Below are 134,152 nucleotides of genomic sequence, written 5' to 3'. Positions count from 1 at the left end.
AGCACAAATAATCCTAAAGAAAACCTAGCTAAAATTGCTAGGAACACCCGGCTTCCACGCCCACAGGCGCTGACGGGTGGGGCCCGTTGGCCAGCGGCCCACCCAGCCGGGTCAAGGCAGGGCACGCGCCCTGACCGCGGCGTGGGCGCGGCCACGGCGTCGCGGGCGACGCGCGGTGCGCGCGCACGCGTCGCGCGCAGCGACGGCGAGCGGCGGCGGCGCGAGGCGGCGCGGCGAAGTGGAGCCGAAGCGAGGCAGGGGAGGCGCGCACGAGGTGGACGGGATGGCGGCGAGCCTCACCGGTGGGGATGCGGGCGAGGAGCGGCAACGGGTGGGCGGCGCGGCGGCGTTGGGCGGCGGCGGACCAAGGCGAGCGGCGGCGGCCCGATGCGGCGAGGGAGGAGGTCCGGTTGGGGGCGGAATCGGTCGAAGATGGGGCGGAGTAGGTGGCGCGCGCGCTAGATCGGGGAGGATCTCACCGACGGCGACGAATCGCGGCGGCGGCGAAGCTCGGGGCGGCGGCCATGGGGGGGCGGGGGCTAGGGTTTGCGGCGGGTAATGAGGCCGGGGCTCGACGCGGATAAGGAGAGGGGCGAGGGAGGAGCGAAGGGGCGTCACGGCTTGCGAGGTTGGCCGGCACGTGGCACGGACGTCGGGGTTGACCGGCGGCGACGCGGGCGCGCGGCGCGTCGCGAGCAGAACAGAGGAGAGGGAGAGGCTGACAGGTGGGGCCCGCGCGGGATTTTTATTTTCTTTTTCTCTTTTTTTTTCAGGGCTGTGACAATCTCCCCCCCTTAAGAAAATCTCATCCCGAGATTTAAATGGATAGGATGGAAGGGACAAAACTCCAGGTCGACTAAGGCCATATTCACCTAGACAAGATAAACATCTAAAAGATGATGCACAAAGGCAAGGATGATGTGGTGTGAGACATTCCTAAGGTTTTCTTGAGGGTGACTGTGTACACATTTAACAGTATCTAGGAAACTGAACTTCATCAAGAAAGTGGAGTGAGGTAGGGAGAAAACTTACTCATCGGAAAAGAAATCCGGGTATTCTTGACGTAACCGATCCTCACGCTCCCAAGTGGCTTCATCTTCGGTATGATTGCTCCATTGAACCTTCACAAATTTCACCATGTTACGCTTCACCTTTCTTTCATCTCGATCAAGAATGGCAATTGGGTGTTCTTCATAGGTAAGGCCCGGTTGAAGATCAAGTGACTCAAGGTCGACGGCGTTAGCTGGAACACGATGGCATTTCTTCAACTGAGAGACATGAAAAACATTGTGTACTGCGGAGAGTGATTGAGGAAGTTCCAATTGATAAGCCACTACTCCAACTTTCTTGATAATTCGAAAAGGTCCGACATAGCGTGGCGCTAACTTTCCTCTGACTTGAAAACGGCGAGTGCCCTTAAATGGAGAAATCTTGAGATAGACATAATCACCAATCTTGAGATGGAGTTCTCGGCGACGACGATCAGCATAAGTCTTCTGACGAGATTGAGCAATGCGAAAATTCTCACGAATAATCCTGACTTGATCCTTGGCATCTTTCACCAAATCTGGACCATAGAAAGGCCTTTCTCCCGATTCGGACCAGTTGATCGGAGTTCTGCACCGTCTTCCATAGAGAGCTTCAAACGGTGACATTTTGATACTTGCTTGATAACTATTGTTGTAAGAGAATTCCGCGAATGGCAAGCATGTAACCCATTTCTTCTCATAGATTAGAGCACAGGCTCGAAGCATGTCTTCTAAGACTTGATTGACTCTCTCGGCTTGACCGTCGGTTTGAGGATGATAAGCAGTACTGTAGGTGAGGTCAGTTCCCATGGCTTCATGAAGACTTCTCCAAAAGTGAGCAACAAACTGAGGACCACGATCAGAGACAATTTTCTTGGGAACACCATGAAGACAAACGATGCGGGTAAGGTACAACTCCGCATATTGCTTGACGAGATAAGTAGTCTTTACTGGAAGAAAATGAGCTGACTTCGTCAATCGATCCACGATTACCCATATAGAATCATACCCTTGAGAAGACTTGGGTAATCCAGTGATGAAATCCATTCCAATTTCTTCCCACTTCCATGATGGAATAGGTAAAGGCTGAAGGGTACCGGCAGGTTTGAGATGTTCAGCTTTAACTCTTTGGCAAACATCGCACTCGGCGACATATCGAGCAATCTCTCGCTTCATGCGAGTCCACCAAAATCTTTGCTTGAGATCTTGATACATTTTGGTACTGCCCGGATGAATGGAGAATTGGGAACTATGGGCTTCATCAAGGATAATTCGCCTGAGGTTATGATCCTTAGGCACCACAATTCGCTTCCCAAAGAATAAAACCCCTTGATCATCCGTAGAGAAACATCGAGCTTTGCCCTGATTCATTAACTCCCGAAGTCGAGCCATACCCTTATTCTTCTTTTGGACTTCCCTAATTTGATCATAAAGATCAGATCTGACTGTAAGAGTAACAAGATAGCCTTCTTTGACCATAGAAATTCCAAGTTTCCGAAGATCATCACAGAGAGTATGCACAGGAGGAGCTATGGTCAAGCAGTTGCATTGAGCCTTTCGGCTTAGTGCATCGGCGACGACATTCGCCTTACCGGGATGATAGTGCACCTCAATGTCATAATCCTTGATCAGTTCAAGCCATCGACGTTGCCTCATGTTTAGATCAGATTGAGTGAAAATGTACTTGAGACTTTTGTGATCAGTATAGATGTTGCAGTGATTACCAAGCAGATAATGACGCCATATCTTTAGAGCATGGACAACAGCCGCAAGCTCTAAATCATGGGTAGGATAATTTTCTTCATGTCGCTTGAGTTGACGAGAAGCATAGGCCACCACTCGGCCTTCTTGCATAAGAACACAGCCAAGACCAATGCGAGAAGCATCGCAATAGACATCAAAGCTCTTGGAAATATCCGGCTGAGCAAGAACTGGAGCAGTAGTGAGACGATCCTTAAAGGTTTGAAAGGCTTCTTCACAGGCTGGGGACCACTCAAACTTGACCCCATTTTTCAATAACTCGGTCATAGGCTTCGCAATTTTAGAGAAGTTCTCTATGAACCGGCGGTAATATCCCGCAAGTCCCAGAAAACTCCGAACCTCATGGACATTCTGAGGTTGCTTCCAATCAAGAACATCTTGCACCTTACTAGGATCCACAGCAATACCATCCTTGGAGAGGACATGACCAAGAAAAGATACTTCTTCAAGCCAAAACTCACATTTGCTAAACTTGGCATAAAGATGATGCTCTCTAAGCTTTTGGAGAACGATATGAATATGACGAGCATGATCTTCTTTGGTCTTGGAATAAATGAGAATATCATCAATAAAGATGATCACAAAGACATCAAGTTCCTCCATGAAGATGCTATTCATCAGATACATGAAATAAGCCGGTGCATTGGTGAGGCCGAAAGACATGACAGTGAACTCATAAAGACCATATCTAGTAGAGAAGGCTGTTTTTGGAATATCTTCAATTCGAATCTTGATTTGATGATAACCCAACCTTAAATCAATCTTAGAAAAATAACGAGCTCCAAAGAGTTGATCAAACAAGATATCAATTCGTGGAAGAGGATATTTGTTCTTGACAGTAACTTCGTTTAACGGACGATAATCAACACACAACCGTAAACTATCATCTTTCTTCTTCACAAAAAGAGCCGGGCATCCCCAAGGAGAGGAGCTCGGACGAATGAAACCCTTGTCCAATAAAGTCTTGAGTTGTTTCTTCAATTCTTTCAACTCATTGGGAGGCATTCGGTAAGGTTGTCTAGAGATAGGAGCAGTTCCGGGCTTGAGCTCTATGACGAACTCCACCTCACGATCAGGAGGCATACCCGGTAATTCTTCTGGAAAGACATCCGGATACTCACAAACCACGGGAATATTTTCCAACGCCGTGGCTCTCGCCAAGGCATATAAACAAGATTCCATCTTGGCAAGAGAGAGTAGAACTCTACTCTCAGAAGGGTGCAAAAGATCAATGGTGCGGGGCCCACATTTGATAACTCCGTCATGCTTACCCAACCAATTCATCCCAAGAATCACATCTAAACCCATCTGATCTAGGACAAGAAGATTAGCTTGGAAAATAGCTCCCTCGATGAGAATTGGAACCCTATCCACAAAGTTTCTAGAAATGATCTCTCCACCCGGTGATTCTATCTGGTATGGCACTGGTAGATTTTGCATTTCAAGCTTACTATGCAGCACAAATTTCTTGCTGATGAAAGAAAAAGTTGCTCCAGAATCAAAAAGAACCATAGCAGGGTGAGATTTGATTAGGAGCGTACCCATAAGAACTTCGGCATTTTCCGGAATTTCTTCAGCGGTGGTGTAGTTGAGACGGCCACGCTTAGGAGCTTGTTGTGGCTTGGCTTCTTGGCGTTGTGCTTGAGGTAAAGGAATATTGGGCCTAGGTGCATTGAAGGCACCACCACGCCTCGGAGAGGGGCAATCCCTAGAGATGTGGCCTAAGCCACCACAATTGAAGCACGGACCCTTTGCGGTCACACCTGGGTTGTTCCAATAAGCACTGACCGGCCTAGGAGCTTGTCCTTGAGGAGGTTGAGGGTGACGCACAATCCACATAGGACGTGGAGCTTGAGCACCCGGCGCCCGAGGTGGAAAAGGAGAAGGTCCCAGACGTGGACGTGAGGAGCTACCGCCTGCTGAGGTAGGAGCGGGGCGCTTGTTCTTTGCCTCAAGATTCTTCATCTTGTGCTCAGCTCTGATGGCGATATTCACCAAGTCATTGAAGTCTTCAAACTTGGTAGTAGAGAGCTTGTCTTGCAACTCTGCAGAGAGCCCATCGTACAAGCGTTCTTGCTTCTTGGCATCGGTGGCCACTTCTTCAGGTGCATATTGGGAGAGAGTGTTGAAGGCATTGACATAGGCCATCACATCACGACTTCCTTGAGTGAGATTCAGAAACTCCTTCTTCTTGATGTCCATGATACCCTTGGGAATATGGAAGGAGCGAAAAGCTGTGCGGAACTCCTCCCATGTGAAGCGGTAGTTGGCAGGGTGAGATGCCTTGAAGTTCCGCCACCAAACCCCAGGGGCATCATGCAGTTGATGAGCAGCAAAGAGTACCTTCTCATGTGGCTCACATTCAATAAGACCAAGCTTCTCTTCAATGACATTGAGCCAGAAATCCGCATCCAGAGGATCCTTGGAGCCACGGAAGATAGGCGGGTTGGTGCGGAAGAAATCTCCGAACCTGTTCACTTGAGGCTCAGCTCTTGGACCATTATTGCCGGCATTGCCCAACTGATTGACTAGGTGTGCCATGAGTTCAGTTTGTCGGGCCAGGACGTCCGCGAGATTTGGGTGAACTGGAGGATTAGGAAGGGGATCCTCGTTGTTGCGATTGTTATTGCCACCCGAACCACTGGCACCATCCCTTTCATTTCCCGAACGCAACACCATCCTGCTAATAAACAAAACGGTTAGCGGTCAGGAATGAAAGATAGAGGATGATACACAAAGGCAGGGTGGAAAGACAATGTGTAGATAAAAATCTAACACATGATCAACACCGGAATAGCAACTCTAAGAGATAGAGCAGATTTGGTCCACTAAGATTAGCAAGAACGAGTTCAACGAAAACTAGACCACGACACACTAGATTAGTTAGATGCAGGTTTGAAAACCACAAGAAAATATGCATGCATGCGAGGTATGAATGCAACATGACGTCTCCTCACAGCGTGAGCACGCCTTAACGTTCTATCACTCACTTTCGGCCCAACACAACCGCATTGTCCAGCAGTGCTACAACCCTCCTAATAGCACTTAGGAGAATGGGTGATTCTAACTTTCTCAACCCCGATAAAAGGCTTAAAAGGTTTCCAGAGGGTGAAAGGGTTTTCCTACGCTACCGCTACTCATGCAGACAAGAGAGGTTAAGCACATCTTAATTAAACGAGTGAAGCAGTAAAGGAGAATTAGCTCTAAGACGAAGGAAGAAGGATAGCATTTCACCTTAAGTTCAAATTTTTAATGAAAGTAAATCTTAGTGCAAGTGATCAAATTTTATTTGACTCTCAACCCACTAAGCCAATTTTAGGTTCACTTCATGGAAACTCAGCTCTGATACCCGTTGTGAGAACCGCCCAATTTGATACTATTTTAAACGAACCGCCGGTCATTATCACCCAGATGAGAGTTAACACGTGCTTGCCGTAGAGCGAGCCACGTGTTATCCCACATATAGAGACACGAATAACCGACACGTCATTCATTCAAAATAATACCAAATCCGGTAGTCCCGGTATGTGCTCCAACACACGCCCAGGATCAGCATATGCACATACCGTATACAATCGAATACATAGCCAACAATCCACAAAGAGCAGTTATATAAAACCAGAGTTCGAGACTTAATATTACAAGTTCAATATAGGTGGGTTTCAAGCTTCACTTTACAAGCCTTGGGCTCACGCGAGTCATATTAAACAGAGATTTAGAGCTTATTGAAAATACATGCTCTCCCGAAGCTCAGCTACGATAGAACTTACTTAAGATGATGATGCCTTGCTCAAGGACATCACCACAGCAGCAACAGCCTACTCTTCCCCCGCATTAGGATCAGCGGGGTAGAAATGGCCGAACACCACTTCCGGCTCACCTGCAACTAGGTTTAGAAAGCACCCTGAGTACAAAAGGTACTCCGCAAGACTTACGCGATTAAATAAACAAGGATCATGCAAGGCTCAAGTAAAAGCTTTAAGGTTAAGTAATTATTGCATAAGCATTAGCTCTCTACACTATCACCTAGCAGAATTAATTAATCTTGCCCAAACCCAAACAATTTTAATTGATTAAGAGAGTAATACAACTATAACTGTTCATAGCTGTAACACGAACCATTCTCAGCATAAACGATAATCTATGAGGAGTTCATGGGTTAAAGAGCTTGCTCATAACCGAGAGCGCGGCAATTCGAATTGGTTATAACCTTGCAAGGGTGTACTACTTTACCCACACGACGCAAGGACCATGCGACTCACCCAACCCGCTAAAGTTGGATAAGAGGGTACTCGCGTCAACCGTTCCCAACATGGCTCGACCGTTGAGGGTACGCCCAGCTTGCGCGTGGAGACTTAGTTCCACCGAGGACATCTCTAAATTTTCCTACACATAGTTCCACTCGGGGACCTGCTAAGCCTCCCTGCATAGCCCGTTGGCCACGCATCTGGGACCGGGCCCCAAAGACCAAGTCAAAGAAGGTATTTGGCTTATCCGTTCCATTATATTGGATATGTGGTAGCACGGAAAGGTGCTCAAAACCGACGTCGTCCACTCGGTCCTTAATCGATCCAAGCGGACTATGCCCATGTGACTTCATTCTCTAGGCCCTAACATTCCGCTCGAATCTCGATACTACCAACTTATACTAGCCCCGGCTCAAGTGCAATCAAGGATAAACAGGTAAGTGTGATACTCCAATCCATTCCTTTCTAGCAAGCACGATAAGTATTCTAAGCAGGACTAAGCATCTAATCAAATTAAGTAGTTCATTGACTAACAAGTGACAACGGTATGGATAACAATTCAAGGAATGGTAATGCAGGAAATCAGGTACAAGAATGCAATACAGTTATAACATATCACCCAACATTACCCGGTGAGATAGCTAAACTAAATCAGATTAAATAGGTGCAAGGAATATGCTTAGCTGCTTGCCTGGGTTAACTTCCGACTCGACCACGAACGGGACTCCGGGTTCGGGCTCGACGGGCTCGGCGGGTTCCACGGGTTCGTTCTCCGACGGCTTGGTCACTAAATTGCATGAATGCGATGCAAGAATTAAGAAATGATCTTAACAACATGCATAAATCATGGAAATAAATGAGTATGCAGAAGACAATGCAAAGAACTCATGAAAATTGGTTTTGCAGGAAAAGCATTTTCCTATAAATAACCATAAATAAAACAGTTTTCAGCCACTTTAAACAAAGTAAACCAGAAAAGGAATGCAAACTCAACTACACAAATCCAAGAAAATTATCTTTGAAACTAGGCAGCAATACAAGGCTAACAAAACTGGTTTTGCCATTTTATCACTTTCCTGCACAACGTTCTAGAAATAACCATTTTCAGACAAAGTATAGGAAAACAAACTAAACTTTGATACACAGCAATGAACCAAGTAAACAAGGTACACCACTGAAAACTACACCTCACAAGGAGTCTAACAAAATTTGGTTTGACATTTTTCAAGCAGTACACAAATAACTAAGTAATAAACTCACTTTTGCAAGATAAAACTATAGATCAATATACAGCAAAGTAACATGCAAAACAATATTTTTCCTAAGTAGATCTCAGCTAGAGGAATCCAACAAAACAAGTTTCATAATTTTTGGAGCTATACATGAATTTCTAGAGATTTTGCAAGATTGCAGCACAAATAATCCTAAAGAAAACCTAGCTAAAATTGCTAGGAACACCCGGCTTCCACGCCCACAGGCGCTGACGGGTGGGGCCCGTTGGCCAGCGGCCCACCCAGCCGGGTCAAGGCAGGGCACGCGCCCTGACCGCGGCGTGGGCGCGGCCACAGCGTCGCGGGCGACGCGCGGTGCGCGCGCACGCGTCGCGCGCAGCGACGGCGAGCGGCGGCGGCGCGAGGCGGCGCGGCGAAGTGGAGCCGAAGCGAGGCAGGGGAGGCGCGCACGAGGTGGACGGGATGGCGGCGAGCCTCACCGGTGGGGATGCGGGCGAGGAGCGGCAACGGGTGGGCGGCGCGGCGGCGTTGGGCGGCGGCGGACCAAGGCGAGCGGCGGCGGCCCGATGCGGCGAGGCAGGAGGTCCGGTTGGGGGCGGAATCGGTCGAAGATGGGGCGGAGTAGGTGGCGCGCGCGCTAGATCGGGGAGGATCTCACCGACGGCGACGAATCGCGGCGGCGGCGAAGCTCGGGGCGGCGGCCATGGGGGGGGCGGGGGCTAGGGTTTGCGGTGGGTAATGAGGCCGGGGCTCGACGCGGATAAGGAGAGGGGCGAGGGAGGAGCGAAGGGGCGTCACGGCTTGCGAGGTTGGCCGGCACGTGGCACGGACGTCGGGGTTGACCGGCGGCGACGCGGGCGCGCGGCGCGTCGCGAGCAGAACAGAGGAGAGGGAGAGGCTGACAGGTGGGGCCCGCGCGGGATTTTTATTTTCTTTTTCTCTTTTTTTTTCAGGGCTGTGACAGCGAGGAGGCTCATCTGCGGCGGCTCACAGGAGCGGCGGGGTCCTGCGGGCTGCGGCCGCAGCGGACGGTGCACGGGCGGCGGGAGCAGCGCGGCGGCTTCGACGGCTGGCGAGCAGTAGCTACGCACGGCCGACGGGCGCATGCTACTGCGGCGCGCGCGACGCACAGCCTCGGGGAGCAGCGGCGCAGCCCAGACACGGACGGGAAGCAGGCGGTGGGGCAGCTGCAGGAGAAGCTAAAAAGGCGATTCACAAAAATTGCTCAAGCAGAAAAATCAATTCAACCCGTTAATGGAACAATTCTGCACCTATACTCTGCCTCCTAATATCACTTCTCTCCAGTTACTTTCCTGTAATTTGGATTTTCGTGTAGCTCACTAGCTGCTCTTTTCATGATTCAATTACTGAAGAAAAGACACTAGTTCTGTAGATTTTTTTTTTTGTTTTGGGGATCAATTACTGAGCTCTCAATCTCATGGATCTCGATAGTCCAATAAATTGTATTGTGTTGTGCAATAGTGGTAGTTCATTCTAGTAGCTCGGTAGTCTAGCTATTCAATTACTGAAAAATGTATTCGCTGGTTATTGGCAAATTACGGAAAATACATTTGTTCAGTAGTTTTTGTAGTTCAGTATTTTTTTAGTTAATGGGTGCTCTTAACATATTGTTGTTCAGTATTCCAGTATTTGATTTCAATTAATAAATTTGGGGTAATGGAAGTAATTTTTTTATACGTGGATGAACAGCTACTTAACTTCAAGTTAATAAATTTGGGGAGATCGAGTGTAATTCAAGTGAGAAGGTAATCATCCTCAACCCATCGGCTATTGTGATTTGTGAGGGGATTAGAGTGGTTCTTCACATTCATATATGGCTCGTGGTAATTATTCAAGGAGTCGAGCGAGCCAGTGGTATTGATCCTCCTTACTAGATTACTAAATTGTTGTGTGTGTGGTGTTTTTTTTGTGGAGTTATTATGAAAGGATTCATCATATATATATTTGGCAAGGCAAGGCAAGGCAAGGGTTCTATCTAATCTCTACCTACCATTCACGGCCAATTCCAAGGCCAGGGAAGTAGGCCACGTCGCCAGCTTTTCCTGGCCGTCGGATCGGCCGGACGAACGGCCTGGATCTTGCGTTTTCTAGTCATTTTGCACAAAAGTCCTCGAACTTCCTCGAAATACAACCCACCGTCCGCTCTCCTCTCTCAGAATTTTTCCCAATAAACCCCTAAAGTTTTCTGAAATCAACCCGCAGTCCAAGCGACCAACGACCGACGGTTGGGCGAGCCCCTCCTCCCGCGCCGGCCGCCGCCGGCCCACGCGCCGGCTGGCCTCCGCGCGCCGCGAGGCCCGGTCCTCACGCTGGAGTCTCGCCGCCGCCACTTGCAGCTCGCCGCCGGCCTCGCGCGCCGCCGACTATCCTCGACTCCGCCGCCAGGAGAGCGCAGGGGAATGGGGAGCGCCCCCACGAGCCGGCCGCCTGCTCCCGGCTTGCTGCCGCCGGATCCGAGGCAGGAGAGAGAGAGAGGGGGGGAGGGATAGAGCGAGGGAAGAGGCGCAGGGCAGCACGGCGCCGCGCGCAGCCTTCACCCCCATTGCAGGCGAGGCAGGTGCATCCAGACAAGAATCCCAACGACCCGCAGGCGGCCGAGAAGTTACAGGTCCTCACAGCAGCTTGATTCAGTCCATGTTCTTGCTGGACATGACTTGATTTAGCGGAGTGAATGTGTGGTGTGCTGACAAGCTGAGTTTTTTTCCCCTCTCGAAGTCTCGATGATGGTTCCCAGGCTCTTGGAGAGGCCTACCAGGTTCTAAGTGACCCTCTGCAGAAGTAGGCCTATGACGGCTACGACAAGAATAACGTATTCAGGTAGGTTCTAGGTACCAACTTGACATTTGATATTTTCCAAAAAGAAAAATGAAAATGACAGGATGGTATAACGCAGCAGCAATTGGAACTTCAGAACTCCGAGAGTCGAGTAAATTGAGCTGATATCTCCAGAATGGTCCTATATAATGGATCAATCTCGGTTGTCAAATATTTCAGCGACAACATACTGGATGGCACTGTTGTTTTCACCCTCCTTTTCAGGAGCGAGCTGTTCGAGGACTACATTGGTCATCTTGCAATGGCAACAATGGCCTCCACTGAGATGACAAGCAACAATGACAACCCCGAAAAGCTTCAGGACAGGCTCAAGGTTAGAATTGACCGAGGAGGCAAGCTATTTCTGTTGAATTGTAAAGCCCATGGGCCTAGAGCCCATTGCATATGTCCATGTTATGTATATGTACTATGGAAGGGAAAACAAAAACAGAGAGGATTCTGGATATTCCCAAACCACATGGTATTAGGGCTGGTTTGCCCAATGTCAGTGGCGACCATGGCGGCGACGCCGTGGTGAGGGCAGAGAAGCCGAAGAGGTGAGCGGGGAGCTAGAGAAGCTCGATCCCTGCAGGAGGTGAGTGGGCGCTGTGGTATTTGAAGCAGTGTGGAGGCCGGTGTTGCTATAGAGCTGCGCGTGGAGCGGCCTTGTGCGCGCGCGCGGAAGGAAGGGCGCGGCTGCAGGTGCGTACGACGGCTCCGACCTTGTGTCCTCGTCATTAGCAGTGAGGCAAGCTCGCAAGCCAAGCGGTGGTGGTTCTTGAGCGTGGATTTTGTACTGACGGACGCTGCATATAAGATTGAGCCTGGAGGGTGTTCAGGTGGAGCTTTGTCACTTGGTGTGGTGAAGGAGCAGAGATTAGGAGAGATAAAGGTCTGGAGAATTTGATTAGTGCAGGCTGGCTGCTAATTGGCGTGAATTTGAAGCAAATTGACGTGCGCTCTATCCTGGGGCAAATATTTGGGGCGTTCTGCTACAATGCATTGGACAAAACAAGTTCTGAAGGAACAGCAAGGTTGGAGGCCTAATTTACTTCGGTGGCAGAGGTAAGAGGAGTTGTTCTGCTCTGCACGGGGAGGTACAGTAAAGCACAATTCAGAGTTTGTGTAAAAGGAAATTAGCTGCTATATTATTGCTTCAAGAAAGGAAAAGAGGAGGTGTGGTGTGCAGATAGGGCTCAAGTGAAATACTTGTGGCTAAAGGATGGAGGTAAATAGAGTGAACCAACAAATTCTTGAGAAATTGATTGAATTGGAGAAGTTGATCAGATCAATTGGTGTCAAGAAGAGGTAGAGCAGAAGGTGGAGCCAATTTTAAAAGGCATTGAACTAGAAGATATGCATGCTAAAGCCCTTTCATGTAGAAGGACGCTTTACCCGGAATGGATATTAGATTCTGGAGCTTCTAGACATGTCACTGGTGCCCAAAGTGAGTTTTTGACATATAAATCATATCCATCCACACATAAGGAGACCATCCAAACTGCCGATGGGATATGCCAACCCATCAAAGGCATTGGTACTGTCAATTGCACACCATCAATTAATTTGACATCAGTGCTACATGTTCCATCATTTCCTGTAAATTTGTTATCTTTGAGTGCTCTAGTTGATCAAATAGATTGTCGAGTTTCTTTTGATCGAGAGCATTGCATTATTCAAGAAAGAAGGTATGGAAAGGAAATTGGAATTGGTGTTAGGCATGTCGGACTGTGGTACCTTGATCGAAAGGAAGATGGTAAGATCTTGGATGCTGCTTTGGTAGCTGGTATGAATGAAGATGAAGCTAGAGTGATGCTTCAACATTGTCGACTAGGCCACTTATCATTTGACACCATGGCCAAAGTTTTCCCAGAAATGATGAGAAAGATAGACAAGAGAAAACTTGTATGTGATGCATGTGAGTATGGGAAGCATACAAGAGCGACATATATAAGCAGGGGACTTAGGAGCATATCCCCTTTTATGCTTATTCACTCTGATGTGTGGATGTGCCCATTTACCTCTGTTAGTGGAATGAAGTACTTTGTTACTTTTATCGATTGTTATTCACGAGTGACATGGATATATCTCATGAAACATAAGAGTGAGGTTTTGCAGTGCTTTCAAGATTTTTACTCACTAGTGGGGAATCAATATGATGCTTGCGTGAAGGTATTGAGGACGGACAATGGAGCTGAGTATGTGAATAATGAGTTTGGAAATTTTCTATCTTCTCATGGGATATTGCATCAAACCACATGTCCAGATACACCTCCACAAAATGGAGTGGCTGAGAGAAAGAATCGTCACATCTTGGAGGTAGCTCGTTCACTTATGTATACTATGAATGTGCCAAAATTCTTATGGACTGAGGCAGTAATGACCGCAGTGTATCTGATTAATCGTACTCCCTCAAGATTGCTTGGATGGAAAACTCCTTATGAGATGTTGCGAGGAGTGAATGAGTTTATAGTTCCACCTAAAGTATTTGGGTGTACTTGTTTTGTTAGGGATCACCGGCCTTCTGTGGGTAAGTTGGATCCCCGAGCCGTCAAATGTATATTTGTTGGTTATTCTGTGGGTAAGTTGGATATAAATGTTGGTGCCCTACTGAGCGTCGTCTCTTTGTGAGTATGGATGTAACGTTCCGAGAATCTGAACCCTACTATGGGGAGAAAACTGATTTAAGCTCCCTATTTGATCTCGAAGGTGACTCAAGCTTAAGCGAAAATGATATAAATATATTACAAGAGAAGGAAGAAAACCAATCAAGGAGAATGGAAATCATCACAGGTTCGATACCATATCCTATGAGTGATTCCCTTGCGGATGACACGCAAAAGAATAAGGACATTGGAAACATACAAGCAAGGCAAGAACAAGGCACACTACGGGTTTATACTAGAAGGAGAATGTCAACCGAAGTGCAGCCATTGGAGCGACAAGCTGAGCAGCACGTTTTGGAGATACAGGAAGAAGAGCAACCGCAACTAGTGGACCAGCAACATAGTTCAACCACTAGCATTGATATTTCCGATGATGGGGGGAATGAGTCTATCGAGACAGGGGGAGAAGAGATTGATCCTTCCATTGATTTGCCCATCGCTCTAAGAAAGGAAGCACGGAGTACGGCTGGGAAACCTCCAACAAGGTATGGCATTGACCATGATATAAGTAATTATGTTTCATATGAATCACTGTCTCCTGCATATAGAGCGTTCATTGCATCATTACAAGCTGTAGAGATTCCAAGAGATTGGAAAGAAGCCAAGCTGGATCCTAAGTGGTGAGAAGCTATGTTAGAGGAGTTGAGAACTCTTGAAAAGAATAAGACTTGGGATCTTGTAAAGCTACCCGTGGGAAAGAAAGCTGTCAATTGCAAGTGGGTCTTCACTGTTAAGCAAAACCCTGAAGGCAAAGTGGAAAGGTACAAAGCTAGACTTGTGGCAAGGGGATATAGTCAAACGTATGGCATTGACTATGATGAGACATTTGCACCAGTTGCGAAGATGAGTACAGTGAGAATTTTAATCTCTTGTGCGGCAAATTTTGGTTGGCCATTGCATCAATTGGATGTTAAGAACACTTTCTTGCACGGTGACCTCCAAGAGGAGGTGTACATGGAGCTTCCCCCTGGTTTCTCTAAACCAAAGATAAATGGTAAGGTGTGCAGGCTAAAGAAGTCTTTATATGGCCTCAAGCAGTCTCCTCGGGCATGGTTTGATAGATTTCGTCGTGCACTATGTGGTATGGGGTATAAACAGTGCAATGGGGACCATACTGTATTCTGTCGACATTCTGGACGCCGAATTGCACTCTTAGCTGTATATGTAGATGATATCATTATCACAGGTGATGATGAATTGGAGATTAAACGTATGAAGGAGAATTTAAGTAAAGAATTTGAGGTCAAGGATCTTGGTCAGCTCAAGTACTTCCTTGGTATTGAGGTTGCTCGATCTCCTAAAGGGATTGTTCTCTCTCAAAGGAAATATGTCCTAGACTTGCTCAATGAGACTGGCATGCTTGGATGCCGGCCTGCGTCAACACCTATGGATCCAAACCACAAGCTATGTGCTGAATCAGGTCACTCAATAAATAAAGAAAAGTACCAAAGACTTGTGGGGAGGCTTATCTATCTATGTCATACAAGACCTGATATTTCTTATGCAGTAAGTGTTGTGAGCAGGTACATGCATGATCCTAGAAGTAAACATTTAGATGCAGTTTATCGGATCTTGCGATATCTAAAGAGTAATCCGGGAAAGGGGCTTATGTTCAAAAGCAATGGCCATTTGAATGTGGAAAGTTATTGTGATGCTGATTGGGCTAGCTGCCTTGATGATAGGAGATCTACTTCGGGCTATTGTGTGTTCGTTGGAGGAAATTTGGTGTCATGGTGGAGTAAGAAGCAATCAGTTGTATCCCATTCAACTGCCGAAGCAGAGTACAGAGCTATGTCTCTAGTGGTGAGTGAGGTGTTATGGGTAAGAAATCTCCTGACAGAGTTAAATGTCTTGCGGAATGTTCCCATGAGAGTTTGGTGTGATAACAAGTCAGCGATCAACATTGCTTACAACCCAGTTCAGCATGACAGAACGAAACATGTTGAAATAGATCGTTTCTTTATTAAAGAGAAGTTAGATAGCGGTATAATAGAGTTGAGTCATGTTAACTCCGGTGGTCAAGTAGCAGATTGTTTAACTAAGAGCTTAGGAGTAAAATAATGTAATGTCGCATGTAACAAGATGGGAATGATAGATATCTATCATCCATCTTGAGGGGGAGTGTTGAATTGTAAAGCCCATGGGCCTAGAGCCCATTGCATATATCCATGTTATGTATATGTACTATGGAAGGGAAAACAAAAACAGAGAGGATTCTGGATATTCCCAAACCACAATTTCCGTACTAATGATATTTAGGCAGTCCACATTTAGATATAATGATGTTGGTCTCATTCTATTTTTATTGTGTTCAAGAATGTACAAAGGGAAAGAGAGGAAAAGCTAGCTAGATTCCTCAAGGAATTCCTCTCCCAATATGTTCGTGGTGACAAAGAAGGATTCGCTAATCGTGCGGAAGCTGAGGCGAAGAGGCTCTCCAGCACTTGTCAATCTTCTGATCCTATTAAACCATTTGTACTTTTATGTTCTCTATCATTCAACTCATTGTGAAAAATGTCCATTTGCAGCATCTGGACTGGATATGTGTGACGGAACCGCCAAATTAAAACTCTAATTAAGCGTAATGGCCGTCATTTGAACACATCGGGCGCATTAGCTTAACGGCTTAATTTGGCGATCCTTTCTCAACCCACGGCCCGATCGAAACAACACCGGTAGTCCCACACGAAGGCGGGCGCAGATGGTACAAGCACGACACATTACTTAAAAATACAATAGCGATCATGACACGTAACATCTAGTTTACAAGCTGAGTTCAAATACATAAATAATTTACAAAACTTTACAATAGATGTGATTGAAGTTCGAATATAAAAGATCCTACAACTACTTTAGCTTCCATCAGTTCTGCTCTTTCAAGACCGATCAGACCGGTTCTACCAACCGGTCGGACCGGTTGGCACTACCTGCCGACTCCACCGGTCAGACCGGTCCCACGGACCGGTCAGATCGGTCTGCGCAAAACAGAAGGCTGCACACTCAGCCCTCAAGTGTACAACTCTACAACGCCCTAACCTGAAGGGTCTCTCTCCACCACTTCCCACCCCTCTGCATCTCTGCGGATGAATTTAACGCAGCAGGGACAGAAATCAACGTCCGGGTGTCCTGAAATAATAATTGTGGTAACAAACCCTGAGTATACTAATACTCAGCAAGGCTTACCCGACCAGTGGGTATAACTTAGCCCACATACCTAGACATGCACGGCATTTGGCTGGTGGTTATTTTTGCAGAAAGAGCGACTAAAGTAGTTTCCTTACTTTCATTATTTTAGCTTCAGGTTCTATATAAATGAACTCTCATCTAATATTTGCATAGACCCACTATAGCAATCACGGTGGTGCAAGCAAAAATAATTCAATGTGCTCAATATTTTATATAAATATACATAACTCACATTCTAACATTTTGTTATGATGCAGCAAAGAGATCAAGACCCTCATAACCGCGAGACACGGCGAATCGATCCGATTTAACTTTGCAAGGTGGACCTAACCAACACGGCACGCATTTGCCCCGTCGGACTATACATGCCAACCATTCCCCTCCCTGCCTCGAACTACAGAACCGTCCCACCTGCATATAGTCAGCCGAGCCCTACGAGAGACCACCAAAAGTAAACATATGCATCCCGATTCTCCGCGGCTGCTCGACTCGCCCTAAGGGGTGGGTAGAAGTTCTGTACTTTCGAAACAAAGCAGTACTCGGCTTACCGGTTTCGACTACCTCCTACTCTCGGCATGCGGTTAGTACAATTCAATCCCCGATCAGCACTGCCGACAATGACCGGTCCTTAATCGACTCAGACGGGGCTAAGGCACCCAGGAACCTGTCCTGCGGCCATACCTATACATCATCCCCGCCCGGTCTCACATCTCCATATCCATTTCAATACTCAAGTACTATAATATAAGTAGACATAACCTATGTCTCGCGGGTAACTGGAAATTACTCGACTTCTATATCCTATATCTCGCGAGTGACAAGAAGTGACTCGACTTCTACCGAGAACTCTTAAGCATAGCATTACTATCGTCCTATCATACTAGTATAAACTCAAGGAAACCTAGAGATCATGCAACTAGGGTTTCAACCAATTTGTATACGTAATGCACAAGTAATAGATATATATTGTCATAATTTAAATTAATAGGTTGTGCTCCGGGGCTTGCCTTGCATCTGCTGCTCAACACTGGGGTGAGTTGGGCCTTGGGCCGACTCCCCGCGAACCTCCTGCTGCGGGGCTTGCCCTTGGGGCTCCTGTGGCTCCGCAACCACCTCATACACGACCTCCTCTGCCGCGGCTGCTAAACGTATGTATATGCATATGACATGAGAATGCGTGCATGACTTATAAAAATTACTAGCAACTAATAGCCAAAATAATTTCTAACCGATTGTACCCACTACCCCGACTTTACACCCACTCAGCCAACCCCCACCGGTCAGACCGGTCCATCCGACCGGCCAGTCCGGTCACACTAACCCAGCCGCATCACCAGTCAGACCGGTCCCAACCAGAACAGAAGCTAGAATCCATGACGCGGCGAAAATCGTCCACCAATTCTAAAACTCTTCTAGGATCTAGTTCAGGGATACACTAGGACGTATTTGACCGAAGGGAATCGATTACAACCATTTAGAACGAGAGATCGAGCCAAACCCTTGTTTACCTTGAGGTGAGCTCTCCCTTACACCAAGAACTTGAATCCAAGCGACTCAAGGAAGGAACACATGGAGTTGATGATCCTCCACGCCGATTGAAGCTTCCTTCAACCTTGGATCAAGTGGGAAGGGAGGGATTCGGATTCTAGGGTTTGGGGGAGGAATGAGAGGGGGAGAGCCTGAGCTCGGGCTGAGCACGGGGAGGGTGAGGGAGATGGTGGGGAGAAGAGAGAGAGAGTGATTTAAATGCTGTGGGGTCCAAACCCGCCAACTCGGGTTCGACCGGTCAGACCGGTCGCCTATACCGGTCAGACCGGTCCGGGCTGAACTGGCCCAGACTTGTTAAAAAGTTTCCCTCCAGTGGGTTGTGGCGCTAACGGCCGTAATTAGCTTTAATGATATGTAATTAACACCTGAGGTGTTACAATATGTGTATTCTCGACATGCAGCAAAGGAGCTTGGCAAGAAGGCCATGTACCTAGGAGTGCCATTCGTGACTGAGTGGGTCAGGAATAGGGATGGCAACGGGTAAAAACCCGTCGGGTAGTTCTATTCCATACCTGTACCTGCGAAAATTATTTGTACCCGCGAAAATACCCATACCCGCTCACGGGTATGAAATTCTACCCATACCCGTACCCGTGCGGGTAAAAAAAAACCATCAGGTAACCCGCACCCGATATAACACTCTCTTTAAAGCACTAATTATTGAGTATATGACATAATAAAAACCACAAATTACCTCAAATATAATTAAGTAAAAGAAAGACAATAAAAATAATATACTAACAACAAATCTTCGTATTATTTCGTGTATATATATATTTATATAGGTTTAATTGAATATGACCTAGTATAGATAATGCGGGTGCGATGCGGGTAAAAATTACCCACGGGTCTATGGGTATACCCGTACTCGTACCCGTCTACCCGTCGGGTATAAAATTTTACCCATTAACGTACCCATGGGTAGAGAAATCATCCCATACCCGCGATTGTATCGGGTAAAACCCATCGGGTACTCGAGTATCGGGTACCCATTGCCATCTCTAGTCAGGAACAAGGGCCACCTATGGAAGTCACGGATCACAGCAGCAAAAGGTGAGCAATTTTTCCCCCGTAGTGGATTGTGCTCTGCTGATTAAAATTGCTAACTGATGAGAGCAAAAGGAGAAATGCAGGAGCCCTGCAACTGTTGCAGTTGCAAGAGGATGCCTGCCGGTAGAGTAACAAGGATGGCAATGCCACGGAGCAGGATGTTGACTTTCAGATGAGGATGAACAAGGATCTAATGATGAGCTCACTGTGGAAGCTGAATGTTGTGGACATTGAAATGACTCTCCTGCATGTTTGTGAAATGGTATGTATATTGAGGTATCTGATTACATACAGTATGATAAGTACTAAGTAGTGCCTACAACTGTCTGGACTATGAGTACTTTTCTATTCCAGATTCATCTGTTGAAACTGTCTGCACACCAAGCTTATTTTATTTGATGGGGTTTTTATTTAGGTGCTTTACGAAAACAATGTCAAGAAAGAGGATCTGAAGGCCCGAGCAACGGCCTTGAAAATTCTCGGGAAAATATTTCAGGTAAACTAATTTATATCGCGATGTGCTCCACTGCTGCATCTAGAGTTTAACCAGTGAAACTGACATTTACAAAATTCAATGTTTGATCAAATGGAGCATGAATACAGGGACAAGGAGGCATTACCTGGGCCAGGCCAGGGCCATCAAAACGAACAGTTCTTGATGATGACAGCAGTTTAGATGACAGTTTAGATGATGACATAGCTCGGACGGTGCCATATCGAACTCCTACATTTACTCTGTGGAGAACCAAAGTTGTCCTCGCATGCTCTTAGAATTTGCCAATCCGCTTTGTAAGGATATGTACATTACACAGTAACTATTTAATAGTTGATACCAATGGTAAGCAGAGCTTATCCCATCGTCTTACCAAATCTAAAATATATTTACTTTCCTTGCACATGCACCACATTCAATTTATTTTCAACTTGGGAACCAAATCAACAAAATGAAAAATGATGTAGTTCGTCAGGTGGGTTCTTAGAAGTTTCTAATTTCAGACTCACTTTGATATCCAAACAGGGAAGGTACTACTTAGAAGTTGTTGGAGCATTTGCGTCAAATCTTCTGAGTTAGCATATTACAATGGGCAATCTCAAAGGGCTGTCTAATGTACATGAATTTGATACAAGTAGTAGTCGGTCAATCATCATAACTGTGGAGATATGAATGCAGCTAGCCACACAAACTTGCAAGCTGTTTAGGTACAATGTACAAATTCTTTTAGTTATTATATCAACCTAATTACATTCTTCTTCCATGTATCAAATAAAGTTTCAAATAATACAAATAAATGGTACAAACCAGGTCTCGCATTGCTGCGCGGCGTTTCTAGTAACAAACTGTAGTAAGTAAGCCTCTGTTAAATAAACTGTAAAGCGGTCTCGCTCTTGGCCAGTTGATGCTCCACCGTGTCTCGCTGTTCTTGGCTCGCAGACGAACACACACACCTACGGCGGACGCACGTCTGCTTGTTAAGCATAACTGTCATGTTAAGCAAGCAAGATGCGATGTGCTGTTATCTTTTGGGGTTCTGCTTGTCCTCTTGTCCCTGAACTGCGAGTCCATCAGTATTCAGTCATTCATTGACAGCTCAGCCTTTTAGGATCTGGAACTCTTTGGCAGGGATATTCTCCCGGCCGAGACCAAACAAAAACGTTGGACGGAGTCCATTTTCCATGCCACATTTCGATCGCATTTTTTGCCCCCTTCTTACAAGATCCTCCTTTGTCTGAATCCCGTGAATTCCAAGTCCAAAGAAGAGAGCTATACTGTTTGTGGGTTTAAAGTGTTTTTTCTGAATTCTGAACCCCTAGAGGTTAATTCTCTGCAAGTTCGGCCATCACGATTCATGAGCCTTATAAACTAGGGAGGAAAATTCGAGTGAATTTTTAAAAAAGAAGTTTGAGATGCGCGTTGCTCGATCGCACTCTACTGCACCTAATATTCAAAAACAGGATCGAAATCGAGGAGGATCCTAGCATGTGCCAGCAGATGTGTTCTCGCGCGTGGACCTATGACCATGGGACTCACCAGTGTGCAGCACATGGAAAATACCTAGACGAGTCATTCTTTTTTAGCAGGTGTGCTTGGTCACTGCTTGGCATCTTGCTTTAAGTTTCATCTGAGGAGCATCTTTCCTCAATGTTCAAAGAAAATGGATTGGAATATATCCTTTTTGCCTACTTTGGTCAAGTAAAATGACCACTTTTTCGCTTGGGCTTGGCCTAGCACGATTAGAGCCCAACAGTCTTACTTAAATTCGAAATTCGGAAAGGGGGTGGCACATGGTACCTACTAACCCATGAGCTTCACACTGTGCTAAACCACACATATGGTGCCTAACCCATGAGCTTCACACTGTGCTAGCTCCAGTAATTGACCGCATCAGAAAGTTGATCATTTGAGATTTTGGACTGCATCTTCTCATATTACTGCTTCCGATCCTTTTTTCTCTGGCAAGAGCTTACTATGTATCTACATATTATTAGTCGTTTTAACTTTTTTTAGATTCATAGCTTTTGCTATGTATCTACATATATACTATATCTAGGTGTATAGTATGGTCTATGAATCTATAAAAGCTAAAATAACCAATATTTGGGAAGGAGGGAGTATTTGGCAACTTCAAGCTCAAAAAGAAAAGATACGGCCATTGAAGGTCGAATATTAAGGATCTCATTTACAGCGACGCCACAGTACTAATTTTGACCATATCATACATTTACACGTTCCAACAAACTTCCTTTTTTTCGTAGGGGATACATTCTATCTCCTAAATATTTTGAAAACAAATTATCTTTTTTTTTTTGCATCGAAAGAGGGCCCTCAACACGTCCCGTATTAGAACCAAATTGCACCAAGAGTAACTGAAAAAGATGCTGCAAAGATGTAATCTTTATCAAACGAGAAAGTAGAAAACCATGAAACGGGAAGCACATGAAAGCACCCGTCAATTTCAGGTCAGTTCCTTTGGCAGCAGCAACAGGCACAGTCAGCCCTACTTCACGCTGCAGCACTAGTCTGTAGCCCTTGCTGTTCAGGTCGCCCATAGCAGCAATCGGCAAACGACCAGACCATCGCTCCTACTCCTACAGCCAACACGACTCGGAGGAGACCTCCCCTCCCGGCTCCCCCTCGCTCCTCTAGTCAAATCCCCACCCCCCGCGCGAATCTTTTTTCCTCCTGACCGCTCCTAAATCCGCGCCAAATCGTCAAACCAATCAGGCCGCTCCCGCCCCTCGCCAGTCCTCGCTCGCACCGCAGGCCGAGCTCCGGATCCCCCTCGCCGCGGCAATGGCAGACGCCGCCTGCGATGACGCCGTGGAGCAGCTCGCGGCCCTCCTGGACCAAGGTGAGAGTCTCGGGCTGGATCGCCGGTAAAGTTTGAATCTTTTTGTGATTTGGAAGGGGCAGACCTGCTCGGATTTGTGGTTTAGCTTTGGAACTGTTGGTGGTGGGTTTTGTGTGGGTTCGTCCGGTTCTAATGTGCTTTCTTTGGAATGGATTATTGCAGTGGAGGCGCCGCTGAAGAAGACATTTGAGGTATGGATCTATGCGCGTGCTTGTTTTTTTTTAAAAAAAAATCTCGATCTTGGTTCTTCTTGGTATCTGAAATCTCGCTTCTTCTGTCAAGCTTGGGCATTTGTTCTATTTTAGTTTCTGCATTTGGACAGAACCTTTGCTTAGTCAGTTGTCTAGCAGTTTGAAGAATCAATCTGATTTAGGTGAGCCAGCTGATATTTGACATTTCCTGGATTGTTGGGTACTAGACTATTACTTATTTTGGATCAGAGCGTTGCTGATCATTTCTCAGCTTTTCTCTGTTGCAGTTAGTTAATATAGTTGAACTAGTATGAACATGGATCTAAGGATAAATTGACAGTGGTGAAAGTTGACGGATTGTTGATTGGATGCAACAAATAATAATAGTTTTGTTCTATGATCTAAGCCACACATATGAGATCCCTGGGGTAATTTTGAGTAGTTTGACGATGGGGAGTGAGAGGTGGAAAGGATGCTTTCCACAATGGATGTGTCGAGGAATATTCTGATCTGAGGTCCACTATGTCAACTAGTGGACGGTGAGATATTTGATCCCCTCGAGCCTCCTGATATGTTGGTACTAATGTATTCCTTAGTGGTTTTCCTCATGTTTGGTTGTTTGTCAATGGAATTGTCTTTTGGTTGTTGCGAATTATTGTAGAATGATTTCACCTTTTCCTCTTTATTTTGTTAATACAATGGCACTTGACACTTGTGATCCCAGTGTGCAGACACGTCCTGGTACTACCGTTTTACCAGTTAATTTTAATTTGCTGGAGAATATTTTCGTCAATGAAATGCTCTCTAAAGGTTAGGCTTTAAGCATGCATTGTGTGCTGATAGGAGATGCCAAGTAATTCCCAGCAGAATGGCTTTGCTGGTGGAGTGAGAATCAAAATGAAAGTGCCACTTGCAACAGAATTGTTGCTTCAATACCATGTAGCAAGGAAAGTATAAGTGCAAAGATTATTTCCTTAAAAAATGGAATGGTAGATAAGGTTTCAGTAGGATGCTTGGTTTGTGGGACTCATCATCCTAGGGTGGACTGTGCTTATTAGAGATGAGGTGGTGATAGACCAATTCATCCCAACTGTTGAACCAAAAATGATAGTTAGGATCGAACAGTTTATTTTGTTGAGGTGCATTGCATTCACTGGCCAGTTGACACTCCATCATACTTATTGTTCCACGCTTAAAATGTTTGTGAATTGCTTCTCTTATGATTTTGAACACTTAGAGTATTTCTAGGTTCTACAGGTACTTACACACTATGTGCAGTATACTTTTGCATGCCTACTGTGAGAAAAGAATACTGATTCCTCTTTAATAATAAAAGTGAACTTTTAAGGGAGGAGATTCTACGATGGAGAATATGAGGAAGTGGAACAGATGATAAACTTATGCCTTACACCTTAGCACTTAAGTCAGCTATATTTGAAAAACTTCATGTAAGGTTGTACTAGTATCTGATTCTTCATGTCTACCCGCATGGCCTTACTTGTGAACTGCTTCTATTATGCTTGCGATAATGCTATGCCAGCATCCTGGTGGTGAGGATCTTTGCAAATGAAAACCTTCCTGCCCACCTGGTTTATGCCAATTCGGGGGGAAAACGCCAAGGAATTCTTGCACTACATATCATTAAACCTCAGTGGTGCCGTTTGGAAAAGAACCATGAGTTCCTACTTGGTTCATATGCAGTTGTTTCAAATTTTGAAGTACAAGTTTTTTTCTTAGATGATGTAAAAAAAATAGCTTCCTTGTTATCCTAAGGAGTTTGTTTTTGAGCTCTCCTGTTTATTTATTTCTCAGAATATGCACCAGGGCTACCCAACAGAGACACTAGTGCGCTTCCTTAAAGCTAGAGAATGGCATGTGAATAAGGCTCAAAAGATGGTAATTCTTAGTGCTGCAATTTTCCTTTTCAATTTTCATATCAATTAATCATAAGTAAATGTTTCTTTACCTGAGGAAAAATTACTTTGCTAGCTTGTAGATTCTTTGAATTGGAGGATACAAAATGAAATTGATACTGTACTGGAGGTAAATAGTTTCCTCGACCAAGCTTGTATATTGAACTTATTTGCACTTTCTTTTCATCTGCTTGTACTTGATTATTGCAGAAACCTATTATCCCAGTAGATTTGTATAGATCAATACGTGATACACAGCTTGTTGGATTATCAGGATACTCCAAAGAGGTACATCTGTCTTGAACATGTTATATTAATTTGCCTTGCATGCTCGCTGTTTGCACTTTATTTACTATTGGCTTGTGGCACCACAATATGCTTGAAGTACATATTCATCGACACATTCTTCTGACATATAATATGATGTACACTGAAGGGAAAGTGACTCTTAAATTCATTTTCAGAAGAAAAGATTGTACGGAAATGTAAGACAATTCTCCACTCACTCAAAGATGAACTCAGTAATTTTGCGGTGCGAGTGCTTGCAGCGTTTTCTGAGTTCTGACTCTGGTTTTAATAATTAAGTTACACACAAAGATCGGTCTTAACAGCCGGAGGACATGGCCCTAGTGGCCCTGAACTTCAGGCACACCCCTGTGACTCTATTTGCCTAACTGAAGTACTGAACTGTCTAACCACCTAAGGACTCCGGCTAAGCAAACATCCAACCTGCTAAAGACCAGGCCCACATTGGCCAGACACTCCAAACACTGCTGGTGACAGACTAGGATTACACCAACACAATGCAGTAGTTTTATTTATTACTAGTGTGCACAAATGTGGTCCTTGTCTGTACACCTCTGATGTGTTCTGTTCTTGTTAACTAGTAGGTTAGATACAGAGCAAGTTCGTGAAATTTGCACTTTCATCTTTTGCGCTTAACCAATGAATTCTAGGGTATCTATGCCATATCCAGTCTAGTTATTATATAAAAATAAGCAACATTATTTAATTATCCTCTTTCCTTCTCCTATTCCAGGGCATTCCTGTATTTGCAGTTGGTGTTGGACTGAGCACATATGATAAAGCTTCGGTGATTGTCTCTGATTCTTCCTAATAGTTTTAGTAGCTTTTGTCAGGATGCATCCATGTTAATCAACTTAAGCAAATACTCTTGCACTACTAACTTGCAATATAAATTGAGTTACTTATGAATTTAAGAGCTTTTGTTCCTTTTGTCAGATTGCATCCATATGTATTTGAGATCAAGTAATACTCATCCAGTCCATGAATTTGTCACGAATGAGAGAGAGAAGGAGAACTGAACTCTGTATGTATGTATTGATAGAGGCCCTTTGGGCTATATATACAATACAAGAGGATACCCCCAAACCCTAGACTAGGTGCTATGACTATAATACCCTTAACACCCCCTCTCAAATGCAACGTGAATGCAATGACGTTGCATTTGGAGAGTTGACACTAAGCACTAGACTCAACAAAAGGAAAAAGATACATCCAAGTCTAAAATCTTGATATCGTCGAAGCGTGCAACTCTTGAACATGTCATGTAGATGAGCTCCTCCACAAGAGGGTATTGCCTTCACAAACCAGTACTTGAGCAAATACCTCGAGTCTTCACAAACCAGTACGTCGACTCCTCAAACACGAACCTTGCTTTGGAGAATTGAACAGGACAAAGTAGTGGGATGTGTCAAACCAGCCAAAGGTAGAAAGCACCACTGCAAGACGGCAAGTGGCGAGATAGGAAGGTGATGACGACAAATAGACGGCCATTGATCATGACGTGGAGCAAAACGGCTCTGAAAGAGACCAAGAGGGCATTATCGCACCACAATGATGATGTGATTAGCTAAATCGACAGGATTCAGCTAACCATAAAACAAAACAAAGAAATTGGCTGATCTGACAATGAATTTTGTGGACACGCACGGCATTGACGAACTGAAGGTTTGCAATTGGACTTGGATTGATAATGACTTAGATGAACACAGAAGAACATGACACTGACTAATATGCTAGCACAATGGAGATGATAAACAGTGGAAATATATGTCAATATACTATGGATAGGCAGCAGCAAGCAACAAAAGATGGCAATGGACTGATGCAGATAGGCAGTAGATACTAGCACAAGGATGCAAATGCAATGCTGGCATGCTGCAAGCAAGACATGGATACATGAACAGAGCAGCAGCAAAACAGCGAGCAGTAGTGCAGCACTAAAATTGGGCAACCTCCTCAACCGGGCCTCCAGCAGGCAACAGCCCAAAATGAGGCCCAACATGACAACAGCACGAGCAAAAGCTTGCCCTCGCAAGCAGGCAGCCAGGAAGGAGGGTGGGGCGGCGGTACTGATGACTACTGACGAGCGGCGGTCGATGAAGACGAGGCGACGAGTGGCCGCGCGACAGGATGGGGTGACGGGCCGCTGCGACGACGGACGGAAGGACGGCGATGAATCGACGGCGGCAGCAACGGGCCGCGACGTCTAGAGTTGAGCGGCCTCCTCTTCCCCAGCTTCCCCACCCCTGCTCCATAGACGGCGCGGCGGCGGGCGAGGGAGGTGGCCGCGACGGCGGCCGGTTTGATGGAGGCTTGCGGACGGCACGGACGGTGGCCACGCGTCGGGCGCGGCGGACGGGCTCCGCGCGACAGACGCGCGGGCGGCCGCGGATGGACGCATGCGGGCGGAGCGGACGGCGGCCGCGCGACGAGCGCGGAGGACGAGCTGGCGGGGACGGGCGGTGAAGAGGACGGGCCGGTGGCGACAGGTGCGGACGGGCGGTGGCGTGCCGCTCCCGCCGCAGATCTGGTGCGGACGAGGATGAGGACGGCCGCGATGGGCGGCGGGGCGGCCGGATCCGCGACGGGCGGACGCGACGGCAGGCAGAGGAGAGCCGCGACGGCTGCCAGACAGGCGGCGGCGCGCGACAGTGCGCGACGACAGCGGATCCATGACGGGCAGGGCTGCTGCTCCCTTCCCGCGAGCGGATCGACGACGAGCTGAGCCGCGACGGCGGCGGATGGAAGCGACGGATCCCGATAGGGAAAAAAATGGGTACGTCTACTGCTGCTGCTGCGACTCAATCTACGAAAACAAATGGATTTGGGTTTGGGGTTGAGGGTTGCCGCCCCCGGGAGGGAAGAATCGATCCTCCCGGGGACAGCGCAGCGGGACGACGAGGGTGGCGGACCGGATCGAGGAACCTACAGCTGTGATACCATGTCACGAATGAGAGAGAGAAGGAGAACTGAACTCTGTATGTATGTATGTATGTATTGATAGAGGCCCTTTGGGCTATATATACAATACAAGAGGATACCCCCAAACCCTAGACTAGGTGCTATGACTATAATACCCTTAACAGAATTTACGCCTTACTTTATGGCTTTATGCACAATAAGTCATAAATATTGCACTTTCAGGTTAACTACTATGTGCAATCTCATATTCAGATCAATGAGTACCGTGATCGTTATATTTTGGTGAGTGTCCAAATAATACTCCACGTACAATTAGATCATCTTTACGAGCTTTCTTAACACATGTATGTGCTCACTTTTGTTTCATCTAGCCTACGGTGACGAAGAAGTATGGGAGGCCTATCACCACCTGTATAAAAGTTCTTGATATGACTGGTCTGAAATTGTCAGCACTAAACCAAATGAAGGTACAGCCTACCTGCAATGGCATTGTATTGTATCCTCCTCTGAACTATAATTGTGGAAATTGTTTTTCATAACGTCCAGAGGTTGACAGGTGATGGCTATATGCCTATTTTAGTAATTCAATATACTGTATAAATAAGCTTGCATGCAATTGTTTGAGGACAGGGATAACACCCTATTTAAACAAGTCAATGTTTTGTATCAAACTTCACAAGGCAAATGCTGAACATTTTGTTACTATACTGCTGTCTAATTTTTTATGTATTACAGATTTTGACTGCAATATCTACCGTTGATGATTTGAATTATCCTGAAAAGACTGACACCTATTATATAGTAAATGCTCCATATATATTTTCTGCGTGTTGGAAGGTACGAAGTTTGAGATTTCATTACTCTTCTACTTTTGTTGTAAAGACACTGACATGTCATTTGATTTTAGGTTGTGAAGCCTCTTTTGCAAGAGAGAACAAGAAAGAAGGTTCATGTTTTGCGTGGTTGTGGGAAAGACGAGCTTCTAAAGGTAAGTTCGCCTATTAGTACCATTTTCTTTCCAAATAGTTTCCCAACAAATTAAACAAAAGAATCAGAACATTGAAGATGGAACTTGAATAGAGTACTGTTGAGCATTTTCAGCATTGCCATCACAATACCATTAGCACCTTTGATTCCGGAACAATGCAGATCATGGACTACTCTTCCCTTCCCCATTTCTGTCGACGGGAGGGATCAGGTGCATCCAAACATTCATCAAACGACCCCGATGACTGCTTCTCTCTTGACCACCCCTTCCACAAAGAGCTCTACAACTTCATCCAGGAGCAAGCACTGAACCTGGAGGTCAACAAGCAAGGCTCCTTGCACGTGAAAATCCCCGAGCAGGATCCTGAGGATGCTAAGATAGTGGAGGTCATTGAGGCTGAGTTCCACAAGCTTGGTGTGGAGAACGAGTCTGCCAATGGCGTTGACAAAGACTAGAACTCGCCTAATAATACAACCTGATTCCCCTAGACATCACTGGCTGTTTCTGATCCAACTGATCCTATTTTTGCTTGACCACCCCCATTGGCCATTGCTGTTTCCTGGGGGTGAATATAGGTGATATATAGCAAAATATTTTGCTGTTCCATCCATGATGCAGGACTGAGGCAACAGGACTAATATTGTATGGCACTACTAGATACACATAATCACCTGTCACCTGTTGTAAACCTGCAATTGTGTTCTCACATGTACGCTGAACTTCCAAGATGATATCAATAAGCCATTCTAGTACCTGCACTTTGAGATCAGCTTCAGAAATAATTACCTCCTTAAATATATGACACTCTAGCTCGTACTAAACGATGCCATATATCTACAAAAGATGCAGTGTTTAGTCAGAAAGAATGATGCGTTTCGCCATTGCCATCTGCTGAGAGCCTGAAAGTTCAGTTCTTGTTCTGATTCAGTCTAGCCCTCTGCCTGAAACCTCTGATACTTGCATTACAGAAGTTACGGCTCACATGGGGGAACAATTTGTACAGTTACATATCGGTAAGTAGCATTCGAGTTCTCTTACATTACATCCAAACGCTTCCAAAAAGAAAAGAAAAACTCAAAAAAAAATTTGACATGAATTTAATCCTCAATTGGCCGTTGATGGCTGGCACTTGGCGAGCTACCAAAATATAACCATGTTAGTAAGCTAGTGCGAGAGGAGGGCCTTGTGGCACTGGCAGCTGCGGCAGTGCTTCTCCGGCGCGTTCTTGCCGTCGCCGCTCTTGGCGTCGAAGTACCATCCGGCGAGCGTGTCAAAGAGGACCCCGGCGCCGACGCCGACGGCCAGGTCGATGGTGTAGTGCCCCCTGCACGCGAGCAGCCTGACCACCTGGAGCAGGTTGAGCGCGTCGTAGAGCCGCGCCAGCGCGAGCCGGCCCTCGCGGCGCATGTCGGCGGCCGCGATGACGGCGCCGGCGACGTGGCCCGAGAAGAAGAGGAAGAAGGAGACGTTGCCCACGGGGAAGTCCATCCCGGACCCCAGGAACTCCTCCGGCAGCGGGAGCTGCGTGGCGCAGCCGAGCACGCCCCGGCAGGTGAACATCATGAGCGCCGCGACGGCGGCGCGCGGCCGCTGCTCGGCGAGGATGGCCCACAGGATGTACCCCGCCTGCATCGCGACGAACACCTGCAGCGCACGCAAGCGGGTGTGAGCGGTGGCTCTGTCAGTGTCCGAGCCGAGCTGGTCTCACGTCGCGCTCGGCTCGGATTCCCGCGCGGAGATCTACCGCCGGGGACCATGGAGGGAGCTGGCGCCTGGCGGGCGGCGAGATGCAGAATCCTATCAGGAAATCGGTGCATGAACGCGCGACGCCACGACTAAATCGCGGTTCTTATCAGGAAAAAAAGGTGACATTTTGGCTCGATTAGTTGGTGGTGTGGATGAAGCAGAGCCACCAGCGGCATTGCCGGTGCATTGACAGCGCCAAGCTTTGCTTCCTTCGCCATCCAAAGGTTCACAAGAACTAAGCTGAATTGCTACACTAAAAATAATTCAGGTGGTCCATTTGTCTACATGCTGATTGCTACATTGGAATAACAGCACAAGAAGGTGTAAAAACCGGACCAACTCATACTAACGTAACAGTACCAGAGGTGTAATTGTGAGAACAATGTGCCTGTAATACGTATCCTAATGGTAGTTTTGGAGAACACATACGTAAGGTTCCAACAAATGCAAGCGTTTCGCTTAGAATCTACGTTTGCATTTGCAATTAAGCAATAGAATCGCACCATTGCAATTAAGCAAGGAAAAGGTTCCGGTAGGAGCGATTGCGAGTCAAAAAGGGCAGCGGAAATGTACTAGAAAAATTAAGAGGAGGGGATCGAAGGCGCTCCGGACAGGGACGCAGCGGAGGTGCATTGAACGGAGTAGTTCGGGCCGGCGAGGCGGCGGCGGAGAACAAAAAATCAGACGGTTAGGCAGGGGAGGGCGCTGACCGTGTTGAGCGCGGCGAGGAGCGAGTTGAGCCAGGGCCGCGCGGCGACGGCGTCGTGCATGCCCTGCGTGGCGGCGAAGCCCAGGTCGAGCGGCGGCGCGGCCGGGCTGACCATGGGGATGGTGTACTCGACGGCCATGAAGAGCAGGAGGCCGGACGCGAAGAGCGCCGGGAGCGGGTGCCGCCGCAGGACCCCCGCCGCGCCCGCCGCCGAGCACCACTCGGGCCGCCTCCACGCGCCCGCGCCCGCGGTAGCGCCCATCGCCCCCTTCTCGCCGGGCGCCGGGTGGACCTTGGCCGCGGCGTGCTCCTCCTTGCTGCTGCGGCGGCGCGCGGCGGCGGCGGCCGGGTCGCGCGGCGCGGCGAGGCTGGGCGGCGGCATGAACGCGCGGGGTGGCGCGTCGGTTGTGGGGGGAACGTGGGCGGTCGGCAAAGCTGGCGTGTCGGCGGGTCGACGCGCGTGCGCGGGCCGTGCGGGGTGCCGAGGATTTCGACGGTTTTTAGGAGGATTTTTTTAGAGTTTTATAGGAGTTTTGGGACGGTGGCGGCGGCGGGGGATTAATGCCGTGAGGATTAGCGGCAAGGGTTTTTATTAGCTGACCGGACACAGCTGCCGTCAATGCAGTGCGGCGGCGTCTCGGCCTGAAAATGCAGGTGTGGTGAGACTTTGCCAATCATCTGCGTAGGCCAGCCTGGTGCACGGTTTTAGTTCAATTTCAGTGGAGTTTCGTGAGAGTTTTATGGACATTTAATTTTACTGATGTGGCAGGATATTTATAAAGAGAGAAGTATGTAAGAGTTTTATAAGATGTGATGTGAGGAGAGTTTCATCCTCATGAAACTTATCCAGCTCGGTTATCTAGTTTTTGCTCTAGATAATTACTTTGTGATGAAATTAGACTGATCTTATTAAACTATTACTCGGGTGTTTGGTTTTCTTTTGGTTCTTTTATTTTAAGACCCGTCACGTAAGATAGATCTTTGTTGGTGGGCGGACCAGACGTTTGTTGCTAAAGTTGGTGCCGTGCGCGCGGGGACCGTGGACGGAGTACCCGTAGTACAACGGGCCCGCGAAGAAAACGTGACCGAGATTCGGTTGAGGCGACTGCTTTTCGGATACGGAGCGAAGGCGCCGGCCGCATGGCAGGGCAGCAAGCCAAGAACCGTACGTAGTCTCTCCTCTCCTGCCGTCTTGGCCGGAGCCGGCCGGCCTGATCGGATTACACCTTGATGTCAAGGTGGATCCGGCGGTGGGTCTTGGGGCTATCCTACTGACACTTAGATTCACGAAGCCTCTCCTAAACTCCCCTATAAATTTTTAACATGAATGCACTACGAAAAAAGTTAAAATTGTTTAGAAATAAAAAAGAATTTTTTCTAATAATTATTCTGGATCCGCCGCCACACCCTCACATATCCGGGCCAAATGGACAGCAGCATCCCACCGCGTGAGGGGCGATGACGCTGACGCGAGCTCATAAAGTAGTACGGCGGTGGTCAGCTCGTAAATGGCCACGAGGATAGAAGGCCTGCCAGCTGCACGAGGATAGAAGGCCTGCCAGCTGGCAGCTGTCCCAGTGCTTACGTGTCTCTCGGCTTGGTCGTATTCATTCCCAGCATCTCTTGGAAGCAGCAGCGTTCGTGCCGACCAGCCACCACGAGCCCGTGACTTTTTTATAAAAAAAAAAGAAACCGACCACGGCGTGAATGGCGTAGTATGACAGTAGGCTAAGTCTTATGAGGAGTGTTATCGATATAGTTATCAAGATAAAAAATTTTGATAACACTCTATTTTCTCTCTCTTCATAAAAACTTTGCCACATCAGCAAAATTAATGCTTATGGCCCTGTTCACTATGCTGGTACTGGAGGCTACTGCTGGAGTGGTGTGAGAGGAAAATACTGTTGACTAGCTAGTGCTGGAGACTACTACTGGAGTAATATAAAAAAAAACACTGCTGACTAGCTGGAGGCTGCTGAAGCTGAACAGGATCTATGATACTGCCATGACACCTGAAACTGGCCTTACACACATCTCCGTCCATCTTTTTACCCCCTCCACGATTAAGGATGGCAACGGGTCGGGTTTGGATCGGGTGGAGTCTCCGTGCACCCAAAACCGAAACCCGAAATCGAAACCCGAACCCGAACCCGAAACCGATTCGGGTGGAAATCCATCACCAAAACCAAACCCGCGGATACCCGAAACCCGAATGGATACCCGAAACCCGAATGGATACCCGAAACCCGCAGATAAATATACACATATTCACATGAATAAACAAGATGCAACAAATAATAAATATTTTCATGACTCAACTTTCAATAAATTTAATAGTCTAAGTAAACAAATTATCATTAACATATTATAAAACATGAGTTTTAATTCCAAATAATTTATTTCGGATATCCATTGGATATCCACGGGTGGAAACCAAAACCCGAAACCGAACCCGAAACCGAACCCGAACCCGAACCTGAAAACCATGGACGAAAAACCAACACCAAACCCGAAACCCGAAAACCCGAAACCCGCGGATACCCGCACCGAACCCGATCCGCTGCCATCTCTATCCACGATCTTGTGGAGGGTGAATACTGAATAGTAGGCGACCGCCGTTGACCGCCATGGCGTGGCATGACAAATTGGCAAGCGTGCACCACCCAGCGATGGCCCATGGCACACCTCCGACCAGCAAGCAATGCAAGCGCGGGGAATTCTCGTCTCGCCGCCGCTACTTTTCTTCGACGGCGACGGAACGCGGCGAACCAGAAGACTTCTCGGTTCTCGCACCTTTCACCGGCCGCCGGGCTCGTCACGCGCGGGACCAGCGAATCCCGGCCCGGCGCAGCCCATCAGCAGTCGTGAGCAGCCCATGAGCCCAAGCCCCGAGCACCCTTGGGCCAGTAGGCCTGTGGGCCGCCCTTTGTGGTCTAAAACCATTGCCCGCCTACCGCCATGCCATCGGCCCATGAACTGGGTGAAATCATATGGGCCTAAAGTTAGAACAAAAGCGGAGTACATGACTCTTGGCGTTTTTTTCATTTTTATATTTTAAAAAAACAAATTTTCAAAAATATATGCCGAATATGGAAATTTTCAAAAATGGGTGCCTGTCGCCCCCCTAATGGGCGATAGGGTGCCTGTCGCCTATCCAGTTGGTGACAGGATCTAAATGTAAAAAAAATTACATTTAGGTCCTGGCGCTCAGGGCGCATTAAACAGTAAACTTGTAAAATCGATATAAAATTATATAAAAATAATAAAAATACAAACTTAACTGTTCTAGATTCAATGAAAGAAGATCTACAACTTTTGTTACATAAAGTTTTTCATTTGATCAATGTATCTTGCTCTATTTTAAATACCAGTTTAATGCACTTTTATTTAAATCTCATGATCCATCCTTTGGATGCATGTCATCTTTGGCCAGAGTGTTGCATATTGTGATCATAGGCTTGTACAAAATTGGTAGACCCAGAAAACATTTCTAGAAGAAGTTTTTAAATTAGATCTTGCAATATGTCTAGTTTAAATGGGTTATTTATCCATGCTGCTATACTGAGTATTAGAAGCCATAACTTTTATAGTACCATTATTTTATTTCCTAATAGCTATAAAAAAGTTTGGTAAATTTTAGATAAGCACAACTAGACCAAATGAATTATTTCAGATTTTTCTAGGTACAAGAACTATTTTTCTTGATTTAGATACATTGATTAAATGAAAAACTTTATGTAACAAAAGTTATATATCTTATTTCATAGAATCCAGAACAGTTGAGTTTGTATTTTTCTGATTTTTCTACGATTTTATATCGATTTTACAAGTTCGCTGCTTAATGCGCTCTAGGCGCCAGGACCTAAATGTAAAATTTTGGTACAGTTAGGTCCTGTCGCCAACTGGATGGGCGACAGGCACCCATTTTTAAAAATTTCCATATTCGGCTATATTTTTGAAATTTTATTTTTTAATATAAAAATGAAAAAAAGGCTGACTCTTGCATGCCATACAATCGACCCATGGACTCGGTGAAAACATATGGGCCTAAGGGCAGTCCCAACCCAGATTCTACCATGGAGTCTAAGCCTCCTATTTATTGTGTTTTGCTGACGTGATAGTATATTTATAGAAGAGAGAGGGAGAGAAATTAAGACTCCAAGTCTTATTTAGACTCTAAATCTTCACGCAAATCAAAAATAAATGTGTGAGAGACAAGTGGGCCATATAAACTAAAGTAACACACTTTGCATTGGGAAATATAGTTTCTTGTGATGGAGTCTTTGAGGTTTAGACTTTATGAGTGGAGTCTGCATTGGGACTGACCTAAAGTTAGATCAGCAGCAATACAGAACTTACTCAAAAAAAAAACTTACTCAACAGTTTCACCTGGCTCTACGAGTCGTCGTGTAATACAAATATTTTTGTGCTACTTCCCACATCAGTAGTTTCAAACCTTTCGTGATAATTTTCAGCGATTGCCGTAGTTTAGTACATCGGCCCTAATAAGCAAAAAAAAAAAAAGAGAGGACGTGTCATCTGTCATGGGCACGGATGAAGAAGACACTTCTTCCTGTGGACCACAGATTCCAACAAGGACGGTGCCACGCCAGTGGCCAGGCACTTAATTAATATTAATTAATTGGCCGGCCACAGCTGCTAGTTTATTCAAGACCAAATACCGATGGTACTTGGGGATCCCTTGCCGACATCTTTGCACCCTCACACCCTCTTTTTTCCCCCTCTTTTATTCTTCTGAGCTTCTAAAATATCCTTGTGGCACCGAACCAGACTTTTCTGGCGACTCATCAACATAGCCTCTGATGATGGCCAGTACAAACTGACAAGACAATCCCTAGGTACACATCACATGTCAATGCAGTGGCATCCAAAGCTCAGTTGCTCACTAATTGAGCAGGTACCGTACCACAGTACTTAAGGAGCAAGAGAGATCATCAAAGATTCCACGGAAGAAAAAATAATCAGTCTCAAGGAGGGCCTAAAAAGATAGGATATGCCAAAAGTTTCCCTTTACTTTTTTTATCTTGATATATATTCTTCTTTATGCAAAGATCAAAAGAGGAATGCGAAAAGGACACTGGGGGAAATGAAAGGAGTGACCACTACAGCACTAGACCTTGTTAAAAAAAACCCAGGTTGATGGGCATATTTCTAAGATATGATTGCTTCATCCTTCAGCAGTAACTGATGCTCACCTGGTGGATCTACAATGACAGGGAATGATTCAGTAAGACAATGACCATATATACTTGTTCTGCACCAACTCCTTTCTTTACAAAGATGGCAACGCAAAGTAATACATGATTATTAGCAAGGATATGTATCACTCTGTAAAGCCTCCATCAGTGGATGGGTCCACTCATCAAAGCTTAGCAAATAGGCTAGAGCTTCAGTCAATGGATGGAGCCACTCAGCAAAGCTTAACAAGAGGCAACAACATTACATATCATATCCTTCGACCGTCTGATATCCACATATATAATCTGTGAGGTTCTGCAACTACTGGTTCTCAAGACTTTCTTTGAACAAATCACAGGATAGGTGCACGTGCAATCCTTCATCATTCCCACAAGAAAGAATGCTGATCTTTCGGTCAGCATGTGCTTTGAGTGTCTAATGGTAACTGATATGTCAAGATACAATGCTTACAGGGGAAGAAAGAACAATGATTTGTTAATCTTGTCAGGCTGGGCTGCTTGATGCACATCCCACATATAAATAAAATCACCTAAAGGTATCCAAGCTCAAGCAATAACCTGATTGCTAAAAATGGAGAGAGAAAACCCTAGGAGGCTAGAAGTTGGTGTGATAGAGAATTATATTTCACAGGGTTATCAGTTTCAAAAGGCATTTCAATTGCTAAAATAAAACATGTGCAGTGAAACTATGGAGCGAGGATTCCAATGTATGAATTCTTTTTTAGATAAACTGAGTATGTTTTTTCATCAAAAAGCAGATAAGCATGAGGATAATAGTTATTGCAAGAATAAGAACTCATGTGCATGGTACTATTATTTGAATTTTCATTGTGAACTTCCCATTCCCAACATTCTAACTTGCTCAGTTGTACCTTTACTACAGATTTGCTATGCCTTCCTCAAGTCACTATGGCCAAAAAATGAAAATATATAAAAGAACTGTAGCCAAATAGTGTAAAATCCAACCCCCAGCTCGAATTTTCTGCAAATAGAAATAACAAGCTCAAATCAGGTTACCTTTCAGTATGCTGCGGTATCAGAAATCAAAATGCAGGCATGATAAGTACAGCACTAGAATTCAGGAAGCAAACTGATTACACAAATTAGGAAAATATACATACATGAGTTTGGACAGTACATTATTGAAAAACAATGCGGTATGCGCCAAACAAAGTACGATTTAAATGAAGAGCATTATTTGATACATCATGACACAGTGGATGAGATATAAATGAGTGCAAAACACCTATAGTTCTTTGTACCAAGTTTCATTCACAGTGTCTTCAGTTCTTCACACGCAAAGTGGTTTGCTTTGCTGGAATAGACTAGGGACTTGAGAATATGAAATGAGGGGATAACCTCTAACAATTTTCCATTGCTTAGTGATAAGTAAAAATGTACCTAGAAAAAGCAGCAAAAGGTCCTTTGTAGTTTTTGCTATTGATTTGTTAAAGGACAATTAATGGGCCCAGGCTAACTGGACAGATGAGGTTTCAGAAAGTAAAGAAAATTGTTTGCTTTCAAATAGGAAAAGAGTTAGCCAAGATAACTTTGACTATTACATGCTTTATTTAGGACCAGTGTTTTTCAACTTTTTTTTTTCAAACAACGGAAATGAGGGTGGGTACATTCGAATTATACAAGGACTGACAATTTCAGGAACCACACAAATGTTCGAACATGGATATCAGTTAAACTCCATGGCCATCATCTCGACTAAAATATTCTCTCTTATACAAATTTCTAATATTCTAATAACAAACATATTTGCTGACAACATGAAACCAAACTTATGGGCTAAAACCAAGCACAGGATGTCCTCAACATTACATTTTCAACATAACGGACTCAGCATCTAGCGTGTGCAGAAAAGTGTTGCTTCCAAAGTTGCAAATTGCAATAATACCAAAAATACCACAAACTGTATGTTGTTCATTACCTAGCATCTTACAAGTTATAATCTACAATTGAAATATCGATTCGGTGGACTCATCCACACTTCAATCCAAGTCAACAATCATCTAATGAGAACTAATAATAGATATCGGGACTTCATGTTAGAATCAGCAGAGTAATCTAAAAGGGCAAGAAGCAATTGGTTACCTTCATGGACAGCATGGATGAGGATGCCGATGAAGGCAGTAAACCCGAGATGCCAATGTCATATGAAATCCTTCCATCTGGAAGGAACAGTCCATAGTGCCTCTCGGAGCCAGGTCCAAACTTCTGATTCTCATTAAACAAAGCAAATATATAAGCTTTCACTGGTCTTTTTGGTTTCAGAGGAGTTCCCTTCCTAAGGAAAAGCCTTTTACGGAGATTGAAATTATATGTCCTTGCATTCTCAGATGAAGCTCCTGCTTCATTTTGATCTCCACTAGATGCCCAGCCAGTCTCGGCCACCCGAACCTCCATGTCATCATAGCCTGCGGCATGTAGAGCAGCATAAGCTGCATCTATCTGAGCATCAAACATGTTGTCATAGTGCAGGCTGGTATTCGGATCAACAATTCCATTATTGGGTTTAAAGAGAGCATAATTGATATCAATATGTTCTGGATCACTTATGTAAGCCAAAAAGGGGTAAGCGTTGACATAGAAAGGCGAGTGAATCATTGCAAAGAAGTCCAGGAGAGGTTTCATGTATGGCATGAGTTCTTCCTTGAAGACACATGCAGAGGGTGGATAAGTAGTAGCAAAAACAGCTTCTGAGTGAGGTGTGAAAAGCTCAATTTCTTTCTCCAAGTGGAGCTTCTTAAGTCCATTATACACATTCTTCAAAGCATCAACAAGCGGCTGGTACAAGCTCTGATCTTGGCCTCCCAGAACCTCGTTTCCCACAGTGATCCCAACAATGCGCGTCTGAGGGAGATAAGGCTTCACATTCTGATTCAGCCAGTCCATCGACCTGCTCTCATTTGCAGCCATATCCTTAACGAGCTCATTGGGGATTGCAATGACCAGGTTGAGCCCGGACCCTTTGAAAGCATCGAGAACGCTGTGATCCGAGTCATATATCTTGACATTCCTTATCTTTGACTTCCTCAGGAGCTCCACCACTTTATCCGGGGAAGGGATGTTGTTTGCTATTCTCCCGTAGTTTATCCCGTAACCACCGACAAAAGCTTCAACCGCTAGCAGACCTAGACATGACAAACAACACCAATCAAAATTCAGTTCTTTCCCGCAAAATCGCCTCTTTTGTCGCATAGTAACATCTAATACAATTGAATGCATATGTAGCGCAGCTCGTTAATTGATCACGATAACGGTAAACAACTAAATCGAATACATAGCATAAAAGAAAATGCCAGTACCAGGTGACGGGAACGCCAGGAGGAAGAAGCAGAGAAGCAGCAACATCCGCGGCACCATCATTGCAGTCCCACAATCCCTCAGCGAGGAGCGAGGAGCAAGAACCAAGCAGCAGACTGCCACAGCAGGATCCAGTAGCGTCAGAGGTGCAGTCAAGCAGCGCCTTGCTGCACACTTCGGTTCCGGGCCGGGGTGTGGCGCCAGGGCAGGCCCCTCCAAGGCCGGGCACCGGCGGCTGCTCTCCCCCGCCGCCACCTCCGCTTCAGCTGTTGCACGGGAAAGAGAATCGCAAAGAACGGGAAAGAATCTCGGATCCCTCACTTCCCGCAAACCGAGCCTCCACTGCCGCCGCAATTACCAACCGCCGCCGCCGCCACTACCAACGAGGGCGGGCAAAGAAGGAATCTTGACTCCTGCTGAACGGGTAGCAGCGCAGGAGTAACAAGCAGCAAAGCGAAGTGGCGGAAGGATGCCTGGACGAAAAGCGGGGAGCTTTCTCCCGGCGCCGGGCGGGGGGGTTAAGTAGAGGGTTTGCTTAGCGAGAAAGGAGATTGATCGGGGGGCAAAAGGGTGGGAGGGCGAAGTGGATTGGCGACCTGACAAAGGGGGGCCGCCGGTTGGGGGTGAACGGGGCCGGAGCAGAGGAGCTTGCCGTCGGCCCGTACCTTCCGCTCCGGACACACCGGCGGCGGCGGGCGGCGAGAGCGACGGAGAGGGAAACCGCAACCGCTGCTCAGGCCATCCTCTCTCTCTCTCTCTCTCTCCGATGGAGGATGGGGGTTTCGCCGTTTCAGTTTGATTTTTGAAAACGCCGAGGGGAGGAAGCGGCCGGGGTGGGCACCGGAGGCAGCAGTTGTACAGGGGCAGGAGGCGGCGTGGCGCTGGTGTGGTGCTCTGTGCGTGCGTGTCGTGGACCGGCCTTGGTGGGGACGAGGAGGGTGGCTTTCGTGTGGCCGTTTTGCGGATTGCCCCTCAAAAGTCCAAAAGGCTCTCGCGTTGCCATCCCTAGATTTTTTTGTGCTATCGTATTTGCTGATGAAACCACAGCTCTGGTAGTTTCTTATTCTACTTTTGCGGTTGGCTTTTGTTCCATAATTGATGGGCGTTATTTTTTCTATTTTCCAAACAGGAGATGTATGGTCTACTGCTCTAGCCGTGTGGCGTGTTAATAGTATGATGAACACCAATCAAATTAGAAATGTCGTAAGACTTAAGGAGCAACGTGCAAAGTAGTTGGTACGAAAAGTGTGTCGGTTATGCACATGATTTCTAAGTTGAACCTTTTAGTTAGAGTCGTGTTCATACCATATGTGAAATGAGTAACGACTTATTATTGATGTATAGCGGTGTGAATTTATTTTATTCATGATGTATAAGATTATTTGGTACTAATAGGTTAAGAGTTCATATTGTCTAACTTTCGATGTGTGATTAAGCATTTTCTTATCGTAAGGATTTCTGAAAAAGTAAGATTGCCTATAAGTGGATAGGTAACATTGTTAAGGTATCGGGACATGATAATTCACGGTTAAAGGAAGATATGAAAGGAGAACACGGCTGATTTCATCAACTTTGGCCTTATTAGAACCTCATAAATGAGCGGGAAAAGGAAGGATACTACTTTGTAGGAGTACTTCATATGGAGATCACGTTGGATACTAGTAGATCCTACTTGGCATAGCCCAATGGTGGAGAAAGATTTGCTTTTCTTCAGTGGCTTTCCATTCCACCCAGCGGCGGATGCACAGGGGGGCTGGGGGGCTCCAGCCCCCCTAAGAGCAGTTAATTACACTGAAATTACTGTAGCAAGAGCCTCAAATCACCATTAAATCTTCACACAAATCAACATCTCCATTGTTTCAGCCCCCCTTGTCTCCCATCGTGCATCCGCCACTGATTCCACCCATTCAGAAGCGTCTTGTATTGTGTTCTGTTCCTATTTCTAAGTCCATGTTAGACGGGATATGAATGTAGGAGTATAGAACTCTTTCATGTTTTCAAGTAGAGCTGCTGGTTTTAAATGTTTATTTACAAGAAAAACTTTCCACATATAAAATGCTTGAATTGAACACGAGGATTGTGAAATTAAGAGATACTAAGCTTAACTAGAGTTATTATAGAATGAAAATTGTTAGTCTGTTAAACAAATGGTAAGGAATCATTAGACATGCTCACCTTAAATCAAAGCAAATTAGACAATTTGGACCTACGGTCATGACTTTCCACGCTAGTCGGTCGTGTACTGAACGAAAGTATTATTATTATTGCACGGCACTTCTTTTCCTTCAACTTCTCTTCTCCTTCGCGAATCAGTATAGCCGCACAACGGCTTTGACCACTCGTGCCAAGCCCTCATATAAAACCCGAGAGAGAGAGAGAGAGAGAGAGAGAGAGAGAGAGAGAGAGAGAGAGAGAGAGAGAGAGAGAGAGAGAGATATTTGCAACGCAGCAAGCAAATTCCGGGTTGGTATCCACGGCCAGCACCGGTGGTTTGCAGGTGGAGCGAAAGGCGACTGACTGATGGCGTCAGAGAACTCGTCCCGACACACGCGTCTGGCCTTTTTCCTGCGTGAACCTGATATGCTCCGTCCGTACCGTGTTCAGTGGCACCAGAAAGCCAATTTCTGTTGTGCCTAAGCCTCATCGCCCTTTTTCTAAAACGTTTTTTTTTTCTTAGTGCTCTCACTCAGTGCAATGCTTACTGGGTCTGGGTACCAAAAGCTCGCCGCGCCACGGTGATGCGGTGCTTTTGGGAGTCGACGTCACCCGGGCACTCACTACCACCGCCACAAAGCTCTTTTCCGAGAGATGGGGTGTTCGGCTGATCTGAAAGTCAGCTGATTTCGGCTGATTTAATAGTATTCTGTGAGAGAAAACAAGCCGAAACAAGCCGAATCAAACCGGGACAAAACAAGCGAACAGGGCCGCTGCTGCTCCTTTGCTACCCGCGTCCGAAGACCTCGCCATTGACTCGAGATGAGGATCGATCGACCGGAGGAGTTTTTTTTGCAAAGAAGCCCCGGAAAGATGTTGTTTGGAATGAGGGGAAAAATAAAGGGTTGCTTTTGTTGAAACGTAGTAGGGTGATAATAAAAGGTGCAAGCCTGGAAGGGAAAAGATTTGGTAAGCCGTCAAAGCGTCCTCGTCCTCGTCGACGTCCCGGACAGGAGAGGGGGTGGTCGGCCAGCAGCTGCGGAGCGGAACCCTAATTGGCCGCGGTCGCGCGCGACGGCGACCCGTGCTTCTCCGGCGGAGGGCCCGGCTGCGACGGCGACGGGATGCAGGAACCGGGGTTGGCCCGATCTGCGGCATGGCCGCATGGGTCGCTGATCGGGGGGGGCGCCGGAGAAAGCGACGCTGGATCGATCCCCCCTGTGGACTGTGTGGTTACGAGAAAGATGCAGGAATCATCACACAATTATACGGATGCATGGTAACAACGTGTCATGTCAGTCGGCGAGGACATGTTCGTCCTTCCTCCTACTGGAATGCGATAGCCAAGCTACGCTCGAGTGAGTACTGTAGCTTGAGGCCAAATCGTGGCCGTTGATTGGTTGGTCGGTGGGACTTCTTGATCGGGCGATTTGACGCCTCCCTCCGACAACCATACCTGCAGTTCCTGCCGTGCAGGGACAGAAATAATGCACGGACGAGATTCTTCCCTGTTCTTCAGGTCTCCAACGCAACCGACGCGTCGGGCTGCTGTTCCTTCGTATACCACCTACTACTTTCGTGTTTCGTGGTCGCTAGGATATTCATATAAATTAGTATTTAAAAAAGGCAATTCTTCACCAAACATTTGTCTAATAATTATAAAATATTTGGGAGACGGAAAATTAGAGAGCCAGGCCAAAATAACGGTCGACGCGTGGGGCCCTGTTCGCGTCACGATTCACACGGCGTAGCACCTGGTTACGTGTATGGCACCATTCCTGGGGTTGGGCTGCGTTCCGCCACGCCTTTGGTGGTTTAGTGGCGCCATCAGTCCAGGCGACTCCAGCCTGTGGCCTGGCCCAACGACGACGCAATCAGGCAGCTACTTCAGCATCAACCGGCCGCTCTCAGCCTCCCATGAGGCCATGAGTCATGACTCGGACTCGACTCCAGAGTCCAGACAGGATCAGACGTGCGTCAAAATCCTCCGTGTTCCCCTTTGGCCATCGAAAGTCGGCTGGTGCAGGCGTGCGTCAAAATGCGCAGGATCAGACGCGGCTTCACCGGAGAAAGCACCGTCTTTTCGACAGATTGTCGCCTTGTTCGGCTGACTGGCTGGATGATTTGGCATGAGATGAAAACACTGCTGGTTGGCTGGCTGGCTGATTTAGCGTGAGAGGAAGATACTATTGTGACTGGCTGAATCTCCCAGCCGAACAAAGACGTGTATCAGTAGCGACACTTGGTAAAAACAAAAGGGCCAAAAAGAATGATCAGGCTTTGCGGACTCCCGTTCACATTCAGATAGGAAAGCAGTTGGATCATAGACCTGATCGACTGATGCACGATGATGACACGGGCACTAGTGCTGAAACATCCTGCCAGCCACCATGGATATTATGAAAAAAAAAATTTGAATGTCCCGGTCGAGCTATTGTCCCTATGCATACCTCGACGGTAGTGCGTTCCAACTTGTCTTTGATCAGAACACCAAAAAAAGTTTGATGACGCGACGATGATGATGGCGTCTACCAAAACTCAAAAACAAACCGCATCTTTGCCAGCTATGTCGAAACACAGCTCTCGCTTTTTATCGGACCCCAATTTTAAGGTTGGGACTGATCCATCTGCACCAAGAGAGGCGCTTGTGGAGCCGAAGGAGAAAACAAGCTTGTTTGTCGTACTGGATGAGCCGAAGCTGAACTTGGGAATATCTTCAGTAGTTACTGGCAGGGTCCTCGGTGGCGAAGCCAGGGTTGGTGTAGGTGGTGGCTCGAAGAGAGAACTTGGGGCTTTAGGAACAGGGAATGCGAAGGTGAAACCTTTGGTAGTACTTTTATCCGAGCCCTCAGCAGTTGAGGTGGATGTCAAGTCCGATACCAAAGGTTGCTGAGAAGTGCGTGCTTCACGAACCTCAAAGTTAGCGCCAATGCTCTGAATTTTTTGACTTGACTCTTCCACACTGGGGCTGCTTGGAGGTACCTGAACATACACAAGGTAAAACATAACTGCTTAGAGTATCTTTAATATGACGCTACCAGAAATCTGCTTTAACAAATCCAATCCGAAGTGAATAACTGATTATGACAGTGGCAGAGAACAAACTTGGACATTGATCAGGACAAAATGAAAAAAAAATCTTTGTTTTGCATTGCACTGCCACAATTAAAATTGATTTAGTATAATATTCCATAGAACACTTATTCAGTGATTCAGAAGTGTATACATCCAATTGACTTTGTTTAAATAAGATTCAGAGTAGATATTGGCCATAAATAGCTAAAAATCTTTCATTACACTAAAAATGTACATTTAGTAAAACAGTAGATTATGCTAAAATAGCAAACAGGACATACCTTCTTTGCATCTGCAGTCTCCAAATTACCACTCTCGTTAATGACACTCGGTCTACCATTACCAATACTGAAATCAGGACCTTTAATCTGTCTATTGGTGGCAACAGAAGAAGCATTTCTCTTTGCTAAAGTCTGTCTTAGCTCTAATGGCTTTAATGTAGGGGAAGGAATAGTTCTGTCAAGATGCTGAAGTATTTTGAAAGCTGTTTCGCTTGACTTTGGATGAACAGATACCGAAGCATCTCTGGAGATGTTATCTACAGCCAATGCACGCCGAGAAGCTGCTCTGCTTTCTATGGTGCCTTTGCCATCAGGCTCTTGCAGGTTGAATGCAATATTCTTTTTAGCAGCAGAACCTTCTCTTGGAAAGAAGGAAGTAGTAGACCCGAAAACATCAATCTGTCCTCTGGGTGATTGCACCATACTGCCACTTGTTGATGCCAGTTTATCCTCTAGTATTGTCTACAAATTAAATAAGAATATTAGAACAAAAGGCACGAATGGGCATACATCATCTTTACAGTGGAAAAGTTCTCATGTGACAGCACATTAAGCTCTATACATACATAGCACACAATGTTATAACTCAATTTCAGATGTGGGTCACTGTTCAAAGTTTTGTAGAGCAAGGATTACAGGAATTATTTATATTGAATGTACTCTCTTTTTTTATGAATGCACTCACGCTCGACAAACTTTCAAACATAGAACGATATCACCCCATACAAGGATGAAATAATTAGTAATTGCAAACTTGCACAAATAGTTCCAACATATAATAAAGCTATGTGGGCTTTGATCTGCCCAAGGTTTCTTGTTTTCATGAAGCAAAAGAGACAAGGATGTATCATGGTAACAGTAGATACACAAAAAAATTATTATTCATACCTTACTTCCAACAGAAAAAGGAGTTGAAAGTTGTGACTGTCCAGAAGAGTTATTGTAGGTGTCACCATGCCTACTGTTCTGTAATTACAAAACAAATAAGCATTAATGTTATAGTTCCCAAAGGTGACATTTGAATGCTCCAATTTAGTGATAGACGCAGCTAATGACAAAAAGATGCATGACGGAGTTTGGTATAGAAATCAATTGCAATCTAAGAAGATCAATCTGCAACCTTAATAGATCTCTGAAATACAGAGCCACTATAAGGCGTGTGAGAGAGAGGCTGAGGCAGAGTCCTTCCTTTATTGCTTTGCGGTGTAAGATAATTGGGATAATCACGGACAACTGAACCAGGCCAGCGTACTGAAGAATCAGTAGCTACTTTAGGGAAAAGTTTTGATGTGGAATTTTCAGTCTCAACTCCATGACTCAAAGCTCTGAATTTCCGCTTCTGAGACTCATGTACAGAGGCTGAGGTCTGTGCTTCCATATAGGCTTTTGCAATTTCAATTGGTGAACAACCAACAGTAAGCACCTAGAATGCCAATAAAAACATAAGATCAGATAATACAAAAAATCAAACAGAAATGAAGAATCAACATAGTATTGCTTAAGCACTGTGCATAAATTATGGTCATGCACACTCTCGCAATCTGTTAATACGCAAAAGAAGAGATTAAAGATGTTTGAATCACAATGTATTTTGAAAATTGTAGCATAATTCAGAAAACTATTACTCAGCTACAAACATAATTGAACTTCAAAAGCATATAGGCAGAATTCACATTCCATAGAAATTACAAAGGCAACAAGACAACAGGTGCATACTGTAGAGATAATCACGAGGCTATTGCGCAGTTGTGACACACTTACATTTGATGATGGAAGGACATCAGTACCCCAAGATGACTGAGGATCAATCAATTTTGCGGGTGTTGAAAATGGAGTGGTTTCAAAACCCTTTGCTGTAGATCCTGGAGCTCTCTGCTCTTCGAAACTAAGATCAGGGGTCCTTGACCGCATGATCTCTATTAGATGCTCTGTCTCATCTCTGTAACACCAAAGAGGATAGTAGGCATCAGAAATCCCTAACTTAAATAAACAACAGACTCAAGTCAAAAACCAGACAACCACCAACTATAGTCTGTTGGGCAGACCAAGTGCCAGGCAGCTCCCACTTGAGTGGGGTTCTGGGGAAGGAGTAACAGAAGCCAGCCTTACCCCCGCAAGGAGATAAATATTTCTCCATATGATGTGTGATCACTACAGTAGTCTAGTTATGCAGATCAATGGAAAGAAGAAAAGATAAATGGAAATGATACGACATTCACAAGTAACACAAAATACTTTGTTGTAATCCTTTGCCAACACTAATTGCGCCAAGTAAGTTTATAAGAAAAAAATCTGTGCCAAATATTTGTTGGTAATAGCCCAACTCAGATCCCCACTCAACCACTGCGGCCTCCTTTTTCCTTTAAGGGTTTTCCTTTTTTTCAAAAAAAAAGTTAATCCTTGTGATTTCTATGGAAGTATATTATTTCAATAAGCCTACTAAAACAGAGGGAGTATTACATAACGGTCAAAGCTCAGAAGGTGCAGAAAAACCTGCCTAGTAAAATGTCTCTGGTTGATTATATTTTCAATGTCAGCAAGAGCATTGCCATGACTTGGATTTCTGTCACCTTCCAGAAGTAGATTGGATTTATTGCTCATATGCATCGCTGGCCCAACAACTGCAGCATTGGTGTTTGGTTCTGTGGATTGTCTCTGCAGTTTACTTTTACACAGTAAGAAACCAAAAGATACCATTCACTAACAGGTAAAGCTTGATTGAAATGAAATGGAGAATGCATAGGGCATGGGCAAACAAGGTAGATAGCTGACAACTGATATTGCAGTTCACAAGTAATGCACAAAATGCAAAAGTGAACAGAGTCATCAATCATAATCCTTCTAGCTCCAAAAGTATATGAACTTGGAAAGAATAAAGTATTTAATAAGTTATGAAATCAAAAGTACAGCATGTGGAGTAGGAAACCTAGGTATCATTGTAATAGCAGCTAAGTGTGCCTTTTACACAATGAGCCAACATCCATCAGCAATATGATCTAGTTTTTTCAACATCTAACGGTCTAAGCTAGAGAAGGGAGCTTAATTGGGTATCTTCTTGTACCAACTATTTTCAAGTACCAAGTGCATAATAATTAACCATGAACTGCATGAACAGAAGTTATCTAGCATGGTTACATCTGACTGCAGTGTTTTAAAGGCCGTAAGGCGAGGCGATCTGGATACGCCTAGGCGACAAGGCGGCACTGTAACCCAAGGCGAGCTGGGTCCGCCTGGACGCCTAGGTGTCGCCTAGGTGTCGCCTAGGCGACGCCTTTAAAACACTGTCTGACTGTGACAACTGCAGTATTTTATTAGAGGTAATGTAGTAACAATTTGTTCTAAAGGGTAGACTCCATAGATTGAAAACCATACTTTTACAAATCAGGAGAAACAAATTATCATTCTCAAGAGAAGAAACTCTTCTTACTTCACGAATTGCATCCAGTGATTCACGATGAACCTCTTGATTATTGTCTGCAAACATTTGAAACACCAGTAAGAGATCCGCATGAAACATTGAGATGCAGGCTAAATGGAACCCTTTTTGCAATAACTCAAATGATCGTAACTTCATAGCTACATCAAAAATTATAACAGGGATACAAATGTGAGAACTACTGAGAAGACTAAATCACCTACAGGCTACAGCAAAGAACAAAAGTAAGGACAAGTTCATCTATAAATTCAATAAAATATTATAATATGTGATCATTTAAACTACTTTGTGATAGGAGGGTAAGCTTCTGGCGTTCTTTGTGACGGGAGGGTGCCACAAAAGCTAAAAAGCAAGTTCTGTAGGACAGCAATTCGCCTGGCGATGTTATATGGTGCTGAATGTTGGCCTACTGTAGGAAAGGTAGGATGCGTATAATGTGGTCGATGTATTGCATTGAGCCCCTTGGGCGGTATATATAGGAGTACAAGGCTTGGAGTGCAAGGCACCTCCCCTAGAGATAAGGCAGGCTATCACGGGATTACATCAATCTTAAACTACCATATCTGAAGTTGCCTAATATACTCTAACATCCCCCCGCAGTCGTAGCGGTAGCAACACGAACGGTCAGACTGGAGAACAATAGAGACGTATCCCCTCCTGCAGTCGGAACGCCGGTGCGAAAGCTTTGACTGGAGACTCATACAGATGATAGCCCTTTAGTGCCGTAGTAGCCGAAGTCGAGGTGGACGTGGTCGAAGCCGTGGAGGGGGCGCGGGTCGAAGTGTCGTCGAGGTGCTCGAGTACGCAAACTCAGAAGCTTCTTGCCGAAGACAGCAGCAGGACGGTGCGGCGGATGACGAAGGTAGACAGCGCGGTTTGCGACTTAGGTCACGCTCAGGACAGGGGTGGCGACGGCGCAGGTTGCAGCAAGTGTCGCGCTCAGATCAGGGGTGGCAACGTCTTCCTTCAGGAACATCGGCGGCGATGTCTGTGCGAGAACGGCTGGAGGTGCGGAGGCGGATCGAGTGCCTGCTTGACGAAGACCGGCGGCGAGTGGCGCCACCGCCTGAAAAGGCGACGACACCGGTAGGGTGGCTTGATCACGAACGTCGTCGCTGCAGCCTGGAGGGCGCAGCAACAACCTCGTCCTTCGGGAGGGTCGACGATGGATCGAAGACGAACGGCGGGGCGACGCAAACCCGATAACGAATCGGGAAAAACCTAAGAAAAACACACAGCAGCAGCAGGGTGACCTCCGGGTACAATCTCGGGCGCCGTAGCGAATTCCTCTCTCCTCCTTGTCTCTTCCCCGCGTGGTCAACACGGGACAGAGAAAACAAAGGAGATTGGAAAACCCGAGCGGCTCTCCTCCGATCATCAGGCCAAGATCCGCCCCCGCAGCCGTGTCTTCTCGAGAAGCAGAGGCGGCGCTGGGGGAGGAAGGGCGGCGGCCGATGGCGCAGGGGAGGTAGCCGGCGAGGGAAGGGCGGTGGGGCGGAGCCCACGACGCGGCGGCCTGACAGCGACGTTGACCGACGATGCTGCGGCCCGTCCGCCCGACAGCGCGGTCTTGGCTCGTCCCCTCCAGCTGCGCACGCGCGCGGTACGCAGGCCATGCGGCGGCACTGGGAGGGGCTCCTCCCCCTCGGCAGCCGCGCACGCGCGCTGTCGTGCGGCGGCGGCGGCGCTGGGAGGGGGGCTGGCCTGAGGCGCGGAAGGGGCGGGGAAGCCGTGAGCGGGGCCGGGGACGACGACCCAGAGGCGGCGGCGGCCCATGGCGATGCCGACTAGCGACGCGGCCACAGCGACGATAGAGGTCAGCCCTCCTGCTGTGGACGACGGCGGCGGCACGGATTAGAGGGATCCGCGGCGCATCCTAGGAGGGCGCTGCCCCCGGCGGAGATCAATCTCGATCTCCCCGGGGGCGCGCGGGTGCAGCGGAAGCGGCGGCGCTGCTAGGGTTAGGATCTCGTAACCTAGGCGTCTGATGCCATGTAGAAAAGGTAGGATGTGTATAATGTGATCGATGTATTGCATTGAGCCCCTTGGGCGGTATATATAGGAGTACAAGGCTTGGAGGGTAAGACACCTCCCCTAGAGATAAGACAGGCTATCACGGGATTACATCAATCATAAACTATCATATCTAGAGTTTCCTAATATACTCTAACACCTACAAAAAGGCGACATGTCCAGCAACTGAGCATAGCAGAGATGCGAATGTTGAGGTGGTTTTGCGCACACATAAGGATGAATAGAGTCTGGTACGAAGCTATTCGGAATAGGGTCGGGGTGGTACCAATTGAGGAGAAACTTACCCAACATCGGTTGAGATGGTTTGGACATGTCCAACGGAGGCCTCCTGAGGCGCCGGTGCGTAGTGGGGTTCTAGAGCGGGTCGACAATGTAAAGATGGGTAGAACAGTGTTTTAAAGGCAGTAAGGCGAGGCGAGCTGAGTACGCCTAGACGCCTAGGCGGTGCCTAGACGACAAGGCGCCACTAACCAAAGGCGAGCTGGGTGCGCCTGGACGCCTAGGCGACGCCTTCAAAACATTGGGATAGAGGTATAACTAAACTGACTTGGGATGAATCAGTTAAGAGAAACCTTAAGGATTGGAATATCTCTAAAAAGATAAAGATAGCTTTGGATAGGAGCGCTTGAAAACTAGCTATCAGTGTGCCTGAACCGTGACCTTTCTTTCTTTTGGGTTTCATCTCTAGCCTACCCCAACTTGCTCGGGGAAAAAAGCTATGTTGTTGTTGTTGTTGATCATTTAAACTACTCTTGTTACTCCAATGACCCTACAATGGGTTTGGTCATCAGTATGGCCACACACCAAGGACAACGTTTGGGAACCCCAAGTTGCCTAGATACAAACTATTATGCCGTTCCAAAAGAGTAAAACTAATAGGCTATACAATCACAGCCACCTTGAGCAAACCAAAACCGAAACCGAAAATAAGTAGTAATAATCAGCCTACATAGCAAAAACAGGACCTCAATTAAGTCGCGTCAGTTGATAGACCTTTGTCACACTTGATACCCAGTAGCAGATTCAGCAGGGCAGGCATTAGATAACCCTTCGGTACAAGCCCACCGTATCGAACCCTAGGTTCGAGCATTGATACAAGGCGACCGTGGAAATAGCACGGGCGCTCAACCCTTAACCGCCAATCTCATGAAGAAACGCGAGCGACGGTGATGCACAATGGTGACAAACTCGGTAGAAAAAACACGCGACATGTCGCAGATTTTCCCCATTTTGAAATCCTCTTCGGAAAACAGGCAACAGCCGTCAGCAGAGCAGAGGCGCGGGACAGCGAGGGCATTGAGGGGAATCACCAGCGGGCGCGCCGGAGCGAGGCACGGTGGGGAAGATCCTCGAAGCCACGGGGAGGCTGGGGAGCCACCGGCGGGGCCCACCCCCGTAGGGCGACGCGCGGTGCATCCCGCGGCGCGGCGGCCGCCTCGACGGGCCCCCGGCGCCGCCAGTATACTCCTCCGCGGCCTCGGCGGCCGCCGCAGCAGCAGCCGGAGACTGCCAACGGCGCGAATCCATCATCCTCGCCTCCCGCTTCGCCGGCGCTCTGCTCCGTGCTCCCCCGCCTCACGCTCCAGTTTTGCGTGCGGCGGCGCGGCGACTGGGTTAAGAACGGCGACGGCCCAAAACGGCCCTTTATTGTAAAGTACTGTACCAAAAAAATTGGTGCAACAAGATATTTGGTGGATCATAAGACATTAACTTTTTTAATAAATATTTTTTATACCATAAGTTGAAATATCATTTATTACAAGCAGTAAATCAGACAGTTAATCTAAACATCATATCATTTTTTTCTTAGTCGTATTTCTTAAGCCACCGGCTAAGAGCATGTTTGTTTGAGCTGCAATTTTTGGAGCTTTTTTGAAAAGTTGTTGCTATTTTTTTTCTTAAAAAGCTAGTAATGACTTTTAGATGATACTTTTATTTTTTAGCTCAAAAAACTACAAAAGCCTAGAAAACTAAGCTTTTCAGCTTTCCATTTAAACTCATATTTTTTTGATCTTTTGGCTTTCCAAAAGTTGCACGAGAAGTTCGTTGTTTATTTGAGCTTCTGACTTTTCACGCTAAAAAAATTGCCTAGAAGTTCAAACAAAGAGGCTCTAAAATCGAGTTGGAGAAGATATGCAGTGCCCTAAATTATTCGTTCGATATACATTCTATTAATTATTGATCTTTTGCTCATCATAATTTTGTTGATTAGCATTTGATTGCAATGTTATTTGCTCATCTTATTTGCTAAAGTTTCATATTGTGTGTACCAGTGTAATATTTGGGGCAGTACCCAATATTGAATGGATTAGCCCAGTACGATAATAAATGGAGAGGCCCATTTAATTGGTATAACATGTTTATGTAGCTAAATAGACTATTATTAAAAAGATGATCAACTAAATTTAAATTTATTATGTTATCTATTATTTTTTAAAAAAGATAGGAGTATAAAAAAGAGAAAGAAAGATAAAATTGATTTATACTTGCGGACTTGCTGAGCATTCATAGTTCACCTTTATCCTTTGGTAAGCCTACCATAAAAGCTCAAGACTCGCAAGCTATTTAAATTTAATTTTCTAAAAACTCAATTTAAGTTGAACTGTACTAAGAATCAAACTGTTTGGGTCTAACCTAAAGCGCACGAGCTTCAACAATCTAAGATCGAGCTAAACGATGAAGTTCGGGTATTTTTGTTTGCATGGCATCTCTAGACATCCTGCCACCTATATTAAATTTTCAACCATGCAAATTTAAAATAATAGCTGGAGGCTAGAGCTCTAAGTTAGCTGGCGAGCTAATGTGTCGTACAAACTAAAATAGATTAAAAATAAAAAAACTAGATATTCAAATATGCTTCTTTCACTATTATCGATTTTTTTTGAGAGGGTACAACTCAAGGACGCACACTACACACGCAAGGAACGAGATTGGGAAGCAAGCTTCCAGTACGACGGAAACGCGTAGTACCACTGAACGCGCACGCGTATGTGTACATAAATTCAACCAGGACCCATCCTAGTGAAACATGGGAAAAACAGTCAGGAAAAAAAGTTTAAGAACATCTCGGACTCAATCAACCTCGGCTCAGGATGATCCAGCTTGAGGTGGCAGGCTCGCTCGAGCTCGGCTCGTTGACAACCCTCCCGGCTCCCGCTCAGGGCTCAAGGCTCGTTGACAAAACTCCTCTGTCGCCCTCTCTCCTCCGTCCTCCGTTGCTCTTCCTTTCCCGGCGGCGCCGACTGGGGGAGCGGCGGCGCCATTTGTCACGTCTTCGCCCAGCCCTTAGCCGGCGACGAGCGTCCTCCAGGTATGCCCGCCCCTTCTCTTCCATTCTGCTGTGCGAGACGGAGCACCCCAAACCCTAACAAAACTATTTGTATTCGGATCTGAATCCAGTTACAATATATTACCTACTAACTTCGATTTCGTTATGGGGTGTACATGTGTACACTCATGTCCTATGCTGGGTCCGCCCCTGATGCGGATTCTTTTGCTGACCAGTAGAGCATGATCCTGCGGTGAGCGCAGATAGCTCGTGCAAGCTGCTGGCTTGGGGGTTCTCTTGGTAATCTGCTCCAGAGAAATCCTGAGGCAATAGAGTGAAATGGATGCGAGCCCGGATGTTGCTGATGCTATTGGTGCAAAGAGCATTGACAATGGGGCGATGGGGAAGTTGCCGCCTGGTGATGTTATAGAGGGGCATGGAGAAGAACACGATGTGCTGGCTGATGGAGCTCATTCGGGTGAGAGTGAGGTTATCAACCCATCTGAAGAGGTGGAAGGGGAAGCCACCTCACCATCGCAGGACGTGAAGCCTCGTGTTCCTGCGGTAAGGGTTTGCCATGTTTACTCATTGCCGGTGCTGATACCTTCAATCAATGATCTGGTGACAGTCACATTTCTGGCATTTTCATGTGTTCCAGGACAGTCAAAGCCATTCGCCAAAGGTTGTTAGATCTCAGCGACAGAGCCCTCGTGGCGGAGATAAGAGTCAAGCTAGGAAAAGCTCTCCTAGTCCTTATCCCAAGGCACCCATCGCACGAGTTTCTGATCCGGATCTTGTTGATAGCTCTTCAAGCAATGGTGATGCTAGTGTCAGTAAAAAAGTGAGACCATTTTTTGTTGTGACTCATGATATTCATACCTGTATTTTGTAGTGCTTACATTCATAACTGCTGTTATACTGCTTGTAGTTTGCAGTTTGATCTGATACATATTTGTTGATGTTTTCATTCAGAAGGCTGAAAAGAGCAGTTTTCGCCCAGTTGCCAAGGAGAGCTCATCACTTGAGGACTCTAAGTAAGCTAATTGTTTTTCATTGGCACTTTGTGACTCTGTTTTCTGAATCTGGACTCATAGTCTTTGCTCTAAGCATGCAATTAAGCAAGGCCTGTTAATTACCCAGACTTCCTTGAGTACGGCAAGGCTATGTATTATTAGTGCATTAAGTTTGCTAGTTTTTTTTTTTTGCAGTGTAAGATGAGTACGTGAAATGCATCTTTTGAAGTACTTGCTCCGTTAAATATGCAGAGTTTTCCCCCCCTTAGGAGTTGGGATCCTCTTATTGAGTTATTTCTTTGAACAGTTAGTGTTGTTTGCACCACAAACATTTTAGCTACAGATATTATCCTTAATTGGTTCATATGTTGGCACTTGCCATTTTGGAAACCACCGTTCACTTATGATTTCCATCTTGCAACAGTTGCCAAGTGTTAACATTAGTTTCTACACAAGTTTCTCTGTCTCTAGATGTCTGTTTCAAACCAAGACATACTTTAAATATTATCTTTTCTCTGTAAATTTATTCTTTTACCGAGCACACTTAGATATTAGAAGAGTTTCTTACAATATCATGCGATTCATTCCGATCCAGAGAGAAGAAGAAAACTCAGAAGCCATCAAACCAACGTTCTGTTAAAAAGGATATTGAAGAAGAATCAAATGAAAGTATAAAACCTCAAAGGGTTGGCAGCACTCCTTCTTATGGCTTTAGTTTTAAGTGTGATGAGAGAGCTGAAAAAAGAAGAGAGGTAATTCATTATTAGTTAAGTTTGTGCTGGTTTTAGTTTCAGAACATATGGGTATAATTCCTTTACTTACACATTTCTGCAATGATATAGTTCTACTCGAAGCTTGAGGAGAAGATTCATGCACAGGAACTAGAGAAAAGCAACTTGCAGGCAAAATCAAAGGTTCATTTCCATATTCTATGTTCATGGAACTATGGATATGACATTGCACAATGCTACATAGAATACATTGTTAGCTTTATCTGTTTGTTATTACTGTGCAGGAAGCTGAAGAAGCTGAACTCAAAATGCTTAGAAAAAGTTTAAATTTCAAGGCAGCACCCATGCCTAGCTTTTACAAGGAACCACCTCCTCCCAAGGTTGAGTTAAAGAAGGTAATTGTGTTCCCCTACCCATGGCTAACTTTCTTCTTTCCCATCACAGTGAATTCCTGGTCCCAGGGATATGCTAAATCTAAATGATTAAACATTTTAGTTTATTTCTAAAGTGGAAAACATTTTTAGCACTAAAGATTCACCCTGAAATATTTTAAGTTTATTTACTAAAAATTTCTGTCTGTTAAGAGCTAACATCATGTCTAAAAATTTGCTAACTCTTCAATTCATTCAGTTTACCATCATGGTGAACTGAAAACATTGATCTTGGTATAATATCCTTCAACATGTTAACGAAGGACCCTCATATTTATTTTTACTCTATTCATTAGTAAACAAAAGAACTTTGACATTCTTCTATTCAAATATAAAGATATCAAATTCCGTGATATCTAACGTCCAATTACATAGTTTACATTGCTTAAGGAATTGAGGACAATAGTTTCTCCAATTACACTTTGCACACCTGAATATACATTTTCTGTAACTTGTACAGATGTAGTAAATATTCTTATTTTATACTTAGTTTAGTAGATAAATGAATAATTATCTCGAGCAGCATACCATTCATGTCTTTCTTTGGGTCATTTTTTGTATTAGGTTTGTACCCTAATATGTAGTTCTTTGCTTGATTATTTGCAAGTTCATAATCCATACTTTGTGAAGCTGTAAGCCGTTTGGAAAAGTGTGTCAACAATTATGAGGTTTCAAATGCCTATTCTGAACTTGTGTTCACTAGATGGTTTTGATTTACAATAACGGCTATATAGGACTTTAATTTGGCAGTATGTTCAGGCATAAGGTTGCTGTTCCTAACTTCAGAAGGATGCTACGTTATTTTATTTTGATCTTAGATCCCTACAACAAGACCTAGATCACCAAAGCTTGGGCGCTCCAAGAACACAACCTCCACAGGCACAGAAGGAAAGACAAATCCTCCAGTCCGTTCAGCTCGTCTGAGTCTCGATGAAAGGGCATCCTTAAATGGTGTCAAGCAAGCACCCACTGCAAATGCAGTGAAGAAGCCCCAACGCAAATCTTTCCCTAAATTGCCATCGGAGCAAACGGCTAAAGTTCATGTCGCAGCACCTCTTTCATCCGGAGAAGAGCTAGAAAACAAGTCATCGACAGATCTTGTTCGAGAGCCAATCCGTGCTCAAGTTACTCCTGATGAACCTGGACTCCCTGGCTAAATGAAACCTATCAAGTCCGACTCCAATGAAATGGGAGGGCTGTGCCCCAGCTTCCTTTATCACATTTTGCTATTTCTGCAGTACACTGCTGGCTGGTATTATGTACTAAAATTAGTCTCATCCCCAGGAGTTTGTAGAATGGCAAGTGACCCCCTGTATTGTTTGTCTTAGTTTCCGTTCACATACGAGGCATTTGTAGTTGGCAATAATTTCATATGATTGTCCTATTTCCAGGGCTAGCTCTTGCTCCAAAATCGGTCTCTTAGCCATCCTCTCCTCCCCCACAAACCCGAGCTGTGACTCCACACATCAATTCTGTGGATGTTTGATTTCTGCCTCTGATGAACTAGCTGAGAAAACGATTCTGACGTTCATTTCACAAGTGGTGCTACTACTGAATACTGATACACAAGTGACCAAGAACATTCTGCATGTACAAGCTTTGAATGGTCTCAGGCCAGATATCTACTACACAGCTCTGCAATTCAACCCGATAGTACGCGTGGTGCTCTTCCAGATTCAATTTTACAAGTGTCCGGAGATTCAGTTCACGAGCGGCAGCGAGGCAGCCCCGGCTGGTGACTCGTCGGAGCGGCTGCTCTGATTTCTCAGGTGTTGCTCTTCAAAGAGCCCAGCTAGTTCACCGTCGGTGGCGGGTGAGATCTCAAGAGTTCGTCTAAGAGGCCGCCGTGATGGAAGGATGCTGAGCTGCCCCCAGGAACGGCGAAGGTGGCGGCGGGAAGGCCTCGGCGTTGTCACTCTCCTCGTCGTCCTCCTCGGCGTCCCATAGGAACCCGGCGTACGAGCCCAGGACGTAGCTGCAGAAGAAGCGAGAGCAACGTTGTCAGTGTGATCTGAAGAACGGACAGCGCGTAGCGGCGCCGGCGCCGTGCACGGAGGTGGTGGGAGAGGGTGACGCGGCGGCGGCACTCACCAGTCGTCTGGCGCGGCCTGGACGGCGCGGCTGTAGTAGTCCTCGGCGCTGGCGGCGTCGCGGCTGGTCTCCCAGACGAGGCCGGCGTAGAGCGAGAGCGCCTCGGCGTCGCCGGGGCTGGCGAGGATGGCGCGCTCGCAGTACTCGTGCGCCCGCGCCGCGTCCCCCACCACCTCCTTGAGGAACCGGGCGTAGTTGACCAGCAGCAGCGGGTTGCCCGGGTCCGCCTCGATCATCTGCCGGTAGTGCGCGTCCGCGGCGGCGCGGCCGTCGCCGCCGGCGTCCCCGCCGCCGCCCCCGGCGACGCCCTGCTCTGCGAGCGCCAGCGCCGCCTCCCGCGCCGCGGCCGCGGACACGTCCAGCCCCGTGCTCGTCAGCAGCCGCCGCAGCGGCAGCGGCACGCCGGCGACCTCGGCCTCCTCCTCCTCTTCGCCCTCGCCGTCCTCCTCCTCGACGGAGATGGAGGCGGACGAGGACGAGGACGCCGACAGCGACAGCCTCGGCGCCCTCCCGTGGGCGCCCTCGTCCTTCATCTTCCCCCTCACCGCGGGGGCGAGCTGCGCGGCGAGGTCCCCCTCGGACATCGCGAGGCACAGCACCGCCCCCGGCCTCGGCGGCGCCACCACCGACGGCGACACCACCGCGTGGAGCTCCGCCGCCGACGCCGCCGCCGGCGCGCGCGCGCAGTTGAGCAGCGGCGAGGACGCGCTCCGCAGCAGCATCGCGCGCGTCACCTCACTCCTCGTCCCTACTCGTCCTCTCTCCCTCGCTCTCGCAAATATCGCGAGCGCCGCGGCCTGCGTGTCCGCCGCTGACACGCCGCGGGGCCGCGAATATTTATCCGCCCGCTCGGCCCGCGCACGTGACGGCGTCCACCTTGGCCGCCGTTGATTGGGCGCCCTGGTACGCCTGGCCCGGTGGGTCCATGAAGCCCCACAGGGGCCCACGGTGGGCCCGAGCGCGGACGGACGAAATGGGCTGCCGGCTACGCGACGGGCGCCGGGGCGTGGGCCCGCGGGGGGGGGGGGGGGGGGGGGGGGGGGGGGGGCGAGTGCGACGGCGGTTAGACGACGGGTGCTTTGCTTGACTGCGGCGAGGGCGCCATTCTGTGAACTGTGTGCACGGCGGCAGAGGAGGGCTTGTGGTATGTGGAGCTCGCGCCATGATCGGTCGTAGTTGTGTACTTGTGTGCGGGAATAGAACGGTTTTGGAGCGGACAAATTCAAAGATGGGGTGCGAGATCCTGGTTTAGAATGTAAGGTTGGCGGCGCTACCGTGCTGCTGCACAACTTGTTAGATTCGTTTTCCTCAATTGCGAAATGTCAATATTGATGTATTGAGTTGTCTCTAAGCAATTGGAATTTGGAACCGCCGCGCGAGCCTTAAAATTTTACTATGATAGTTCCTCGCTTCAGTTGTCAAAATCCAGACTTTCCTAGGAAAGGGAAGCCCGTCTTTTAGTTTATTCTTCAAATTAGCTCTGTTCGGCATCAACATTAGCCACCAGTGTTTTTCTCTCATACTAAATCAGCATCAGCCACCAACCAGTAGCCAGCTAGCAGTATTTTTCTCTGACAACAAATCAGCACCAGCTAAATAGAGTGGTTAGCATGTATTTCAATAAGTAGTAGTCATCAGTAGCTAAACGCAATCACAATATCATGAACCAGGGCGGTCCCAAGGCCCAGCGACATTGACAGACTGTGTTGCCTCTAAGTTCTTGTAATGTTTGTGTAAGACCTAAATTGGAAAATTTACCTCTCATAGGTGCTCGCTTGAATTTTCAAGCCAATAATTGGAACCTTCGCAAAGAAGAGGAGAACCTTTCTCTTTTAGTTTTTTTTTTCTCAAACACGGTAAGCATGTATTTGATTAAGAAGCAGTTAGAAAACAATTAGGAGGCTCAGGGCGGTGTGGACCTCTATCTGGACCGAATTGGCACAAGGTTATGTATCACGACAAGTGATGAGGTCGCATGGGGTCTTGCATGCAATTTCCTCGCAAAGGCGATGCAGATGTTGCAAGGCATCATATATGTAAGCATCATCAAAGATGCCATGCGACTGAATCCTGGGCTAGCTGGACGCGCCTGCGCCGCTCGCGGAGCAAGAGGAAACCAAGTAACCAACCCTCTCTTTGTTCCTTCAACATAGTAGTACCAATCCACGCCTAGACATGTACACACCTGTACGAGTATCCAACCCTAGGAAGGAACTGTTTTGCAGAAGTTTCTTTTTCCCTGTCGTTTCCCTGCTGAGCACGACGAGTCAGCTAGCTCTCCAATTTTAGAATAAAAATGCACCATCGGCTCCTAAACTTCACATGTAGGTCCCTAAAGTTCCAAAATACCCATCCATATCCTTAAATTTGATAATATGTCACGTGAAGTTCAAATCACCAATTTTTTAGTTATAAAGCGGAAATATTTACGTTGATGTCAAGCTTGCATTTTACTTTTGTATTTTTACGCTCAACTATTGTATTTTTTATATTTTCTTCAAAATTTTATTTCAAAACTTTATGTCCAAATATTTTTCCAATGTTCCTCCAAAGTTTATCCTTATTTTTCTGATTCTTTTTTTACACATTTTATCATACGAGTTTCATTTGCCTACAAAAATTTTATACATATCCATATTTGTGCAAGTAGATTTGTTATGATTTTTTCGTGTATATAATTTTATATTTATATATAATTTTTGATTTAGCTTAACCAACTATAATTTGGATCTCACTTAAGCAACTCTAATTTGGATCCCACGTGATACGATTAGCAAGTCTAATAATTTTAATAATTTAGGGATCTAATTGACATCAGTGTATTTTACTCTTATTAATTCTAGGAATAAGTCCAATTCACCCCACTGAACTAGTCAAGGAGTCCGGAATACCCCCCGAACTACAATACCGGGAATGGAACCCCCCTCAACTCTCAAAACCGCACAAATCACCCCCTGGCTGGTTTTCACGGTGGTTTTCGCTGATGTGGCAGTGGGCCCCACATGTCAGTCTGCGGGGCCCATATGTCAGCCGCCCACTCTCTCCTTCCTCTCTTCCTCTCTCTCCGCCGCCTTCCTCTGCAGTGGCACCGCTGGCGCCGCCCTGCCGCCCCAGCCGTCCTTCGCCTCTGCCCACCGCCGCCGCGTGCCTGCCCTCCGCCCGCAGCGCGCCGGCCACGGCGGGGGTGGGCGGCGGTGGGTGGTAGGCGGCAGCGGCGTGGTCAAGGGTGCGGCCATGGCGGCTTTTGCTGGAGGGTACCGCCGACGAGGTGGTCGCCGGTGACAAGGCACAACATGAGGAGGACCAGCGCGGCGAGACGCATCAGGTGACGCGATCGGCGGGATCGGAGCGCGCCGGCGGCGAGCTAGCGACGACCGGGCGGCGAAGGCCATGGCGGCGTGGCGGCGCGAAATGTGCTCTGGTGAAGCCGGCGGTGAACACGACGCGACGGCACGCGCACGAGCTACGCGAAGACGCAACGAACACTCCCACGCGGTCGGTTGGTGGATATGGAGGCCGGGGATAGGGTCTCACCGGTGATGTGGGTCGGCGGCGTGGAGCGGCTCGAGGTTGTCGGCGATGAGTCAATGCGGCGCGCGACGAGCCGAGAGGAGAGGGTGGGGTTGACGGTGAGGTCACGACGGTGCTCTCAGCGCAGTGAATCGGCCGGAGACATTGCAGCTAGGGCGGGGTTCACCGGCGGAATGAAGCTCCAGGCGGCGGCGATGGCGGATTTGCGCTCTGGAAGGGAGGGAGAAGGGGGTCAGGGATGGGCGGCGGCGGGCAGCTGGCAGCCGGGGCGGCAGCAGTGGGGGTGGGCGGTGGTGTCCGGCAGGCAGCGGGGGCGGCAACGGCGTGGGTGGGCGACGGCGAGGATGGCCGGCGCTGCAGAGGAAGGCGGCGGAGAGATAGAGAGAGGAGAGAGATGAGGGCGGCCGCAGCGGTGGCTGGTGCGCTGTGGGCGGAGGGCAGGCACACGGCGGCGGTGGGCAGAGGCGGAGAATGGCTGGGGCGGCCGGGCGGCACCGGCGGCGCCAGTGCAGAGGGAGGTGGCGGAGATAGAGGAAGGAGAAAGTGGGTGGCTGACATGTGGGGCCCGCAGACTGACATGTGGGGCCCACTGCCACATCAGCGAAAACTGCCGTGAAAACCAGCCAGGGGGGGTGATTTGTCCGGTTTTGAGAGTTGAGGGGGGTTCCATTCCCGGTATTGTAGTTCGGGGGGTATTCCGCGGCCATCTGGTTGGGAGCCCGCCGCCACCGTGTTTGAACCCGGATTTCCGCAGTCGAACCAACCTTGGCGCGCGCCTCGACCGCACGTAGGGGCGGATCTAGAGTGGGGGCAGGGGGGCTCAAGCCCCCTACCCCCAGAAACTCCATGGAAAGTATAGACAAGAAGGAGGGAGAAGAAGGGGAAAGAAAAGGAGGGAGGAAGAAGAAGGGAGATGAGCCCCCCCAAAGAGCAAATTCTGGATCCGCCACTGACCGCACGCCGACGGCCGGGGAGATCTTTTTCTCGCACGCGTTGGTCTGTATGACCCCACGGGCAGCAGATATTCGAGGCGCGCCGCAGCAATGAAACTGCGGCCGCGGCCTCGGCTCCGGGATTTTTCTGTGGCCGCCGGAGCACGCACGGGCTCACCTCACCTAACCCCTGAGCAGCGGAGCAGCGAGCCGCGAGCTGCCTCGCTCAGCTCTCCCCCGCCACACGCACGGTGCGCGCGAGCTAAAAATCTCCCCGCGAGCCGCTGCGAGGCTCCTCCACATGTGCGGGTGGGCGATGAGTTGCCTCGGTTGCTGTCCACGCGCCCGCTGCCCGTGCTCCTCGTGACGAAATTTTCTTTTTCGAAAGATAACTCGTGCTGAATTCGGCCGCGTCCTGGAGGCTGGATGTAACACTCAGGTGTTAATCCACTAGTTAGTTAGATTAATCTCCGGTCATTAGTTTCAAACCACGTGACAAAGCACCAAACGTGTTTCTGTCAGCCCTGGGCCAGTTCAGCCCGGACCGGTTTGAACGGTATGGGCGACCGGTCTGACCGGTCTAGCCCGAGTTGGTCGGGTTGGGCCCCACAGCATTTAAATCTCTCTCTCTCTCACTCCCACACCAGAACACACGCCCTCACCCAGCTCTCTCAGTCTCCCTCCCGAGCTCTCCCCCTCCCATATTCTCCCCCAAACCCTAGAGCCCAAAACCTCCCCCTCCATTTGATTCCAAGGCCTAGAACGGATCAAATCGGCGTGGGGAAGCTTCATTTCCTCGATTCCTTCCCTTGGGTGCTGAGGATTCAAGCTGTTTAGAATTGATCCTAGAAGGTGTTTAGAATATGGGACTAGATCCTAGAAGGTGTTTAGAATTGGTGGATGATTTTTCGTCGCGTCATAGATTCTAGCTTCTGTTCTGGTTGAGACCGGTCTGACCGGTCGGAGGGACCGGTCTGATCGGCGGTGCGGCTGAGTTAGTGTGACCTGTCTAACTGGTCGGGTGGACCGGTCTGACCGGTGCTAGCAGAGCTGACAGGGTTCAATTAGGGTTAGTTGGTGCAAATAGTTAGAATTTAATTTGGCTATTGGTTACTTGTAATTTTTATGAAATCATGCATACATTTCTCATGTCACATGCATATGTATACGTATAGCAGCTGCGGTGGAGGAGGTCGTATACGAGGTGGTTGCGGAGCCACAGGAGCCGCAGGAGGAGGTTCGTGGGGAGTCGGCCCAAGGCCCAACTCACCCCAGTGTTGAGCAGCAGATGCAAGGCAAGCCTCGGTGCATGTCCTATTATTTTAAATTATGATTCATTATGTATATGTTTTATCTATTACTTGTGCATTACGTATTAGGAATTGATTGAAACCCTAGCTGCATGATCCCTAGTTTTCCTCGAGTTTATACTAGTATGTATAGGACGATAGAAGTGCTATGCTGATTAGTTCCCGGTAGAACCACTCGCGAGATATAGTATGTGTAGAAGTCGAGTAATTTCCGGTTACTCGCGAGATACAGGATATAGTCATATTCCAGTACATGAGTTGTGAAATTTATACGCAATGAATGGAGAATTGAGACCGGACAGGGAATGATGATGTATAGGTATGGCAGCAGGACAGGGTTCCTGGGTGTCTTAGTCCCGTCTGTGTCGGTTAAGGACCGAGCCGTTGTTGGCCCTGCTGATCATGTTTGAACTGTACTAACCGCATACCGGGAGTAGGAGGTAGTCTAAACCAGTAAGCTGAGTACTGCCTTGCTTCAAAAGTACAGGAACCCGCACCTAACTCCTGGGATGGGTCGAGTAGTCGCGGAGAATTGGGATGCATATGTTTACTTTTGGTGGTCTCACGTTGAGCTCGGCTGACCATATGTCGTTTTGCTGGTTCCTGTAGTTCGAGGCGGGGAGGAGAATGGTTGGCATGTATAGTCCGACGGGGCAAATACGTGCCTTGTTGGTTAGGTCCACCTTGAAAGGTTAAATCGGATCGATTCGCTGTCAGTCGCTCTCGGATATGAGCACCTTGATCACCGAGTCACAGCGTAGTGCGAGTAGGGATGATAAGTGATTAATATAAGGTTTCTCTATATTGATTTTATACCTGTTGCTCCACCATGTTTGCTATAGTTAGTTTATGCTAATGATAGATCATGGTTAGATTATATATACAATCTGGGCTAAAATCATGAAAGTAAGGACATACTTTAGTCGCAGTTTCTGTAAAATAACCACCAGCCAAAAGCCTTGCACGTCTAGTTATGTGGGCTAAGTTATACCCACTGGTCGGGTAAACCTTGCTGAGTATTAGAATACTCAGGGTTTGTTGCCATATTTATTATTACATGACACCCGGACATCGACTTCTGCCCCTGCTGTGTCAAGTTCATCCGCTGGGATGCAGAGGGGTGGCAGGTCGAGGAGCGGGAGCCTTAGGTTAGGGCGCTGTCGAGTTGTACACTTGTGGGCTGAGTGTGCAGCCTTTCTGTTTTGCGTAGACCGGTCTGACCGGTCTGTGGGACCGGTCTGACCGGTGGAGTTGGCAGCAGGGTGCCGACCGGTTTGACCGGTTGGGTGAACCGGTCCGACCGGTCGGGGTGGATCAGAACTGATGTAAGCTAGAGTAGTTGTAGGATCTTTGTATTCGACTTCAGTCATGTCTATGTAAGTGTTAATCTTGTAAATTATTTATGTATTTGAATTTGGTTTGTAAAACTAAATATTTCGTGTCGTGCTCACTCTTGTATTTTCAAGTAATGAGTCGTGCTTGTACCATCTGCGCCCACCTTCGCGTGGGACTACCGGTGTTGTTCGATCGGGCCGTGGGTTGAGAAAGGATCGCCAAATTAAGCCGTTAAGCTAATGTGCTCGATGTGTTCAAATGACGGCCATTACGCTTAATTAGAGTTTTAATTTGGCGGTTCCGTCACAGCTGGTATAAGAGCCAAAACGCACTGGGGATGGTATGAGCATGATTAGTTTTTGAATATTACCAACTAAAAATGAAATTCTGACTTAGGGTGAGAAGTAGTTATGTAGTATGGGAGGGAAATTATGCGAAGTAAGCCCTAGATATATATTAAGTATTAGACTCGTAAGTAGGGTTTCAGTTTTGGTCGAGAGGTTAACGTAGGACGCTCATGCATCATGCATCATGGCTTTTAAATTTTTGGTTGCATGTGAAAGTTTGGCACGGGAGTTCATGTATTATATCATGCATCATGGTATCGTGATTTCTAAATTTGCAGAAAATAATTTGAATTATGGTGTTGGTGCACAGTTAGGGCTTAGAAGTTTATTTCTGCTGGGGACCGGTCTGACCGGTCTTGGCCACCGGTCTGACCGGTTGATCTACGTAGAGCTCATGCAGAGCCATGCAGACCGGTCTGACCGGTCGGTTGCACCGGTCTGACCGGTTGAGCGCAGACAGAGACCCCTAAGTTGTGTTCAAATAATCGATTTTCGACGAATTCTTCCATGATTCGGATGTTAGCTGCAGTCAAGATTTTTCTTAAGTAATCAGAAAAATATAACTAACCCAATCATGGTTGAATGCAGAATGGGAGAACCACCAAACCCTCCTGAGTTGGCCCAGGCCATCGCGGCCATGCTCACTGGGCGCGATGAGCAGACGGCACTCCTCGGTGAGCTTGTGGCGCAGGGCAGAGCGCCGCAGCCTGAACATCACCACCAGCCGCCTGCTCCTGGATATCCAGAGTTCTTGGCTACTCAACCACCGCACTTCCATAAGGCGGATGAGCCATTGGAGGCTAATAGCTGGCTTCGGACTATCGAGTCCAAAATCACCCTGCACCCGTACCTGGTGGGACAATCATGTGGCAATGTTCCCCGCAGACACCCGGTTCACTTGGGCTCAGTTCAAGGAGGCTTTCAGAGCGCACCATATTCCAGCCGGTGTGATCCGAAGGAAGCTCACAGAGTTCTTAGCCCTGAAGCAGGGCAATAACAGTGTGCTACAGTATTCCCAGGCCTTCAACACACTGGCACAGTATGCGGGGTACCATGTAGACACCAATGAGAAGAAGCAGGCTTGCTTCAGGCAGGGGCCTAGTAGTAAGCTCCAGGATCGCTTGGCAATGGTCAAGTTTGGCAGTTTCAGTGAGCTGGTCAATGGGGCTATCATACAGGAGGACGCCTACCTAGCTCACAAGGCAGAAAAGAAGAGAAAGGCGCCGGCAGCGGGATCTTCTAGCAGTGCCCCTCAGAGGTTTCGCTTGGTGCAGTCGGGCCCACAGCGAGCCCCCTTTCAGCACCAGCCACAATAGTAGTGGGGATACAGGCCCCCTCAGTACACTCAGCCACAGGGGACAGTCAGGCCTCCTGCTCCTCAACAGAATGAGCAGAAGGTCTGGGTGCAGCAGACGGGGGTGCGCCCCAACCTGTTTCCGTGTTACAACTGCGGGCAGACGGGTCATTTTGCACGGAACTGTCCAATGCCACCCAAGCAAGGCCAGCAATTGAGTCAGTAGAGTCAGAAGCAGCAAGTGGCTCACTTCAAGCCAGGACAGGTGCACTACACCACCCTCGAGGGCATTCCTGAAGGAGCTCCAGTGATGGCGGGTACGTTCTCAGTAAATGAACAACCCGTTACGGTATTATTTGATTCAGGGGCGTCTCATACCTTTATTAGCAAGGAGTGTGTTGTTAGACTGGGACTAAAAATTGAAAGCATACCCAAGCCATACCATATTCACTCACCCGGGGGAAAGTTAATCACCAATCAGTTTGTTAAGCAAGTACCCCTACAGTTGCAAGGAAAAAAATTTTCCTACGGCCCTGATAATGTTACCAACCCAAAGGATAGATATTATATTGGGTATGAACTGGATGGAGGGTCAGGGAGTTAGTCTGGACACGACCTCACAATCTGTGCACATCAAATCTTCCATTCATGGGTGTATGACTTTACATTTGAAAGACCATATGTCTTTGACACTTACGGTGAATCAGGTTGAGGGTAAGAAGCTAGCAGACATACCAGTGGTGTGTGAATATCCGGACGTCTTTCCGGATGATTTGCCTGGAATGCCGCCTGATCGTGACGTGGAGTTTACCATTGAATTGCAACCGGGTACGGCACCGATTTCTAGGAGGCCTTACCGGATGCCACCCAATGAGCTGGCGGAGTTAAAGAAACAATTGCAGGAGTTGCTGGATAAGGGCTATATCCATCCTAGCACGTCACCTTGGGGCTGTCCTGCACTCTTTGTGAAAAAGAAAGATGAAAGCCTCAGGTTGTGTGTGGACTATAGACTTCTGAATGCCGTCACAATAAAAAAATAAATATCCCCTTCCCCGGATTGATATTCTTTTTTATCAGCTATTCGGGGCCAAAGTATTTTCCAAGATTGATCTCCGCTCTGGCTATTATCAGATACAGATAAGAGCTGAGGATATTCCCAAGACGGCTTTTTCCATCAGATACGGACTTTTTGAATATCTGGTCATGTCTTTCGGGCTAACAAATGCCCCTGCTCATTTCATGTATCTCATGAACTCGGTGTTCATGCCCGAGCTAGATAAGTTCGTCGTGATTTTCATTGACGACATCCTGATATTTTCCAAGAATAAAGAAGAACATGCAGAGCATCTCCGCATTGTGCTTCAGCGCCTGCGGGAGCACAAGCTGTATGCCAAATTCAGTAAATGTGATTTCTGGCTCAAAGAAGTCCAGTTCTTGAGACACATCATCTCAGACAAGGAGATTTCTATTGATCCGAGCAAGATTCAGGATGTCCTGAATTGGAAGACTCCAGAGTCTGTTTCAGAGATCCGGAGTTTCCTTGGGCTAGCAGGCTATTATCGCCGGTTTGTACCGGAGTTCTCAAAAATTGCTAGGCCCATGACTGAGTTACTCAAGAAAGGGGTGAGATTTAGTTGGGATGAAAAATGCGAGAAGGCCTTCCAGACTTTGAGAAAGCTTCTGACGTCTGCCCCTGTCCTCGCGCAGCCAGATATTACCCGGCCTTTTGATATGTACTGTGATGCATCAGGTACGGGTCCCGACTACGTTCTCATCCCTGTTTGTTTTCACCGGATATTATTCGGCCATTAATACTTGTTGTAATGCATCAGGTACGGGCCTAGGCTGCGTCCTTATGTAGGATCAGCGAGTGATTGCTTATGCCTCCAGAGCCCTCAGACGGCACGAAGAGAATTATGCTACACATGATCTGGAGCTGGCAGCAGTCGTGCATGCATTAAAGATTTGGCGCCATTATCTTCTAGATAATCCCATTCACATATACTCAGACCACAAGAGTCTTAAGTATATTTTCACCCAGAGCGAGCTAAATTTGCGCCAGAGGCGGTGGTTGGAGCTGATCTAAGACTATGATTTGGAGATTCATTATCACCCGAGAAAGGCTAATGTTGTAGCCGATGACTTAAGTCGCAAGGCAAGTTGTAGCTATGTGTCCGCTACAGTCCTGCATGAAACCTTGTGCCAAGAGATGGAGAAGATGAACTTGGCTATTGTGTCTGAGGGAACACTAGCTAATATTACCATCACCCCTACCCTTCGTGATCAAATTGTTGCTGCTCAGAAAAATGATGTGGGCATGGATAAGATCAGACAACGGCTCGGTGGGAATGATCCTCAGGTTCAATGCTTTCATCAGGATAGTGAAGGGGTTCTATGGTTTAACAATCGGTTAGTGGTACCTAAAGATTTGGGGCTTCGAAAGCAGATTCTAGATGAGGCTCATCTCTCTAGGTATTCCATCCATCCTGGCAGCAACAAAATGTATCAGGACCTCAGACAGCGGTTGTGGTGGACAAGAATGAAGCGGGAAGTCGCCCAATATGTGTCTGAGTGTGACATTTGTAAAAGGGTGAAAGCGAGCCACTTGAGGCCAGCTGGTCTTCTACAGCCCCTGACTATTCCATCAGGAAAATGGGAAGATATTAGTATGGATTTTATTGTCGGACTTCCCAAGACTGCAAAGGGATATGACTCCATTTGGGTTGTAGTGGATCGCTTCACGAAATCCGCTCATTTTATTCCAATCCAAACATGGTATAAATCCCACAAGTATGCCGAGTTGTACATTGCCCGCATTGTGAGTCTTCATGGTATTCCTAAGACCATTATATCTGACAGGGGCTCACAGTTTGTTGCACGCTTTTGGGAACAGTTGCATACTGCTCTTGGTACTCAACTCATCTGCAGCTCGGCTTATCATCCCCAAACCGACGGACAGACGGAGAGAATAAATCAGATTCTTGAAGATATGCTTCGAGCTTGTGCGCTCACCTACAGCTAGAAATGGGATGAATGTGTACCTTCGGCTGAGTTCGCCTATAACAACAGTTATCAGGAGAGTATCAAAATGGCTCCCTTTGAGGCCTTATATGGGCGAAGATGTAGGACTCCATTGAACTGGTCGGAAGCTGGGGAGAGGAATTTTTTTGGGCCGGATATAGTTAATGAAGCTGAAGAGCAAGTTCAGCTCATACAGAAAAATTTGAAAGCGGCTCCATCCCGCCAAAAGAGTTATGCGGACAAAAAGAGGCAAGCTATTTCGTTCCAAGTGGGGGATCAGGTTTATTTGCGAGTATCTCCAATGAAGGGGGTCCAGCGGTTCGGGGTCAAAGGAAAGCTCGCACCTCGCTATGTTGGGCCTTTTCCCATTCTTGAGCGGTGTGGGCCAGTGGCATACCGTCTGGAACTCCCTGCACAATTATCCGCGGTGCATAACATATTCCATGTCTCGCAGCTCAAAAAATGACTTCGTGTTCCCACCAAGATTGTGGATCTAGAGGAGCTACAATTGGAGCCCGATCTTGTGTATCCCGAGCACCTGGTGAAAATTGTTGATTTCAAAACCCGAGTTACTCGAAATCAAACCAGCAAATTCTATAAGGTGCAGTGGAGTAATCACTCCGAGCGGGAAGCTACTTGGGAGACGGAGGAATTTGTTCTGACTAAATGTCCGGAATTGCTACAGGTTTATCAAGGTACTCATCAAGTTCTAACTTTCCATTTAGCACTTTTATCAAATCTCGGGACAAGATTTCTTTTAGGAGGTAGGATTGTAACACTCAGGTGTTAATCCACTAGTTAGTTAGATTAATCTCTGGTCATTAGTTTCAAACCACGCGACGAAGCACCAAACGTGTTTCTGTCAGCCCTGGGCCAGTTTAGCCCGGACCGGTCTGACCGGTATGGGCGACCGGTCTGACCGGTCTCGCCCGAGTTGGTCGGGTTGGGCCCCACATCATTTAAATCTCTCTCTCACTCCCTCACCAGAACACACGCCCTCACCCAGCTCTCTCAGTCTCCCTCCCGAGCTCCCCCCCTCCCATGTTCTCCCCCAAACCCTAGAGCCCAAAACCTCCCCCTCCATTTGATTCAAAGGCCTAGAACGGATCAAATCGGCGTGGGGAAGCTTCATTTCCTCGATTCCTTCCTTTGGGTGCTGAGGATTCAAGCTCTCCATGGGGGGGGGGGGAGCTTCTCTCAAGGTACTTTGCTTGATATGAGTCGATCTCTTATTTTAGAAGATTTTTGGTGATATCCTCTGGTCAAAAGCATCCCTATGAACCCATGGACTAGATCCTAGAAGGTGTTTTGGATTGGTGGATGATTTTTCGTCGCGTCACGGATTCTAGCTTCTGTTCTGGTTGAGACCGGTCTAACCGGTGGTGCGGCTGAGTTAGTGTGACCGGTCTGACCGGTCGGGTGGACCGGTCTGACCGGTGCTAGCAGAGCTGACAGGGTTCAATTAGGGTTAGTTGGTGCAAATAGTTAGAATTTAATTTGGCTATTGATTACTTGTAATTTTTATGAAATCATGCATACATTTCTCATGTCACATGCATATGCATACGTATAGCAGCCGCGGCGGAGGAGGTCGTATACGAGGTGGTTGCGGAGCCACAGGAGCCGCAGGAGGATGTTCACGGGTAGTCGGCCCAAGGCCCAACTCACACCAGTGTTGAGCAGCAGACGCAAGGCAAGCCCCGGTGCATGTCCTATTATTTTAAATTATGATTCATCATGTATATGTTTTATCTATTACTTGTGCATTACGTATTAGGAATTGATTGGAACCCTAGCTGCATGATCTCTAGTTTTCCTCGAGTTTATACTAGTATGTATAGGACGATAGAAGTGCTATGCTGATCGGTAGAACCACTCGCAAGATATAGGATGTGTAGAAGTCGAGTAATTTCCAGTTACTCGCGAGATACAGGATATAGTCATATTCCGGTACATGAGTTGTGAAATTTATACGCAATGAATGGAGAATTGAAACCGGACGGGGAATGATGATGTATAGGTATGGCAGCAGGACAGGGTTCCTGGGTGCCTTAGTCTCGTCTGTGTCGGTTAAGGACCGAACCGTTGTTGGCCCTGCTGATAATGTTTGAACTGTACTAATCGCATACCGGGAGTAGGAGGTAGTCGAAACCGGTAAGCCGAGTACTGCCTTGCTTCGAAAGTACAGGAAACCGCACCCAACTCCTGGGCCGAGTCGAGTAGTCGCGGAGAACTGGGATGCATATGTTTACTTTTGGTGGTCTCACATTGAGCTCGGCTGACCATATGTCGTTGGGCTGGTTCCTGTAGTTCGAGGCGGGGAAGGGAATGATTGACATGTATAGTCCGACGGGGCAAATACATGCCGTGTTGGTTAGGTCCACCTTGCAAGGTTAAATCGGATCGATTCGCCGTTAGTCGCTCTCGGATATGAGCACCTTGATCACCGAGTCGCAACGTAGTGCGAGTAGGGATGATAAGTGATTAATATAAGGTTTCTCTATATTGATTTTATACATGTTGCTCCACCATGTTTGCTATAGTTAGTTTATGCTAATGATATATCATGGTTAGATTATATATACAATATGTGCTAAAATCATGAAAGTAAGGACTTACTTTAGTCGCGGTTTCTGCAAAATAACCACCAGCCAAAAGCCTTGCATGTCTAGTTATGTGGGCTAAGTTATACCCACTGGTCGGGTAAACCTTGCTGAGTATTAGAATACTCAGGGTTTGTTGCCATATTTATTATTACATGACACTCGGACATCGACTTCTGCCCCTGCTGTGTCAAGTTCATCCGCCGGGATGCAGAGGGGTGGCAGGTCGAGGAGCGGGAGCCTTAGGTTAGGGCGCTGTCGAGTTGTACACTTGTGGGCTGAGTGTGCAGCCTTTCTGTTTTGCGTAGACCGGTCTGACCGGTCCGTGGGACCGGTCTGACCTGTGGAGTTGGCAGCAGGGTGCCGACCGGTTTGACCGGTTGGGTGAACCGGTCCGACCGGTCGGAGTGGATTAGAACTGATGTAAGCTAGAGTAGTTGTAGGATCTTTGTATTCGACTTCAGTCATGTCTATGTAAGTGTTAATCTTATTAATTATTTATGTATTTGAACTTGGTTTGTAAAACTAAATGTTCTGTGTCGTGCTCACTCTTATATTTTCAAGTAATGAGTCGTGTTTGTACCATCTGCGTCTATATTCGCGTGGGACTACCGGTGTTGTTCGATCGGACTGTGAGTTGAGAAAAAATCGCCAAATTAAGCCGTTAAGCTAATGTGCCCGATGTGTTCAATAACGACTATTACACTTAATTAGAATTTTAATTTACCAGTTGCGCCACACTGGAGCGTGCCTAGGCGTCGGCCTCGACCGTGGCACGCGGGAACGAGAGACCTCGATCTCCCGGTGCGGCGGTGCCCTGCTCGCGGTTTCATTTGGTGAGCTTTGGAGAGCGTACGTGTCTAGTGCGGTAGTGCCCTTCCACATTTCATGCGGGCATCAGGGGCTTCTCACCGCTAATATTACGCTACTGCCATCTGCTGTGTCGCAGAAGCGTCTGCCCGCTCGCTATTTTATTTTTCAACGGCCCATTAGTTAACGGTCCAGCTTTGCTTATTTGTTCTTCCCCTTGCGTGGCCTCCTGCAACTTCTCTCGAGTCTCGACACCAACGGTGCTTCCCCGCTTCTTCTACAACTTCGGACAAGCGAAATTGCCTGATCTTTTTTTAATTTTTTGTTCCCATGGTAAGATTGAATCCAACGTAATAAATTTTAATATTTGTTCCGATAGAACAATTTGTTCCATTTGTTCTAATGGAACAATTTATTCCCATATTATGATTGGATCCAATTGAACAAATTCTAATATTTGTTCCAATGGTCCTATTGGATGCAACAAATTTTAAATTTGTTCTATTGTAACAAATTTTAACATTTGTTCCAATGGAAAACTTTTGCTCTCATCTGCTGTGCAACAAAAAGTTTCAGTTCTAATTACTTTTTGTTTCAGAAGTAATAATATTTGTGTTAGGCTCTCTCCGTGTCGGTGTCCAGACCCGGTGGCATGGCACCAACTCGTGAAGATGCTGCGTGTCCCTATTCTAGATGGTTGATGCAAGAGGTAACACAGTAACGCAAGGGTTTATCCTGGTTCCGGCCGTGGGGCTGTACGTTCAGCAGAGGTGTGCGAGTGCACTATATTATCTTGCACCGGAGTGCCTGTAGTAGAGGAGTACAAGCGAGGCGAGAGAGGGAGGGAAACCCCCAAAGTCTCTGCTAGAGGCGTGGATGATTGAGGCAAGTGCCAATATCGAACTCTGGAGAGCGTGTGTGTGTGAGCGAGTTGTGTGGGAGTGTTCGCCCGTGTCCTGGGAAGAAGCCTACCTCCTCCTTTTATAGACACAAGGAGGGGCGAAGTACATGTACGGAGAGACCAGAAGTCATCGTCTTCTCCTCAAATCGGGGGTGTGCAGTGGGTGATCACTGTAGAAAATACACTGTGGAGTACTGGAGAGCATGACGCTAGGCGTGGCAGTCATCTTGGGAAGCCCCCTTGGCCCTGCGGAGATCGCGCTGGCTTTCTGATGACTCCTGTGGGCGTCGTGGTAGTTGCTGTGGAAGGTACCGTCTCAATGCTTGAGCTGGCGGAGCGCCGAGGGTTCTTCAGGCAGGGGTCTTGCTCTGGTCAAAGTCCGTACACCGTTCGAGGGTTGCGCCCATGCCCGCCAATGGTTCTGCAGTTAAAGAAGTACAGGGAGTAGGCAGCACAGTGGCCTGAACAGCGTCAGACACGTCCGCGCAGTGCGTCGCAGGTTCGCACAGGGATTACACAGTGCCGGGGATAGCAGCACGGTGACCGGAGTTGGCGGACGGGACTTCGATCACAGCATGCTGTGCGGCATGGTGGCCTGACGCCGCATGTCCCGCGTTCTGCGGTGGAGTGGTTGGCATTTAATGATTCTGTCAGTCGGGTGGGTGAGCAGATGGGTTGCTAGTTGTAACTATCGAGGGGTGGCCTCGAGCGAGGCGGAGTTTCCCCCTGAGCCGAGGCCTTGCGGGAGATGGCTTACTCTCCGAGGGTAGGTCTGCTACCCTCGAGCGAGGCGGAGATGCAGCGCACCGCTGGAGGCCTCGAGCGAGACGGAGATCGTTCCACGGGTCCGAGGGGGTCTCGGATGAGCCCTACCATGGAGCTGGGCCGCGAGCCAAGTGCGGATCGGGCCTCTTGGGAGTCTGAGGAGGATCCAGGTGCTGTAGGAGAGCTGTAGATGCTCCATGGTATCCGGGTACAGAGTGACGATAGAATTGTCATCATTGGTGGCTTCTTCCTCACCAGAATCGCCGTCGAGTAGTCCTTCTTCCCTTCGGATCGAAGGAAGACCTAACAAGGTGATTAGCACTGTGGGCCCGATTGCTTAATCATGTTTGCGTTTTTCAGGGCAGTTTAGTTTCTGATTCCTTGATGTTTTCTTGTAATCCTATATATTCAGCCCAACCTGGCTTTTTCCTAATTCGGCCCAAATAACTAGCGTGGAATCGCTCGCATGCCTCTTGCGATGTGATGTAACGCATGCGGCTCCTAATCGGACCCTTTCTCACCGCAAAAGGCTGCTAAATGGATGCCTGTTTTTGTTTAACCAATGGATAGAAATATATATATAATCATGAAAAACGTCAGCTAGGAGCCTAGGACTTTGGGATCCAACCATCCTGGCTTTCAACCAGGCTAGATTTTGGGCTTAGCTTTTGCTGGCCCTCGTCAGCCCCCGCTCAAAGTTGGCCCAGCCCATGAGACGCCATTTCCATTTTGGGCCGCATGTCAGTTGGAGGGAGGCTTTGCTTGGAGCCCCAAGATGTACAGATAGTAAAGCGGCTTTCTCCCGCTCAAAAAAAAAGCGGCTTTCTTGAACAAGACGCATATAGGCCGAAAAAAAAGGAGACACGTATATATAGGTCACGATCATGCATACTGCCGAAAGACTACATCACATGCTGGTTAAAAAAAAAAAAATCTAACGCAAGATCCACGAGGAAGACACTGAAAAAGTTCTTTATTCTGTCGCGTCGTGCTCTTGAAGCGCCACAGGGTGTAGATCATCAAAAAAGTCTTCTCCTTAGACAATGCTCCGTGGTAGGGCTAGGTGACCGATTAGCCACCCGTTTTTCAACCCCCTAAAACTGTCGCGTCGCTTTGCTAGCTCGGAAGAAGAGCAGCGAGGACGAGGACGACGACGGCTCAGCGTGATGGGTGGCGTCACGTCACGGAAGGCCAATAATACGCAAAGATTGGTGGCGCGGGATGTCGTGGAGGGCATTGTTCATGTGGAAATCGAAAGCTAGACTTTACTGTGCTTCCCCATGTTTCGTGATGTCCTTTAATTTGCTGTCTGACCAGCCTTGTGATTGTGCCCATTTGTCATGTTCATAGGGCATTATTATTTTCCTGGTGATGCAGATCGACTAGGCGACAGTGGTGAGTGACAGTGACGCACATCTTGCATTGTGCGTGGCAAACTTAATGTGGAGGATCTTTTTAACGCAAACTCGCAAAGTGGATAGTTTCATCGTTATTCTGGGATTCCACAAAAGAGAGATGATCCTACCACACATCCTATCAGTATCTTTATTCAGGCTCTGTTTGTAGAGCTCTATCTGATTCTCTATGGGATTTGATTCTCTGTTAGAAGTGATTTTGTGATTGAAAGTGATTCTTTTTTACTCTCTACCACAAACTTAGGAGAACCTATTTTTTCAACTCATAGACTGTTAAATCATTTCACAGAATCAACAGAAAATCACTTTATAGAATCAGCAGAGAATCACTTTTCTCTAAAAAAATTATTTGGCTGAGCTCCTACTGGATTCAGTAGAGAATCAGTTCTGGGAGCCCTGCCAAACGGACCCTGAATCTGACACACCTATAGGCGAGAGGCTACTACCCACCTTTTTCTTTGAGAAGGAAAACTGACATTTGGATTTTGGAACAAATGTATTTCTAAAGGACCCCACACCATTAACGTGTTTTTCATAACAAAATTAGGCATCTGATAAACAACACTATCTATAGTATCGTCAGGTCCTTATAATTAATTAAGAAAAACTCTCTGGTATGTCTTTGCCACGCCTATATGTGAAATGCTACTACTACCCACCTTTTTTTTAGCAGCAAAATGACATTTGGACCAAATGTGTTTCTGAAGGTGCCGTTCTTGTTTATTTTTAATTTACTGGGATCTACTATCCGGGCAAGTCTAGTCTGTTCACAGAATATCTGCAAGTTTTTTGTTGCATGTAAGTGATCTGAACACTATTGGCAGGTACATAAACTGTGACATTCACCCGAAAGTCAGAACATGTATATGGCCGGCCAATACAGCATATAAAGTATTTTGATAACAATATTGTATTATTTTAAACGTGTCAAGCAATGTGCTAAGCTTGTGTGGTTGCAATGAAGCATGCTTAAACAATCTTATCAGACGATCGATATATAAGTACCATGAAGTTCATGAACTATCTTTACCAGCCACCATTCACAAGAGGGAGAGACGACGGGGCCGTGGATATATAAATTCACAATCTTCGGAAAACTTCAGGCTATATAATTTCATTTTTATTTTTATTTGAAACAAAGGACGGAATCAATAGTGTTTGGGAATGTGGAGGCAGGCACATCGACAGTAAAGAATGGGCAAGGAGGGCAGAGACTAGAGGGCTCACTGAGGAAAATGAGGTCCCTTTTTCAATCTTTGCACGGCTTCCATCAGAAAATATTCTCGCTGTCCTTGTGATCTTCTGACTTTTCTGGTACGTTCGTGAGCACTGGCACCAAAATGGCTTCTTGTACAGTAGACCAATACAAAGATGGGACAGAAGAATGTGGTGGAGGGAAGTGTTTTTCATGCATGTAGAAACGGAATCCTAGCTGTAAGACCTAATCATTTCGTCCCCATGTGTAATTAATCTGTGTTAACCCCTTTATTGTCTGAAGCCGCTGTGTGGTCGTACTCGTACTGGGACTCGTACCTGTACCCATTTCTCATGTTCAATTAGCATTTTCTGAATTTTCCGCACAGGACAATGTGGTAGAAACTGTACTGCGATCCACTATCTGAATGCATGTAAAATTTTTACTGGAAAATGACACAACATAACAAAAAGAATTGAGGGAGAAAGTTCAATTTGTCATATAATACCTATTTTATGACCATTATCGGGAATTAGTATTAAAGAAATTAAAGAATGTGGGGCAAACCAAATTGACAGAAATACAATGTGATCTTCTCTTTCTCATTTTTCTGATCCATACAAGACTACAAGAGTGATAATATTCCCCGATAGTTAGTTTCTACTTTGACATGGCCATGAATTTTTGGTTTTATATTAGTTATCTGTCATGACTGTCGGTAATTTATATATTTGCTGAAAATGATGCTGACAATTTACCCAAACTATTGAAAAACACAAAAATATATATTTAGAAAAAATATCAGCCACTCGGGTAAAAACAGTGATGACTACTATTAAAACAGCTATTAGCCACTAATAAAATAACTATCACGAAAGGTCAGAACTATGTATAGCCAACATACATGAGAGAGCGTGAGTTAACAATAATAGAGTTATAAGAATCGATAACGGGATTGGAGAGTTATAACATTGATGTCAAAGGAGGTTAGCTTTTGATGGTGCAGGTGTAATGGACATCCACATTATTAAATAGTGTTTGACTTTTGCTTAACATATTAGACTTCGTGTAAAAAATAATACTATTGAATCAGCCGAGATCAGCTGGGTTTTTACCAGCCGAACAGTTTTGCAAGGTTAACAAAGAAAGAGGCTAACTCTCTTTAAGCAGGAAAATAACATTTGGAACAAAACTTGTTGCTCTTTACTTTTAACTCACAGCGACTTATATATTCTGCGCCGTGCATCATTTCATCTAGTCTACATACTTTCCTCTCTAGGAGAAACAGATTAACCGAAAAGGCCAAAAAAAAGAAGATCAGGCGGCCGTTTAACTGCAACTTCTGCTTGTAGGTAATCTGAAAACCACAGACAGTTACATCAAGTGACACTTGACCCTAAATTTAGATTCCCACATGTGGCCAATACACTACTACAAAAACATTGATTTGTCCCGGTTGGGAAACCCCTGTTGTCCCGGTTTCCCAACCGGGAACGCCAGTCCGGGACAAAAGGGGGTGCCCTTTTGTCCCGGGTCTGGCAACCAGGACAAAAGAGGACCTTTTGTCCCGGTTGGTAACACCAACCGGGACAAAAGGTGCTGCCAGCGCCCACGTGGCTGGCGCACCCTTTTATCCCGGTTGGTGTTACCAACCGGGACAAAAGGTCCTTTTTTTTTATGTTTTCCTTTTCTCAATTCTTTTTCTATTTCAATTATACTTTTGCATTTCAATTAAACTTATGTATTGGAATTCAGTGTGTATGATCTCCACTAATATATACATATATATAGTTACTTATATAATATTTGACCTAGATAGTTTTCATATATAAATTAATTCACTTATATATATATGTATACACATATCTATACATGTGAATTCCTTTACATACGAAAATGTCTAGGACCAATATTATATAAATATATATATACACATATATATTATTGGAGTGCTTATATATATAATACATACATACTCCATCATATTTGCATAGGTATATTCGTTCTTAATTACATAGGTATATTCGTTCTTAATTACATAGTAGAATTCGCCTTTTGGAAATTTAATACATACATACATACTCATAAATAGAAATTTAATACATAGACACACATATATATTTACATAGGTATATTCGTTCTTAATTACATATATACGCGTATATTGTCATATTTGCTGTGATTGTCAATATTAGATATTCCATCATAGTAGAATTCGCCTTTTGGATCGAGGACTTGCTCAACAATAAATCCGGAGAATTGTTCTTAAATCGCCATAATCTTTTCCTCCGGTATGAGTTTATCGCGCATCTCTCCGACCTATGGAAAAAGGGGATAATTAATTTCGACTAATTAAAATACGAGTTCAAATATTAACAAGTTTTTTTACTTACTTCCTCCTCCCAATTTGTCCAGCCCTTTGGAGGACCTACCAGACCATGGATGTTCTCGCATACATAGTATGCGCACAATACAGTGCCTGGTTTCTGCCTCATACACTTTAAGAGAGAAGAAATTATCAGGTATTTACATGAATATATAATAAAACTAATGAATCGTGCAACGAATCATCCAAATGCGTACCGAAAAATCTGTCTTGATCTTCAATTCCTTGTCAAATTTGCCTGGATGATTTTTAGCGAATTCTTTCCAAACCCTGTGCATGATTATAACAACTATAGTCAAGTAACAAAGTGATTCAAATTATCGGTCATCGATGGAGTAGTGGTAGAATTACTTTTTCATCATGTTAAGAAGATTTTCGTATTGTTCTGGAGGTCTCCTCAATGAGTCCATAACCACGAGTAGGCTCTTCTCGGGAATTATGACAATCGGGACAAAGTGTTCACTGCAAGATTATACGGAGGCAGTTCTTGGTAGTTAAGGTTTAAACAATTCGATTACAGAATAAAAAGAGTTAGACGGAAGGAATCACTCACGCAAAGTTGTAAGGAAACAATATCATTTGCTTGTTGTGATGAACGCTTATGTACTTGAACAAGTTTTGGAATATCTCATCGGAATTATCACGTAGAAGCCTCCAATTACAAGTAATTGGGTCGATGAAGCCGAGGTGAGAGTATCCCTTTCTTCTGCAAGTATGTATCTCCATTCTACATGATACCGAATAAATCAAGAGATCAGTATGTTGAGATCATGCAAAACAATACGTAAGGAGAGTAAAATACTTACAGAACCTACAAGCCAACCATCGAGATGTCGAGGGCCTCCTGATGGAACAGTTGGTAAATTTCTTTCCAGTTTATCCATATAATGGCCTCCCCCCGTAAGAAATCGTCATCTTTAATCTTTGCGTCCTGCATGAAGATGCAATCGGCCATCGCACACATGTAGTGCTGGTGTAGCTTATACATTTGCGTTGGAAGCACAGACACTACTTCGGGGGGTACAAGAGTTTTGCCGATCTCAAACGTCCATTTGACGACCACATCGGCCTTTGGAATATCTTCTCCCCCTGCAATCTGAGCCGCCGTCAGGTTTGATTCTTTCAAAAATGTAACAAAGTCTTGTTCTTGTGTCGTCTGTCCCACTACGAGAGGCTCTATTGATTGTTTCTTTTGGGCTCCGAGCTGTGGAACGTCGGACGACGACGACTTTGATTGTCTCTTCTTTTTCTCAGTAGTTTTGATAATTGTGCTTTCGTAGTCTGAAGGGGGGGTCTCTCGGAATGAATTTTCTCTTATTTGCTTCGCACATCCCCTTAAAAAATTTCAAATCTATCGGATTTATGACTTTCTCGGGCTCCGGCTTCGGCTTCGGCTTGAAGTGCTCTTTAACTCTTTCTTGAGTTATCCGATCGCATTCTTCAAGGCTCATGTCCCAGGGTTTAATAGGAGCCTCCTTGGTTTTCTTCTCCTTTTCCTTCTTCTTTGGAGGCTCCTTAGCCGGTGCAGCTACCTTCTTTGCCGGCGGCCGTTTCTGCTTCTTTGCCGGCGGCGGAGGGGGTGACCATGGAGGCGACGGTGACGCTTGAGTGTTCATCGGCGCATGAGATGATGGTGATGGAGAATGTGCCGGTGATCCTTGCCGAGACAGTGCTGCCCTTGGGGAGTTTTGCGGAGATGCCGGCCTTGGAGAGGCATGCTGAGATGCCGGTCTTGGTGTTTAATCATCCGACTTTAGGACAATGTAGCGCTTATCCCATAGGATGTAGCCATGAATGGCTTCTGCTAGTGTCCTCTCCCCATCGCCTCCAGGAATATCAAGCTCGAGCGTCTCCCAACCCTGGCACACCTGCTCCATGCCAACTCGTGTGTATCCAGGCGGAATTTGCTGCCCATGGTACACGTCGCCTGGTTGGGTAGGCATGGCGGTACCGTACGCAACAGTGAACATTAAGTTCTTAACGGCAGTCTGCAGGTCACAAGGTGTCTGCTGGGTGATCTCATCCACTGGAAATCACTGCGGGGCCGACACTTCAACTGCGGCCTGGATCCCCGTTGGCTCGGCGACGGCGACGTCTGTGGAAGCGCAGCTGCTTTTCCGCTGAGACAGGTGATTGGCTGCGACATTAGGCTCTGGAAGCACCGTTTGCGCTTGTTGTTGCTTGCTCATTGCTATGGCCACTTGGCGTTGAACCTCTTCCTCCAATCTTTGATCGTGTGACATGAGCCGTTCCTCTAGCCTTCGCATGTGCTCCCGCTCATCATTCTTTCTTATTTGCCGGCTTCTATATGATTCAATGTAATCCCTGAACCCATACTTCCACGGAACCACGCCTTTGCCTCTTGTGCGGCCCGGATGCTCTGGATTCCCAAGGGCATAAGTTAGCTCGCCCCTTTCTCTATCCGGCTGGAATGTTCCCTCGGCCGCTGCTTGCATGGCCTCCTGTAGTCTCTGGGCTGCTCGTTGGATGTTTGGACCATAGATGCAGTCACCAGTCACTGGGTCCAAGCTTCCCCCGTGACCATAAAACTAGGTCCTTGACCTTTCAGGCCAGTTCAAGGTCACAGGTTGGATGCCTCTGTCAAGCAGATCCTGCTCCATCTTCTCCCATTTGGGTATTGCAAGCTTGTAGCCTCCTTGGCCTAGAGTGTGATGGTACACTTTCTTCGAGGCGTTGTCTTTGGCCTTCTGCACCTTCTGAAGCCCAAGCTCTGAAGACTTGTATTCTACAAATGCATCCCAGTGACCCCTGAGCTTTTCGAGCTCGCCGGTAAATACGGGTGTGGTCCCGGTCTTGATATATTTCTTCGTCAAAATTTTCTTGAATGATTGCAGCTGTTCGGCCATCTTCCGCATCCCGTTCCTCGCTTGGATTGGTTGCTTTCCAGAGCCTGAAGCTGATCGGGATGTGGTCCCTGACAATACATCCGGATTGTCTTATGAATTTTTTGGCGGCAGCTTCTGGAGCGATCGGTTTGCCATCTGGACCAACTTCTGTTATAATGAACCGCCCTTCCAGTTTTTTTGTTGGGCCTCGCTTCGTCTTTTTCTGCTGCGACGATGATCCAGACAGCTATAAAAAAACATTCATAGTATTCATATAGATTCAGATGAAAATATAATTGTCACTACAAATAAGTATAGTTGTGATATGTACATTAGCACTTTGTTCAGCAGCAGCGTCATCCTGAATAGATGGTGGCTCAATTCCATCACCGGACATATTCAAATATATGTCGGTATTGCTGTCATCATCAGCTTGTTCAGGGACATCTCCTTGACCTTCGCCAATCATATTCAACAGGAACTGTTCGTCTTCCGCGTCTGTGTGTCGCGGGTCCATCGTAACTAAAATATGAATACAAATAAAACCCTTAAAAAAATTCTCTAAATAATCCACATATTTGCGAGCATTTGACTAAGTACCGATCGATGGACGAGGTCGAGTAATATTCTCTAAGTAATTCAAGAAATAAACTTGAAATCATCTATATATCAAATATTCTAGACGATTTTTTCACTAAGTAACGATCGATGGATGAAGTCAAGAAATATTCTCTAAGTAATTCAAGAAATATACATGAAATATTTAAAAGAAATTTAAACTCACTTTACACATACATACAAACATACATTCATACATTTCGAGAATTTGTAAATATACCTTTATTTACACAACAAATTATGATTTCACTCTAAACAACAAATTATGATTTCACTCTAAATAACATGAACTCTAAATAATATAATTTCAAAAGTAATTAACACCCTATTTGTCATCAAAATTAAACAAATTAACAAATAATAAATATTTTACAACATAATTTCTAAACAAATAATCCATATTTTCAAATTTAAACAAATAATCCATATTTAAACTAATTTCTAAACAAATTTAAACTAATAATTGGGCTCGCACAGGCGAAGGCGGGGCGAGCCGGAGGACGCGGGGCTCTGGGCGGCGGCGTGAGGTCGGCGGCGCTCGGGGACGTTGGGCTCGCGCGGCGGGGTCCGGGCCGGGATGGCGGACGTTAGGAGTTCTCTGCAAATTAACAGATCTATAGAAAGTAATTAATCAAGACTAAACACAATCTAAATTTTTGTAGGGGTAAAGAGGTCATTTCGCCATCATGGATATTTTTCCTCCATAGATCTTACTCTAACAAATCTAACAAATTTTATTTCATATTTTTCCCATTTTCCTTTGATTTTATACGAATTTTACAAGCTTCCGCCGAAATCAATCAACAAATAAAGAAAAATCCCCCCTACTCCCTCCACTGACCAGCGGGCCCCGCTGGTCAGTGGGAGGGGCGTCTTCCCCGCCCAGCCACGCACACCGCAGCGGTGGTGGCGCGCCAGGCGCAGGGGAGAAGGGACCCGCGGCGGTCCGCGCGGCGGCTGGCTGGCGGCGGCCTGGTGGTGCCCGCGCGCGCGCGTCGAGGCGGTGGGGTGGACGGCGACAGCGTGCCCTAGCGGCGGCGCAAAGCAGGGGAGGCGTGGCGCGGCTGTCCCGGCGGCGGTGGGGCCCGGCGGCGGCGGCGCGAAGCGGTGCGAGCACCAGTACGTGCGTGCGGCTCCGGTGCTCGCGGTAGCGAGGCGGGTTGGGCGGCGCGAGCAGGACGCGCAGCGTGCGGCGGTGGCGAACAGCTCGGCCGGTGGCGGCTTACCGGTGAGTGGCCTGGTGGGGTCGTCGTCCAAAGCGGCCGGGGCGTGGAGGCGGCGGAGCTCGGGCGGCGCTCAGGGACGGCGGCGGAGCAGGAGGCGCGATGGGCGAGACGACGGCGGCGCGGCGCAGATCAGGAAAATGCAAGTGTTGCAGGAAGGCGGAGGTTGAGCGAATATATAGGAGGCCCCCCTTTTGTCCCGGGTGAAGCCACCACCCGGGACAAAAGGTGTTTTTGGGCGGGCCGGGAAAATTCCCAGCCCGCGGCCCACCTTTAGTCCCGGGTGGATCTACCACCCGGGACAAAAGGGGCCCGTTTTCCCTCGTTTCCCCGCCTAATCTTATGTTTGTTTTTGTTTTTTTTACTTCTCTTTTAAAATTGGCTTTCATTTGTTAATTTAGTTAATAAAATTATGATTCCAAAAATTATGGAACAAAATTTATTATCTCTATATAAACTTGATACACGCAACAAAAATAATTAATTTTCATTCAAGTGATTGGGTTAATGAAATATCTAACTTTTTTGAAATCATATTTGTTATTTTGACCATGCAAAAATATATTAGGTGAATAATTTTTTTCAAACTGTTACTTTTCGACAGTAAGTGGATTCTATCACGATATTAACGTTTAAAAAGTGAATTTTAGATAAAATTAAGTAATTTCATGATATTAATGAGTAGTGTGTGAGTTTGAGAGATAGTTTGTGTTAGTGAGATTGTGTGTGTTAGTGAGAGAGTATAGTGTGTTAATGTGAATGTAATTTCAGGAAATAAATAATATATATAACACATAAAGTATAATTGTACAGTACATATATAATAAAAGTATTCGAATTGCGATTATGTTTTTATACAGTAATATAAAATGATTCAAGTACATGAAGGATTAGCGGTAACAGACTTTCTCTTCACAAATGTCCCTTGATTATGATCACGGCGCAAGTATGGAGCATCATCATTGGCTAGCAGGATGCATGGATCAGCATTTACTTCGAAAGGTGGAATGACAACAAAATTATTATATTCTTCTGACAAGTCTGTCTTGTCCTCCACTCCAACGATGTTTCTCTTTCCTGATAGAACTATGTGTCGCTTAGGCTCATCCTTTTGCTTGTTTATCTCCTTCTTTGGCTTGCTGGACATGTCCTTAATGTAGAAAACCCGAGCGACATCCTGAGCTAGGACAAATGGCTCGTCTCTATACCCAAGATTGTTGAGATCAACTATTGTCATCCCATACTCATCTTTTGTTACCCCTCCTCCAGATAGCTTAACCCATTGGCAACGAAATAGAGGCACATTGAAATTGGGACCGTAATCCAGCTCCCATATCTCTTCAATGTAGCTGTAATATGTGTCTTTTTTTCCATTATTGTCCGTGGCATCAATACGAACACCGCTGTTTTGGTTGGTACTCTTTTTATCTTGGGTTATCGTATAAAATGTGTTTCCATTTATCTCGTACCCTTGGTATGTTAAGATATTCCAAGAGGGTCCCCTAGCCAATAAGAACAGTTGTTCACTTATATCCATGTTATGCATTAGATGCTTCTGCAACTAGCTGCAGAAAGTATTCATGTGCTCACGTGTAATCCATGTCTCAGACTTTTCCAGGAAATTGGAGAGCAGAATTTTCTTGTGTTCCTCGATATATGGGTCAACCAAGGATGATTGTTGAAGAACCGTATAATGTGCTTTCTTGAATGAGAAATCATCTGTGCAGACATAAGATTTCTTTCCTAATGTACCCTTTCCAGTTAGTCTCCCCTCATATCGCGATTCAGGGACTCAAATCGGTTTAAGGTCATCAATAAAGTCAATGACCTCCTCAGTTCCGTAGGCACTGGCGATGCTTCCTTCTGGACGAGCTCTATTACGAACACATTTCTTGAGTACCCCCATGAACCTTTTGAATGGAAACATGTTGTGTAGAAATACTGGTCCGAGGATATCAATCTCTTTGACAAGGTGCACTAGAAGATGTGTCATGATGTTGAAGAAAGATGGTGGAAATATCAGCTCAAAGCCAACAAGACATTGCACCACATCGTTTTGCAGCTTTATCAAATTCTCCGGGTCAATTATCTTCTGAGAAACTGCGTTGAGGAAGGCACATATCTTCACGATGGTTAACCGGACATTATCAGGCAGAATCCCCCGCAGCACAACCGGAAGAAGTTCGGTCATAAGCACATGGCAGTCATGGGACTTGAGATTTGTAAATTTCTTCTCTACCAAATTTAAGATTCCTTTTATATTGGATGAGTATCCAGATGGAACCTTTATACTGCTCAAGCAGTCAAACATAGTTTCTTTCTCTTCCTTGCTAAGAGTATAGCTGGCAGGACTTAAGTATTGTCGTCCATTATCTCGCTGTTGTGGATGTAAGGCATCTCGTTCTTCCATACGTTGCAATTCTTGACATGCTTCTACTGTATCTTTTGTCTTTCCGTACACTCCCAAGAATGCTATCAGGTTGACGCAAAAATTCTTCATGAGGTGCATCACATCAATTGCATGACGAACATCTAAGACTTCCCAATATGGTAGCTCCCAAAATATAGATTTCTTCTTCCACATGGGCGCCATTCCGTTTTTGTTCGGAACAGGTTGGCTACCAGATCCCTTTCCAAAAATAACTTCTGGATCTTTTACCATGTTGAAGACGTCTTTACCACTACGGTGCATCGGTTTTGTTCGGTGGTCCGCTTGGCCTTTGAAATGCTTGCCCTTCTTTCGTACCGCATGCCTGATGGGAAGAAACCGACGATGACCCATGTATACAACTTTCTTATAGTGAGTCAACCATATATTATCGGTATCATCTAAATAGTGTGTGCATGCTTTGTATCCCTTGTTCGAATGTCCTGACAAGTTACTAAGAGCAGGCCAGTCATTGATCGTTACGAACAGCAATGCTCGTAGGTTGAAGTTTTCCTATTTGTATTCATCCCACATCCGTACACCTTCATCGCTCCAGAGCAATAAGAGTTCTTCGACCAATGGTCTTAGGTACACATCAATGTCATTTCCGGGCTGCTTTGGACCCTGGATAAGCACTGGCATCATGATGAACTTTCGTTTCATGCAGAGCCATGGTGGAAGATTGTACAGACAAAGAGTCACAGGCCAAGTGCTATGACCACTGCTCATCTCATCAAAAGGATTCATGCCATCCATACTCAAACCGAACCTTATGTTTCTCGCATCCAAATCAAATTCAGGGTACGTTCTATCTATTTTTCTCCACTGCGACCCATCAGTGGGGTGTCTCAACATCGAGTCTTTCTTGCGTTCCTCTTTGTGCCATCGCATCAACTTAGCATTATCTTTATTTCTAAACAGACGCTTCAAACGTGGTATTATAGGCGAATACCACATGACCTTCGCAGGAACTCTCTTCCGGGGAGGCTCCCCCTCGACATCTCCAGGATCATCTTTTCTAATCTTGTAACGCAATGCACTGCATACGGGACATGCATCCAAATTCTCGTACTCGCCTCGGTAGAGGATGCAGTCGTTGGGGGCATGCATGTATCTTTTGCACTTCCAGTCCTAAAGGGCAAACAAGTTTTTTGGATTCATACGTTGTGGCAGGTAATTCGTTGTCCTTAGGAAGTATTTTTTAACAAGTTTGAGTAATTCACCAAATCCCTTGTCGGATACACCATTTGTCGCCTTCCATTGCAGCAACTCCAAGGTGGTGTCAAGTTTCTTCAATCCATTTTGACAATCTGGGTACAACAACTTATGGTGGTCCTCTAACAACTTCTGGAACTTCAACCTCTCCGTTTCACTCTCACAGTCTGCTTGCACATTGTGCAATGCCTGCCCCAGATCGTTGCTGGGATCATTTTCTGCTACATCTACTTCGGGCTCTTCCATGGGAATATCGTCCTCGAATGCACCAATTCCAGCATTCCCGGGAAAGTGGTCGTCAAAATCTTCTTCTTCATTGTCTTCCATGGTAACCCCCTATTCTCTGTGCTTCGTCCAACAAACATACTTCTCCATGAAACCATTTGCGAAAATGTGGCTGTGTAGGATTCTTAAAGATGAGTAATCCTTGTTATTGTTGCAATGAACACACGGGCAGCACATAAAACCATTCTGCTTATTTGCCTCAGCCACAGACAAAAAATAATGCAGGCCATCAATGAATTCTTTCGAATGTCGGTCAGCATTATACATCCATTGCCGGTCCATCTGCATTTTAAATAAATCGATTTGAATTCTTTACACGTATCGAATAAATAAAATATATCAAACATAAATTAAACTAAATGTAACATAACATGAATAATTAAAAGATATGCAATATCCATCATACATCTTGATTAATTAAAAAGAGTACTTAATCCATTACAGAACTTAACAAAGGAGTATTATACATGAAACTTAAAAAATTCGGTCAACAACATATAGGTTTTCAACCGTCCTTGCGTTGGAATGCAGAATGCTCTAATGGATTTCTTGCTGGTGCAGAAGAAGATGGCGGAGCTGAAACCTCTGAGTTTGGTGGTGACGAACCGTAACGCCGCAATAAATCCTCAAGATCAAACGGAGGTTCCTCGCACCTTGCCATGCATTCTCTATATTCTTTTTCCAAATAACGGAGCGCTGCCCTATGAAAAGCACTAGGTTTTTTGGACCGACGACCTACTCGAGTTGTGCCCTTCTCTCCAGAAGGACAACGATCACCCCCACCGGCGCCACTCCCTCCAGCTGCTAAAGCCATATTTTACTGAAAAATACCTTTATTTTCCACAAAATTATAAATTCTTACCATTACAATGCAAATATTATTTACTATTACAATTACAATGATCAGATTAATAACTCTTGCAAATAACAATGAAATCATATAAAAAATACGAAATGTATCATTAATTGAAAGAAATCTCTAATTAATTGAAAGAAATCTCTATAGCTTCTAATTATTTTGACACACTTCAGTTCCAAGAGTACACTCTTTTCAATATCCAGAAACCCTCTAGAAGAAAAAAAACCTTTATTTCTAAAAATGTATATGTCAGTAACCTCAACCCTGCGGTGATGACACTGCCTTTCGGGGGGGACACGGTGCGGTACAAGGATGTCACCAATCGGCCAGTCGCAGCACCAACATTTACGATTAATAGGCACAACACTTGGCATAGGCAGCGTGCTCGTTGATATGCTCTCAGTACAACAACGGGCATGCTGACTGCGTCAAATGCTGTCTTCTTATCAATCGGAAGTGCTGGTGATGCGACCAACCGATTCGCGATGTCCTTATAGCGCATCGTGTATCCCCGAAAGGTAGTGCCATCACCGTTGAATGGAGATTAACGATGTATACTTGTTTCGAAAGAAAGATTTTTTTAGCTTCTAGATGGTTTCAATGTGAGCCTGATTAAATACATCACTAGAGTGTCAAAATAATTCATTCATAATACAAAAAATTCTAATATACTTATTTCATTAATTCATTCATGAATAAAAAATCAACTATCCACAATATGGTCATATATACAAGTACATCACATGAAGTGTCTACACTCATTCTAAAAATTTCTACTATCCACATACTCATCTAAATCTAAAAGAAAATCACACCTACATATGCAATCTAGCTAGCTAAATGCCCAAGAAATGAGTTAGCTACACATTTTCTCAATTTCAAAATCATGAAATGAGCTATACAAGCCAAGGAAGAAGAGAAAAACAAGCCCCAAACCTTTAGCGCCGATGGATGGACGGGGAATCAAAAATCTTCACAAATGTGGTGAAGAAATGAACAAGAACTCCTTTATCCCGAGCCAAAAATAGCAAGAAAACAAGTGAGCTGAATGGCTCGGGCGGGGGAGAGGGAATGGGATAAGGGGCCCAAGGCCTTGTGTCCCGGTTGGAGGCACCAACCGGGACAAAAGGCCCCTGCCCCCCTGGCCCGGCTAGCCGTTGGACCCGGGACAAAAGCCACCTATTGTCCCGGGCCCAAAGGCTGCCGGGACAAATGGCCTGGGACATATATATATATAGTAACTTAATGGATAACAATATTGCATTATTTTATTTAGACGTGTCAATGCGATAGCTTATACGCGTGGTTGCTACGAAGGCTACACGTATACACGACAAGTACCTAGAACTGTCTTTACCAGCCACCGTTCCTATCGGCCCTAGTTCAGTTTACACACACTCATGCGATATACATACGCATATAGGGACATATTATTAATCAAGTGCCTAATTACACGGGTCGACATCAAGCATGTCTATAATTAAGAGTATATTGCTAATTGTATTGCAATTTGCAAGTCAGTTTGGTTGTTCGAAATAAGCGTCAGAAATTTTGGCCGGAGCTATTAGTAAATGTTTAGTCTCATACATATTTATAAAATAAGAGTTCAGCAAGCGCGTGATGATTGTTCAAATGTGTAATATAAACGTTTGACATTAATAATGTACTACTACTAGCAACAAAAATAAAAAAATATTTTGGCATCAAATGATCCTGCACTAGTACTACTAGGTCGCAACTATATATAGTTGAGACTTTTTTTCGTGCTATCACCGGCCAGTTCATCTCGTCCTTGATTTCTTATTTATTTTCCATTTCACATCATGTACCGTTGTTAATTACTCCCTCCGTCCATGAAATCCCATGCATTGAGTAGACCTAGATCCTAGAAGCTTCTTCCACGACGTTGATGGCCAGCACCAAGACAAAAAGCAGCCACGGCGACCTAAAAATTTTAAATTATCCAGGCCTCGGCCCTCGTTGCGTTGCAGACGCAACGCAAGCTATTGCCTGCCCGCGTTAAGTTTTCCTTTTTTAAAATAGAGGCGCCGGCGATGCTTAGCTTAATTGCTTGCGGTTTTGTGTATATATATACGTACTCCACGCGTCTTAAATTTCATCAAATTTAAAATTGTTTGACTTCTCGAAAAATGAGAGTTGCATTGTTTTTAGAACGAAGGGTTATATATTAAATCGCCGGGGGGTTTGCGTGAAGAAAGCAAAGCCGTTTGCGAGCAAATACTGAACACGTAGACATGCATGGCCTATCACGGCGGGCTTGCAGAGGATGTGATTCGTGTTGGGGCAGCGGTGAGTCAGTGTTGCCCTCGCGCTTGAGTTCCGGAAACTTTGGTTCCGGCCTATCACTGTCGTTGCCAACAGCTTGGCACCAGGAGACACTACCGACGGTTCTAACGTCCATGCCATGCCAACCAATTTATTTCTCCCCATACAAGCAGAGGATATATTGGTCTATTAATAATTTGATACACCGAGTGGGCGTCTCCTTTCTTATTTTTTTACTGAGGTTTTCGTTTGCAGGTAAAAGGAAAAAAAAGGCTCCTCTCATGATTGAGGATTGGACCTGCGTTTTTTTTTTCAAATAACAATGCTACTAACTCAGATTTTTTGTTTTGGAAAGTTAAGGTGACTAGAAATTTCATCATCCTGTGCATGCACAGAAGTCATCCCCGTATACTACCTTCATCTCAAAATATAGCAACTTCTAGATTTGGTCAAAGTCAAACATTTTCATTTTTGATCAATAGTATCTTCTAAAATAATTTCTTTTAAATCGAAAATATTACATGTTGTGATAATTGAGTTCACTATGAATAAACTGATATCATTTTTATGTTGTCAGTCTTTATATTTTTTTTACCATTTACGATCAAAGTTTAAATATTTGATTTGGAGAAAATTTAAAAATAGCTATATTCTGGAAGGAAGGTAGTATTATACATTTTGTACCTCCAAAGAGGCATGTTCTTCCTCTTTTCTCGTGCGCAGCCGTAGTTTCACTCCCTCGCCCTGACCATTTTCTGTAGTTTTCGACATTGCACCATCAAATTAATGCTCCAACTCAGCACCATGCTAAGGTTATGTTCGCACCCGTGGACTAAACTTTAGATCTAAAGTTTAGTTCATTAAGTGACCCAAACATGATTTTGGATTAAAGTTTAGTTTCGTCCCAATTAAAGTTTAGTCCATTAGTTGATAGAATTTATCTAATTCGGACTAACTAAAGTTTATTTTCACCCATTTATATATTTCATATAGTGTTTCGTTTAAAATTTTCAAACAGTACTAAAATTTAGTTAACTTATATTTATACGGACTAAACTTTAGTCCTATGCGATCCAAACATGACGTAACTCAATCTCGCCGTCGTCCTTACTTGAGCCCTTCCATTAGCGGTCATTTTCTGCCCAGACCGTGTCCCTATCTTTGCCCCCACCCTATTCGTTCGTTCCTATCTTCGACGTTGAACTTTGATCATTATTTTGTGGTAAAATATCTCATTATAGTGCCAACGTTCAGAAGATTGAACCATGCAACTTTGATAGATTGAAAACATCTTAATTTAATTCAAAATCGACCTTTGCAAAAAGAAAGGAAATTTTGAAAATTACAAAAAAGCATAGTGTGTGCTTCCTTTTAGGCTTTTACTGCCGATCAAAATAGAATACCACTATAGAAGGCCAAAATGCCGTGCCGCGGACCAGCCTATAGGCCTTGGGTCGGATGGAAAACTACAAATACCATTTTTGTTTCCTTGAAAAAACATTTCTTTTCTATTTTATAGTGACTTTGGTTCTTTATTAATCCACCATGGGTATAGTGAGATCACGAACCAGCAGAAGTTACAAAACCAGGGAGGGGATGCACCCAAACAAGGGTTTTCCGGATCTCGATCCCAACCAAATTGAACGCGGTGCGTACGTAACGGCCACCGAATTGAAATTCATCGCCATGATATATTTCTTTGAAGAGCATCCCTCCTCGAGCTCGATCATACTCGTTTGATTACAGCGCCTTGACAAGGATCTCTGAGTCCATGGTCCGCAGCATCTTGAAGGGCGTCTCTCGTCGTTGCTTTTGTTTTGTACCCTCCCACAGCCACAGGTTCACTTGCATCAGTTCACGTGTGTGTGTCACGCCTCACGCTCGCACCCAAGCAGCTGCAATTACCGGTCGGCCCCACCGGAGCTGCTGACGGACGCGACGGCGCCGCTCGTCGTTTCTATAAACACCAGCGAGCCGCCGACCCCGCCGCTCTGCCGCCCTTCCCACCGCACGCAGCGCAAACCCCCCCTTCCCATCCATCATCCCCGTCCCCGGCCTCGCCTCCCACAGTCCCACTCCCACCTCGAGCCGTCACATCGCATCGGCCAAGCGGCGCGCGCACCGGACGGGAGGAGACCGGGACCAATGGCGGGCGCGGCGGCGCGCAAGAAGCGGGTGGGGAGGTACGAGGTGGGGCGCACCATCGGGCAGGGCACCTTCGCCAAGGTCAAGTTCGCCGTCGACTCCGAGACCGGCGCCGCCGTCGCCATGAAGGTGCTCGACAAGGAGACATCCTCTCCCACCGCATGCTCCACCAGGTACCCCCCGCATCGCCCCCGTCCTCATCCGCTCCCCACCATTTTCGGTTTGGCGGTGGAGCATCACGAAGTTAAATTGGACTCCTACTCCCTTGGAGCTTGATTTTTTGTTCCTTTCGGTGAGGGGGAGGCCAGGTTAGCTTTGATTCGAGCTACCCTTTCTCTACGATCCCGAGCGAGCTGCCCAGTACAAGACGCGATCATCGAATGGGGAATTCCGGCGCGGGGCCGAGCCGAATATACCTCGAGCTCAACGCGGGCCACACAGTAATACCAACTTGCGAGCAGCAAGCGCATCCTAAACTTATCATCTAAAACTAAAGTTTAGCTGGGTTTTATGGACAAATGGACTAACTTTAGTTGGGATGACTAAACTAAACTTTATTCCAAAGTTTGGATCACCTAATAATAATGAACTAAACTGACCTAAAGTGTAGGTCCATGGATCCAAACATGGTAGGCCAAACACGTCACTTGTACTTTTTCCCATTTCTTTTCTGTACAGGAAAAAAAAACTACCATCTTATTTCCACACTTGATTTCAACTATGATGTTCCTTTTGAGGGAAACGTTAGGAGGAGGGCTGTCATCCTGGAATTTTGACTCCACAAACACAATTACCAAGTGACCTCAGCCCCGTCCTTGTCCAGAAATTTGGTGGAATTGAGCACCTCCACCGCTAATAAGGGGTGCAAGTGTTTGATTTTGATTTGTTAAACTGAATATATCTTGTGAGATTAGCACGGTTGATTCAGGCATTTTGGGCTTTCAGATCTTCTGTTTTGAAGAGTGCGGACATTCATTATATATTTCTGCTGCTTATGTAAATTTAAATGACTAGAAACTTAGAAAGAGAAAAGTTTTTTCCAGCCTGATCACTATCACTTTCTTTTCCCACAATGGATAGACCTATTCATTTATCAAATAAAAGTAAACGGCTAGTCGTTCATCAAGCCAAAATGGTAAAGTGCACAATAGTAAATGACAACAACAGAGAGCTGCGTTTCAGGTTTGACGCCCTACCAGGCCTAGATCCACTGAAGTCCAACCAACCAAGGTCTCGGGCCTAACTCAACACAAAGGTCTAGCCTTATTGGTGAGGACAGTCCCAACTTATATGTTGTGCTCCCCCACCATCAATTTTCGATGTGGGGCTACCTTGCAAACAACCGATGTATTCTCTCGGAAGAAGTTCTCTAGGCCCCGAGTCCAACTCTCCAGCCACACACAACCCATGCGACCTTGAAGAAACGTCGACAGGCTCCCCCGTCACCATGTGACCCCCGAGATATTCCAGATTTCCCAACTTTCAGCTCTGATAGCAATTGTTAGAGTGCACAGCGGAATCCGGTCCGGTCCGCTATACCCATGAGCTGTCCGCTATTAGTACATAGCTAAAGTGAAAATCAGTAAATCACTAGCAAAGCAAAGCATCAAAGCTCACATAGTGGTATCTTCTTTTCTTAACAATCGTGGATTACCTCTTAACAGTTAAACGTATACCTTGTGTAGTGGCGGAATTGGGGGTGGAGGCCGGGGGGGGGGGGGGGGAGGGTGGGCTTGCAGGGGCGATGTCCCCTCAACAACAAAAAAACCAATACGTAGTATATAAGAGGGTGTTTAGTTCCAAAAATTTTTGCACAGTACCTGTCACATCGAATCTTCGGACACATGCATGGAGCATTAAATGCAGTAGAAAAAAATAACTAATTACACAGTTTAACTGATTCATACGAGACGAATCTTTTAAGTCTAATTAGTCCAAAATTGGACATTAATACCAAATAACAACGAAATGTGCTACCGTGCCAAAAGCCAAACTTTTTCACCAACTAAACACCCTCTAATTTTTTTTGATGAAATTAGATCAAATTTCTGTAGTAAGTCAATGCAAAACTAAAAGAAAGACTAGTTTTTCTTTGGCAGAATAGCCTATTTTCGTCCTCGAACTTTTAGTCGAGGGTTAACTTCATCCCCAAACTTTCAAATAACTATTTCAGTCCTCAACCTTTTTCATGTAGCTCAATTTAGTCCTTCGTTCTACATGTCTTGCCACGTTGGCAGGCCATGTCAACATCCAAATGTTACTATTTTTTTGCAGCAAGATATATTGATTCACGCATACTTAAAGATGACACAACAAAATTTTAACTTGTGTCTACATGAATTTTTTTCACAAAAAAGAACTTCTATACATGTATAATAAATATGTTTGGATCAACTCCTTTCTTTAAAAATTGTACATCATTTTAGTTACGTCAAGATCAAACTTTTATAATGATCAAATTTATAGAAATGTTGATTTGTTTTATGAACAATAGGTGACTAGATGTGACAAGGTGTGCCAACATGGCATGCTATGCAGGACGAAGGATTAAATTGAGCCGGATGAAGAAGTTTGAGGACTGAAATGGTTGTTTTTGAAGTTTAGGGACAAAGTTGAGCTTCGGCTGAAAATTTGAGGACAAAATTGACTATTCCATATGTTCGTCTGGCCCCCCTTTGATTTTCTCTCTAGTTGTGCCACTGTTTTCTTTTCTGAGTTTATTAAAAAAGAAAATGAAGTTTTTGATTTGCTTGCTCCAGTGACTTACTACTTGTTTGCTGACAGATCAAAAGGGAAATATCAATAATGAAGATCGTAAGGCATCCCAACATAGTTAGGCTTAATGAGGTATGCGGTGAGCCACAATGGTGCTTATAATTTTCTCTATTACCTATCTAATCGTATTATACTGAAGCAGTACTCACAAATTTTAACCCTCTATATCCCCTGGTTTTCCTTCTTCACTAGCATTTTCATTACTTTGTAGGTGTTGGCAGGAAAGACAAAGATATACATAATTTTGGAACTTATCACTGGAGGTGAACTGTTTGATAGTAAGAATCTTATGTTCTATGGCATTTCCAAAGTAGCTTAGCTGTCTATCGCTGCATTCTATACGTCATATATTTTAGCAATTTTTTTTACGGTGATAAGAATAAGTCACAACTCACAACTAGCTTCAGTTTTATGCTAATTATGTCTCATTAGTTGATTGAAAGTGTCCCTTCTCCTAAGTTATAATAACACTAACCGCTGCCCTACTTGAAATATACCATTTTCTAAAACAATAAGAACCATACATATTTGTTATTAGGATTGTGTTTCTGTATGTGAACTCTCCGGTATCATGGTGTCACCCAGCAGATAAGTCCACCACCTACCTAAGGTTCAATAGACAATTCCTTCCTATATCTTTTACAAGGAATATTCTTATATGTTGAGTAAGACAAAATAAATTACAGGTGTTTAAGTAAATGAGACTTGAAATCAATCAATTTGTGACCAAAGACGCGTGAAGCTGCAATTGAGTTCTTGTGGAGTGTAGATCACTTTTTAACATATCCTTGCATACTTTGTAAGATATTAACCCTTTTTTGAATTAAACAACTTGGTAAACCTAGGGGGGACTAGGTGACTTTGATATTAAGAAGAAATGGGCACCCAATGAAGACTCGAAGCTGGGTGTGGGGTGTGTGCGCACCCTCAGCCCTCTTGGTTCCTACACCCTTTTTTAAGAATATTAATCTATGGTAGCTGATAACATCAAATATTTGTAGGCTCGCCATGGGAAGCTTCATGAGAATGAAGCCAGGAAATACTTCCAGCAGCTTATTGATGCCATTGATTATTGCCACAGCAAAGGAGTTTATCATAGGGATTTGAAGGTCTCTCCTTGATAATTGATGAAAGTATCATTTTTAGACATTCATTTATTGCATTTCTCACACTGATAATTTGGAGTTTGTTCTGTAGCCTGAGAATCTGCTTCTGGACGCGTGTGGAAACTTAAAAGTTTCTGATTTTGGACTTAGCACATTGTCTCAGAATGTAAGTTTGGTAATTTCTCTTGTTGTGCTGCCAACTCATATTATTGTGCTGATAAGGAGCTTCCCCCAGGGAGTAGGCCTTCTTCACACAACATGTGGAACTCCGAATTATGTTGCTCCTGAGGTACGAACTACGAACCACTGCTAAAAATTACTAAGTCATCTAAACATGTGTGCTGGGTATAATGCTCTCTACTGAAAAAAAACAAACAAGCAATATTCGTTATCTGCTACTACATTATATGCATAAATGATCTTTTAAGATTTTCTTTTGACCGAGGCAGGGGCTATGCCATTCATTCAAGAAGATCTGTTACAAAATTATGCATAATCGGTTAAGGGTTCCTTGAGGATTGACATTAGGGTTAGATTCAGGAGTCATGGAGGACGCTATTCTCTTGTAATGAAAAAATTGTGTATTCTGTTTGCCATGTTCATTCTAAGCTGTAGTTAGTTGCATGTTCTTCACTAATTTCTCTTGCATTTGTCAATGTTGTTATCTTTGACACCGTTTTCACTAAAATTATGAGTGTCTCAGTACATGTATATTCTGTATTTTTTAACTTGGATCACTATTGTAGGTGCTAGGCAGCAATGGATATGACGGATCTGCAGCAGACATTTGGTCATGTGGTGTTATTCTCTATGTTTTAATGGTTGGTTACTTTCCATTTGAGGAGAATGACCTTCCAAGATTGTATGAAAAGGTACCAGCTTCTTTCAACTTTGCATTTCTGCATATATTACTATCTCCCAAAATTGTTGATTCAAATAATTACTTGGCTCATGTAACACTGAAAGCTCTCCTCTTATTTTTGCATTTTAAGATAACTGCTGCTCAGTACTCATGCCCATATTGGTTCTCTCCTGGAGCCACGTCATTGATCCGGAGAATAATTGATCCAAATCCAAGAACTGTAAGCAAATGCACAAGCTTATTTTGTTCAAGTATTTGAATTTGAAACAATGCTTATTGATGGAGAGAATAATTGCTGTATTCCTCCAACCCTAGATGGGTGGGCATATATAGAACCTATACATGGGCCTCTAGGTGGGCCTCTATACACATGGGCTCAATATACTCCAACACCCCCCCGCAGTCTGAACTACCGGCGCAGCGGTGTTCAAGACTGGACAACAAGAAAGCTAACACCCCCCGCAGTCTGAACAACCGACGCAGCGGTATTCAAGACTGGACAAGATGAGAGTACAAGTAGAGCACAAAAGGGCTAATACTCCCCCGCAGCCACAACTAGCCACCGGCTACGTTGAGGCTGGATCGAAACTCCGAGAAGGTCGACGAGGGCAGCCCCTTGGTGAAGATGTCAGCAAACTGGGAGGTAGTCGAGACATGGAGTATCCGAACATCGCCGATGGCGACTCTGTCGCGCACGAAGTGTAGGTCGATCTCCACGTGCTTCGTCCGCTGATGCTTGACGGGGTTGGTGGAGAGATACACGGCGCTGACGTTGTCGCAGTAGACGAGCGTGCTCTTGGCGAGCGGGCTGTGGAGCTCCGCCAAGAGCTGTCGGAGCCAGGACGCCTCCGCCACGCCGTTAGCGACAGCCCGGTACTCCGCCTCGGCACTGGAGCGGGAGACAACTGGCTGCCGCTTGGACGACCAGGAGACCAGGTTGCCGCCCAGGAAGACGGCGTAGCTGGAGGTGGAGCGACGAGTGTCCGGGCAGCCAGCCCAGTCAGCGTCGGTGTAGACCACCAGCTCAGCAGAGGACGAGCGGTGAAGTACCAGGCCGAGGTCCACAGTGCCACGGACGTACCGGAGGAAACGCTTCAGCGCAGCAAGGTGTGACTCCCGGGGATCATGTATATGAAGACAGACCAGCTGAACAGCGTAGGTGAGATCCGGCCTGGTGAAGTTGAGGTACTGCAAAGCGCCGGCCAGACTCCGGTAGGCAGTAGGATCAGCCACCGGATCACCCAGATCAGCAGACAGCTTCGCCTGAGTGTCGACTGGAGTGGAGCAGGGCTTGCAATCAGTCATCCCAGCCCGCTCCAGAATATCGAGGGCGTACTGCCGCTGGTGAAGGAGAAGACCAGACGGGCGAGGCTCCACAGTGACGCCCAAGAAGTGGTGGAGCTGACCGAGATCCTTCATAGAGAACTCCTGCTGCAGAGAGGAGATGACACTCTGAAGCAATTACTGACTGGAAGCTGTGAGCACAATGTCGTCGACATATAGCAGCAGATAGACAGTCTCATCCCCACGTCTGTAGATGAAGAGAGACGTGTCTGACCTGGCCTCGGTGAACCCCAGTGTCATCAAAAACGTGGCGAACCGAGAGTACCAAGCCCGAGGAGCCTGCTTCAGTCCATAGAGAGACTTGTTGAGCCGGCAGACCATATCCGGACGACTCGAGTCCACAATTCCCGCTGGCTGAGAGCAGTAAACAGTCTCTGACAAGGTGCCGTGAAGAAACACATTCTTCACGTCCAGCTGGTGCACAGGCCAAGTGCGCGAGAGTGCAAGCGAGAGGACCGTGCGCACCGTAGCGGGCTTCACGACCGGGCTGAAGGTCTCATCATAATCCACACCAGGCCGCTGAGTGAAGCCTCGGAGAACCCAGCGAGCCTTGTAGCGCTCCAGTGTGCCGTCAGCCCGACACTTATGCGTCCAGATCCACTTTCCAGTCACCACATTGCAACCAAACGGACACGGCACGAGGTCCCACGTCTGGTTGGCAAGAAGAGCCGCGTACTCCTCTTCCATCGCGCGACGCCAGTGAGGATCCGTCAAGGCGTCGCGGACAGAGGAGGGTACCGGAGAGACCCGCGGCTCTCCCTCGGTGGCGGAGAGAGTCGCGGCCTGGGACGCCATCCGCCGAGTCACCATGGGATGGATATGCCGAGGATCCCGATGGATGACCGGCGGGTGGTACACCTCCGGCTCGGCTCGAGAGGGAGCCAGAGGAGGCGGTGGCGGCGACGGCTCCGGTGTCGGCGTCGCAGGAGCCTCCGGAGCAGGATGCGGAGCCGGTGTCGACGCCGGTACACCTGCACCGGCTCAGCGTACCGCTGTGGCGCCGGGTTCGACGCCGACCGACGCCGGTACACCTGCACCGGATGAGCTTACCGCTCAGGTGCAGGGGAAGGCACCTGGGCCGCGCGTGGCGCAGCGGGAGACACCGGGTTCGTGCGCGGCACGACCGGAGGTCCGGGGGCCGCGCATGGCGCGACCGTGGGCACCGGGGCCGCGCTCGGCGCAGCAGGGATCACCGGAAGCGGTGCCGGTGTGCCGGGAAAACCTGCAGGAAAGGGACATACAGGTAATGGTGGCTGAACCACCGGGTCAGTCGGAAACAGAGACGCCAGCTCGGGATCAGAAGGTGTGGAGGAAGTGGAGTAGGGGAAATCCGACTCGTCGAAGACGACGTGTCGGGAGATCAGAACGCGACAGAGAGGTGAGGTCAAAGCATCGGTACCCCTTGTGGTCAGGGGAGTACCCGAGGAACACACAACGAGTCGAGCGGGGCGGCAGCTTGTGAGAAGCGGTGGCGGAGGTGTTAGGGTAACACGCACACCCGAAGACCCGAAGGTGGTCGTAGCGAGGAGGGGTACCGAAAAGAGTGTGGTGTGGAGTGGGAGCAGGAGAAGCAGTGGACGGAAGGCGGTTGAGTAGGTAGGTGGCGGTGTGGAGGCTCTCAGCCCAAAAACGCGGGGGGGGGGGGGAGAGAAGCCTGGATTAGAAGTGTGCGCACGACATCGTTCGTCGTGCGAATCATCCGCTCAGCCTTGCCGTTCTGAGGAGAGGTATACGGACAAGACATGCGCAGCTGAACACCCCGAGACACGAAGAAAGACCGGGAGGTGGAGTTATCGAACTCCCGCCCGTTGTCACACTGGACGGCCTTAACGGTGAGGCCGAACTGAGTGGACACCCAGGCAAAGAAGTGGAGGAGGGTGGGGAAGGTCTCAGACTTGGTGCGCAAAGGGAAAGTCCAAGAGTAATGAGAAAAATCATCAACAATGACCAGATAATAACTATAGCCAGACATGCTGAGTACAGGAGATGTCCACAGGTCACAGTGAATGAGATCAAAAGCATGCGCAGCATGCGAAGAAGAAAAAGAAAACGGAAGTCTAACATGACGACCTAACTGGCATGCATGACAGAGGTGCTCAGCAGGAGCCCTAGTACATGGAACATCGGTACTACGGCAGAGATGAGCCAAAACGTCGCGGCCAGGGTGACCAAGCCGGCGGTGCCAGGTGGTGGAAGAAGGCGTCACGACAAAAGCAGAAGACGAAGAAGCCGAAGGCAAGGCAGCGGAAGCAGGAAGCCGAAGAGTGTAAAGGGGCCCCGGGCTGTCACATCGGAGGAGCGGACGCCGGGAAGCCGAATCCTTCACAGTAAGACCAGAGGAGCCAAATTCGATAGAACTGGAGTTGTCAGCAGTAAACTGGCGAATAGAAAGAAGGTTGTGAACCATTTGAGGAGCAACAAGAATATTAGGAAGACGAGGAGTAAAACCCACGGCGGTGACAGGAAGGCAAGATCCATCACCAACCATGATAGAAGAAGGACAAGAGAGGTGTGGGGGTCGGACAGAAGAGAGGATACCAGCATCGGGAGTGGTGTGGAACGAGGCACCTGAGTCGACGATCCACTCGGTGCTGGTCGGCGGCGTCAGTCCCATGGTGCTGAAGGACTGCGCCAGAGCGGCATGGTCCCACCCCCCAGGCCAGGTCGACTGCTGGCTGGGCTGAGCAGGCGGGGTCCAGGACGGCGCGAAGAGCGGAGCAGCGCCAGTGAACATGGCCGCCGGCTGGAGCTGAGGACGAGGCCCCCCCTCTCGGACCCTAGAACGGCCACATCGAGATGCGCCCTGACCATGGGTTGCTGAAGGATGGCCAGGGCGTACCTCCAGCGGCAGGGGCAGGAGCGGGAGCGGGAGCCGGTGTCGGCGCGCCCCGACGGCCCCCACCGGTACCGGTGCTCCCAGAAGCAGGGCCACCAGTGCCACCACCACCACCCCGTTGCCGGCGACGTCCACGGCCCCCCCTCCGCCGGTCTGCCCGGCAGGAGCAGCACCAAGGAGGGAGGTGGCAGGAGCATTGGAGGAGGCCGGTGTAGTAGCAACGAGCGCGGCGGGGGTGGGCGAGGACGATCCGGGCGCGATACCCCTGGTGATCTCCTCGAGGGCGAGGTCATCCCGGACCTGCAGGAAGGTGGGGAAGGGCCTCTGGCGGGCGATCCAGCCCTTCAGGTGGTCGTAGGTGCTGCTCAGTCCCCGTAGGACATTGAGCACCAAGACCCGATCGGACACCGGATCCCCGAGGTCGTGAAGAGCATCGGCCATGCTCTTCATCCGCCGGCAGTACTCACCGACGGAGAGGTCCCCCTGCACGAAGGTGCGGAAGGTGGCGTCGAGCTGGAGGGCGCGGTACTCGGCGTTGCCGAGGAACTGCCCCTCGAGCGCCACCCAGGCCTGCCGCGCGGTGCCGCCGTGGGCCCTGACGAGATCCTGAAGATCTAGGGAGATGATCCCGAAGATCCAGGACAAGGCGACGCTGTCGAGGCGCAGCCACGCCACGTCCCGCGCCTCGATCGGCGAGTCGACGAGGACGTGGTCGTCGAGGGCGTAACGGCGGAGGGTGAGTAGGACCTGGTCCCGCCAGCGGGCGTAGGAGGAAGACGCGGGGTCGAGGAGGATGGAGACCAGAGCCCTGATGTTCTGGACGCCGGCCACCTGGAGGTGGAGCTGGGCGACCATGGGGTCAGTCGGGTCGTACAGAGCTCCAGATCCAGCGGGCGGGGCCTGGTGGGAGGAGGAGGTGCCGTGCTCGGGGTCGACGGGCTGGCCGGAGGAGACGCGGAGGAAGCGCTCCGCCTCGGCGACCCGGAGGGCGAGGGCGTCGGCCGTGGCGCGCTCGCGCTCCCAGGCGAGGGCAGCCACGCGGACCCGCTCCTGGGCAGCCGAAGCTTCCGACTTGGCGGCGAGGAGTGCCGTAGCGAGAGCGGTGTCGGCCTGCTGACCACGGAAGGCGGCGGCAGAGAGCGGCGCATCCATGGGAGGCATCCCGAGCTCGGGCCACGTGGGATCGGCGGCGGCTGAGGGCTGCTTGCCGGCAGCGATCGCGGCTCGGTGGGCGGCGACGGCGGCAACAGCGGCGACGGCTTCGTCCTGAGCAGCGTCAGAAGGCCCACCCGCGCCCGCGCCCTGCGTCAGGAACGTCCTGGGCAGCAGCGGCGGTGGTCTGGGCAGCTACGGCGGCCGCAGGCCCTGCTTGTGCGGCGGCGGCGGCCCCACCCGCGGCTGCTGCGGCGCCAGGACCCGTCGGGGAGGCCAGGGTGGCAGCCCCAGGGCAGATCGGAGCGGGAGGGCCCGCGCCGGCGGCCGCAGTCATCGCGACGGCGGTGTAGGGCAGCCGCGGGCCTCCCCGAGCCCCGAGCGTGGCAGCAGCTGGGGAGGAAAGGGGCCAGGCGGCGGCGGCGCCCAGCGCGCCCGGCGCAGTGCCCCCTGCGCCCGGAGCAGAGGAGGAGGGAGGGAGAGGAGGGAAGGAGGAGAGGGGAAGGGAGGGGGCCGGCGGCTGGCCGGCCATGGCCGGCGGCGGCGGCAGTTGCGGGCTGCGTGGGTGGGAGGGAGAGAGGAAAGAAAGAAACCCTAACCCTAGGCTAATGATACCATGATGGAGAGAATAATTGCTGTATTCCTCCAACCCTAGATGGGTGGGCATATACAGAACCTATACATGTGCCTCTAGGTGGGCCTCTATACACATATGCTCAATATACTCCAACACTTATCATGTGACTTTTAGCTTTCAGAAGATTTTGATCACCGGTTGCTCTGTTAATTACCTTCAGGCTTCAGTCCATACTGAGAAACTCTTTTAAATACCTTATCTTATATTTGTTTGTATTGATGTTCTGACATGTGTTTGAGAATTCCCATATACAAGGTCAATATAAGAACTTGCCATAAAAACTTATATACATTTATTGCAAAGCATTTTTAACCTGGCATGTAGCATTTCAGTTATCTGTATTCACAAATAAATTGATAGTATCAGCTTCTCATGTATCTGCGCTGTTTCTTTCCAGCGTATCACTATTGAAGAAATAAGGGCAGACCCATGGTTTAAGAAGAACTATGTAGCTAGTAGGCGTGGTGAAGATGAAAATGTCAGCCTGGATGATGTCCAGGCAGTTTTTGACAATATTGAGGTTTGTGGAACATTATTAATTGGTTAATCCAAGCATGTTATGTAAACACATTATCTCCTTTGGGGGTAACCAGAAAGATCCCTATTGTTATATTGTCCATTTGAAGCCGAAGTTTTTTATTTATGCAGTCGATTTTATACTATGTTTCTTTTTTTCAGGGCAAGTATGTATCTGAGGAGGTTACTCACAAGGATGGTGGTCCTCTTATGATGAACTAGAACATTAGGCGCGCGATGCGCGCCCTACCATTTAAACAATCAAATATAAATAAATTTAAGATAACAAAAATATATAAATAAATTTGTTGATCACTGCAAAATAATTCGTTCCAACGTGGGCAAATAGATTCAAATACTGTACATGAGTTTTGATAATTTGACTGGTTGAGAAACGCTAAACAAAGGTATGGAAAGCCAGGCAAAGCTAATTCCAGAATTTCAAAAGAAAAACAATGAGCATAGATGCACTCGTTCGTGGGCACAGGCAATACAACATAATCCCAACATTATGTATAAGTATTACATAGATGTGCTGTGTTAAGATCTTGATTCTACTCTATAATTAACTTGTACGCCCGCACCGCAAGGGAAAAATTGAAAAAGTCTCAGATATTTACAGATGATGCATTATCTGAAATCTACAGCTCTTTCTTAAGCAGGGGAAATTTTTTTTAAAAAAATCTCCAGGCCTCTTATAAAGATTGCACAGATTTGCCCGAGCTGCAACCTCTGAATCCAACCACACTGAGCTTAGTTCCCAGCTTGTTCAGAACATCGCCCTTGGCCTTTCAGCCCTCAGGTTTTGCTTTGCTCTTTGAAACCTTCACGCTGTTCTTGGCGGGTTTCACCACATTGGCTTTGTGCGGGGCTGTCGATTTCGTCGCTTTTGGCTGGATCTTTGGCGGTGAGCGCCTTCAGGTTGATGTGCTGTCCTTGGGAGTCCTCAATGACTTGCCAGATAGCACAACTCCCCTTCTACCCCTCTGATTCACAACTTAAGGGCACTTGAAGTCTTAACCGACCTTGAGGTCCTTCCTTTGGTGCTCGCACTCTGTGTGTTGGTAGCTCTTCTGGCATTGTTAGTCGTTAGAGCTTCCAAGCTCTAATTTTTCTTGATGGCCTCTTCTATCCGAGTAGCTAAAGCCACATATTTCTTAGCCACAAGGCTTGTAACTTTCCCTGCATTTTGGGTGATAATAAGAATTTGTGAGTAGACAGAAAATATGAAAAATGAATATTGCTACCTGTCCAAAAATCACCCACCTATGTGGATATTTCTGAGTGGCAAACCTATATTGCTAAACCATCTCACTTCAGATATATACAAACTCACATAATATTTTGTTTCACAGAAGCCATTTCAAACTCCCTTCCTATCCCTTTTTCTAAGCTTGCAAAGTGTAGCTAAATTCTTTTATTCAAGTATTATCTAAGTCTTTTACTGAATGAACAGCAAGATTTCTCTACAGCGAAGACTGAAATGGTAAGCTAAGTTTCAACAATAGAGGCCGTTTCTGGTTTGGAATTGGGTCATCACAAAAATATAAGAGATCGTAGTGTATAGAATACACGATTAGCAAAGTAACGACACAGAGCAAGTGAATATGCTCAATTACAGCTAACAATCGTTACCTTTGGCTCCCACGTGCAGTTAGTTCGTGCAGTTCTGTGAAGGTAATCAATCTAAAAGCACAAACAATAATCACCAGATAGACTGTGCATAAGAACCACTGTGATGGGAGTAAATACAAACAGACTGACCATATAGGTAATATAACACATACCAAATTCGATGGGAAGTCAAACATGATGACATGGTCAACATCCAAGTCCAGACCTCTAGATGCCTGATCAGTGCATACCAATGTTGGATAAACCCCTCTTCTTTACGGAATTTGTTCAGGTTCTCAACTCTACAGTTGATTATCAGGTATCATAAAAATAAGTCAGTCATCTACTGCTTAAAAAACACAAGAGCGTAAGAAATACAACAAACCTAATGCACGTTGAATTTAAAGTATTACAGAACACCATAACTTTGTTTCCCTTTGCCAAGCTTGGCTCAAGAACCAACATAAATATAGTTCTTCATTATCCCATAAATTAGATAATGTAAAACAGAGGCATACAGCAGTTCTCCTTCTGGCTCCCTACTCTGCACACTCAATACTAAGATTTACATAGGTCAAAATACAACTCGATTAATGATCGCATCAAGCAAAGTTAATCTTTGACCATAATCCCATAGCATTGTTGCCGCACATGGTTTAGGAAGAATCAATTGGCAAGCATGTTGAAGCAACATTGACAGCTAAATGACCAAAGAATGTATGCGTTACTGATGCATCAGGTAGAGCAATATGCCAACAACATACCACTGGTAGTTAGCAAACTTTGCTGAAACTTCAGGCACCGTAGCCCAGAGGGATGAAATGACCAGCCTGTTGAGGTGTTGCTTGACACTCCCTGCATCCTGCACTGTCAAACTGAAATTAAGCAGGGGAAAGCATAACAGGTAAGGTATTCAATTGTCTGAACTCTCTGACAAGCCAGCAGACCAACACTCACCACAGCAGGTTCCTGCTCCTGGGCAGGAACGGAGGTCGAGGTCTCATCTCCCATGGTGGCGGCGCTGCAGGAGATCCGCAGAAGCCTGGAGGAAGAAGCTGCTCTGCAATGACCTGGCCAGGTAGTCAACACCAGAGCAACAAAACAAGTCCAAATTAAGCAATGAAATAACGGGTGCGGGAGCAGGTCGTCCTTGGGGATCTGCAGCGGGTACTCAACATCCTCGAGCTGCGGCACCGCACGGCGGCCTCGATGAACCAGATGCCCTCTCCGCTGCAGTCGACGTGGAGCCTCCCGGAGTCGTCGGACACGGCGAGGCGCCCCGCAAGCGGGTACCACCCGGCGAGCGGCCTCTGTTATTTATTGAGCTTGAGCTCGAAAGGTTCTAAAGGATGCGTTTACATGTTTCTTGGAATTTCACTAAAACTCTTCTTCCTATTGTGGCACAACAGCAGGAATAGGAATTACTTGAATTAGATCATCAAAACAATTACTGGTAGACCTATACGAGCTGCAGTAACAGAGGTGGTGGTTCTATATCGCAAAAAAGCACAGTTAATGGCACAACTACTGGGATTGGGCATGTGAGTGCTGATACCTCGTTGAGCTCGGTCAGCTGCCGCTTGCTTCTTGGCTTCAAGCACCTTCTCCGGATCCACCTCGAACGCCTCCGCATAGGTGTCGTCGCGCCAAACACTATGCAGCGGCACGCAATGAACAGCCCGGCCATTGGCCCATCTCCATATTCGGCACGGTGCGTGTGGCGACTCCCGGCGCGTTGCCCTACTTCATGGCGGCGTCCAGCAGGTAGTCCAGCACTCCCGCAGCACGAATCGATCCCGCGCCACTTGGATTTGGTCGGGGTGGTAGTATATGCGTTCGACGCCATGGGCCCTCGGCGACAGGGCGCCAGCCGCCTCCCGCTCCGGCGAGGGCGACTCCGCAGCAGGAGCGGGCGTCAGCAGCGGCAACGGTAGCCTCTCCGCCCGCCGCACCACCAGGCGCACCATCACCGTGGTCACACCACTATATGCAAAAGAACACGATTTTGTTTTTATTTTGGACGTGTTGTACTGAGTTGCAATTATAGAAAACGTGGAGAGCTTTTTTGCAAAAGAGCCAGAGCTCACGTGTGACGACACACGTCCTATTTTTACCGTGAGTTGCGGGGAGAGCAGCGGAAGGGAGTTACTTTTAACCATTCCGATGCCTTTGAGATGATTACACTATCTCAAGGTTTGGATCTCTCAGCGTTGTTTGATAGGCAACAGGTAATTTGTAACAAACCTCCATACATTTATTGATTAATCGAAAGAGGCACAATCCCACCGATGGATTGACTTGACCTTGAAAACTAACCCCTATAATTAAGGAAACAAATCAATCGAATCGTATACCTAAATTAAAAAGTGTATCCTAGTGCCACTGCCAACAGTGCCACGTTTCTGTTCATGTGAATAGTAGCCATGCGTGATTCAGTGCCCACTGCCCAGGCCCTATCATGGCCTGAGGTTGCTCCATCGGATTGACAGTCATTTAATATGGCGCTATTAATTAGCACAGTGAAGATTGAAATGTTTGTATGAAAATCATGTGGAGATATGAATTTAACCCTTTAGCTCTTTCCCCCATCATCAATGTTTTATACCACTTCATCTGTGCTACCTGCTGCTTTGCTGGTGTTGTCATTCCCCCAGTTGCCATAAAGTACTCTCGAGAAAGAAAATGAATTTTGTAGTATATTCCTGTTTAACAAATAAGTTGCAACCTGATACTCGTATGTTTTTTCTCCTTTTTCCTGTTTGTTCTTCTAAATCAGTTATTTAATTATCCTAATTGATTGATGCAGATTTAACATCTATTATGGATCAGAGACCAAACCTTGGCTCTGCTTATGTTGAAAACAAATTATGTGACAGACTGGGACTACTATCCTACAATGTTTGTGCACTGAGCTAATACTGTCACACATTTCAGTGACCCAATCAGACTTGAATGCCACTCAACTAATAGTTTTGAGCAACCAGGATTAGTTCAGTAGCAAAACCATACCAAACAATTAATCCAATAACAAACAAGATTTCAAGCAACTATTTGTATTTAAATCAACTTGTTCAGTGTCGAGAAGTATTTGGCTGCTGCAATTGATAGCTCTATGGGCATCCGTGATTAATTCATGTGGCAGAAGCTATGGCTACTTTTCATTTTTTTTATCTACATGTAGACATTTGGTTGTTTTATGCTTGCTGTATTGTTTGGTCATCTCTTTAATATGTGGGTGCCATTGCTTTATTCATATCTCAATGTTTATGGATGACATGCATTTATTTGGTCTAATGCCTCTTGAATCACATGTATCTTCCTTCTGTAGGAGTTTGTCAAGCGCCAGACTCGTTTTGTCTCAAGAAAACCAGCCAAGACTATAGTAGCTACAATTGAAGTTGTTGCTAAGTCTATGGGTCTCAAGGTCCATTCCCAGAATTACAAGGTCCACTTGAAACATTGCTTCAAAAGAAAACGTGCTGGATAAACATTTAGCTTTTGTTTATCTTCATGTACTGATACTGTGATACATATTTACTGACTTTGCAGCTACGGCTCGAAGGCATGTCATACAACAGGATGAGCCAATTTGCTGTTGTTCTAGAGGTGAGGTCGTGCGGCCCTTCAGTTCGTAACTGGTCTGTACACGATGTTATGCAATCATTCTCACGATTTGAAGTGAATTGTTACCAGAGTTTTGAAGTTGCTCCTTCTCTGTACATGGTCGATGTTCGAAAGGTGGCCCGTGACACTCTGGAGTACCACAGGGTCTGTTCTGTTTGCATCTCATCCTTTATAGTAATCATTTTGTTGGGCACCAACGAAGTACTAGTTCAAATATATCTTTTTTCTCCCTTCTGCGTGCTTCTGATTTGAGAATCTTGCAATGGCTGCTACTAACTTGCATCCTAAACCCATCGCAGTTCTACAAGAACTTATGCAGCAATCTCGACAGCATAATCTGGAAGCCAATTGAAGTTTCTGCGAAATCCACACTGCTGAGGACGACCACTTGCTAGCCCGGCACCGCCACAGATGGGAGTTACACCCAGAACGTGATTCCTGGCCTTCGATGACATGAGCTTCTTCTAAATCTGGCAATGCTCTTGAAGCTGGGATCTCGTGATGGTTTTTGAAACTGGGAGTCGTGATGGTTTCTGAAGCTGCTTCTGCAGGCGACGACATGTGTACCATAGCTGAGTCTTTAGTAGATGAAACGAGGGAGCTTGCAGCACCAGATGAGTGTACTGTAGTGATGGTAGTGTAGATAGTCTGTATAGCGCCAGTTGTGCAGCCTGTACGTAATAGGGACCTGAATTCCCGTTAGAATCTGATTCGTTGTGTATGTATCCAGGAAATAAGCTGGCTCATGAGCTCGTGCTAGATCTTGTAAGTGCTTGGAGGATCCAAGACTCTGATCCGCTGAAGGCCATCAAAAGATTCTGCTGACTCAGCTGGAATGACTTGTGGACATTAAAACTGATTGTTGGAAATTATCAATCTAGGGTTCTGGGGTCCAGTCGACTGGACCGAATCTCATCGAAATTTACCCATCTGGGAAGGGTCCGAAACGAATTTAATGCTTCAAAATTTGTATATTCCCAGGAATCTATTCGCAAACAGACCCACCGAAATTCCCCCAATTCGGTTGGGAGTTGGGACCAATTTTTTTTCCAAATTGAATCCCAAAACCTTGATCTAGACCTCGGTTTAGGAAATTTGTACCCACAAAAACAACACGTATGCACCAACTTATCATAAAACTCCACTTATTTGCACCCTTATTACAATAGTATGCATGCTTTACACGTGATGTTGAGAGATAACACTTCTGACCATCCACGCTGTGAACTCTGCTAGCTAAACGAGACCCTCAAAGTCCTCAACTATGCTCGACTACAGTGCACACCCTTGTCTTCTCGTTCACCAGACTTCTTAAAAAAAAACTCCACAGGCTTCCATCTCTGACGTTCGGATGAACCTAGCCCGAACGTCAAGCAAAGCCCTCGTGAGGCGCAAAAGCGTGTAGCTTTATTCAAAGACACGACTGGTAATCTTCTTGCTTTCCCCTTACGTCAGGCCCGGTGACGCAGGCAGGTCCGGGGCATCAGGAAATGGGCAAGTGCATGAACCACTGAGCCGGTCAGTACAGGGGAGCAGCACAGCCCAGCACGCAGCGAGGAAAAGGAAAAGGGCAGAGACCAGAGAGGATGAACATGCTGGCCGGGTCAGCTGGCGCTTGCTTGGCAGCTGCCGGGAGGCGAACAAGTTCACCGGACAGGCCAACGGCAACACGCAGAGACTCATGGCCAGGGTTCATGGCTGACCTTGAAGGGAACTGCTCCGGATAGTTTTGACAGGGGATTTGGACACAAAATCTGGACAGTTGGGTTAAAAAGAGTTCTTGGAACAAATATAGATTACTTTTGGTATCCTATGAGCTGGCATCAGTAAAATCTGGGCAATCCTTTTGGTATCCTATGAGCTGGCATCAGTAAAATCTGGGCAATCCTTTTGGTATCCTATTTTCTAGGAACCAAACCAACTGAACCCCACAAGGGGGATCCTTGTGTTTACAAACCATGCCCTTTCAGTGCGTAGCTCAACTGGCATCTCTACTCAGGAAGCACATACTTGCTTGACAGTTTAAGGGTCCATTTCGCATTGCATCACACTTAGTAGGGTCCTGTTTAGATCCCAAAACGCAAAATGCAAAATTTTTATAAATCGCTTACATGGTGTACTAAATGTAGGCGAAAAATAAATCGCATTACACAAATGGATTGTAAATCGCGAGACGAATCTAATGAGCCTAGTATTACTGTAGCAATTTAGTGTCTAATCACGTCCTAATTAGGCTCATTAGATTCGTCTCGTAGTTTACAGAAGAGATCTGTAATTAGTTTTGTGATTAGTCTATATTTAATACCTCAAATGTTAAAGATTCCCTTCTAAAAATGTAAAAATACAAAATGCAAACTGATCTAAACAAGCCCTAGAACAATTTTTCATTGGTGCATCTTCCCAACTCAGTTCTAGGAAAGGAATGCACTTGGAAGAAGATTCAGCACTGCTACGCAACAACTGACCAAAGACCAAAGCGTGCTTACAAGCCAAGCATGACTGAATGAATAGCCCTGGCCGGTGTCAGTCAAACAAGGCAGCAGCCCCTTGCTCTTTTTCTTTCTTTTTGAGAAGAAGTTCCATTGAAACTTAGTGTTGAATATATGGCGAATATTTGTACAAGTCCAGTTATGTTTGGACTCGAGTTGTATTTAGCATTATAAGGTAGAGTTCGTGTCAAACTCTGTGACCCGGACCTCCTCATAAATATGATAGGAGGGTTGCTATTGTAACCATGACGACATAGCGACATGCTCGTAGGGGGAAGGCGGCACGATGCCGAGACCCCAGAGCAGCCGGTGTTGCAGTATTGGGGAGGAGCGCCCGTAGTCATGCCCCGGAGATGTAGACTTTGGCCGAACCTCGTCAACAAAGATCGTGTCTCTGTCTCTGATGTTATCTGTGATCTTGCAAGTTCATCTCGGTAGATTCAGTCGTCGTTCCACTGCGTGAAGATTAGCATCTTCACGGGCAGCTCATTGTCGTGAAGGCTAATTTTCTAACACTTAGTAACAAAGTAGATTCAAGAGATCACACTGATCCCAGGATACAAGCTGCAGCCTCTTGCTCATTATGTCAGGGTTTCTCGCACAATTCACAAAGAAATCACAGAAACTAACCAGTGGTATAACAGGATCAGGATCGCGTTAACATAATGGGTCAGCACAAGCATGGCATGATGATATTATCACAAGACAAAGGACTTTAACAGAAACTCAAGCTTTATTTATCTTCAGAAGGTAGCAAAGGTTACAGTGTTTCAAACCACCTGCCTGAAAAATCAGGTACCTGGAGAAGAAAAACAACCACACAGGGTTGTCATGGCAAAGGCTCTACAGAATGAACCTTGCAAAGGCCAGATCCCCGAGCATATAGGCAAACCCTACCGACACTGAACCAGCAACTATCCACGACCAACAAACTGAACTCGACGAGGTTGCAGACACCCAGACACCAAAGACACCGACAACACAACTTTCTACAAACTCAAAGAGCATTGATGTCTGCAAACTCTATAACCAGAAGTACTGGAAAGAAGACACACTTGACAATACTTGAGCTCCAAACATGACTTGAGAAACTGCATGGTGAAATGACTCTGATCACAAGGGCTTAGGTTGGGATGAAGGGGGGCAAGGCGCCATGGTAATGGCTGCCGAAGGCTCAATGAACAGGCATCCTCACATGAGGATACCTGCAAAAAACGAGCCTTGGCAAAAACAACCCCCCAGGAAAACAACCGGCCCTATGACAAACAGGAGACCCACCATGACACAAACACCAGCCGGAAACCAGACTCAACTATGAAGCTTGGACTGAAGTACTACCACTACGGTCATATATCTGCATCTGGAGAAGGCTGACCCAGCATCTCCAGCAACTAATCACCTTGCTCCTCTAAGCAAGGATGTCGCAATGCCAGAGCTGCTTCTCCAACGAAGCGATGTTGTGGTTGCCGATGAAGTTGAACTGGAGATTGAGTCCCTCCAAGGATGAAGACATGCTGCCTAAGAAAGGAACACTCTTCTGGGTGACCTTCATACAACCAGACAGTGAGAGGATACGAAGCTTGAGCTGCTTTGCCGCTGCCAAGACCGCAACACCATAGTCGCTGACCATGCAGTTTGAAAGATCAAGCTCGGCAAGCTGGCTGCAGCTCTCAGAGATTGCAAACAGGCTTGCATCAGTAATCTTACTGCAGCCCTCAAGGCTAAGGTGTGCAAGAGAACAACCGTGCACCTTCACCAAGGCAGAAACAGCTGCATCTGTGAGATTCTCACAGCCATTCAAATCAACGTTGACCAGCCCGCTCTCAGAACTGTTGATCAACGGAAGGAAGCCATTGTCGGTAACTGCACCAAGACCGCTCAAATTGACATTCTCCAACTGAGGGCAGATCATGCCCACCACGGCCAAGCTGGCATCAGTGAAACCTGTGCAATCCTTGATGGTCAGGGAGCGAAGCGACTTGCATACTGGAAGCTGTGCAGGTGCAGAGCAGATGTCCTTAATCCCAATGCATTTTACCAAAGAGAGAGCCTTAAACTTCGGGCTGCAGTTGAGGAGGAAAGCAAGAATGCCCATGAGAGTAACCTTGTTGCATTCCTCAACCTGCAAGTTCTCCAGAGCCCTTGCTGATTCCGCGAATTCCTTGAGGCAACCATCGGAGACCTTGCTGCACTTCTTGAGGTTAACATGCTTCAAACTTGGGCTGAACTTGGCAACAGATGCAAGAGCAAGATCCGTGAGTCCCCGGCAGGAGGTGACAGTCATACATCTGAGCTTCTGCAGGCCCAGGGCATTGGCCATCACCCAAAATCCCCTCTCACCAACTGCTGGGAGGCGAGCGAGGGTGAGGTCTGTGATAGCCTTCCCGTAGTACCCAATCACCGCAAGAGAAGCATCAGTAATGCTCAGACCCTGGAGCCGGACCTTGGTCAATGAGGCGGTTGCGGAGCAGATGAGGCCAGACACACCCTGGTCATCAACATGAGTGCAGTTCTTGATGTTCACCGCCTGCAGCTTAGCACAGCACCGGCCGATCGCCTTGAGACCCTCGTTGGCAACACCGGAGCATGCCTCGATGGTCAAGGATTTCAGCTCCGGGCAACCCTGAGCGACGGTGATGAGGCCCTTGTCCGTGACCAGCGGGCAGCCAGTGATGTCCAGACGCTCCAGCGCGTGGCACTCGGCGGCGATCTCAGCGAGCCCAGCATCGGTCACCTGCGGAACATCCCACAGGGCGAGGGACCGGAGCGCCGGGCAGCCGCGGGCGAGCGCGGAGATGCTCGAGTCGGTGACTCCGCGCGCTGGGTGGCTCCCGCGGACGGAGACGGCGGCCAGGCGGCCGGCGACGGCCGCGGCCATGAGGCGAGCGTCCGTGGCCTCCTTGCCCTCGAAGGTCCTCTCGCGGGCGTCGCCGTCGTGGTCCATGAGGTCGGCCTCCTCCTCCTCGCCGCCGAGGTACTCCATGTTGAGGTCCGGCACGGCGGGGAAGGGTGGGGCCAGCACGGCCTCGGAGGCGCGGATGCCGGCGAGGAGCGCGAGCCATCGGCGGGAGACGCAGGCGGAGGCGCAGCGCGCGCGGGCGCCCCGCACGCGGCGCAGGACCTCGAAGAGGCACTCGTCCGGGAGCGCGTCCAGCGACGGCTCCTCCCTCCGCTTCTGCCGCCTGGGCGCGGTGGCCGTCACGGGCTCGTCGGCCGCCGACGCGAACACGCGCTTCCGCGACCGGACGCCGGCGAGAACCCCATCACCTGAACCAAGAAACGAGGCAAGAATCGGTAAGCACAACCCAAGAAAAGCAAATCCAATCAACCCCCCACCAGCAGCTACAAATCCTCGAAATCTCAGCTAGAAAAGAAAGCAAGGACCTTTACCTCTGTATCCCTGGAACGGAGACATGCCGAGCGGCAAGAGACCGAGAACGCCGTGGACGCTGCCGATTCCTGCTCCGAGAACGCAAGAACCGAAACGAAGATGGGGGGAAGATCGCGAAGCAACAGCTCCAAACCAATTGATCGGAGGGTGGAGCGGGGGACGCCGAACCCTATCGCCTGGCCGTGACAGGGAAAAAATGGCGGAGGCGGAGGAGCTGGAAGGGGACGGTTGGGGGAGGAGGGGAGGTGGTGGTGGTGGTGCGGTGGGGGAGGAGTGCCCGGTGGCGCTGGCTTTTTATGTGGTGGCGAACCCGGAAGGCAAGTTGCCCAAGTTGGGCGCCATTCCCCGTTTGTTCCCCCTGTGTTATCTGGATCCGCTCGCCATTCTGCCCGGTTCATTGAATCACCCTCCCTCCCTCTCTCCCCGCTCTTGCTCGGTCAGTGTGGTGTAGACCTGGGCATGGGTCACCCGACCCGAACAACCCGACCCAACCCGCCCGAAAAAAACCCGACCCGACCCGACCCGAGCTACATGGCGGGTGGGCGCGGGCCGTATTTTTTGACCCGCAACAATCAACGGGCCGGGCACGGGCCGTGATTTTTGACCCAAAACCCGACCCAACCCGAAAAAACCCGACCCAAAGGCCAAAAAACCCGACCCAACCCGAAAAAAACCCGACCCGACACGCCCGCGCAGGGTGCACGGGCCAACCCGACCCGACCCGGTGATAGGTACGGGTCGGGCGCGGGCCGTCCTATGCGACCCGTGACCCGGCCTTGACCCGACCCGAACCCGACCCGACGTTTGCCCAGGTCTAGTGTGGTGTGGGGCGGAGGAGATGGATCTGTGCGGGAGGTTGAAAATCACTGGCGTCTCGAACAGTTGATGGTATCTGATGGAACTCGTACTTACTGTTCCCATAATGGAGCCGTTAAGAACAAATATTATGGATGGTATATAACAGGCTGAGAGTCTACGTGGAAAATGAGAAAAAAAAGTGGCGGGCGTCTCACCATCCGCTCGCAGCAATTGGCGGAGAGCCGCTGCCTCTACTATTGACTGAGCAACTCGAGCCCACCACTCCTATTGGCTAAGCAACTCGGGCCCGTCACCATCATAGCGGGCGTCTCGGCCGGCAGTCGAGGTGCCCTGTTCGCTGTGCTGGTGTTGGAGGCTGATGCTGGAGTGGTGTGAGAGAAAAACACTGCTGACTAGTTGGAGACTGCTGCTGGAGTGGTGTGAGAGGAAAATACAGTTAGCTGGTGCTGAAGCAGAATAGTTGAACAGTGTCATTAGCCATGCTCTAATAAAACCCCAGCTAGTTTTCTTTGCTCCGACTTTGATTGGCTGGCTGACTGTTTCTCCCTTCACGGCTCCGAGTTTTCAATATTTTTTAATATAGTTGGCAGTTCTCCTATCTAATTTGTTTTAAAAAATGATCTACTAAAATTGTGTCCTCTTATTAGAAATATCTAGACGGCTAGACTCGGTATGTATGGTTTTTTATGGTAAACTAGTTATGAACTCATACAAGTGGAAATACTTAGAAATGCTAGACGGCTAGATGTAACAAGCCATTGCAATTGGCAGCGCAACGAACAACTTGAATGCCGTCAAATGCAACGAGACCCAAATAACCAGATGCAATGGAAGCCTAATTTGGAATCCACAAGCTCGAGGCTCTACCCCGTTATCACAAGTTCTACTCCGTCTTAGCATCACAGCACATGATCATCAACCACACCGGCACGGCGGCTCCGGCCGCGCGCCCCGTTTCCGTCCTCCCGCCGTCCACAGCCACAGGAACGGGACGCGTGCCCGCCGGAGCCGGGGCCTCCGGTTCACGCACGCGGCACTCGCATCCCGCTCGCCGCGCTGCCTGCCTGCCTGTGCCGTCCCGTTCCGTTCCTCTGGTTCCTCCCCACGTCCTCACCCGACCATGTGCAGCGTACCTGGACGGCCCCCGCCCGGGCCCGTGGGGCCCAGGCCCACCGCGCGCCCCGCGCTTTTCCCCATCCCTTTCTTTATTTTCTTCTTTGTTGTTCTCTGATAACAAAAACAAAAATAAATCAAAGCTGGATTAGCATTCGGAGAAAAGAGGATTAGCCAGCAGGCAGGTGCGTCGCATGTAGCCGCCGCCGCCGCAGTGCCTCCCCCTCCTCCTCCCGTAGGAAGGATCGCATCGTCGTCGACCAGCCACCAGCGTGCGTGGTAGTTGTGCTCGATGGGTTTTGTTTTGATCGCGTTTCGTCCCTCCTAATCACAAGATTATTGTACTTTGTTTGTTCGTCGCCGGGGCCCACATGGCCGTTCTGATCGTTCTGCTAATCCACGCGGTTTTGCCACGCACCCGTAGCAGCGGGCAACCGGTACGCGAACGACGGATGGAGGAACCGAACGGAGGCTTACATGTGGGCGCGGAACGGTTTGCTCCCCGGTGGCCCACGTGTAAGGCACACGATACCACCACGGTTCTATAAATTGAATAATTAGCACGCACACTCATCTATATAAGCGTACGTACACAAATCCTACCTATATAAATATCTTCGAAGATTGAGCATACAATTCTCGAAATTGACTAAGCGTGCGTTTAGTTCGCGAATTTTTTTGAATTCGGTTACTGTAGCACTTTCGTTTTTATTTGGTAATTAGTGTCCAATCATGAGCTAATTAGGCTCAAAAGATTCATCTCATCATTTACAGCTAAATTGTGCAATTGGTTATTTTTTAAAACTACAATTAATACTACATGCATGTGTCCAAAAATTCGATGTGACAGAGAATCTTGAAGTTTTTTGAGAACTAAACATGACCTAAATCACCTGCGTGCAGACATTGATGTGCAAGTGTCTGCTTATTACGTGTTTCTTAGGCCCTGTTTGGTTCGGCTTCCGCGATGCTTTTGAGTGGAAGAAGCAGAAAAATCCCGCCGAACAGGTTGCGGCCGACGCGCGTTTAGCAGTCGCGCTCGGCAGAAAAAGCGGAAAAATGAACTGCGCGCCGCGAGAAGCGAGAAGCGAGGGAAGGGCCGCGTTTCGTTTAAACGCATCGCGATTCTGTGTGCCGCGGTTCTAAACAAGGCCTTAGGGTTTAGGGTTGATTTAGAGAAATAAAACAGAGTGAGCGAGGGTAATCGGCTCTGGCTCTATAGGCCGGTCGGTCAGCATGGATGATCGATCGAGCTGTGACTTGTTCGGCCGACAGGTCGATCAACACCACTTGTTTTGCGCTAGTGGGTCTGGTGCAGTGTACGCGACGGTTGCGAGTGCAATGATGCATACATGCATCAGTAGATTCTAGCTTAGTCTCCGCTCGATCATGCGACGTGGTATATTGGATTTAAATAATGTCGTGAATTTTCGCTAAAAAATAATGTTGTGAACTTGCGATGATGATGCCATTAGCTGGGTTTCAGATATAGATGAATTCTCTAGTTTTGAGCAACGCAATGCTTCCGACTTTCAACAGGAAAAATAACTAAATTCAAACGCCGAACGAAACCATCCTCTTTGATAAAACTTAGCCCGTGTTCAGTTCCAAAAACCAAAATTCCAAATTTTTTTTCCGGCACCCGCATGGAGACTTAAATCTAGATGAAATAAAAAACGCATTGCGACTGCTGTCTGTAAATGGCGAGACGAATCTAATGAACCTAACTAGGCTGTAATCAGACGCTAAATTGCTACATTGATGCTACAGTAAACAACCTCTAATGACGGATTAATTATGCTCGTTAGATTCGTCTCGCGATTTACAGACGAGTTCTGTAATTATTTTTGTGATTAGTCTATGTTTAGTACTTCAAATGTAGAACGATGTCTTTTCAAAAATTTTACACTGCGCAACCAAACGGGGCCTTAGTTTATTTGGCCCTGTAAATATGTCATGAAAATGGTATGACAGTAGCCATTAGAGAAGTTCTATTATATTAGTTGGAAAAAAAAGCTAGGGCAGTTAATCACTTTTGACGACCCGTTTGTTTAAGGTTTTCCTTCATCATGCATGCTTGTTCAAAATTACAACTTTTTGTTTCAGGGAGAGGTGTGGTACTGATTATTTTCTCCCCCATACAAGCATTCAACTTATACAAACATGCATGAAAATATACATGAACATCGGAATTTATTTATTAATCCCTCTTAGATGGACTCATGCATCCACGACTCTATTATCATCACACCAAAGCCATTTGGTTGCTAACCCTTTCTCACTGCATGCATTCTCCTGATAGAGAAATATACATGAGAGAGAATAAACAATCCCCATTGCAAGACACTCCCGGCTTCTGAATAAATTCAGAGCACTACTATTCAATTACCCTTGATTAGGCTTGGCCTATTGCTTGTGTAATGCTCGCCCAGCGCCCAGGTCCGTAGTACCAACCGCCCAAAATTTTTGGACTGAATCAACATGACTTCAGCTGAATAACCTTATTAACTTTGATCATGATATTATACTCATCTTGTTTAATTTTCAGCAGACGATTAATCTAAGTCAAGCAATCAGTCGGCCATGCATGTCAAGGCACGCGCTTATAGTCTGACGACAGGAGGTTGCTGTTTCGTCAGTCCCGTTGATGCGCAAGATCCATTGTATTTGCGCCCCTTCTTCCATCAATGACTCAAGAAACAACTGGTCTGACAAAATGGTGTTATTGTGCGTCATTGCCAACTACCAAAGCAGTACTCTGTTAATAAGTTCCATGCTTTTCTTGAAGAGCTGCTGTGAAGAGAGATGGTGTCAAAGTAAAATATATAGGGTATAGGAGTATATGCAAATTCAGCTTGTAAACCATCAGCTGGTAGCAGGTTGCTCATGCATAGGTTGATGGATGATCCCTAAGGGCATTGACCTAAACCATTTGCTGATCACGAGAGAACAGGTGAGCTGGCATCATCGAGCAGCATCCAAGTTCAGTGCATGCACCATGCATGCATCTCATACCAAAGCATGTACTTGTGTACTAGTCTACTACCAGAAGGGACACAAGTTGCAGCTCCTAAACATTTTTAATTCCATCTTTTACCCCCACCAATAGATAAAGCATCCACTTGGGGTTCTGTTTTTCTTTCCCTTCATGCTCCTGGACCAAGACCTTTAGCCTGGCTGCATTGGGGAGCTGAATCTCTGCTGATAGATCTTGTGAGACTACAATGATGACCAGGGAATCACCCACTTTGGAGCCAGTCCTAAACAACGGAATGTGAGCTGTTTCTCAAGCTCCGCGCCAACGGCTGCTTGCAAGTTGCTTGGAATAAGACTCCATCATATCCCTCGCTTTCTGCCTCCCAAAAGACCCCGCCGTGTAGTGCGGCAATACGGTCTCCGATTCCTGTCCTTTGATCACCATCTGATACTCATCTTTGACCATTACTGATTGTGGTTAATAGTTCCTATACTTCTATTACTAGTAGCTAGGCATATTTTGTTTGTTCCATTAGAAGTCATTAGCGACAGTTACAATATTGGCACTTGATGTACATTACACGAAAGTTACGCAGGGTGAACATTAATTAAACTTGTCCCAACAAAACAAGACAGACGATTTAGTTTCAAGGCAACTGCTGGTTGCTTTTGGTTTGCTTTGAACCAAGAGAGATGAGTTTCAACTTTCAAGGCAAGTAGTATAGTAGTACTACGAGTACCTCGGAAGAACATGCCGGCCGTGCACGAGTTTGACTGAACGGTGGGCAGCAGTACACGGTGGTGTACGTACACCAACGACTCCACCGATCGAGCTAGCTCCGATCCGTCTGCGTTCCCGTCGCGTCGCGATCCGGCCGGGGAGACCTTTTTCGGCGTCCCCGGAGGATCGGAACACGCACCGGCGCACGTCGTCGTACGCATCCTGCTGCTGCGTAGTCTCCGGATGGTGCGATGAACCCGGCCCGTCTCTCCCTGGCTTTCCGGGTGGATTGTTTCTTCCTCGTCGCCTTTGCCGCGTGTGCGTGCGCGCTTGCTGCAGTGTTCATGCACGCATCAATCCTAGGCTCCTAGCCTGTCGTGTGTCGTCCTCCGGCGGGGGGGGGGGGGGGGGGGGATTATTCAGCGTTGATACAGCTGCGGGCGACAGGGCCATTATTTATTTTCTTTTCTTTCTCCTTTGCGGTAGGTCGTTTTCGGTGCTGGTTGGATCCGGACGGGACAGCTACAGGTGAGGTGCTCATAGTCATGGCTAGGGTTATCGTTTTCAATTGGATGAAGTAACTGTCATCTATCACTGCGTACAAGTACTAGTGTAGGTGTTTCTTGCTTCGCTTGCTGGTCACACGAACGTACGTGTCGTCGGGGCATAAAGCCAATTAATCAACTAAGATATATATATATATATGGGTAAGGATGCAAGTGCGTACTCAATGGTATTTTTTTTGGGTCAGCTAATTAATTACAATATCATGTTACTCTGTTCATTTCTCCTCCCAAATTATTTATGTATAATATTATTCTAATTTATTTTATCAACTTTTGAGTGGACTTAATATTTCAAAAATTATCTAACTTGCATCCTTTCTAGTCACGGGAGACGGCGCAGAGTGAGAGATATAATTAAACAACTAATTAATACTACTACTAAACGATAACCAGGTGCCGAGACCTGTGGCCGGGCATTTTCTTTGATATAACAATGATATTCACCGACCACCATATATACAAATTTATTAATTTCCTAGATACTACTAGAAACTTAGTAAGTATATTAATTTCTCTTGTGAAGGTAAGTAATACTTAACTTCACAAGAGAAGCGATATATATAATGCAAACCAGCAGCAACCCCGGCCTGGCCTCCGGTCGTCGTTCTTCAACCCTTGTTTCCGTGTGGTGGTAGCTAGTTTTGCCACCAGCGCGAGCGATCATCATCTGAAAGCGCGACTGCGCGAGATCAGGTTGTCGAGCATGCACGCATGCAGCTCTACAATTTGCATGCAGATCAGATCAGGAAGACAGGAACTACTTGCAGCTAGCTGCTGCATGCTCATCTTATTGCCCTTCTTCTCGGTCTCCATGCCGTCCACTTGGTTTTTGTTTCGCTTTTCGATCGCGTCCTTGGACCAGCAGGACCTTTCCTCATGGTACATGCATGCATCCGGGAGCCCATCGAAAGATTCGCAGTATTATTAGGGAAATACTATAATAGCATGCGATATATATGATGGCCAACATGCATGCCACCTGATTAAGTCCCGAGCAGCTGCACAAATTAAGTAAAACAAAAAGGAATAGGCAAAGGTTATTTGTCATCTTTTTTTAAAAAAAATAGTATTATATTCTGCTTGCATAGGGGGGCTGAATCCTGAATGTACAATGATAGATGGCCATATGGAGCCACTGGATCCTGTTCCTGTCCTAAACATTAACAATGATAGATGGCCATATGTACATGCCAAAAAAAGCCACCCGCGAACTGCGCCGTCGTCACCAACGCTGTGCCACGCCAAAAGTCGCGGCCCGCTGCTGGCCTGAGCGGCAGCTCAAACTCCTCCACCATGGGATTATCACCCTCAAGCCGCCACACACGATCGTCGATCCCCCTGCTCCAGTGATGCTTCAGCAGAACACTCCCGTCGCAGCGCTAATAGAGAACACTGATCCTGGCCACTCTGTGTGGGGTCTCGCCTCACTCACCGCCTCACACTCCTTTGCCAAGGACTCAGATACCTGAAACTGCTCTGAAAGCAACAACCTCCGCCCAGCCGTCACCGGGATCACCACTGCACCAAGTGCGCCAGCTCAAAACCTCCAGGACCCATGGGTCCTCTGCACCTCCCTGCCAGCACGGACCATGCGCACCTCCTCAGCCACCGCGCGTGGGCAACACCACCAACCAACGACCACCACAGCCTAGCCAAGGCGGGACTCCAGATGCGGCGCCTCCAACGAGGGCACGACGCCAGTGGCGCCACCGTCGCACGTCCATAGATGGACTGGGTTTTCACCCTAAAAAGTCCCGTGGAGTAGGAATATGGTGCCTCACAATGATGCCCCCAACAGGGAGAATGGCGCCACAAGGGCACCGTCACCATCGCCACCGAAAAAAGCGTCAGTGAAGGCTTTCGCCCGACTCAGCACCATGCCTGCTGCACGTTCTTGGCCAAGCCCGTAGCCCGCTCCAACTCGCCTCCGCACCGCCCCCACTGGAAGAAGCCTAGCATAGCCCAAAGCACCACCTCGGCGCCACCAGCAAGCACCAACCAGCCCCCCCAGCCCCACCACCATGACGGCGCCGGACCAGCATCGCCATCGAGGAGAAGAAGGGGAGCACAACCACCTCATATCAGACCTCGTCACCCGCGCGCAGAAAATGCCCCTTCGCCAGCCGCCGCCGACCAGCGCCGGCCGCTGCCGCAGCTCAGTGCCGGGCGCCCCCACGCACATTCGTGCGCCCCTGTCGCGCAGCCACCAGGTCCGGCCGGGCCACGCCAGATCTGGGGACTCCAACCTCCGCCGCCGAGAAGACGACCGTCGCCGACTAGGGAACACAGAAGGGGGATCTACCCCCTGCCGCGCCGGCCCTAACGCCACCGACACCATGCCCCAAGGCAACCGCGGGAGCCGCCGCCGCCACGAGCCACCGCCGCCACCACGACGACCCGCCCCGCCCAGGCCGCAGCCAAGCCAGCCTAAGGTTGCGGCCGGAGCAGAAGCCTGAGCCGCGCCAAGGTCGCCGCCCGCGCCACCCCTGCCGCCGCTGGGCTCGAGCCCGGCACCTCCGTCCGTGCGAAGCACCAGGCAACTGGGCGCGGGGCGCTCCCCATAGCAGCCGCCGAGGCCCAGGGAGGGCCGATCCAGTGGCCGCAGGCCCGAACCCGGCCACGCACCACGCTGGACCGCCGCGGAATGCCAACGCCGACGAGGGAGGACCGGGCGGCCGCTCCCGCCCCGATCCGCCGGTGAAGAAGGGGAAGGGCCCCGCCACCGCCTTCACCGCGGGCCGCGCGAGCTTCCGGCGGCCCGCTCGAGCGGCGGCGCGGCGGAAGGTGCTGCGGCGGCTAGGGTTAGGAGCCCTCTCAGTCGCCCGCGCGGGGGGCGACGCGAGTGAGCAGCGGAGGAGGCAGAGGATAGAGCGGCGGCTCTCAACTTCCATCCGCGGGAAGCACAAGCTAGCTAGCTGCTTTCTCAAGCTCTGTGCTTACACTCTGGCTTGCAAGTTGCTCGATCGAGAAAGTACTTCCCCGGCCAGCTCCTCCACTGTGAGTTCCTGTTAGGCTGTTATATTTGTGGTGATAAAAGTTTAATTTTAAAGCTTGACATCAAGTATATATATTCTAGGTGATACATCCCTCCGTTCCAAATTATAAGTCATTCCAAAATTTTTGGAGAGTCAAACCATCTCAATGTTTGACCAAAATTATATAGAGAAATACAAAAATTTATGAAATCAAATAGGTATACTATAAAAATATAACTAACAAAGAATCTAATCACTACTGGAAAAATGCACATTCGTCCGCGGCCGTTAGTACCGGTCACGACTTTGGCCGGTACTAACGTGCAAATTTAGTACCGGGCCAAAGGAACAGTGGCCCTGGGAGCCTATTAGTACCGGCTGGTGGCTCCAGCCGGTACTAAATTGTCTTAGCCGTTGTAGGCGGAGGTCAGAGCCTATTGGTGGCGTACTTGTCTTAGCCGTTGTAGGCGGATGTCAAAACCTATTTGGTGGTGTACTTTAGTACTGGCTGGAGCCACCAGCCGGTACTAAATGGCTGCCAAGAAACTTAGTATCGGCTGGTGGCTCCAGCCGGTACTAAATGTGGCGCGTTAGTACCAGCTCGAGCCCCCAGCCGGTACTAATGCGCCCAATATAAATTGGCGCCTTCTTCGTCCCCGAGCCTGAGCCAGTGCCATTTCACCAGAGAAGCTCGAGCTCGGGATTGTTCTTCCCCTTAGAGAGTTGCCGTCATTTGTTCTAGTTTTAGTGAGTGTTCTAGTCATCCAAGTGCACCAAAGGTTTGCAACTTCATCCTCTCTTCATTGATAGTCTTTATTCTTCATTTTATGCTCCATAGTTAGAGAAATTTGTGACTTTTGGAAATAGTGAGGATGAGCATGATTTCTTTGATTTATGTAATGATTTGAGATATATAGAACCGATGATTTGAATGTGGGAGTAGATTTATTGGCTAGGTTGAATATGGAAAATTTATAGACATATTTTTCAATCATTTTCTATATATTAGAAATGTCCGTAGCATATTTTTTTATTTTTAGATTCAGATGAGCATGTGGATAGTAGAAAGTTTTAGAATAAATGTAGACAAAGCATATTATTGTAGTAGATATGACCATAATGTGGATAATTAATTTTTTTATAATGAATTATTGAAAGAATTATTGTCGGGTACCACGATTAGGGACATCCTAATCGGGGTACTAAGATCACCCTAAAAACACAAACACATATTAGGTGACTGAGCCCACGAAGGCCCACGGCCTCTTTCCAATCTGGAAGAAAGGAAAGAACTCAAAGAAGCCCCACCATGCGGCCCATCTGCGACCCCCTCGGACCCGCGGGGCAATCTCCGCCTCGCTCGAAGGCTCCCATCGGGACCCTCGACTGCGCCCCGCATCTCCGCCTCACTCGAGGGTAGCGAATCTACCCTCGAGCAGGCAAAACATCTCCGCCTCGCTCGAGGGTAGCGAACCTACCCTTGAGCAGGGTGAATCATTTCCGCCTCGCTCGAGGCCACCCCTCGACGAATAAGACAAACGTCCCTGCCGCTCACCCGCCCGTCGTACGGAGGCATTGAATGCCAAACACTCCTCCACAGTGCCCAGGACAGACGGCGTCAGGCCGCCATTCCCCACAGTGGCTGTGATCGGAGTCTCGTCCGCCAACTCCGGTCACTGCTCCGCCATCCCGGACGCTGTGGCAGCACTGTGGGAACCTGCGACGCGGGATGAGACGTGCTCGGCACAGTTTCCGTTACTATTCTGCCAACTCCGGCTGACCGAACTCTACCTCACCACATGTATGGCCCCGGACCCGCCCCCTGCCCGGGAAGGGGTCTGGCGTCGCCACGTGCCCCTCAAGGAGGGACGCTCAGCACTCGCAGCCGGAGTCCCGGACCTCCCCCTCGAGGGGTCCGGGATCTCCGTGTGTCTCCCGGACCTCCTAGTGCGCACGCCAGCACTCCGTACAGGGTGGTCCGGGACCGCCGCGTGCCCCGCTACCGCTGGGGCACACAAGACCCTGACCTGCAGGGCCCATGGAACGCCACCACGCCACATCTGGAGGACTGTACACCCTACAGCGACGACCACGCCGCCTGCTGGGGCTGGCAGGACACCGGCGCGATCTCCACAAGACCAAGGATGATACCCAGGACGACTGCCACGCCCGACACCATGCCCCACAGTGTACTTCCTACAGTATTCGACCACTGTAACCCCGCGATTCGGGGGAAAACGACAACTTCCACGATCCCCTGCTCATGTACCCCGCCCCTCCTTGTGACTATAAAAGGAGGAGACATGCTTCCTTTAAGGGGGATCGCCACCTTGGGCGTCACAATCATCATCACGCGAACACGACGCTCAGCACTCGATATTGGCACTCGCCTCAATCGACTTCTCCTTTAGCAGAGACCTGGGAGCTTCCCTCCCTCTCTCGCCACGCCTGTAACCCCCTACTACAGGCACCACCGGTTCAAGATAATGCAGTGCCCTCGCACACCCCCTTGCTGGGCGTATGGCCCTGTGGCCAAAACCATGATAAACCCATGCGTTACTGTGTTGCCTCTTGCATCAACATCTGGGACGAGGAAACACGCATCATTTACTAGTTGGGATCCGGACCGCTGGGTCAGGACACCGACAATTATAATAGATTTTTTTATTATGAATTGATTATTTTGACACTCTAGTGATGTATTTATTCAGGTTCACATTGAAACCATCTAGAAGCTAAAAAATCTTTATTTCGAAACAAGTATACGTCGTTAATCTCCATCCAACAGTGATGATACTACCTTTCGGGGATACACGATGCGCTATATGGACGTCACGAATCGGCTGGTCGCGTCACCAGCACTTCAATTAATTAGATATTTATTTCAATTAATTAGATATTTATTTCAATTAATTTATTCAGATTTTTTTGATTGAGAATTAATGTGATTTTGTATTTTAGTTCACAGACACTTACCAGCAAGTGTGAAATAAAAATGTAGTGTTGCTATTGGGGCATTAGTCACATTGTGCCTGCTCTGTCACAGCTCTTTCTAGACCCTTCATTATGTAGATAGGGGTGAGGTCATGACCAAAGAAGAATAAGGGCTTAGACAGAGCTGTGACATAGCACGGCACACAATGATGACTAATGCCTCAATAGCAACTCTAATTTAATTACATTTCAGATTTGTTGGTAACAAGAGTACACTTTAATTGTAATTGTGAGAGCAAATTATTGTTTTATTGTAATTGTAATTATTATTTTATTTATGTATTGTAATTGTGAGATTATAGACACTTACCAGCACGTGTGACATTGTAATTGTAATAGTAATTAATATTTGCATTGTAATTATAAGAGTTTTTTCAATCAATTTGCAAATTAATGTAAATGTAAGAATTTATAATGTTGTGAAAAATAATAGTGTTTTCCAGTAAAATATGGCTTCAACAGCTGGAGGGAGTGGCGCCGGTGGGGGTGATCGTTGTCCTTCTGGAGAGAAGGGCACAAGTCCAGTAGGTCGTAGGTGCAAGAAACCTAGCGCTTTTCATAGGGCAGCGCTCCGTTATTTGGAAAAAGAATATAGAGAATGTGTGGCAAGGGGCGAGGAACCTCCGTTTGATCTTGAGGATTTGTTGCGGCATTACGGTTCCTCACCACCAAATTCGGAGGTTCCAGCTCCGCCATCTTCTTCTGGGCCAGCTAGAAATCCGTCAGAGCATTCTGCGTTCCCACGGAAGGACGGTTGAAAACCTATGTGTTGTTGTGCGAATTTTTAAGTTGCATGTTTGTTTTTGGGACATTTGTGTTAGTTTTCGAATGCAATCTATGTATGTGTTGTTGAATAAATTGTGTTGGATGTAATGAAAATGTTTGTTATTACAAAATTGTGAAGTTCTTTTCCACTGAATGAAATTGCTTATCCAACGAGAATATATTATTTGTAGATGGATCGACAATGGATGTACGACCATCATTGCACAATGGCGTGGATTAACAGTCTTTATACTTTCCTCGATGCTGCTGAGGCCCACAAGTCGTCGAAAGGTTTCATGTTCTGTCCATGACGCATTTGCAGAAATCAAAAGGAGTTCTCAAAAAGACATACTCTACATGTCCACCTTTTTGAAAAGGGTTTCATGGATAACTATACTCTTTGGACCAAGCACGGTGAACCTGGAGTTCCGATGGAAGACAATGAAGAAGATAATGATGATGATAACATCCTAGACTGGGCTCACTTGTATGAAACGTGTGCCTTTGAAGATGAATCAATGCATGAGCCAGAAGCAAATGCTGCAGAAGAACAACAACCACCTGACGAACTAGGTCAGGTTTTAGTCGATGCACACAGAAATGCTGAAACTTTGAAGGAGTCAAAGAAGTTTGAGAAGATGTTGGAGGATCACATGAAAATGTTGTATCCAGATTGCAAGCAGGGGTTAAAAAATTGGGCACCACACTGGAAATGCTGCAGTGGAAGGCAGTCAATGGTGTTTCCGATAAGGGATTTGAGGAGCTACTAGGACTTGTAAAGAAGATGCTTCCAGAGGGGAACAAACAGTCCCCGACAACTTACGAAGCCAAAAAGGTTGTTTGCCCTCTTGGATTGGACATGCATAAGATTCACGGATGTCCTAACGATTGTATCCTCTATCGCGGTGAATACGAGGAACTGGATGCATGTCCTATCTGTGACGCAAAGCGGTATAAGATTAAACAAAATGATCCTGGTGATGTCGACGGTGAGCCCGCAAGGAAAAAGTACCGGCTAAGGTGATGTGGTATTTCCCAATAATACCACGCTTGAAGCTCTTGTTCAGAAACAAAACAAACGCTAAGTTGATGTGGTGGCACAAAGAAGAGCGTAAGCAAGATCAGCTGATGAGACACCCTGCAGATGGGTCTCAGTGGAGAAACGTGGATAGACAATTCCCAGATTTTGACAGCGACCCAAGGAACATAAGGTTTGGTTTAAGTACAGATGGAATGAATCCATTCGGTGAGTGGGGGAGCAGTCACAGTACATGGCCTGTGACCCTTTGTATGTTTAACCTTCCTTCTTGGCTATGCATGAAGAGGAAGTATATATTGATGCCGGCGCTTATCGAAGGCCCTAAACAACATGGCAACGATATTGATGTGTACCTAAGACCGTTGGTTGATGAGTTTTTATTGTTGTGGAAGCCAGAAGGTGTACGTGTGTGGGACGAGTACAAATAAGAGAATTTCGACCTCCGAGCTTTGCTTTTCGTAACCATCAACGATTGGCCTGCACTTAGCAACCTGTTCGGGCAGTCGAACAAGGGATATCAGGCCTGCACCCATTGCTTAGATGAAACTGACAGTTTGTACCTGAAAATTCTCGGAAGGTCGTCTATATGGGCCATCGTCGATTTCTGCCCCTCAAACACTCCTTGAGAAGAAAAGGGAAACATTTCAAAAGGGAACTGGAAACTCGTGCTAAGCCTATGTTCCGTGACGGAAAGCGTGTTTTCTCGATGATAAAGGATATTCATGTAGTGTTCAGAAAGGGTCGCAGCGGCCAACCAGTTCCGAATGATGAAAACGGCCATGCACCGATGTGGAAGAAGTCTATATTGTGGGAGCTACCTTATTGGGAAGCCTTGGAGGTCCGCAACGCAATTGACGTCATGCACCTGACAAAGAATCTTTGCGTGAATGTACTAGGTTTCCTTGGTACTTATGGTCAGAGAAAAGATACACTCGAAGTAAGATGCGACCTGAAATAAATGAAAAAATGAGAAGATCTTCAACCTGAGAAGAGAGAGATGGGACAACACTACTTATGTCCTGCTAGCTACACTCTCAGTAAAAAGGAGAAGCAAAGTATGTTTGATTGCTTGAACAATATAAAGGTACCGTCCGGGTACTCGTCAAATATACAAGGAAGATTAAACATGAAGGAAAAAAGTTCACAAATTTAAAATCTCATGACTGTCACATCCTGATGACACAATTACTTCCAGTTGTGTTGAGGGGTATTCTACCTGTAGCGAAAATGGCCTCTCATGCCATATTTCAATATAATGTTTTGGCGATTGATGACACACGCAACACTTGAACTAATGTGTTTGCTTAGATGATATACTCAGGCTTTTAGGTTCAAGTGATGACAAAGAGAAGAGAGGCGAAGCTAGGCCTGAAGGGCCGCCCCTACGGGGGTTCCGCTACCCGGTTAGCGGACGGGGGTCTCAGGGCAGCGCCCTGAAACCTAAAAGAAATCAAGTCACCGGTTGAACCGACGCCAAGCAAATTACACACGTCGGTGCATTGACTTGAGCACGTCTGGGAGTTTTAGTATCACCGGATGAACCGACGTAAGGCAAAATGTACTCATCGGTGCAATGACAGAGATGGCCTGCGGGCTAGGGTTTGGCACCGGATGAACCGACGATAGGAAGTTTGAATACGTCGGTGCAATGGCAGAAGCAGACCAAGGAAAATGCATACATCGGATGAACCGATGATGCACCGGTTAATGGCGTCGGTGCAGTTGTCCAGAGAGTTTGTTTTTCAAGGATCAGAGGACAGTTGCACTCACCGGTTAAACCGACGCTAACATTACATACACCGGTCGATTTCGTCGGTTGATTGCCCGTACACGTAACGGCTAGTTTTCAGTGGGCAGTTTAGTATCACCGGTTAAACCGACGATGGCGATTTGGGGAGCATCGGATTAACCGGTGTTAAGCACATTTCTGGCAGCTTTTCTCCAACGGCTATATTTGCTTGTGCTGCCTATATATAGCCCCAAGGCCGCACCATTTGAGTGTGCTGGAGTTCAAAGAAGTATACTAGAGCTAAAGATCATCTCCAACCACCATAGAGCTTCATTGTACATCATATAGGCTTAAGCACACTTGTTAGAGTGCTTAGTGCTTGATTAGGGATTAGTTCTTGCGAGAGCTCCCTTGAGAGAAGTCTTGCTGCGGCAAGCAAACACTTGTACTCGTCGTGTGACCCTCCGACTTGGTGTGGAGTGGCAACGACACTTTGTGCGGGGAAGGAGGCCCCTACTTGGTGTTAAAGCTCCAAGATAGTGAAGACGGTGCCGTGGTGACGCTTCGAGATAGACGGTGGCGGTGACCTCGTCTTTGTGACTTGGTGTCACTTAGCCTTTGCTTGTCGGGAGCCTTGGAGGCGTGGCAAGACGGTGATCAAGCGAAGAGACTCAGTATCACACTTGTTCTTTGTGAGCAAGTGGCCGTGGACGTAGGGAGGGACTTTGGTGTCCTAACCGAACCACGTTAAATCGTGTGTCTTGGTGTCTTCACGGGAGTTTGCATATCCTCTCCCTTACCGCTTTACTTACCGCATTACGTTTCCGCATTTACTCTTTCTTGCTTACCTTTACTTTCCTAGTTAGTTTGATTAGGATTGGCTATAGGTGGCAAGTCTTTTGGGGTAAGTAGAGGGTAGCATAGATAAACCTTAGTCATAACTAGCATGTGTATGACGTGTTAGGTTTATCTTAAGCAATTAGATTGAGCCCTAGGATAGAAAAGCGATTAGCGACCCTATTCACCCCCTCCCCCTCTAGGGTCGGACACCCCGGTGATCCTTACAATTGGTATCAGAGCTTGGTCTCACACCTCTTACGAGGATTAGCCAATTCTATTGGTAAATTTGTGAGAAAGCTCGTAGGAGACCCGTCGACTTAACCGTCGAGTGAGTATATGTCCGGGGAAGGGATGAGTACCGATAGGGCTCCATTTTTCGATGGCACGGGTTTTCCACGTTGGAAAGTGCTTATGCAAGCACATCTTCAAGCCCGGGGGCTTGATGTTTGGCGTGTCACCGAAGAGGGCAAGAAAAATGAGAATAAGGCCGAGAGACAATATGATGCCATTGCAAAATCTATTCTATTGTCATCTCTATGTGATAGTGTGTTTAATCGTGTATTTGCTAATGAAAATGCTCATAAGCTATGGAAGCAAATTGTCGAGAATCATGAGGGCACAAAGGATGTTGCCAATCAAAAATACCATATTCTCGGCGAGGAGCTAAGTAGCTTTAAGCAACTTCCAAATGAAAATGCTCATGACATGTACTCACGATTAAATACTCTTGTCAATGAAATTAATGCCTTAGGTCTCAATCAAGTTAATGATGGGGAAATTAACCGCAAGATTC

General features: G+C 47.1%; 7 protein-coding genes, 1 long non-coding RNA gene and 3 pseudogenes across 18 annotated transcripts; 4 read left to right on the top strand and 7 right to left on the bottom strand.

The window, feature by feature from the left end:
- Positions 1-16,179: 16,179 nt before the first annotated feature.
- LOC120669698 lies at positions 16,180-20,449 on the top strand (annotated as a pseudogene).
- A 2,126-nt stretch (positions 20,450-22,575) lies between these two features.
- LOC120669696 (phosphatidylinositol/phosphatidylcholine transfer protein SFH2-like) lies at positions 22,576-29,992 on the top strand. 3 transcript variants are annotated; one of them, XM_039949514.1, is made up of 11 exons: positions 22,577-22,903; positions 23,066-23,094; positions 24,907-24,990; positions 25,084-25,137; positions 25,218-25,295; positions 26,047-26,100; positions 28,458-28,517; positions 28,607-28,702; positions 28,971-29,072; positions 29,143-29,223; positions 29,385-29,992. In XM_039949514.1, exons 1-11 carry the CDS (start codon positions 22,846-22,848, stop codon positions 29,676-29,678), a joined length of 990 nt encoding a protein of 329 aa, XP_039805448.1. In that variant the 5' UTR covers positions 22,577-22,845; the 3' UTR covers positions 29,679-29,992. The 3 variants fall into 3 exon arrangements, with proteins under 3 accessions (XP_039805449.1, XP_039805448.1, XP_039805451.1); XM_039949515.1 differs by lacking the exon at positions 28,458-28,517 and having other exon boundaries at positions 22,576-22,903; XM_039949517.1 differs by lacking the exons at positions 22,577-22,903; positions 23,066-23,094 and adding an exon at positions 24,624-24,812.
- Positions 29,993-30,112: 120 nt separating this feature from the next.
- LOC120669697 (phosphatidylcholine:diacylglycerol cholinephosphotransferase 1-like) lies at positions 30,113-32,178 on the bottom strand. The gene is made up of 2 exons (XM_039949518.1): positions 31,680-32,178; positions 30,113-30,867 (listed from the first exon to the last, which is right to left on the bottom strand). Exons 1-2 carry the CDS (start codon positions 32,058-32,060, stop codon positions 30,388-30,390), a joined length of 861 nt encoding a protein of 286 aa, XP_039805452.1. The 5' UTR covers positions 32,061-32,178; the 3' UTR covers positions 30,113-30,387.
- A 4,510-nt stretch (positions 32,179-36,688) lies between these two features.
- Positions 36,689-41,087, bottom strand: LOC120669695 (glucan endo-1,3-beta-glucosidase 14-like). Its single transcript, XM_039949513.1, has 4 exons — positions 40,215-41,087; positions 39,001-40,040; positions 37,770-37,879; positions 36,689-36,903 (listed from the first exon to the last, which is right to left on the bottom strand). The coding sequence occupies exons 1-3, from the start codon at positions 40,273-40,275 to the stop codon at positions 37,805-37,807; spliced, it is 1,176 nt and encodes a 391-aa protein (XP_039805447.1). The 5' UTR covers positions 40,276-41,087; the 3' UTR covers positions 36,689-36,903; positions 37,770-37,804.
- A 3,549-nt stretch (positions 41,088-44,636) lies between these two features.
- Positions 44,637-52,803, bottom strand: LOC120669694 (nuclear pore complex protein NUP62-like). 4 transcript variants are annotated; one of them, XR_005672758.1, is made up of 9 exons: positions 52,503-52,802; positions 49,150-49,196; positions 48,220-48,377; positions 47,484-47,661; positions 46,843-47,145; positions 46,611-46,688; positions 45,723-46,184; positions 44,817-45,348; positions 44,637-44,744 (listed from the first exon to the last, which is right to left on the bottom strand). XR_005672758.1 is itself a non-coding variant. In XM_039949511.1 (8 exons), the coding sequence occupies exons 1-8, from the start codon at positions 52,720-52,722 to the stop codon at positions 44,905-44,907; spliced, it is 1,821 nt and encodes a 606-aa protein (XP_039805445.1). In that variant the 5' UTR covers positions 52,723-52,803; the 3' UTR covers positions 44,640-44,904. The 4 variants fall into 4 exon arrangements, 3 of the variants coding, with proteins under 3 accessions (XP_039805445.1, XP_039805444.1, XP_039805446.1); XM_039949511.1 differs by having other exon boundaries at positions 44,640-45,348; positions 46,912-47,145; positions 52,503-52,803; XM_039949510.1 differs by having other exon boundaries at positions 44,640-45,348.
- Positions 52,804-54,331: 1,528 nt separating this feature from the next.
- On the top strand, positions 54,332-58,046 carry LOC120669692 (protein WVD2-like 5). 3 transcript variants are annotated; one of them, XM_039949505.1, is made up of 8 exons: positions 54,332-54,502; positions 54,697-55,024; positions 55,119-55,301; positions 55,433-55,494; positions 56,069-56,225; positions 56,316-56,387; positions 56,489-56,599; positions 57,454-58,046. In XM_039949505.1, the coding sequence occupies exons 2-8, from the start codon at positions 54,800-54,802 to the stop codon at positions 57,790-57,792; spliced, it is 1,149 nt and encodes a 382-aa protein (XP_039805439.1). In that variant the 5' UTR covers positions 54,332-54,502; positions 54,697-54,799; the 3' UTR covers positions 57,793-58,046. The 3 variants fall into 3 exon arrangements, with proteins under 3 accessions (XP_039805439.1, XP_039805440.1, XP_039805442.1); XM_039949506.1 differs by having other exon boundaries at positions 54,345-54,502; positions 54,700-55,024; XM_039949508.1 differs by having other exon boundaries at positions 54,348-54,502; positions 54,724-55,024.
- Positions 58,047-58,143: 97 nt separating this feature from the next.
- Positions 58,144-59,548, bottom strand: LOC120669693. Its single transcript, XM_039949509.1, has 2 exons — positions 58,727-59,548; positions 58,144-58,610 (listed from the first exon to the last, which is right to left on the bottom strand). Exons 1-2 carry the CDS (start codon positions 59,446-59,448, stop codon positions 58,469-58,471), a joined length of 864 nt encoding a protein of 287 aa, XP_039805443.1. The 5' UTR covers positions 59,449-59,548; the 3' UTR covers positions 58,144-58,468.
- Positions 59,549-94,314: 34,766 nt separating this feature from the next.
- On the top strand, positions 94,315-111,818 carry LOC120669689 (annotated as a pseudogene). The gene is made up of 15 exons (XR_005672754.1): positions 94,315-94,649; positions 97,261-97,323; positions 97,463-97,529; positions 98,253-98,360; positions 98,449-98,523; positions 98,593-98,646; positions 99,104-99,229; positions 99,350-99,439; positions 105,586-105,708; positions 105,867-105,921; positions 109,482-109,546; positions 110,647-110,763; positions 110,868-110,924; positions 111,012-111,086; positions 111,242-111,818. The product of XR_005672754.1 is annotated as a CBL-interacting protein kinase 24-like (transcript).
- On the bottom strand, positions 106,144-109,292 carry LOC120669691. 3 transcript variants are annotated; one of them, XR_005672757.1, is made up of 6 exons: positions 108,874-109,292; positions 108,276-108,710; positions 108,083-108,185; positions 107,492-107,620; positions 107,340-107,390; positions 106,144-106,886 (listed from the first exon to the last, which is right to left on the bottom strand). It is a non-coding gene; the product is annotated as an uncharacterized LOC120669691 (long non-coding RNA). The 3 variants fall into 3 exon arrangements; XR_005672756.1 differs by having other exon boundaries at positions 108,083-108,180; XR_005672755.1 differs by having other exon boundaries at positions 108,083-108,180; positions 108,276-109,273.
- Positions 111,819-114,121: 2,303 nt separating the features above from the next.
- On the bottom strand, positions 114,122-114,557 carry LOC120669688 (annotated as a pseudogene).
- Positions 114,146-117,271, bottom strand: LOC120669687 (EIN3-binding F-box protein 1-like). Its single transcript, XM_039949504.1, has 2 exons — positions 116,822-117,271; positions 114,146-116,698 (listed from the first exon to the last, which is right to left on the bottom strand). Exons 1-2 carry the CDS (start codon positions 116,844-116,846, stop codon positions 114,840-114,842), a joined length of 1,884 nt encoding a protein of 627 aa, XP_039805438.1. The 5' UTR covers positions 116,847-117,271; the 3' UTR covers positions 114,146-114,839.
- Between the last annotated feature and the right edge of the window lie 16,881 nt (positions 117,272-134,152).

Source organism: Panicum virgatum, chromosome 4N (genome assembly GCF_016808335.1).
Source record: "Panicum virgatum strain AP13 chromosome 4N, P.virgatum_v5, whole genome shotgun sequence".
In the NCBI taxonomy this organism is placed as follows: Eukaryota; Viridiplantae; Streptophyta; class Magnoliopsida; order Poales; family Poaceae; genus Panicum; species Panicum virgatum.
This window is presented reverse-complemented; position numbering and strand designations above follow the sequence as displayed.

Coding starts and splice junctions, on each gene's coding strand:
- LOC120669696 (XM_039949514.1), top strand. CDS start 22,846: ATGGCAGACGCCGCCTGCGATGACGCCGTGGAGCAGCTCGCGGCCCTC. Junction 25,138..25,217: donor AAATTGATACTGTACTGGAG/GTAAATAGTTTC, acceptor TGATTATTGCAG/AAACCTATTATCCCAGTAGA. Junction 25,296..26,046: donor TATCAGGATACTCCAAAGAG/GTACATCTGTCT, acceptor CTCCTATTCCAG/GGCATTCCTGTATTTGCAGT.
- LOC120669697 (XM_039949518.1), bottom strand. CDS start 32,060: ATGCCGCCGCCCAGCCTCGCCGCGCCGCGCGACCCGGCCGCCGCCGCC. Junction 30,868..31,679: donor TCCTCGCCGCGCTCAACACG/GTCAGCGCCCTC, acceptor CGTGCGCTGCAG/GTGTTCGTCGCGATGCAGGC.
- LOC120669695 (XM_039949513.1), bottom strand. CDS start 40,275: ATGATGGTGCCGCGGATGTTGCTGCTTCTCTGCTTCTTCCTCCTGGCG. Junction 40,041..40,214: donor CCTGGCGTTCCCGTCACCTG/GTACTGGCATTT, acceptor TGTCATGTCTAG/GTCTGCTAGCGGTTGAAGCT. Junction 37,880..39,000: donor CATCCATGCTGTCCATGAAG/GTAACCAATTGC, acceptor TTCTATTTGCAG/AAAATTCGAGCTGGGGGTTG.
- LOC120669694 (XM_039949510.1), bottom strand. CDS start 52,722: ATGATGGATTCGCGCCGTTGGCAGTCTCCGGCTGCTGCTGCGGCGGCC. Junction 47,146..47,483: donor ATGTCCTTCCATCATCAAAT/GTAAGTGTGTCA, acceptor TTGGCATTCTAG/GTGCTTACTGTTGGTTGTTC. Junction 46,185..46,610: donor CTTTTTCTGTTGGAAGTAAG/GTATGAATAATA, acceptor TTTAATTTGTAG/ACAATACTAGAGGATAAACT.
- LOC120669692 (XM_039949505.1), top strand. CDS start 54,800: ATGGATGCGAGCCCGGATGTTGCTGATGCTATTGGTGCAAAGAGCATT. Junction 55,302..55,432: donor ATGCTAGTGTCAGTAAAAAA/GTGAGACCATTT, acceptor GTTTTCATTCAG/AAGGCTGAAAAGAGCAGTTT. Junction 56,388..56,488: donor ACTTGCAGGCAAAATCAAAG/GTTCATTTCCAT, acceptor ATTACTGTGCAG/GAAGCTGAAGAAGCTGAACT.
- LOC120669693 (XM_039949509.1), bottom strand. CDS start 59,448: ATGCTGCTGCGGAGCGCGTCCTCGCCGCTGCTCAACTGCGCGCGCGCG. Junction 58,611..58,726: donor CAGGCCGCGCCAGACGACTG/GTGAGTGCCGCC, acceptor CTTCTTCTGCAG/CTACGTCCTGGGCTCGTACG.
- LOC120669687 (XM_039949504.1), bottom strand. CDS start 116,846: ATGTCTCCGTTCCAGGGATACAGAG. Junction 116,699..116,821: donor TCCGTTCCAGGGATACAGAG/GTAAAGGTCCTT, acceptor TTCTTGGTTCAG/GTGATGGGGTTCTCGCCGGC.